The sequence below is a fragment of the Hevea brasiliensis genome, chromosome 17 (genome assembly GCF_030052815.1).
Source record: "Hevea brasiliensis isolate MT/VB/25A 57/8 chromosome 17, ASM3005281v1, whole genome shotgun sequence".
Classification (NCBI taxonomy): domain Eukaryota; kingdom Viridiplantae; phylum Streptophyta; class Magnoliopsida; order Malpighiales; family Euphorbiaceae; genus Hevea; species Hevea brasiliensis.
This window is the reverse complement of record NC_079509.1, coordinates 9,025,553-9,169,731: the sequence shown is the minus strand read 5'-3', so window position 1 is coordinate 9,169,731 and position 144,179 is coordinate 9,025,553. Positions and strand designations below refer to the sequence as shown.

The 144,179-nt window shown below is 35.2% G+C and overlaps 7 protein-coding genes, 1 long non-coding RNA gene and 2 other non-coding genes across 13 annotated transcripts; 9 read left to right on the top strand and 1 right to left on the bottom strand.

Annotated features, from left to right (window-relative positions):
- The first annotated feature begins 16,118 nt into the window (after positions 1 to 16,118).
- On the top strand, positions 16,119 to 16,224 carry LOC131175665 (small nucleolar RNA R71). The gene has a single exon (XR_009145857.1). It is a non-coding gene; the product is annotated as a small nucleolar RNA R71 (small nucleolar RNA).
- Positions 16,225 to 41,515: 25,291 nt separating this feature from the next.
- Positions 41,516 to 42,729, bottom strand: LOC131175381 (uncharacterized). The gene is made up of 2 exons (XR_009145542.1): positions 42,664 to 42,729; positions 41,516 to 41,799 (listed from the first exon to the last, which is right to left on the bottom strand). It is a non-coding gene; the product is annotated as an uncharacterized LOC131175381 (long non-coding RNA).
- Positions 42,730 to 48,523: 5,794 nt separating this feature from the next.
- Positions 48,524 to 54,245, top strand: LOC110643406 (E3 ubiquitin-protein ligase SIS3). Its single transcript, XM_021795770.2, has 10 exons — positions 48,524 to 48,837; positions 48,953 to 48,991; positions 49,472 to 49,538; positions 49,641 to 49,714; positions 51,237 to 51,375; positions 51,508 to 51,600; positions 51,824 to 51,889; positions 51,974 to 52,093; positions 52,752 to 52,865; positions 53,607 to 54,245. Exons 1-10 carry the CDS (start codon positions 48,809 to 48,811, stop codon positions 54,009 to 54,011), a joined length of 1,146 nt encoding a protein of 381 aa, XP_021651462.2. The 5' UTR covers positions 48,524 to 48,808; the 3' UTR covers positions 54,012 to 54,245.
- A 1,017-nt stretch (positions 54,246 to 55,262) lies between these two features.
- Positions 55,263 to 63,586, top strand: LOC110643401 (protein EXECUTER 2, chloroplastic). Its single transcript, XM_021795763.2, has 11 exons — positions 55,263 to 55,697; positions 56,304 to 56,420; positions 56,505 to 56,570; positions 57,204 to 57,310; positions 57,381 to 57,462; positions 58,257 to 58,955; positions 59,346 to 59,472; positions 61,946 to 62,109; positions 62,208 to 62,282; positions 62,965 to 63,057; positions 63,201 to 63,586. Exons 1-11 carry the CDS (start codon positions 55,347 to 55,349, stop codon positions 63,300 to 63,302), a joined length of 1,983 nt encoding a protein of 660 aa, XP_021651455.2. The 5' UTR covers positions 55,263 to 55,346; the 3' UTR covers positions 63,303 to 63,586.
- A 1,547-nt stretch (positions 63,587 to 65,133) lies between these two features.
- On the top strand, positions 65,134 to 67,877 carry LOC110643402 (CASP-like protein 4A2). Of its 3 annotated transcripts, none has more exons than XM_021795764.2 (3): positions 65,134 to 65,650; positions 66,441 to 66,576; positions 67,386 to 67,877. In XM_021795764.2, exons 1-3 carry the CDS (start codon positions 65,148 to 65,150, stop codon positions 67,578 to 67,580), a joined length of 834 nt encoding a protein of 277 aa, XP_021651456.2. In that variant the 5' UTR covers positions 65,134 to 65,147; the 3' UTR covers positions 67,581 to 67,877. The 3 variants fall into 3 exon arrangements, with proteins under 3 accessions (XP_021651456.2, XP_057995100.1, XP_021651457.2); XM_058139117.1 differs by having other exon boundaries at positions 67,356 to 67,877; XM_021795765.2 differs by having other exon boundaries at positions 67,195 to 67,531.
- A 5,326-nt stretch (positions 67,878 to 73,203) lies between these two features.
- Positions 73,204 to 82,066, top strand: LOC110643415 (serine/threonine/tyrosine-protein kinase HT1). Its single transcript, XM_021795786.2, has 3 exons — positions 73,204 to 74,455; positions 76,036 to 76,491; positions 81,656 to 82,066. Exons 1-3 carry the CDS (start codon positions 74,096 to 74,098, stop codon positions 81,902 to 81,904), a joined length of 1,065 nt encoding a protein of 354 aa, XP_021651478.1. The 5' UTR covers positions 73,204 to 74,095; the 3' UTR covers positions 81,905 to 82,066.
- Positions 82,067 to 82,256: 190 nt separating this feature from the next.
- TRNAL-UAG (transfer RNA leucine (anticodon UAG)) lies at positions 82,257 to 82,336 on the top strand. Its single transcript has one exon. It is a non-coding gene; the product is annotated as a tRNA-Leu (tRNA).
- A 3,085-nt stretch (positions 82,337 to 85,421) lies between these two features.
- LOC110643405 (protein KINESIN LIGHT CHAIN-RELATED 3) lies at positions 85,422 to 89,494 on the top strand. 2 transcript variants are annotated; one of them, XM_021795767.2, is made up of 3 exons: positions 85,422 to 85,761; positions 86,541 to 88,652; positions 88,998 to 89,494. In XM_021795767.2, exons 2-3 carry the CDS (start codon positions 86,587 to 86,589, stop codon positions 89,209 to 89,211), a joined length of 2,280 nt encoding a protein of 759 aa, XP_021651459.2. In that variant the 5' UTR covers positions 85,422 to 85,761; positions 86,541 to 86,586; the 3' UTR covers positions 89,212 to 89,494. The 2 variants fall into 2 exon arrangements, with proteins under 2 accessions (XP_021651459.2, XP_021651460.2); XM_021795768.2 differs by having other exon boundaries at positions 86,512 to 88,652.
- Positions 89,495 to 124,176: 34,682 nt separating this feature from the next.
- Positions 124,177 to 136,209, top strand: LOC110643411 (uncharacterized). Its single transcript, XM_021795781.2, has 10 exons — positions 124,177 to 124,714; positions 124,823 to 124,897; positions 125,527 to 125,613; positions 132,972 to 133,028; positions 134,329 to 134,421; positions 134,901 to 134,973; positions 135,079 to 135,154; positions 135,289 to 135,379; positions 135,689 to 135,806; positions 135,920 to 136,209. The coding sequence occupies exons 1-10, from the start codon at positions 124,664 to 124,666 to the stop codon at positions 135,922 to 135,924; spliced, it is 726 nt and encodes a 241-aa protein (XP_021651473.2). The 5' UTR covers positions 124,177 to 124,663; the 3' UTR covers positions 135,925 to 136,209.
- A 4,170-nt stretch (positions 136,210 to 140,379) lies between these two features.
- LOC110643400 (transcription factor WER) lies at positions 140,380 to 142,364 on the top strand. Its single transcript, XM_021795761.2, has 3 exons — positions 140,380 to 140,676; positions 140,769 to 140,898; positions 141,909 to 142,364. The coding sequence occupies exons 1-3, from the start codon at positions 140,550 to 140,552 to the stop codon at positions 142,303 to 142,305; spliced, it is 654 nt and encodes a 217-aa protein (XP_021651453.2). The 5' UTR covers positions 140,380 to 140,549; the 3' UTR covers positions 142,306 to 142,364.
- The last annotated feature ends 1,815 nt before the right edge of the window (positions 142,365 to 144,179 follow it).

Below are 144,179 nucleotides of genomic sequence, written 5' to 3'. Positions count from 1 at the left end.
CAATACGGGGCTATGGATATCTATTCTTTATTGTCACCTTATTCAACTGCCGATAATCAATACACAAACAGAGAGTGCCATCTTTCTTCTTTACAAACAACACTGGCGCTCCCCAAGGTGACACACTAGGGCGGATAAAGCCCTTGTCAAGCAGTTCTTGCAACTGCACTTTCAACTCTTTCAATTCTGCAGGTGCCATTCTGTATGGTGTTATGGAGATTGGATCCACACCAGGCATAACATCAATTTCAAACTGCACTTCTCTTTCTGGAGGTAATCCTGGCAATTCTTCAGGAAATACATCCGGAAAGTCACATACAGTAGGAATGTCCTCCAATGTTGGACTCCCCACTTGGGTGTCTATTACATGTGCCAAGTACGCCTCACACCCTTTTCTAATCATTTTCCTGGCCAATGCAGCTGAAATGATGTTTGAAGGCAATAACTGTCTTTCCCCATGTATTACTACATCACCATACTGAGGGAGACCAAAAGTGACGTGTTCGCCTACTGATCAATCATGGCGTGATGCCTGGCTAACCAATCCATGCCCAAGATAATGTCATAATCTCTGAAGGGCATTTCAATTAAATCAGACAGAAAAGTGTGTCCTTGGATCACCAAAGGACAATCTCTATATAGCCTATTTACCTTGACCTCCTGGCCTAATGGACTAGTTACTAGCACATCATAGTCCATTGGTACACACAGAATAGTAGTAGAACACATCACACTAGCACTAACATACGAATGTGTGGAGCCAGGATCAAATAACACATACACATCTTGGTTAAGGATGGAGAAAATACCAGCTACAACATCCGATGTTTGACCTCTTCCTCTCGACGCATGGTATACACTCTAATCAGTGCGCCATCGGATGCTGGCCGTTAATAGTGCTCGACTTCCGTGGGTGTTACCAGACCCCTACCTCTACCTCTACCTCTAGCGGTGATCGTGACCCTGGGTGCGAGACTTGGGTTGATCCTTCGATGTGGCAAAAGATCCGCATCGGCGCGACTAGTACAATCCTTAGCAAAATGTCCGCTTCCTCCACGCTTAAAACATGCACCAAGTAGCCTTGAAACAAATCCCACCATGAGTTCTACCACACGTTTCACATCGCCGACCGATAGAGATCCTCGGGAAGCTTGTTGGGTACCGACTGCACCGAGGTGCTCTTTGGCCGTAAAATCGCCTCTGCCTCTACAGGAGCTAGATCCCCCAAACTGTTTCCTCTTCCCAGAACCACTTCCAGATGCTTGTTCAGTAGTCTTTTCAGTTTTTTCTTTTTCCTGTGAACCCTTTTTCACTGCCCCTTCGGATTCTATCCTTTCTAATTCCAAGGCTTGTGAGATCAATTCAGCAAAATTCTGATGTCTGAAACTCACAACTTGCATTCTCAGACTCTGCCTTAGCCCAGACTCAAACCTCTTACATCTGTCTCTGGGGGTGGAGACTAAGCTTCCAGCATAGTGGCTTAGCCTTGAGAAATCTCTCTCATATTCTGCTATAGTTCTATTCCCTTGTTTCAAACTCAGGAATTCTTGTAGTTTCATATCCACATATGCATCGGGGACCCATTTTTGTCGGAACTCCCTCAAGAAGTCTGACCAGGTTAACACAGGTGGCTCCACCAGGCTGTGGGGGATGGTCTTCCACCATTCATAGGCATCCCCTTGTAATAAGGAAACAGAATATTCGAACTTCATCTCTTCTGTGCACTGCAGCTTTCTAAAAACCCGTTCCATTCTTTCCAACCACTGTTCTGCTTCCAGTGGATCCACAGTGCCTTTAAACTCAGTGGCCCCAAATTTCATCAATTTTTCATACTGCCGAGCTGAGGGCTGTGGTTGTGCTACAGGTACTGGCATCTAAGCTTGGGGTGGCACATTACCCGCCATTTGTTGAAAGAAGGCAGCCATCTGCTGCATAAATTGAGCAGGAAACTGCGGTGCTGGAGCAGGAGCTGGAGTGGCTGACCCACTCACATTCTGGAGTGCTGGGGCTTCCCCTTGAACCTCAGCCTCAACAGATTGTTCTTCGGAATGATCTCCTCCTTCCATTCCGTTTTTCACAATTTTCTACTTCCTGAGATCAAACACAAGGAGGTTGACCTCCATTAGTGCATATTCATGATGTAAATATGTCATATGTATCAATTAAAGACACTTGAGCAGTTGTACTTATCAAAGAAATATTCACATGCATAGTCAAAATTTATTGCCAAACCTGGCTCTGATACCACTAAAACATGTCACACCTTACCCCTCCGTAAGGCATAACATGATCCCGTAGAATACTTAATGAACTACCGAACTTCACCTACCGATAACTCATTAAGTACCCTACAAGGGATTTTAAAACGATTTTCTTACATTTTGGAAGTGGTAAGTATTTTAGTGAGAATTAAAAACCATTTATTCAAAGTTTAAATACTAGTAAAAATTTTTGTCCATTTTAATTTTGCCGCAAATTTTATAAAAATTTTGACAGAGTTCCATCTGTATTTTAAGAAACCAGTTCTTCAAAGACCTGTAAAAAGCACTTCCAAAAGTTTTCCACAACTCCCAATCTCCAATAAAACTCAAATCAACCCAATTCAAATCACTTCAAAGCAATTTCCACAATTTAATCAAATTTGGTTATCACAAAATTTTTAATACTTCATTAACAAGGCATAAAGCAGAAAATTCATATTTACAAAAATTAAATTTAAAGAAGCAAACCCAAAATAATATTATTACAATTTATTTACAACTGCTCAATTTACATTGATACTTATGACATTACAGTATTTACATCAAAATAACCATAAGGGTATAAAACAATACCCGTACAAAAGGGATCAAGAAGTTCTTGTCAATCCCACAGCTCACTCTGCTGCTTTCTCCTTGCTCTTATCTGCGACAGTAAATTAAACTATCGCTGAGTATAAACATACTCAGTGGTGCACAATAAAAATTCAAAATGCGATACATAAATCATTTATTGATGAAACATAATTTGAATACTTCACAATCACATTTCACAAATATCAAAGCTCATAACTCATTTTGTCAAATAATATATTAAAAACAGTTTAGTCAAACAATTTCATAAATACAGTGTTGCTAAGTCATACACAACTTAAGCCATGACACAAAATTTCCGATCAATGCCGCGTTGTACACCACGACAAAGCAATCTACAACCCCATTAATCGAAATCAATGAGGGAGGTGGCTAGCTAGCTAATGAGTACTCATCCGATCTACAACCTCAACTGGCAAGCCAGAGAGGGAGGAAAATAAACGATCTCAACCCCATAAATGGAGGAGGAAATGTGATACGGTCATGCTAAGTGTGAACATAAAATCCATTTCAAACATTTCATTCAAATATTGCATACGAAAATCAAATCAATTTCCAAAGTTACAATTTGATCACAAGGTGGCAACACAAAAGTTCATAAATTCATACTGCATGCTAAATCAATTTTTCAAGGGTAAAATGCTTAAATAGGATTTATTGTGCACAAACCTCAAACGAGTCGTCCCTTAGCCTCGACTCGGTTCCTCGGGTTCCTTCCCGATATTCTTTTCAACTGAAACACAAAATTTTACAATGTTTCAGCACTAGAACTTAACATAAATCCAAAATAAACTTAGCATGAATCCAAAAAATAAATTTCACTTCATTTTAACTAGCTCTATTGCATTAAATTCGACGTTCTCGAAGTTTTTGTGTTTCGGGTTACTATTCACTATACTATTCAAGTCAAATTGTTGACTTTTTAAGGCTTAATAGGTATGAGAATTCCAACTTCACCCACATACCACATTTTGATCATTAAACTTGTTGGTTTCGATCATTTTCTCAAAGTTTAGGTCATTTTGGCAAAATTGCCAATTTTCGGTTTTGTGCTTCGAAGTTGCACTGTTCCATTGGTCAATCTACTGTTGGAATTTGACGAAACTTCCCTCATAGAAAATGTTCCTTATTATCTTAAGTGTATTCTCATTTTTGGATCACCTCAATCGGAGTTTTGTAGCTCAAGTTATGGCCAAAATAAAATTACTGTTCACGCAATCGCTCATGCTTTGAGATTTTGGGTTTTGGCAGATTTTGATCCAACTTTGGTCAGTAATTTGATCAAGTTAAGTTCATAATTTGGTCTAACTTTCTTCATATGAAATGTTCTACTATGTCTTAGGTTTCCATCGGTTCAAGAATCGCTTAAATCCGAGTTTTCTAGAGAGAGTTATAGCCATCCAAACATTACTGCTCAAATGAAAATCTGCAGAGTTGCAGGTTTGGTAACTCAACTTTGCTCAATAATTTGAATGGGTTAACGGCATAATTTGGGGTGATGTTCTTCATGAAAGTTTTAGGTCTATATGCCCTCTAACCCCTGGCCAAATTTCAGGTCAATTTGACCTGTCTAACTCGAGTTATGACTAACTGTTCATTTGGTCAGTTTGGTGCAGTGGCAGCCTGCTCTCATTTCACTTTGGTCAATTGGATCACCAAGTTTTGGTCAGTTTTTGGCCATGGTTCCTTAATGAAAATTGTGTTATTTTATGTCTATTTTCATCTCCAATTGGTGGCATATCAATTGGACTTATAAAATTTGAGTTTTGGTCCTTCAAAGTGGGTTTGGTCATGCTGCCAGCAGCATGACCATTGGACCTACGAATTTGATTTTTATTCCAACAATTCCCACACAACTTATTTGGTCATAATTGACCATTATTTCATTTCACTATAGGTTAAACATGCCATTTATGCATTTCTCCAAATTTTGGTTCATAAACCCTAGCATTGAAACCCTAATCTCACTAACTCTTACATTTAACCATTTCAATGCCCTTAACTATCATACTATCATCACTTAACTCATTAAGGTTCATATTCCTATCCAAGCCAATCAAGCCATGCAAATTACACTCTTCACAATGCTGGCTGAAATTCCCTCTCTTCCTAAACATGCAATATTTTTCAATTTCTCCATATAATCTCATTCATTTCTACCCTAAATCCATCATATATACTAAAAAGAGAAGTTGGATTAGCTTACCTTAAGTGAGCAGAATTTGTCTATCCAATTCTTCAACTTTGCTTGATTTATTTACTCCCAACCTTCTTATCAAAGTTCAAATACAAGTTTTAGTTAGGGGATGTAAAGATTTCATGGAAAGATTTAGGGTTTAAGGGAAGATTTAGATGGCTTCAATGGAGGTTTTAATCAAGGTGAGGGAGAGGGAAATGGGAGGCGGCAACCAAAGGAAGGAAGAAGACTTTTTTTTTGGTTTTTTTTCTTTTATTTTCTTTCATCTTTATCACTTAAAGAAGACCAAAAATCTAATTTAATAAATAATTTAATAAATTTGTTTATGACATCATTAATGATGTCATCAACTTTGACTTTTCCATCTTTTTCTTCTTTTTTTTATTATTTATTTTTTTCTATTAGTTCTTTAATTTAATCCTCGATTCCGAAATTTTCTTTTCTCCGATTTTATTGGACAGTTAGGTCAGGAGTCAGGTCTCGTGGTAAATTGACCAAATTGCCCTTCGCCGGTTCATTCCGGTTTGTAAATAATCCAATATTTCTTCCGGCTCCCTGACCTAATTATTTGACTGGCTTAACAGTTCTTTTTCGTGATTTTCTCTTTTCCACTGTGTTCATAAGGGTCCTAAGGACTGCAGCATCACTTTTTACGGTTCGAAATTTGAGTTTAAAACGACTTTGCAGTCGTTCCCGAGAAGGTCACTCATTGCTGTGACTCTCGGCTCGTTTAACCTCTTATGTTCTGTTTTTTTTATTTATAGTTAACTAATTAAACATTACTAATTATTTGTGTTTATGACTTCTCAAGTTGTCTTAAGTGTGGCCCTAATCCCATTAATTGTCCGGACCGACACCGGTCACCGGAACAGTGAAATATACCAGGCTATGCAACGGGGTTGTTACAGTGAGACAGCAATGATTATTTTCTTCCTTAAAAGCTTATTTAGACACTCAAGAACTTAAGATAACTAATCAAAATTTGCATATCTAGATGAATATATTAATTTTTAGCTATTAAATAAGAGAAAGAATAATGCTTAAGGCTTTGTACCTAGCTGGAAACTTTCATTCCACTAACCATCTAGAGTCAAGTTAGATTACTTGAATAAGTAACTTCTAAAATTCAAAGACTGGTTTAAAATCTAATTTTTTTTTATATCAATAAATGAAATGCATGAATGTATAATGAACCTATATGCACTAAGTATGTAAAACTAAGTATATGAAACTATATGTAGTGTACGTGTATGAATATGTACCAGTATGTCACTATACGCAAATGAAAAGGAAAAATAATTTTTGCAAAAAATTTATCCTCTCTTCCATACTCAGATTGGATGTTGTCCTCAATGTCAAAAGAATGCAAGGAATGAGATAATTTGTCTATAAATTTAATGGGCTCACTCATATACTGTGCAAAAAATATGTAGCTAATATGTGCATAAAGAATGGATATGTAAGCCTAATGAACTTAAAAGAAAGTAGATAAGGAGTACCCTGTTTCATAAGTGGTAGCACAACTTGTGCTGAAAATAACACAAGTTGGGATAAGAATTGTTACTTCATTGAAGATGCAGCCAATTTAATTAAAGAAAATTTTTTGAGCTGCTGCTATACTTTGCAAAAAGAAAAACAGGGTCCATGAAATCAATTAAGCACAAAATGAAATATGGAAGTAAGAATGTAATTAAGATATAGCCATTCAACAAGAAAAATTCTAAATGAACATATTAAAAACAAGTAAAGCATTAAAGAGTCAAAATAAAAAGAAAAATGTACTGGTAAATAACTAAAAATACTAAATAAGTAACTATCTCAAATAAAAACACAAACAAAATACTAACTAAACAAGCTAACAAGCTATGAGAGGATGAAGCTAACTAAACAAGTAACTAAAAGAACTAACTAAATAAACAACTAAAAAAAAACATGAAATATAAATGCTGCAAGTAAAACTATCTAGCTAAGAATAACAACTCCTTTGCGCTTGCCATCAGGTGGAGGTGGTGGTGGTGGTTTTGGCTCAAGGAAAATCTTATGCATACAAAGTGTTAGGCTAATTCCCTTTATATCATCAATTGTAAATCCCAAAACTCTTTTATATTATCTCAAAACTCTCAATAATTTGTCAATCTCAATATCAGTCAAAGATGCATTAATTATAACAGGATATGTTTCATTCGGTCCAAGAAAAGCATACCTGAGGTTGGAAGGAAGAGGTTTAAGATCTACCTTTGGGGCATCCTCTACCTTTAATGATGGTGGTTTAATCTCCAAAGTTTGCACTTCTTCAAGCTGAAAAATTGTAGCTTCAGGATGTGGTGGAGAGCTCTCCAAGTGTTGTGCAAAAGCAGTTATGTGTGGGTTGTCATCATCAATGCTCCCACTATGGACTAAGCAATTTTTAAGAGGGTCTTTGGATAGCTTTTTCTGAAATGCTCTTGAATAATCTCATCAATAATGTCTACCCGCAAACAAGACTCAACTTCTTCATGTTTCCTTTTCATGGCTAGTTTGATGTTGAATATCATTTGATCATCTTCCACTCTAAGTGTCAATTTCTCACCCTTTACATCAATTAATGCACCAGCTGTTGCCAAAAATGGTCTTCCCAACAAGATAGGAATTTTTGTATATTCTTCCATATCTAAAATGACAAAGTCCACCAGAATGTAGAATTTCCCAACCTTAATAGGCACATTTTCTAGAATGACTTCTAGATATTTAATTGAACGGTCAGCCAATGAAAGATACATGTTTATGGGCTTCAACTCTCCCATATTTATCTTCTCATATATTGAAAGTGGCATTAGGCTGATGCTAGCTCCAAGGTCACATAAGGCATTTGCTACACAATTATCACCTATATGACAAGGAATGGAAAATACACCCAGATCTTTGAGTTTAAGAGGTAACTTCTTCTAAATTATAGCACTGCATTGCTCTCCTAAGTTGATGGTATCATAATCCTCTAGCCTTCTCTTGTTGGTAAGAATCTCCTTCAAGAACTTGGCATAACTTGGCATTTGGGATAGTGCCTCAGTGAATGGTACATTGATATACAACTTCTTTAGCACTTCAAGGAATTTGCCAAATTATTTGTCTAGCTTCTGCTTGATGAATCTTTGAGGGTAGGGACGGGTGGGCTTATAAGGCTCAGGTGGGATGTATGGTTTCTCTCCCTCATCTTGCTCACTTTTGCTTTCTTCTTCTTTTTCATTTTTCTTGCTCTTAACTGATTTTTCTTCTTTTGTGCTCTCTTTTTCTTCTCTCTTGTTTTCACTCTCTTGACCAACTTTCTTACCACTTCTCAAGGTCACAACCTTACATTGTTCATGAGGGTTTTGTGGTTGGTTAGGTAGTTTGCCATAGGATTTACTTCCTGATGAGCTTGCTTGTTGAGCCAATTGAGTCTCCAACATACGGTTGTGGGCTTGCAGTTGATCCATAGTTTGTCTCATGTATTGCATTTCTTCCTCCAATTTGCTATTCGTCTTGCTTTGTTCAGCAAAAAATTTCTCCATCATGATTTCCAAGGTTGGTGTAACACCCTCACTGTAGCAATTATGTACATTCTACTGTTCAGGTGACCGATGTCAATCTAGACAGCTAGAACGTCTGAAAAAATATTAAGACTAAAGTGAGGAGCCATAATTAACTCAAATATTAACAAAAAAATGTAAAAAAAATTTTAGAAATAAAATACAATCAAGTTAAATGAGCAGGTGCCCTAGCGATGGGTAACCCAGTGGGAAGTTGCGGTCTTCCCAGCTAGAGCCCTAAACCAGGGAGAAAATTCATGAAATAATTTTTGAGACTCTAGAGAAGAGTCATTGAGATTTATATGGTATTAGAATGCCAAGAAAATGCTTAGAAAAATTTTTAGATCGGTACAGACAATTTTAGTCTATTAAGCTAAACGGAGGGCATTTTGGTCATTTCGTCTTCAGAGATGATTTTTGGCCGACTTGTCCAGTTAACTAAATAATTATTATGGCATAAAATATAAATTAATATTTGTGAGAAAATAATTAAAAATGAGTAAAAGAAATGAGAAAAGAAAATAAAATGTAAATTGAATTATTACATGAGCAATTATGTCATAATGCATAAAAGAAAATTTCCAACAAATTATAAATTCTAACCAATGGGAAATAGACAAGTCAATTAAAAAGAGATAAACACAAATGAGTTGAGGTAGGGGTGGCCACGGTCCGGTTTGGAACCGGAACCGAACCGAAACCGGACCGGTCAAACCCGGACCGAAACCGGTCAAAACCGAAACCGTTATAAAACCGAACCTAAATCGTTCCTCCATGGTTTGGTTCAGGTTCAAGATATTACAAAACCGTTGAACCGTCGGTTTGATTCGAATTAAAACCGTCAGTTTAACTCGAATCGAACCGGCGGTTCGATTAGAACATACACAGTAAATTACACCTTCTTTGTGGCGATGGCGCCTGCGACCAATCGCCCACCGCCACGACCCACCCACAGCAGCCTCCTACCCCTGCAAACGTCTATTCAATGTCATTTCCTTCTTTTTTTTTTTTTTTTTAATCATTTATTAAATTTCAAAATCATTTATTAAATTTAAAAATCAATTATTTTTATTATTTTAATCTCAAACGGTAAAATTATTTACCGTTACTATTTTTTTTTATTTTAATTGTAAAATTACCCTTTAGTCCCTAATAACAGTAAAAAAATAATTACTTTTTGGGGATAATTTTGGAAATAAAAAATTTATAAAAACTTTATAAATACCTAAATTCATCCACTTAATTTATTCACACTACTCTTAAATTCTCTCCAATCTCTCAAATCTCTCAAATTTTCTACACAATTATTCTCAAATCTCTCTTTAATTTTCAATATTCTCTAAATTTTTACACTTTATTTTTTTTTACACTCATAAAAATTTCTTATATCCTATTATTTTATTCCATAACTCTATTATTATTTTTTTATACTATCATTAAAATTTAATATTTTCTTTATTACTCTATTTTTTTATATACTCATAAAAATTTTCACTATCTCTAATTTTTAATTTAAAATTTTACACTATTTTTTTTGTTTGCAAATTTCTAATTTTTTTTTTATCTTCTACACTTCTTTTTTCAAATTTCTAGTACCTTCTGTTTTTTGTTATCTCTATACTATTTTTTTTTCAAATTTTATCATAGTATCATACCATTTTTTTTTTTTTTTTTGAGAAAATGGCAAGTAGTGGATTTGGAAGTTCATCAAGTAGCAAGGGGAAAAGTAAGGTTGGTGAATCAACATACCCAAATCCAAATGAGCTTACTGCAGTTGATTTAGACAACATAATGGAGCAAATTGGGGATGATGATAATGATGTTGAAGTTCAAGAGTTATTCCACCACACTCAAGAAAGCCAAAATCAACAAGCTGAGAAAGTTGAAGTAAAAAAAGCACTCACGTCCGATATTTTCAAAGTCCACTTTACAAAAAAACGAAGATCTGAAAATACATTTGATGTAATTTGCAATTACTGTGGTCAAGTCTACAAGTTCAAAATGGGAGGTGGATATGGCACATTCAATAGGCATTTGGAGCAAAAGCATCCGACCAAAATTGGGTATGATAAGTCTCAAACTCAAATATCCGGGTACACAAATTCTAAATCTCAATCTTTATTTCAATATTCTGATCAAAAAAATAAAGAAGAATTAGCAAAAATGATTTGTGTTGAGCATTTATCATTTAATTTTGGTGAAAAACTTGGTTTTATTAATTATTGTCAAAATGCTTTAAATCCTAATGCAAAACGTATTCCTAGAAATACTTTGAAACGAAGTGTTTTTCTTTATTTAAAAAGGAAAAAAGAATTACAAGAAATTTTTAAATATGAGTGCACAAGTTTCTATTTGTAGTGATATTTGGAGTGATCATTGGCAAATGCATTCATATATGGGCATAACATGTCATTGGATTAGTGATGATTGGATCATGCAAAAAAGAATAATTGCATTTCGTGTTTTTGATGAGAGACATACTGTGATAATATTTATAGAATGATTAAAAATATTTTAGAAGAATATAGATTAGTTTATAAAATTTTTTCAATTGGTTTTGATAATGCTTTGCTGCATCAATTAATGACCTTAAAAATTTGCCAACCCAATTTTGGGGAAAATTTTTTCATATTAGGTGTGCATGTCATACATTAAATTTGTGTGTGCAAGATAGTTTAAGAACCCTAGATGAATTTATTTCTTCCATCAAAAAAACAATTTTATTTTTATGGGGACATCCCCAAATTATGAAAGAATGGGCTAAATTTTGTAAAATAAATAATAAAAGACCAAAAAGATTTCCAAGAGATGTTCCCACTCGTTGGAATTCAACATATGAATTACTAAACGAGTCATTTGGATATAGAGATTTATTGTGCACATTTATTAGCAATAATGTGCCACAAGTTCAACTATATCCACAAAATTGGGACATTTGTACAAAACTTTTGGATATTTTAAAAGTTTTTAATGATGCTACATATACATTGAGTGGTGTTTATTATCCTACATCTCATTTATTTATGATTGAATGTCTTAATATTATTGGTGCATTGCAAGACCATGAAAATGATGTTAATTTAAAAGATTGCATTTCTAGCATGAAAAAAAAATAGTTAAATTATTTCAAAAATATTCCTCCACTTTATCTTGTTGCTTGTGTTTTTGATCCTAGATGTAAATTAGATGGTTTAAATGATTATTTGTCTCTTTATTATTCATGTTTAAATCTTGATGATGAGATTGATTTTGATATTCATGCAATAATTGTTGAAATTAGAAAATTAATTTTTGATTTATATAGTGAATTTTGTTCTTCTAGTCAACAATTAGTTTCTCAATCTCAGCCTTCTAGTCAAGTTCAGAATGAGCCAACCTCTAGAATAAGCATGGGTGATCGTGCCTTATTACAAAGGCAAAAAAGGCCTAGAGGATCCCTTGGTAATAATTCTGAATTTGATATTTATTTAACCACTATTTTCGAGTTTGGTGATAATAGTGCAGGTAAAGAATTTCCAGTACTTGATTGGTGGCGTCGACATGCAAATACTTTTCCCACCCTTGCACTAATTGCTAAACAAATTTTAGCAGCACCAGTCTCCACAGTTGCAGTTGAACAAGCTTTTAGTGCAGGTGGTAGTATATTAGATGAGACACGATCTAATATGGTTCCTGAATCATTAGAAGCTCAAACATGTTTAGATGATTGGATTAAGGCAGCCTTAAGGCAACAAGAGATCACATGTGAAGGAAATGAAGATTTATATGACATAGGAACCGATGGAACAATAACGGAATCGAGCGGTTGTGGAAGTGATTAGGGTAAGGGGGTTATCTAACTCTAAATAGAAGGTAAGAGAACTACGTGGGCTTTGATTCCTCTAAACCCCAAGAGGATACGTAGGCAACTTAATTTCTACAAAATTAAGTTCAAGCCCTTTTTCCTTTTTTTTTTTAACTAAAATTAATTTAATCTCTTTTAATTTCTATCATTTTTTTAAATTAACTCTATACATTTCTTATTAATTTTTATTACAAATACAAATAATATCATTTTCTTCTTTTTTTTTTGAAATATTTATTTTACCAAATTTTTTTCTCCCATTTTTTGATCAAACCGTCATAAACCATCCCCCAAACCGCCCTAAACCGCCTCTTGAACCGCTCCAAACCGCCCAACTCTAAACCGCCTATTAAACCGTTTTAAACCGGGGCTCGAACCGAAACCGGCGGTTCACGAACCGCCCTTCAAACCGTCTCTTAGCGGTTCGGTTCAGGTTCAATATTTCTCTAAACCTAAACCGGCGGTTCAGGAACCGTAACCGGCGGTTCCTGAACCGTGGCCACCCCTAAGTTGAGGTAAAAATAAAAATAAAATTCTGCAACTTATCTTCTCATTTCAGCTGGCTCCTTCCTCTCACAATTGTTGATCAAAACTTCTCACTAGAAATTCTTGATAAAGCACCATAAAATTTTAAGCTGGCTTCACAAAACCTCTTCCTCACCCCTTAAACTCTCTCTAGCCAGCAAAAAGAAGAAGGAAAAGGAAGATTTTGCAAACTTGGGAGTTAGCTTTAACAAGGTTAGTGTCCAATTCCTTTTCTCTTTCTTTCAAATTTCTTGTTAGAATGATAAATTAAACTAGAATATGTGAAATTCCATCAAAAATAAATATGTTGAAGTGTCACCCAATTTTCGACAGCCATGGACTTATGAGGATTTTGATGATTTCTTTGGATTAAAAGAGTATATAAGCTGCCCTTGATATGAACTTAACACTTAGCACATGGATTTGTAAGTTAATGAAGAGTAAAGAAACTGAGAACTTAGGTTTTTCAGCAAATTGGAGTTTTGCTCCTATAATGGTGTAGGAACATTTTAATGGTCAATTAGTGACCATTTGGTAAGTTGTAAACTTAATATGAAGTGAATTGAGTCATTGAATGTTGGAAAGGTTAGGCTGCTTTGTATGCTGCATTCTGGACTCTTGGAGTCCAGTGTGTTTGGAGAGCCTTAACTGAACTTGTGTAACTCCAATTGGTACAAGGCCAATTGGAAGTGAAACTAGATACATAATGCCACAACTTTGGTAAAGGAATCCTGCCCAGAAAACCAACCTAAGTGGCCCTAAAAATTGACTTAATCCAGGTGACCAATATGCTGTCCCTGGAAAATGACCAAATGAATAGTGTTCATTCATTTGGTCATAACTCAGTGTAGAAAGGTCCGATTGACCTGAATTTTATATTGATAGAAAGCTGAGACATAGCCCTATAACTTTCATAAAGAAAATAAACCCAAATTTTGACCATAACATGTCCAAAAACTCACCTGCAGTCAGTGTACAAAAACTGCCAATATCCAAAAATTGCCCAGAAATTTTGGATAAAGGCAATCCGACCAGTTATGGTGCAATAGCCATAACTTGAGCTATAAAACTTCAAATAAGGTGATTCAAAAAGTGAAATGTAACTAGACACAATAAGGAACAACTTTGATGAAAAATATTTGGCCAAATTCTCACTGTAGAATGGCCTAATGGAACAGTGATCTCTAGCATCCAAAACTGAAATTTCTGATTTATTCTCCATTGGTTAGAAGTGTGGATTAGCAACTAATGCCAACACTTTTGGGAACCAAAATGTGGTAAATTTATATGATTAGGACTCATGTAACTATTATGCAATGAAAAGTCAATAATTTGACCTAAATAGTAAAATGAATAGTAACCTTATATGTAAAACATGAAAATTCAATCAATAACTTTGTAATGTGCCCTAGTACACCTAGTAAAATTGATTTGGATAGGTTGGCATGCCAATAGGGTTCAGTTAGCAGTACTGCATATGGCATTATGCCATTTTATGATTTTATGGCTTTTAGCCATTCTGATATTTGTGTGATACTTGGCCTTGTGTCCAATGTTTATTACAGCTTATTAGCTGTTCTGTTGCACACCAGGAGATACATACGTGAGCGATGGTGTGACAGCCCGAGGTATGTGGTACTCAGTGCCAGTTTACCCGTTTATCTAGTCTAGTCACCCAATATAGGTTACTTGGGCATCCAAAAATGGAAGTTGATAAATTTAATGAAATAATTGATATAACAAGTGCCAAATAAATAGACTACAAATAATTACTAAAAAATTATCTGTATGAGACATTAATATATACACTGCATATTTATTTTCTTTTAATTCTTTTTATTTTATTATTGGCACCACTAAGCATTATTATTTAGCGCATTGCTTTTTACCACGTGTAGGTTCTGGAGAGACTGACAGAGAGCCCAGTAGACCACAGACTGGGTGAGGCCGTTCTCAGTTCTGCGTAGTGTCCATGTCACCTCATAGATTTCAGTGTATTGGTAGGACACTAGGTTCTATTTTGGTATTTTGTAATTAAACTTTTATTTCTCATGCATAGTTGAAACTCATGTAATATATTTTGGTATTAATGCAAATATTTGTAATTTGTGTTTATAAATGAAAATTGAGTATTTATTTATGATTTGTACATGATTATCATGTGAAATGAATGAATGAAAAATATAAGAATTTTCGAAATATGGTTGAGAAATATTGAGATTATATTGATATAATGGAGTTTGAGAATGGTTGAAAATGTATAGGAAGTGTTTTTCACAGGTTCCGAAGAACTGTTTTCTCCATTTTTAGCCGGTACTCTGTCAGATTTTTTATAAAATTTTTGGAACCTCAAATGAATTTATAATTTTAATAAATGACTTAAATGAGTTAAATTTCACAAATTGCACTTCATAACCATGAAAAAATAAATTAAGGAAGGATAAAAATAATTGAGATAAAATATGGTATTCCGGTACACTGTGTGGCATATCTTGCTCGGCTATACTGTAGACGGGTAAGGGGTGTCATAGTTGGCTTTGGTTCAGATGGTGGAAGAGGTTATTGTGCTCTTGCTTGATATCCAGGTTGTGATTGCCTTGTGGGTTGAAATTGAGGCTGAAACTGAGGCTTATTCTACTGCATATACTGCTGGTTATGAGCATAGTTTGAGCTTTGACCTTGTTGACCAAAAGTTGCTTGTGGTCTCCATATTGAGTTGTTGACATTAGAATAAGAATATTCAATAGGTTTCTATTGATAACCTCCTGCATAAGCGCTTGTTCTTGCATGTAATCATCACCATAAGAAGCGTAATCAACTCCACAACTTTGGGTTCCATCTGTATAGGCAACTTATTGTGTAGTTGTAGGAATTGAGGCTGTTGCCTTTGTGCAAAAATCACTAAGAAGCTGAGTCAACTGATCAAATCTTGCATTCATGTAGCTAACTGAGTTAAGTTCATAGATCCCAGCCTTCTTTGGCCCAATTGCTCTAGGATTTCCCCACAAATGGATATTATGAGCAATTTCTCTAATAGATCATAGCATTCTTCACTTGTCATTTTCATGAAATCTTCTCCTGCATGTGAATCAATTGTGTTTTTTATGGCTGGAGTAACTCTGGTGTAGAAATTCTGAACAATCATCCATTTGGGTATTTCATGATGAGGACATTACCTTTCAAGCTCCTTAAATCTCATCCAAGATTCATACAAAGTTTCATCATCCCTTAGTTTAAAAGCTGCCATCAAATTCTTTAAATGAGTGGTTTTTCCAGGTGGGAAAAGCTGAGATAGAAAAGCTTGAGATAGCTACTCCCAAGTAGTTATAGTAGCTTGTGGAAGTGAGTCATACCACTCTAATGCTGAATCCCAAAGAGAGAATCGGAATAAGGTGAGCCGAATCACTTCATCTGAAACTCCAGGCTGTATTTGAGTGCCACATATCATCAAAAATTTCTTCAAATGAGAATGGGGATTCTTAAGAGGACTACTTCCAAATTGTGAATTCTAGACCATTTGAATAAGACCAGTCTTTAACTCAAATTGATTAGCTCCAATGATAGGTCTGTTATCTCTTACATCTGCACATCTAGGAAAGGCATAATCTAACATGGATCTTCTCTGAGGTTCATTTTGATTAGCAACTTCATTCTGTCTGTTTTGCTCATTTCCTCCATTATTTCCATCAATAGCTCTATTTTGACTCTCCATATTTTTAATTTTCTCCTCTTGCTCAAACCTTTGTTGTTCTTCTTTTTCTGTTTCTTTTCTCCTCTTAGATTCCTTTTTGTTAGCTCGACAAAATTTTTCAATTTCAGGATTGAACAATAATTGAGTATCACTTGTGCTTTTTGATCGCCTCATAAACAAGAAAAGTACCTGAAAAACACAATGAACAACAGTAAAAATAAAAGAAAATAAAAATTCTAATCAACTTAAAATAATTATAATCCAACTTAAAACAAATAATTCTCCGGCAACGACGCCAAAAACTTGATGTTAACTGTGAAATAGCTTCTGCAAGTGCACGGATCATAGTAGTATAGTTTTAAAAATATCGATCCCACAGGGAATTGTGCTTAAATTGGAAATAAAAGAATAAGCTAATTAGAATGCTGAAATTTAAAGATATTGGTAATAAAATTTAAAATTAAAATTGGTATTTGAGGAATTTAAGCCAAATCAAACAATTAATTAAACTAATTAAACTAGATGACTAAAATTTGAATTAAAATTACTAATTATCAAATTGGGAGGAATTAAATCTAACTTCAATAAAAATTAAAGTGATTATAGAGATAGAGTTTTCAATATTGTTTGTAACACCCCTATTTGTATAGCCTGGTATATTTCACTGTTTCGGCGACCAGTGTCGGTCCGGACAATTAAGGGGATTAGAACCACACTTAAGACAACTAGATAACCTATAAACACAAATAATTAGTAATTGTCAATTAGTTAAGTGTAAATAAGAAAAACAGAACATAAGAAGTTAAACGAGCCAAGAGTCACAGCGATGGGTGACCTTCTCGGGAAGGACTGCGAAGTCGTTTTAAACTAAAATTTCGAACTGTAAAATGTGACGCCGCGGTCCTTAGGACCATTATGAACACAGTGGAAAAGAAAAAATCACGAAAAAGAACTGTTAAGCCAGTCAAATAATTAGGTCAGGGAGCCGGAGGAAATATTGAATTATTTACAAACCGGGATGAACCGGCGAGGGGCAATTTAGTCAATTGACCCCGAGAGCTGACTCCTGACCTAACTGTCAAATAAAATCGGAGAAAATAAAATTTCGGAATCGATAATTAAATTAAAGAACTAATAGAAAAATAAATAGAAAAAAAAAGAAAATGAAAAAGTTAAAAAGGTGATGACATCATGCATGACATCATACGTGATGCCATAAAAATAATAGTTAATATATTTAATTAAATTTATTTTTGGATTTATGCTAAGTTATGGTACTGAAACACTGTAAAATTATGTGTTTCAGTTGAAAAGAATACCGGGAAAGAACCTGAGGAACCGAGTCAAGGCCAAGAGGTGACTCGCTTGAGGTTTGTGCACAACATCACTATGCTTTAAAATTCATTGATAAAGTAAATGAAATATGTATTTTACTTTTGCTTTGAATTGTTGAAAGTTTATTTGTAACCTTATTTATGATGTTTTGATTTAAATTGTGAAAGTTATTGTGTATATTTGAAATGACAATGTTTAGCAAATTGTTAAGATAAGTTTTGAAACCACAGTGTCATGACCATATATTTGAACACCTCACTAGCACGACTAGTGGGGGTAATTAGTTTCGAATTTTGATTCCTTCTCTGGAGAAGTGTTGAGGTGTGCCAGTAGAAGAGGATGAGAATGGATATCCATATATTTGAGCTAGCTAGCCTTGTGATGTGATTTCTTTTTAGCCTCTGGCTATTGAGATTCTATTTGTTTCGAATGGCATGAACTAACTGTGGGTTTTATGAAATGTGATTTGATACTTCCAAATGAAATTGTTTGGGATTAAAATCTCATAATGCATGATTTGTATTTAATTTTCATGTTCAGTCAAAATTTCGAATAAATATAATTTAAGTTCTGCATAAAGATTATTTTAGTATGTTGTGTACCACTGAGTCTTAGTACTCAGCGATAGCTTTTATTGCTGTCGCAGATATAGAGACTAGAGGAGCAGCAGACTGAGCTGCTGAGGATTAAGGATCTATCAGCTTGAAGTTATCGGGTATAATTTATACCATGACTATAAATATTTCTTTTGATGTATGTATTGCACATAAATGTATAAACATGAAAATTTGGTCTTGAGCAGTTTGTACAAAATTTGTATAAAATTTGTAATAAATTTTAGTTTGGATTTTCTTAATGTAAATTTTAGTATGATGTATATATAAATTATTATCTTCAAAGAAATATGAATGTATGAAATTGATTGACAGTATCTTGAGGATTGTTGAATTTTGAACTTATGAAATTGCTTGAGATTGATTGGGAAATTAAAGTAGTGGTTGAGAAAATTTATTGGAAGTGCTTTTTACAGGTATTTGAAAAACTATTTTCTCAAAATACAGACGGAACTCTGTCAAAATTTTTATAAAATTTGCGAAAAAATAAAATGGACCAAAAATATTAACTAGTTTTAATTTTAATTAAATATTTTCAATACCTATTAGAAAATGCTCACCACTTATCAAAAATAAGAAAATTGTTTTAAGATCCCTTGCAGGGTACTTAATGAGTTATCGATAGGTGAAGTTCGGTAGTTCATTAGGTATTCTACGGGATCATGTTATGCCTTACAGAGGGGTAAGGTGTGACATTGTTTGCATGTGATTTATCCCCAATTTAGCCAAACACATGAGAATTGTAATTTTGAGGGAAATTAATTCTTAGTTTTTTGAAACCTTTTTCAAGCATTTCAAAGTTGGTATTCATCAAATCAAACTCTGTTTTCACTGTATTTCAAACATGATAAAAACACAATTAAAGCTCTAATTGATTTTGAAAGTCCCCTTAATCCTCTTAGCTTATCTCTAACACCAAGAAAACTAAGTTTATTGTAAGATTATCTATCCCAAACATTCACTTTTCAGTTCATCTGTTAATGATTAAAACTTAACTCAATGAAAGCCCATTCATCAATGTCGCAATGTGTTCTGAGGTCGCCTGGACGAACACTCACCGAAGTGGGAAAGAGTGAGGAGTCTCCACTTTAATTTTGAGGGAAATTAAAGGAAACCATTTGTACAAAAAGCTAAATTAAAAGAAACACTTCGAGAACAGAGATTCTAGGTTCGAGGTCCATATATGGGCGGGGAAGGTGTTAGGCACCCCACCTCGTCTCTCTATGAGGGTAAACAGATTTAATATTATGCTCTTTACAATTTAAAATCAGAAGTTAGGGGGGTTAGAATGATGATGTTAATCTCTTTGATAAAAGGGAATATTTGATTTTTCACTATTTCAGGTTGCCCAGATACATAAGTACATGAGACGACCCTTAGTGAGTTAGTGTTGCGTAGCGGTTTTGGTTTAGAGTGTAACACTCCTAAGTTCGGTAGTGCGTACTACTGTTCCGGTGACCAGTGTTGTCCGGACAGCTAGGATGCCTAGAACTACACTTCGATATGAGTGAGGAAACATAAAATAATGAAATACAAGAAAAGAAAATACAAGAAATGTAACACCCCCGTTGCATAGCCTGGTATATTTCACTGTTCCGGTGGTCGGTGTCGGTCCGAACAATTAATGGAATTAGGGCCACACTTAAGACAATTTGAGAAGCCATAAACACAAATAATTAGTAATGTTTAATTAGTTAACTATAAATAAGAAAAAACAGAACATAAGGGGTTAAACGAGCCGAGAGTCACAGCGATGAGTGACTTCCTCGGGAACGACTGCGAAGTCATTTTAAACTCAAATTTCGAACCGTAAAAAGTGACGCTGCGGTCCTTAGGACCCTTATGAACACAGTGGAAAAGAGAAAATCATGAAAAAGAACTGTTAAGTCAGTCAAATATTTAGGTCAGGGAGCCAGAAGAAATATTGGATTATTTGCAAATCGGGATGAACCGGCGAGGGGCGATTTGGTCAATTGACCCCTAGAGCTGACTCCTGACCTAACTGTCAAATAAAATCGGAGAAAAGAAAATTTCGGAATCAAGAATTAAATTAAAGAACTAATAGAAAAAAATAAATAAAAAAAAGAAAAAGATGGAAAAGTCAAAGTTGATGACATCATGAATGATGTCATAAACAAATTAATTAAGTGAATTATTAAATTGAAAATTTTGGTCTTCAAAAAGGAATAAAGATGAAAGAAAATAAAGAAAAAAAAACAAAAAAATCCTTTCTTCTTCTTCTCTCTTTGCCGCCCCATTTCTCCCTCTCATCTCCATGAAAGCTTCTTCCATTTAAGCTTACAATTAAGCTTGATTCTCTCCACTTAATTTACATAACTCCCCTAAAAACCTTGTTAGAACTTGTAATCTCAACTTAAGCACAAGGATTACAAGAAGAAAGAGGAGCTAAAGATAGGGTTTTGAGGATTTAAGAGAGGTGAGCATGTTAACTTGTTTCTTTCCATTTTTAATGCATCATTAGTTGTTAAATTAACTTGTAATGTGTTAAAATGAAATAAAAATGTGGGGAAGGACAAACTGAATTTTCGGGCAGCTTGAGAGGAGTATGGTTTGCATGAATATGATGCAATTGAATGAGTTTAGAAACCTTACTTACTTAAATGATTAACATTAAAACCATTAGAAGTAGTTAAATGCATGAAAGTGATGAGTTAGGGTTTTGAATGCTAGGGTTTGTGAACCAAATTTTGGAGAAATGCACAAATGATGACTTTGGTCTATTTTGAGATGAAAAATGGTCAATAATGACCAAAAGAGATGTGTGGGAATTGTTGGAATGAAAACTAAATTCGTAGGTCCAATGGTCATGCTACTGGCAGCATGACCAAACCCACTTTGAAGGACCAAAACTCAAATTTTACAAGCCCAATTGATATGCCACCAATTGGAGATGAAAATAGACATAAAATAGCACAATTTTCATTAAGGAACCATGGCCAAAAACTGACCAAAACTTGGTGAAACAATTGACCAAAGTGAAATGAGAGCAAGCTGCCACTGCACCAAACTGACCAAATGAATAGTAACTGTTCATTTGGTCATAACTCGAGTTAGACAGGTCAAATTCACCTGAAATTTGGCCAGGGGTTAGAGGAGATATAGATCTAAAACTTTCATGAAGAACATCACCCCAAATTATGCCATTAACCCATTCAAATTATTGAGCAAAGTTGAGTTATCAAACCTGCAACTCTGCAGATTTTCATTTGAGCAGTAATATTTGGATGGCTATAACTCTCTCTAGAAAACTCGGATTTAGGCGATTCTTGAACCGATGGAAACCTAAGGCATAGTAGAACATTTCATATGAAGAAAGTTAGACCAAATTATGAACTTAACTTAATCAAATTACTGACCAAAGTTGGATCAAAATCTGCCAGAACCCAAGATACCCGGTATGAGCGATTGCGTGAGCGGTAAAATTATTTTGGCCATAACTTGAGCTACAAAACTCCGATTGAGGTGATCCAAAAATGAGAATACACTTAAGACAATAAGGAACATTTTCTATGAAGGAAGTTTTATCAAATTCCAACAGTAGATCGACCAATGGAACAGTGCAACTTCAGAGCACCAAAACCGAAAATTGGCAATTTTGCCAAAATGACCTAAGCTTTGAGAAAATGACCAAAACCAACAAGTTTAATGACCAAAATGTGGTATGTGGGTGAAGTTGGAGTTCCCATACCTATTAAGCCTTAGAAAGTCAATAATTTGACTTGAATAGTGCAGTGAATAGTAACCCGAAATACAAAATTTCTAGAACGTCAAATTTAACACGTTAGAGCTAGGTAAATGTGAAGCTAAGTTTATTTTGGATTTATTTTAAGTTCTAGTACTGAAACATTGTAAAATTGTGTGTTTCAGTTGAAAATAATATCGGGAAGGAACCCGAGGAACCGAGTCGAGGCTAAGGGACTACTCATTTGAGGTTTGTGCACAATAAACCCTATTTAAGCATTTTACCCTTGAAAAAATTGATTTAGCACGCATTATGAATTTATGAACTTTTGTGTTGCCACCTTGTGATCAAATTGTAACTTTGGAAATTGTTTTGATTTTTGTATGCAATATTTGAATGAAATGTTTGAAATGGATTTTTGATTCACGCTTAGCATGACAGTTACTTATTATTCCTCCTCCATTTATGGGGTTGAGATCGTTTATTTTCCTCCCTCTCTGGCTTGCCAGTTGAGGTTGTAGATTGGATGAGTACTCATTAGCTAGCTAGCCACCTCCCTCATTGATTTCGATTAATGGGGTTGTAGATTGCTTTGTCGTGGTGTACAACATGGCATTGATCGAAAATTTTGTGTCATGACTTAAGTTGTGTATGACTTTGACAACACTGTGTTATGAAATTGTTTGACTAAACTGTGTTATGAAATTGTTTGACTAAACTGTGTTATGAAATTGTTTGACTAAACTGTGTTTAATAGATTATTTGACAAAATAGTGTTATTATGAACTTGGATATTTGTGAAATGTGATTGAGAAATATTTAAAGTATGTTTGACAATGAATGATTTATTTATTGTATTTTAAATTTTTATTGTGCACCACTGAGTATTTTTATACTCAGCGATAGCTTAATTTCTTTGTCATGAGATAAGAGCAAGGAGAAAGCAGCAGAGTGAGCTGCTACTAACTGGAGAACTACATCAGTCTATTGTACGGGTATTATTTTATACCCTTATAGATAATTTTGATGTAAATATAGGAATGTTGTATGTATCAATGAAAGTTGAGCAGTTGTAAATAAATTGTAATAATATTATTTTGGGTTTGCTTCTGTAAATTTAATATTTGTAAATATGAATTTTCTGCTTTATGCCCTGTTAATGAAGTATTAGAAATTTTGTGATGACCAAATTTGATTAAATTGTGGAATTTGCTTTGAAGTGATTTGAATTGGGTTGATTTGAGTTTTATTTGAGGTTGGGAGTTGTGAAATATTTTTGGAAGTGCTTTTTACAGGTCTTTGAAGAACTAGTTTCTCAAAATACAGAGGGAACTCTGTCAAAATTTTTATAAAATTTGCGGCAAAATTAAATTGGACAAAAATTTTTACTAGTATTTAAACTTTGAATAAATGTTTTTAATTCCTACCAAAATGCTCACCACTTCCAAAATGCAAGAAACTTGTTTTTAAATCCCTTGTAGGGTACTTAATGAGTTATTGGTAGGTGAAGTTCGGTAGTTCATTAAGTATTCTACGGGATCATGTTATGCCTTACGGGGGAGTAAGGTGCGACAAGAAAAACAAAGGAAAAATAATAGCAAAGAAATGTAAACAAGTTAAGCGAGCCGAGAACCCTAGCGATGGGTGACCGCACCGGGAAGTCACGGCGTGGACCGTTGACTAACCCTGGACCGCGGGGAACCCTGAAAAATATTTTTAGGACTTCAATAAATATTTATTGAAGTATAAATATCATTAGAAATATCAAAGAAAAATTAAATAATTAGTACAAAGAAAAGTGAGAAATCGAAAAATGGACAAAACCCGGTGTTACCGAAAAATCGGGAATGCAACCCGAACAGGGGTATTGTGGTCATTGACATCCCGAATTGTCTTTTGACTTAAATTTCCATTAAAAATAAATGATATTAATGTTTGAAAATGCCATGAAAAATGAAATTTTATGTGTTGTATAAATAAGAAAAATTATGGGGTATAATGTTGAATAATTAAAAGTTTAACATTAACTTAATGTTTTAATTGTGTTAGTGGACCACTAAATATTATATTAAGTATTAAAAACCAGGTTCCTTCCACTATATCTTTGCATTCATCTTCTTCTTCTATTAAACTTCATTTGGCCGAATGAAAATCTCTCCCAAAGTTCATCCATGGCCGCCCCATTTGCATGCTCTATGCTCCCATGATCAAGCAATAATTTCTTGCAAGAGTCTTCATCAAAGTTGGTCTATACAACTTGGGCAGCCATTTGAGAGCAAAAAGGGAGAGGTTTGAAGAAGATTTAGTAAGCTTCAAAGATAGGTAAGTGCTTATTTTCCATTTTTGCTTCATTAAAACTTGTGAGGATGTTATGGGTACTTGAATTGTGGAAAGAATTTTGAGGTTTGATGTTAAATGGGAATGTGTAATTTTGGCAGCCATGGAAATACCTTGAAGGCAGTTTATTTGTGCTTGTAAATGGTGAATTAAATGATTGATTAAATGTATATTGTGTAGGAAATTGTTTGGGTGATGTATACTTGGTATATGTAAATGTTAAATGAAATTTAAAGCTTAGAAAGTAATGGAATGTAAGTGTACCATTGTGGCAGTTTGCTAACCCTTGAAGAATGCTGGAATTCATGCTTGGTTTATGGAATAATGATGTTAAAATGTGTTGGTTGTTATGGCAGTTTGAATGCATGTATAGTGGTGTGAAGGTTGGACATGTGAATGAGCTTGGTTATGGAGTTAAATTGTTATAAATTGAGTTGGGCAAATTCTGCACTTGTTAGTGTATGTTGAATGTAATTGTAAGCTGCCAAAATGACCTACAATGTGTTGTGAATTATGTTTAGGTTGTGGTACAACCAGAATTGGTTTAAATGTTAAGTTTGGTGAGTGTTAAAAGTGATGCTTGATGTGTATGCAAGAAATGCAATAAGGCAGTCTGAGTTTTAGGCCTATAACTTTAATTGTGTGGCTCCAATTGGTATGAGACCAATTGGAGGTGAAACTAGGCACAAAATGTGCCAACTTTCATGAAGGAAGCTTGCCAAAATTCTGCTTGCAAGATAGCTTGAAAAATGACCAAATCCGGATTAAGTGCAATTGAGGCCTGAAAACTGACCATTTGGGCAGCAGTTAGTGTTTAGGCCATAACTCACTCAAAACAGGTCCAATTGACCTGAAATTTTAACCATGAATAGTTAAGACCCATATCTACAAGTCTTAGGAAGACACCAAAGCCCAAAAATGACCATAAGCAAGTCAAACAGCTTGCACAAGTTCGGGTCCAAAAACTGGCCGAACCTAAAATGACCTAAAGTGACCTAAAATGACCAATTTTGGTGCAATTTGACCAGCAATAGTAAAATGACCATAACTTGGTCTACATAACTCGGAATGACCTGAAATTTTGCCCCGCGTGCAATAAGACATAGATCTACAAGTTTGTAGTTTTGACCGAAACCCGAAAACTGAGAGAACTAGGTCGTCCGGCTAGGTCAAACTAGTATCTCGGAATTCAGCAAATTGCAAGAAAACGCAATATACATGGAAATGAGTTTGGTAACATATACCAACCTTAAAAGACTATCGAATGTGACATATTAGTAACATTAAAACCTAAATTACCTAGAATGCACCAAGGGTCGACATATTAGGTTGACTAAGTAAATAATAGAATTCAGTGATTTACTTATCAAGCATTATCGTTAGAGACAATTTAAATGAGTACTGAAACACTTCAAATTGTGTTTTCAGTTAGCAACGACTCAGGGAAAGGGAAGGAAACACTGAGTCAGAGCCAAGAGGCATATATCAGAGGTTTGTGCACAACTAGTTTTCAACTGATTGCGCTCTGAATAATATTTCATATAATTAATTGTATGTTATTGTTTTAAATTGTGTTTGTGCACAATAAGTATTTCTTTTGAATTTTTCAATTGAAGTAAATTATGATTATTTGTACATTATTGTTTTAAATTGTGTTTGTGCACAATAATTTTGACTTCTCATTTTCTACTTAAAAATTTAATTGAACATTGTAGTTTTAAATTGTGTCCGTGCACAATACTTTTATATTCACTGCTTTTACTAGCAAATTTATTTGGAGAAATGAGTTATGAATAATTTTTGATTGCTTTGGTTTTGGGAATATTATTTGGAAATTATTGTGTTGCCAACTTTGCAAATGGAAGTTTTGAGATAAAATGTGATTTATGGTTTATATGAAATATTGTGATTTGAAACTGTTTTGATTCACACTTGGCATGACACTGTTACTATGTTCCTCCTCCATTTATGGGGTGAGTGTGATATATTCCTCCCTCTTTGACTTATCAGTCTGGGGTGAGTGTGATTATGTTCCTCCCTCTTTGACTCCCAGTCTGAGGTGAGTGTGGATGAGTACTCATTATTCAGCTAGCTTCCTCCCTCATTGATTTCGATTATTGAGGTGAGTGTGTCTTGTCGTGGTGTACAACACGGCATGTGTGGAAAAACTGTGCCATAGCCTAAATTGTGTTATTGATTGGCAACATTGTATTATTCAGTTATTTGATCGAATTGTGTTATTGATTTGCAAAACGGTATTATTCAGTTATTTGATCGAATTGTGTTATTGATTTGCAAAACGGTATTATTCAATTACTTGATCGAATTTGTGTTAGGTGAATTTTGTAAATTGTGAATCATTTGATTTGTGAACTGTCAATAAAAGATTTATATATCACATTTCAAATTGTTATTGTGCACCACTGAGTAAATTTTACTCAGCGATAGCTTTTCATTCTTGCGTCGCAGTAGATCGACAGGCGTTAGGCTGCTAGTACATTCAACGAGAAATCATCGGGTATATTGAGTATACCATATTCTACATTTTATATTATAATGTATGTTCACTGTATGTATATAGTGTTCTTGGTTTTGAGCAGTTGTAAAATAAAATTGTACATTAAAGTTGTAAAATAAATTATGAGTTATTTTGACTTGTAAAAATTGTATTATATTTCTTGTATCTCAGTCTTTGAAAAATTACTATGGATTTGAGTTGAGAAATATGTTGTGTTGAGAAACATGTTGGAGTTGAGATTTGGAAATATATATTGAAGTGCTTTTTTTACAGGTTTTTCTGAAGAACTGTTTTATCCAAAATACAGATGGCACTCTGCCAAAATTTTTACAGAAATTCCAAATAATTCAAATGTGTTAGTTCTATCACTTCAGTTCAAAAAGGTTTTTAACACCTGTAAATAGTGCTCACCACTGTAAAAGAAGTAAGAAAAGTTTTTAAAATCCCTTGTAGTGTATTTAATGGGTTATCAGTAGACGGAGTTGGTAATTCATTAGGTATACTACGGGATCATGTTATGCCTTACAGAGGGGTAGGGTGTGACATAGAGGGTTATTTTGCATGTTGTGTTATTTTAGTTTGGATTTGAGAGAATCTGGGTAAAAGCCTCTCCCGATCTCTAGGGGTAGTCTGTTTAAAGTTTGAGTGAGGGATCTCGGATAAGAACTCTCCTCCGATCTCCCCATATTTATTAAATTTTGATTGAGAATCGAATAAAAACTCTCATTCGATCTATTTATTGAAATCTTGATTGAGAATCGGATAAGAACTCTCCTCCGATCTCTTTGAATTTTATTAAAATTTTTGATTGAGAATCGGATAAGAACTCTCCTCTGATCTATTTATTGAAATCTTGGTTGAGAATCGGATAAGAACTCTCCTCCGATCTCTTTGAATTTTATTAAAATTTTTGATTGAGAATCGGATAAGAACTCTCCTCCGATCTCTTTTAATATGCAATTTTAGAGTTTTTAATTGAAGGATCTCGGATAAGAACTTTCCTCCAATATCCTGTTTTTCATTTAAATGAGGATCGGGTAAGAACTCTCCCCCGACCTCTTGAGACTTAATTGCTATCGTATGTCGTAAAGACCTTAGACTAAGGGTTCTGGCATCCGAAGGCGCTGAGAGCCCGAATAAGGCTTCTCTTAACCCGTTGGTACCTTATAACTAGGTAGGGGATACAGACTGAATTTTTACTGATCTCCTATGTGATCGCCTTACTAGTACCTTTTGACAAGCAATATTCGATCTCTTCTGTTTACTAGTCTGGGATCCGATCTTACCTCGATCCCCCACTATACCCAGTTATCTTCTGAGCTAGTCTAGTGGTTCGACTTCATAATTTTCCTCTGATTTATTATCCAAGCTTTTATTATTTTGAAGAAACTCTCGTGTTAAGATACAGCTACCAACATTTTATCAAACTACCTATACGTTACTCGGGACCAGAACACCTACATTTGAAGGTAATAAAGGCTAAAAAAAAAAATAAATAACATGAACTGATGAACAAAAAGTAAACTGAAGAGAATAACCACCTTCGTGGGGTTCTTTAACATAACATAAACTAGACGAAAGTTACGAGCATGAAAACAAAGAAAATAAATAAAATAAAAAAAAACGAGCACTTGATAAAGCAACGGTCTAGACACTCACCTGTAGGGAGTTGAATCGATTGAACTAACTATGGAGTCACAAATATAGTAGAGCTGTGTGCTAATAGTCTGGGGACTAATGCTTGCCTTGAAATGAAGAGTACCAAGTTAAAATGCAGTCGAGCCGAAATGATAATAACCGGGTTTGAATGAGATTGAGCTTGGAAAATAAAAGTGGATATAAAGACAATGAAGACAAAGCTAAAAATAAGAGAGGGTATCGCAGAGTAATGAACAAACTGAAAATAAAGAGTTTCAGTGTCCAACACTCCTTCAAAGAAAATACTTTAAAAAATTGGTTTCTGAAGTTTTTCTATTTTGAAAGCTTAAAAATAGCAGAGTAGCAAAACTGAATCAATTTTCAGAGTCTTTCCACTATAATCACCATCTTTTTTTGTTCTTCCCCTTTTTTTTTTCAACAGTATTGCATGCAGGTATTTATAGGGAACAGGTGCTCCCAATGAAGGGTCAGGATTTCCTCTGAGGGAGATGGAAGGTTTGGATTTTAAAGGACATGATCTGATGTCTGAGAATTAAAGAGAATCAAAATGTACGGCTGAGATCCTATTCAGAATATTTTTCCTTTCTCTTTTCTAATCCAATGGTTCAAAATCTTCATGTCAAGGGAGATCTGAAGGCCGGGAATAAAAGACGCCGGTCTTGTCATCTTCTCTTTGATCCAAGGGCTTTGGGCATGTCCTTACAAGTAAGACCAACGATGGATATCGAGATGGACAGGACTGTCATGACATGTCCTGGCACCTGTCAATAATGTGGGCGATTCTGCAAATGAGGCGTGCGGTGAAGATTTGATCTCCCCTGCAACGCTTTAACTACCTCGGCTCTGATTATGACGACAGTTATTGAAAGTTGTCTCACCCTATCCTTGCTTTCCGATCTCCCATCCCTTCCGATCTTTCCATCATGACCTTTTTCTGATCTCTCATGTCGGGCCCCTCCCCCGATCTCTCCTATTCCAGCACTTTCTTCTCTATCCGGGCTGATTCAGTCAAAGCATTTATTACTTCGGTTACCGAGGCATCCGCTTCAATTTTCGCTAGTAATAAATGCTCAGACCCTCCCTATATATATGCCTTCAACGGGAGATTTCTCCCATATTTCATTCCTTCCTATTTCCATTTCTCTCTTCCCCTGTTCTAGTTTTTCGGTAACATTATGGCCACGGTGACTGCTTTTGATCTTTTTTCGACTACTTTCTTTGCTCCCCGACTGAAAATTTACGACTCCGGTGATCGAAAAATCATGACAACCACATTTGATTAAAGTGAGAGAACCGGACTAATTTATCGATCAAGATCGAAAATATCGATCATACCGATCCCGGGTCGATCTACCGATATAATCAATGAGCCGATTTCGAGCGAGAAGACTGCTAATTTCCCGCTTAACATCAGTGACTGCCCTTTGAAGTTCATTTGGCTCCTCACCATATCGGGCGTCCCGACTACAGCTCGGTTCTGGTCGATGACTTTGACGACGACTCCTCATCCTTATAAGAGTCATAATCACTCCATTTGAGCTGTACATCTATCTGCCGCCTATGTCTGGCTTTCTGATCAGACACATCTTTTGATTCAACTACGAGACTAAGCTTTGACATAGGTTCCTGCTAGGTAGGATGTACTGCCGATTTCTAGAGATCGCCCAAATGATGTAATCTGACCTTTAAAGGTCCTTAACGATGTAATCCGATCTCTTGAGATCGTCAAAATGATGTAATCTAACCTTTTGGAAATGAAATAAAATTTTATTCTAACAATTATCATTTAATTACTGCATTTTTTATTTTCCGATCTCTAATGTGCATATTTGATCTGATTCCTAACTGAATAGCCCTTAACCGATCTGTAATTCTGAACATCTACCTCCATCTTTAACTAGCCGATCTCCCCTTATTTATTTATGGAGTTTCTGGAATATTCTTGCGACGTGTCAGAAAAGCTGGTGAATTCTGCTAACCGATGCGTCGCTTGGGACACTGTGAGCATTAAATGCTCAGACGGGTATAAATAGGGGAAGGGTCAGTCAGTTGCTCCCTTATACCATTTTCAGCACCTCGCAAGCGATTCCAAAATTCTCTCGTTTCTTCAAGTTCTTCCGACATTGATCACACTCCAGTAAGGTCTTGATCTTTCTTTTAGTTAAATTTCTCTCTTTTCTTTGAAAATGAGCAGCGCCGAGGGTCAGAGAGCGGCGAGCCCCCCTTCCGTTCATGTTTCGTGGTCGTCAGATGAGGTTGAAGTGGTCAGACCAAGCAGGCGATCTGAACCTCCTACGACCTCCATTTCAGCCCGTGGTCAAGCGGTACCCTCAAGACGAACGCATTCCTCAGGGAGAGAAAACCTTCTCGTGGATGAGCTGCCGTCAATCCTTCAAGAAACCGATCTGCAGTCGATTAGCCAAGAATATAACCTTCAGACCGATTCATACGAGCTTATCAGATGTCATGGCGATCTCCGAGCCGATCACTTCTTCGAAGAAAATGATATGATCATGATATACGAAGAGCAATTAAAAGCCGGGCTGCAGTTTCCTCTTGATGACTTCTTCAAGGAAGTTTTGAAATTCCACCAAGTATGTATAGCCCAAGTGCATCCGAACTCATAGCGGATCCTGGTAGCCTTCAGAGGCCTCTGCCGAGCTAAGGAACTCAGTCCTACAGCGAAGGTGTTCGCTGAGCTACATAGGCTAACTCGTCGAAAGAATGATGAGTACTGGTTCTTTCAGGCGAAACCGCATTGTGGGCTCTTTACCGATCTGCCTTCCTCACTGAAGAATTGGAAGAATCATTTCTTTATTCTGAGGAGCAAGATTTCGAATGGTTTTGAGGGTTTCCCATGTAGCTGGCTGCATTTGGGCCCATCACTCTCGAAACACATCGCCCTGAGTAGGGAAGAGGGTGCAATGGTAATGGAGTTAAAGGATCAAGAGGCCATTCAGAAGTTCTCCTGTTTAGATGCAGTGATGGCCGAACTGCACCATTGGATGATGCGGCTGGTTACCGGCGAAGAATGCAGGCTTCAGCTCTCTAACCTCGGCTTCGGTACTTTCTATATCTCTGATCTCTGGGCCTTAGCAAACTCATTAACTTTTCTTTGTGCAGGTATGGCGGCCAGCGAGGCTTCCAAAGAGAGCCGAAAGCATAAGAGGGAGGTCTCCAGGAAAGTGCAGGAGATAAAGCGTGCCGAGGCCTCACAGACGCTAAGGCACGATCCAGGAGAGACGCAGGGAGGCTCGTTCCTGAAGTAGAAGTGGTTCGATCTCCTCCTCAACAAGAAGAGCCGCCACCACCTCCACCAGTTGCTTCGAGAGCGGAAGGGGGTCCTTCCCAACCTACTTCGAGGACCCTTTCCCGCGGCGCTCAGGTCCTGATTCACTTCCTGGAGAAGAACCGATCTGTACGGGAGAATCCGGGCTTGGCAAAGGTTCTGGGAGCTTCCATCTGCCTCCAGGAGGATCGGCACCGGCTGAGCCAGGGCAACATCGATGATCTCCTGGCCCAGATGATGAGCTTGAGCGTGGAGAGCTTAGTGAACCAGCATATCATCAGGGAAAAGGCTCATCATTTGAGGTAGGAGATACAAAAGGTGGGTCAGGAAGCGGCTTCTGCCCGAGCCCAACTTTCATCGGCCCGGGAATATATAGCTAAAATTGAGGGGCGGATGAAATTTTATGAGGATAAATTGGCCGAGTAGGCTCATGCTCTTGAAGAAGCTTGGGCACTCTGAGCTGCTGATGTCGCTCGCCTCACTGAAGAACTTAGAGCGAAAGAAGAAGAGGCAGTGACAAGGGAGGCCGGTGCTTACGTGAACGCCCACGGGGACCTTTTGGCTGAGCTCAAGAAGCGTTATCCTGAGGAGGACTTTTCCTGGATGGTGGACCTGGCTCCCCAAGACGAAGAGGATAGCAAGGAGGAGGCTGAGGGTGATAGAGAGGGTGTGCAAAATGTAGAACAGGCTGGGGGTGATCCTCCAGCTGAATGACTTGTACTTTTTTTACTTTGAAATGAAATGAAATTCTCCTTTTGTTTGATGAGATCGGAAAGTATCTAAGTTATACAAGCGCCTGATTATTTAAACACATTAGAACACCAAACTTGAAAACGATTATTAATCTATGTATGAGAGGTTGAAAAAATATTGTAAGCATGAGATCGGCCTAAGCCGAGAACAAACACCGAACGGAACTTAAGATTATTAAAATTGGAAACCTGATTTGAACATTTAAGATTGGAAGCACCCTTAAGCCGGATTGAAACCTTAACTTTATTGAACGATTATCCACAATATTTATAAAAGGGAGATCGAAAATAAGACTGAATGGCACGAAAACTTAATGTTAGTTTGATTTCGTTTGATGAGAGATTGGAAATGTGATGGACTGGTAAAGAGACATGATAATTGGTTTGAGAGATCGGTAATGAATTGAGCGACCAGGAGATTTGGTGTTGGTTTGGTCTATTTGAAGAGAGATCGGTAATGAAGTGAGCGACCTGGAGACTTGGTGTTCAAAGGCTATTGATTTCGGGGATGGGCCAAAATATGGTGTCGACAATCAAGCAAGGCAACATGCTCACAAGCAATAAATCAAAATGCAGCAAATCTCATTTAAATGACTAAATCAGTTCAAAAACCACAATACAAAGCAATATTTACAGACCCATCTCTAGAATCTCAAGGATCTACTCATAAATTATGATTTCAAGACAAACTCAAATTGAGAAATGAAGAAATAATGAAAATCTAAGCTAAAGAAAAGAAAAACCCAGTAAAATGATGAAGAATCTGCTGCTGGAGTGTTGTAGAAGGCATCTTCTGCTGCTACAAAACTTGATCTCACATGCTCCTCTTCCTTCTTCTCTTTCTTGTAAAATCTCCCTTCTTTTCTCCTTGTGGAAAGAAAGAGAAAAAGGTGTTTATATATAGTGCAGAGGTCTGCCCTAGAATGGGTTAAAAGACAGAAGATTTTGGAGAAAATGATGTATTAAATTAGAGGGATGAAAGTGTCACGTCAGCAATTTTCATTAAAAAGTCACAAGCTGAATCGGTTGTGTTGCGCCTTGTTTGTAAGTTGTGTAACTTTCTGTCTGAGAAAAATTTCATATCTGACAACGAAATAACTTGTGACACAAACTGTGTCATAGGTTGTGCAACTTTCTGTTTCTTTAAAACTCAACTTTAAATTTTCTTTTTAAAATTTTGTAATTCAACTCTAATTTCCTCCAAATAGCTGCTCTCATCAAAATATTACCAAAATTCTCTAAATTTAACCTATAAAATAAATAAATTCTAAGAATTAAACTAAAAAGTGTAAAAAGATAAAAATTAACTAAATATATGCTAATATTTATAGTAATAACTATAAACAAGGGTAAATTATATGCAAAAATTATACCTAAATGATGATATAAAGTGCATGCATCATCCGGCCATAAAATGGACCATACAAAGGGGTGTTTTTGACTCGCCCGACCTATAAACACAATATATAATAATTTGGGAAGCTTAGCTCACCCTTTACATACTCATAATATCATAAAATCCATGGGAGCTCAGCTCCCTTATCCAATCCAGACATGCATGCATTTAATAGGTTTACAGATTTAATATAACAATATATTACAGTCCCAAACTAATTAAAATACTCGTAACACATGCGGAGTCTAAAATTTGACTAAATCATACAAAATACATTAGATATTACTAATTAACTGTCACACCTTACCCCTCTGTAAGGCATAACATAATCCCGTAGAATACCTAATGAACTACCGAACTTCACCTACCGATAACTCATTAAGTACCCTACAAGGGATTTTAAAACAATTTTGACAAGTGGTGAGCATTTTCTAATAGGTATTTAAAAAATTTAGTTAAAATTAAAACTAGTTAATATTTTTGGCCCATTTTATTTTTACGCAAATTTTATAAAAATTTTGATAGAGTTCCCTCTGTATTTTGAGAAAACAGTTCTTTAAATACCTGTAAAAAGCACTTCTAAAAATTTTTCTCAATAACTGCTTCAATTTCACAATCAAACTCAATCCATTTCTCAAGTTCAAAATTCAATAATCCTCAAAATACTAACAATACATTTCATTCAAATTAAATAAAATAGTTCTATTCATATTTCATTAGAAATAAAACAATTTAGATACAACATTACAAAATTTACATTAAGAGAATTTCAAACTACAATATATATTACAACTTTATACAAATTTTACACAAACTGCTCAAGACCCATTTTTACATGTCCATACATTTATGTGCAATATATACATCAAAAGAAATATTTACAGTTAGGGTATAAATTATACCCAAAGACTTCTAGCAGGTAGCTCCCCTGGCCTCAGCAGCTCAATCTGCTGTTCCTCTAGTCTCGATATCTGCGACAGCATAACAAGCTATGGCTGAGTGGTGAACTCAGTGGTGCACAAACTAATAATTTAAAACTTAATACAATTTATGCTTGAAAATTCATAACCAATAGAATTTTAAAATTTCTAAATTCTTCAAAATCCATGACCTTCAGAAATCAACATTTTCATTCATGCAAATTATTCATTCGAATAACATTTTGATCAAATAGTAACTATTTATTTACATTTTTTTTTAAATTCCGAAATAATACAAAAATTTTGGAATCACTGACAAACAATTTATTTTAAATCAATTTGGAATTGAAAAGTAACAAAAGTGTTAGTTGTGTACAAACCTCAAACGAGTCGTCCCTTAGCCTCGACTCGGTTCCTCGGGTTCCTTCCCGATATTCTTTTTAACTGAAACACACAATTTTACAATGTTTCAGTACTAGAACTTAACATAAATCTAAAATAAATTTAGCTTCACAATTACCTAGCTCTAACGTGCTAAATTCAACGTTCTTTAAATTTTGTGTTTTGGGTTACTATTCACTACACTATTCAAGTCAAATAGTTGACTTTCTAAGGCTTAATTGGTATGGGAACTCCAACTTCACCCACATACCACATTTTGGTCATTAAACTTGTTGGTTTTGGTCATTTTCTCAAAGCTTAGGTCATTTTGGCAAAATTGCCAATTTTCGGTTTTAGTGCTCTGAAGTTGCACTGTTCCATTGGTCAATCTACTGTTAGAATTTGACAAAACTTCCTTCATAGAAAATGTTCCTTATTGTCTTAAGTGTATTCTCATTTTTGGATCACCTCAATTGGAGTTTTGTAGCTCAAGTTATGGCCAAAATACAATTACTGTTCACGTGCACTGTTCATACTGGTATTTTGGTTCTGGCAGATTTTTTATCCAAATTTGTTCAGTAATTTGATCAAGTTAAGTTCATAATTTGGTCTAACTTTCTTCATATGAAATGTTCTACTATGTCTTAGGTTTCCATCGGTTCAAGAATCGCCTAAATCGGAGTTTTCTAGAGAGAGTTATAGCCATTGGAACTTTACTGCTCAATGGCAATTCTGCAGAGTTGCAAGTTCAATAACTCAACTTTGCTCAATAATTTGACTAGGTTAATGGCATAATTTGGGGTGGTGTTCTTCATAAAAGTTTTAGGTCTATATCTCCTCTAACCACTGGCCAAATTTCAGGTCAATTTGACCTGTCTAGCTCGAGTTATGACCAAATGAACAGTTACTGTTCATTTGATCAGTTTGGTGCAGTGGTAGCCTGCTCTCATTTCACTTTGGTCAATTTTTTCACTAAGTTTTGGTCAGTTTTTGGGCATGGTTCCTTAATGAAAATTGTGTCATTTTATGTCTATTTTCATCCCTAATTGGTGGCATATCAATTGGACTTGTAAAATTTGAGTTTTGGTCCTTCAAAGTTGACTTGGTCATGCTGCCAGCAGCATGACCAATTGCCCTACGAATTTGGCTTCCATTCTAACAATTCCCACACATTTCCTTTGGTCATTATTGACCATTTTTCAGTTCACAATAGGTCCAAGACACCATTTACTCATTTCTTACATTTTTTGTTTATAAACCCTAAGTCCCAAAATCCTAACTTTGTCCAATCTTCACAATTCATGTAATCGAATTATACAATCACATATATAACATCTATTCACCAATATTTCATGTTTAACCTAACTAAATACCATTAAAACCTTAGGGTTCTATGGCTGCCACATTCTTTCTTCCCTTATTTAAGCATGATTTCCTTTATTTCAAATGCAATTTCATCACACATGAACTCAACTTCAAGCATTTATACTAAAGAAAGAGATTTGATTAACTTACCTCAAATTATGAATTTTCTACTTCTTCAAACCTCCTTCCTTTCCTCTTCTTTCACTTTCAACTATCAACCCAAGATGAAATTTCAATATTTAGTGTTAAGGATTATGAAGATCATGAAGAAAAGTAAGGTTTTGATGAGCTTTTAAGATATGTTAATGGAGGAAAAAATGAGAGAGTTAGGGAGAGAAGATGGGGCGTCACTTTAGGAAGATGAAGACCAAAATGAGTTTTTTTCTTTTTTCTTTTTGTTATTTTATGTCTTATTTAACAATAATTGACTTGGTCAATTATGTAGGGAAAAATCAAAATTACTTTTGACATCATGATGATGTCATCAAATGATGTAATAAACTTTTTCTTTTTTTTTTTTCATTTATGAAGTTATGCTCTTGAAAGACCACCAAAAATTATCTAAAAATTAATTTTTAATTATAATGTTTATTGCATCATGCATGATGTCATCACCTTTTTAACTTTTTCATTTTCTTTTATTTATTTATTTTTCTATTAGTTCTTTAATTTAATTTTCGATTCCGAATTTTTCTTTTCTCCGATTTTATTTGACAGTTAGGTCAGGAGTCAGCTCTCGGGGTCAATTGACCAAATTGCCCCTCGCCGGTTCATCCCGGTTTGCAAATAACTCAGTATTTCTTCCGGCTCCCTGACCTAATTATTTGACTGGCTTAACAGTTCTTTTTCATGATTTTCTCTTTTCCACTGTGTCCATAAGGGTCCTAAGGACCGCGGCGTCACTTTTTACAGTTCGAAATTTGAGTTTAAAATGACTTGGCAGTCGTTCCCGAGGAGGTCACCCATCGCTGTGACTCTCGGCTCGTTTAACTTCTTATGTTCTATTTTTCTTATTTATACTTAACTAATTGAAAATTACTAATTATTTGTGTTTATGGCTTATTTAGTTATCTTAAGTATGGTTCTAATCCCCTTAATTGTCCGGACCGACACCGATCACTGGAACAGTGAAATATATTAGGCTATACAAATAGGAGTGTTACAATTCTCCCCCCCTTAAAACAATTTCGTCCTCGAAATTGTGTTCACTATCTGTCCTCAAATAGTCATACATATTGTTTTCTCGTGTTTTTCTCACATTTCTGCGTAGCTTCATAATCGGGATAATGGTCTGTAGCACTTTAACCAACACTATTTACTCATCAATTGCTTACCTCGTGTACCAAGTTTCTTATGAGCTTCTGTCATAAGTTAGATTCAATTTCATTTCAATTTTAGAGGTAAACAAATCTGTGTGCTAGTGGATCCACTCTTTCTAGGACCTCGTATGATCCTATGGGTGAGAACTTAGTTATACTATTTTCTTATCAAATCTCCTGATCATTTGATGCAACCTTCAATTTAGTTTAGAATATTTTAGTCTTTTCTTGTTGTTGTTTTAACAATTATTTTCCTTTGTAGTCTTTTTTCTTAAATGACCTTGTTGGTCATATATGAACTGCTTATCTCTTTCTTGGCCATAGGTCCATAACCATTATCTTACTATCTCCATTTATGACCAAGGCCTATGTGCCATTTTGCACTATCTTGTTTGCTTTTGTTTAACTTATTTCCTTCTTGATAAAATAGTTCGAGATATCGTTACGCATCTTAAGTAAGTTGTTTACCTCAGTGGCAATTCCTCATCTAGTGTTTTTCTCATTTCGTAATGTTTTATTTGTTTCCTTCTTTCATTCCACAACTTAACTTTAATTATTTTATTCCTCAATCTTACCTTCTTACTTAACTTGGCTGTCGAATCGTAATTTAGTACCTCTTATCGTCCCTAATAAATCCACTATACTTCAATATTACTTAATTTGGTCCTCTGACTATTCTAGTCAACACTTTAACTAATATTCATAATGTTTCTTTATTACATTCGCACTAACTATTCTAATTTTTACTTCCACAACTCTTTTATCTATCAATGTTCTATAGCTTATTTTCCACTGGTTTGTGATCATTACTTCTTTTTTTTTTTAACCATCAACAATTCTTCAATCTTAAGAAGGGAGTCTACCGGACTCTCCTGTTTCCCATGCTATTCAAAAGTTTCGCTTCACAATAAAATTGTGCTCTTCCTAAAGAATACCTGACCAACTAGTTCCTGTCGAATTGCTGTTATTAGTAGAATATCATTTCTTAACTGTTTTATAAGTTATAATTGTCATCCATAGCATCCTGTCTCTTCTAGGGAAACAAAATTATATTTTGTGTCTTACCTTTACATAAATAGAATACTGTTCCTTACTAAACTTTAAGCAAAAGATCCATTGCAATATCAAAACAACTATAAACCCCATATCGGAGACTGGATGACTTAGCCCTATAGGTGTTATTTTTAAATTTTTACCATGCTAAAATCTCTAGTCCCATAACAATTCTTGATGTATTGTAATTCGTGCTAGGGTAGCGGAGTCTTTAACTCTCACTACCTTGCAACCATGATATTTTGATATTCTAATTATAGAGTTTTAAATCCTGAATTAGGATTTTCAAACTCAGTTCTAGTAATAAAACTCTATTCTGGCATATTTATACCAGAGCGAAAATCATTTATAACTATTCTTATCCTTATGTACTATTGGGTAGTACGTAGCTCTACACAATAAATCTCAAGTCAATACTGAAATCTGCAGCTTACAACACAAACATCAAGTATATTGCATAATTACTACGATACATCCTAATAGATCAAACTTCCCTATGTCTTATTTCTTTCAAATCCATTAATATCTTAAACTTATTTTGATTATAGTACTTACTGACATCTATCAGCAGTAATACCTTTACTTCCATCTAGGGCAGATATATTACTACAACTTACTTTTAGGTCCTCTTGCCTTACCTAATTAGGCTTACTAATTAACTTTATAATTTATCATAGTCTAGGAGATGTCCCTCACTAGAAACTTTTTCAAAATTAATTCCAATCATGCTTATTATCGCAATTCTTATCCTAAAAGACTAATTACTAACACATTAAAATTTATCTCCATGCAAGGGAATAACAGTTGAACATATAATTTTAGCATTAGCATATAAACAAGTAGAGCCGGAATCAAAAAGTACATAATTATTCCTTTCACAAGTTAAGAACATACCGGCAACTAAATCTGAAGTCTCTGCTTCTTTCCCTCGATGCACGGCGTTCCCTCTTTCTAGTGTATTCCTCTGCTTGGGTTGGTCCATTGTACGAGGATTACCCGAAGTGTTGTCTCTACTTCTGCCTCTGCCCCTACTGACTATTAATGAGCCTCTAAAATCAGAACCTTGGACTGATTCCTTTGGTGTAGTATGTGGCATAACTAGACGTGCGCTAGTACAGTCTCGGGCGAAATGTCCAATTCCACCACAATTGAAGCAGGCTCTAGTGACTCTATGGCATATACCTCCGTGTAATTTCCCACAAACGTCACAGAGACGGGTAGGGTAGGAACTTCTGGTTCTTTGACGAATGGTTCTTGATTGCTTCCGCCCTGAAGGTCCACCTCTGTCATACTTAGGAGCTCGGGGTCCCTCAGAATCTTTTCTCTTTCCCAAATTACTACTCGAACCTTGACTGATGGGTTTCCCACTTTTCTCTTTTTCATTCTGCTCTTGAGGGGGTTGGGTTTGTACTTGGGCACAGGTGTGATTATCACCATTTCTTTGGAAGAACATGGCCATCTGCTGGGCCGTTTGTGCAGTAATTTGTATAGGAGGGATTGGTGCAGTTGGACCCCCAACGCTCTGTGAAACTGGGGCCTCTCTTTGTACGTTAGCTGTATCAGACTGCTCTACAATTTTATCCCTCTTGTCCATATCTATTCACAGGATTTTTTTTTTCAATTTCCTGTACACCCAACACAAGGAGATTTCTCCCCATTAGTTCATATTCATGATGTAATGCACGGTATGTAACAATTATGGACATTGAGCAGTTGTACTTAACAAGGAAAGACACAATTTCTTAAGTTAAAACATACTTCAAAAACTTGCTTTGATACCACTAAAACATGTCACACCTTACCCCTCTGTAAGGTATAACATGATCCCGTAGAATACCTAATGAACTACCGAACTTCACCTACCGATAACTCATTAAGTACTCTACAAGGGATTTTAAAACAATTTTCTTATTTTTGACAAGTGGTGAGCATTTTCTAATAAGTACTTAAAACATTTAGTTAAATTAAATCTAGTTGGAAATTTTAGCCCATTTTATTTTTACGCAAATTTTATAAAAATTTTGACAGAGTTCCCTCTATATTTTGAGAAAACAGTTCTTCAAATACCTATAAAAAGCACTTCTAAAATTTTTTCTCAATAACTGCTTCGATTTCACAATCAAGCTCAATCCATATCAACAACTCCACAATGATTTCAATCAATTTCTCAAGTTCAAAATTCAATAATCCTCAAAATACTAGTAATACATTTCATTCAAATTAAATAAAACAGTTCCATTCATATTTCATTAGAAATAAAACAATTTAGATACAACATTACAAAATTTACATTAAGAGAATTTCAAACTATAATATATATTACAACTTTATACAAATTTTATACAAACTGCTCAAGACCCATTTTTACATGTCTATACATTTATGTGCAATACATACATCAAAATGAATATTTACAGTCAGGATATAAATTATACCCGATAACTTCTAGCAGGTAGCTCCCCTGTCCTCAGCAGCTCAATCTGCTGCTCCTCTAGTCTCTATATCTACGACAGCATACAAAGCTATCGCTGAGTAGTGAACTCAGTGGTGCACAAACTAATAATTTAAAACTTAATACAATTTATGCTTGACAATTCATAACAAATAGAATTTTAAAATTTCTAAATTCTTCAAAATCCATAACCTTCCGAAATCAACATTTTCATTCATACAAATTATTCATTCGAATAACATTTTGATCAAATAGTAACTATTTATTTACATTTCTTTTAAATTCCAAAACAATACAAAAATTTTTGAATCACTGACAAATTATTTATTTCAATCACAATTTATCAAATCATGCATAATTTAAAGGGCGTTGCCAACAATACACACAGTCGAACCCATGACCCAAAATTCAAATAGATGCCGTGTTGTACACCACGACATTTCACATTCTCCCAATAACCGAAGCTAAAAGGGAGAAACAAAGACTAGCTAGTATATATGAGTACTCATTCACATCATTCCCCAACTGGCAAGCCAGAGAGGAAGAAACTCGCCCCATCAAGTGGATGAGTTATCTCACTAGACAAGCTAATGAGAATTCACAACATATTTTGTCATGTCAACTGTGGTTTCAAATCATATTCAAAACAATTTCTATTTAAAAAGCATTTACAAATCAACATATTTAATCATCATAAATTCATGCTCAAGGTTGGCAACACATCAAACTTAAAATTTACAATCCTCAAAATAATGCAATAAATCCTTAAATGCATAAAAAAATTTATATTCAAATTATACAATTTCATTCAATAAGTTAAAATTTTCAACACAACAAAAATCATAAATCATACAATAAATTTATTTCAAATCAATTTGGAATTGAAAAGTAACAAAAGTGTTAGTTGTGCACAAACCTCAAACGAGTCGTCCCTTAGCCTCGACTCGGTTCCTCGGGTTCCTTCCCGATATTCTTTTTAACTGAAACACACAATTTTACAATGTTTCAGTACTAGAACTTAACATAAATCCAAAATAAATTTAGCTTCACAATTACCTAGCTCTAACGTGCTAAATTCGACGTTCTTTAAATTTTGTGTTTCGGGTTACTATTCACTGCACTATTCAAGTCAAATAGTTGACTTTCTACGGCTTAATAGGTATGGGAACTCCAACTTCACCCCCATACCACATTTTGGTCATTAAACTTGTTGGTTTTGGTCATTTTCTCAAAGCTTAGGTCATTTTGGCAAAATTGCCAATTTTTGGTTTTGGTGCTCCGAATTTGCACTGTTCCATTGGTCAATCTACTGTTAGAATTTGACAAAACTTCATTCATAGAAAATGTTCCTTATTTTCTTAAGTGTATTCTCATTTTTGGATCACCTCAATCGGAGTTTTGTAGCTCAAGTTATGGCCAAAATACAATTACTATTCACGTGCACTATTCATACTGGTATTCTGGTTCTGGCAGATTTTTGATCCAATTTTGTTCAGTAATTTGATCAAGTTAAGTTCATAATTTGGTCTAACTTTCTTCATATGAAATGTTCTACTATGTCTTAGGTTTCCATCGGTTCAAGAATCGCCTAAATCGGAGTTTTCTAGAGAGAGTTATAGCCATTGGAACTTTACTGCTCCATGGCAATTCTGCAGAGTTGCAGGTTCAATAACTCAACTTTGCTCAATAATTTGACTAGGTTAATGACATAATTTGGGGTGGTGTTCTTCATGAAAGTTTTAGGTCTATATCTCCTCTAATCACTGGCCAAATTTCAGATCAATTTGACCTATCTAGCTCGAGTTATGACCAAATGAACAGTTACTGTTTATTTGGTCAGTTTGGTGCAGTGACAGCCTGCTCTCATTTCACTTTGGTCAATTGTTTCACTAAGTTTTGGTCAGTTTTTTTGCATGGTTCCTTAATGAAAATTGTGCCATTTTATGTCTATTTTCATCTCCAATTGGTGGCATATCAATTGGACTTGTAAAATTTGAGTTTTGGTCCTTCAAAGTTGGCTTGGTCATGCTGCTTGCCCTACGAATTTGGCTTCCATTCTAACAATTCCCACACATTTCCTTTGGTCATTATTGACCATTTTTCAGTTCACAATAGGTCCAAGACACCATTTACTCATTTCTTACATTTTTGGTTCATAAACCCTAAGTCCCAAAACCCTAACTTTGTCCAATCTTCACAATTCATGTAATCGAATTATACAATCACATATATAACATCTATTCACCAATATTTCATGTTTAACCTAACTAAATACCATTAAAACCTTAGGGTTCTATGGCTGCCACATTCTTTCTTCCCTTATTTAAGCATGATTTCCTTTATTTCAAATGCAATTTCATCACACATGAACTCAACTTCAAGCATTTATACTAAAGAAAGAGATTTGATTAACTTACCTCAAATTATGAATTTTCTACTTCTTCAAACCTCCTTCCTTTCCTCTTCTTTCACTTTCAACTATCAAACCAAGATGAAATTTCAATATTTAGTGTTAAGGATTATGAAGATCATGAAGAAAAGTAAGGTTTTGATGAGCTTTTAAGATATGTTAATGGAGGAAAAAATGAGAGAGTTAGGGAGAGAAGATGGGGCGTCACTTTAGGAAGATGAAGACCAAAATGAGTTTTTTTCTTTTTTTTTTTTTGTTATTTTATGTCTTATTTAACAATAATTGACTTGGTCAATTATGTAGGGAAAAATCAAAATTACTTTTGACATCATGATGATGTCATCAAATGATGTAATAAACTTTTTCTTTTTCTTTTTTTTTCATTTATGAAGTTATGCTCTTGAAAGACCACCAAAAATTATCTAAAAATTAATTTTTAATTATAATGTTTATTGCATCATGCATGATGTCATCACCTTTTTAACTTTTTCATTTTCTTTTTTTTTATTTATTTTTCTATTAGTTCTTTAATTTAATTTTCGATTCCGAAATTTTCTTTTCTCCTATTTTATTTGACAGTTCGGTCAGGAGTCAGCTCTCGGGGTCAATTGACCAAATTGCCCCTCGCCGGTTCATCTCGGTTTGTAAATAACTCAGTATTTCTTCCGGCTCCCTGACCTAATTATTTGACTGGCTTAACAGTTCTTTTTCATAATTTTCTCTTTTCCACTGTGTCTATAAGGGTCCTAAGGACCGCGACGTCACTTTTTACGGTTCGAAATTTGAGTTTAAAATGACTTCGCAGTCGTTCTCGAGGAGGTCACCCATCGCTGTGACTCTCGGCTCGTTTAACTTCTTATGTTCTATTTTTCTTATTTATACTTAACTAATTGAAAATTACTAATTATTTGTGTTTATGGCTTATTTAGTTGTCTTAAGTATGGTTCTAATCCCCTTAATTGTCCGGACCGACACCGATCACCGGAACAGTGAAATATACTAGGCTATACAAATAGGGGTGTTACATTAACCTGCGAAGAAGAAGAGCAGGTTAGTCACAATAAGTAACCCTTCTAGAGCTTAGAAAAATAAGATGAACAGGAGTGAGCGTTTGACTTAGAGAGTAAAATACTAAGTTTAACCACAATTTCTATAGCTATCTAAAGCTAATGCATCCTAAGGAGTAGAATGCAACATCATCAAAATTTTCATACAAATCACATCATAACAGTAAAAAGGCAATTTAGAGCACTCACACACCCAATAATACTCAAACAGTACATATATGGGAGCTGATCCCCTGTACAGCTCTCTTAATCCAACCTCTGCCAGTGAGTGTCTCTCAAGCCAGACCTTTGCTTAATAAACCAAATGCGGGGGCCAGCGAGTGTCTCTCAAGCCGCGTTTACCCGTCCTATCCATATCCAATACCACACATCACACGCACGCCAACGCACGCACACTGCTCTAAATTACCATAAACAACAACTATGGTACTTCATCAATTAAGAATGTATTATAAAATGTGCCAAGTGTTTAACTACATAGATACATATTTATAAGTGATGTATGGGCATGCTTGGCCATCTAATAATATTGAAATTATAATTAAAATTAATATTTTACTCACAGATTCAAATCGAGGTCACTGTAGTGGCTGGGCGGAGGAGGAAGGCTGTCCCGGCTCACTTGATAAATTTTATTATAATTATTTAATATATTTCACTCAATACAAGCTTGGAAAAAGACCAAAGACACCCTAAGTCGTGTCGAAAAATCCGGCAGAGTCTTCCCTATACTTAGGATCTATCCAACCTGTAAAAGGGTTCAAAATGTACTTCTATATCCACAAGTCACACATCCATAACTCAATCACTTCACATGACCCCTCCTGGGTCAACAACCACAATTTGAAAAATTATAATTTAGTCCCTACAATTATCCCTTTTTGCAAAAACTACCCAATTGAGCTCTAAAAATTCTAAAACTTTGCCTCGCGGTCCTTAGCAATATTATTAAGCTAATTCAAAAGGAATTATATTTTTCTAACTTACCACAAATATTTTATAAACTTTTAATAGAAATCAGGCACTAGATAATTAAAAAAAATGAGAGTTCGGGTTTACCTATGCCAAATTTGACCCTAAAGACGAGTCCGAGACGTTTGAAAATGGTGGGATAGCCTATATTCTTGGGGTTCTGAAGCTTTCCTGGTAGTCTGTTTGGCTCAGCTCGAAATTATAAACTCGAGCAACTATCGAATTTTCGCGAATTGAATGTACATACGCGAAACTCACAATATGGGGGCTAGTATATAATTTTTACGGAATTTTCTAAACTCATTTAATGCCTGAAAAAATACTGCGAAGTCTCGCTGAACCCATCAAAAAATGGTGTCAAAAAAATTTGAAATGGGTATTGCCGCGAAGCTCTCGACGAGTGGAGCACTCCGGTACTCTCAGATTTTTGGTGGGGTTTATGATTTTCAAGAAATGTAGCCCGAAAGTCAAAATGGGCTAAAACTTTCCGAGCAAAAATTGGACAAGCCGCTCGATGGATTTTTATATTCTTAGTGTCTATGGAAAGTTTTTAAGGTGTAGATGTATTTTGGGACAAGACTCGATCCCATTGGTGGCCGGATCTACTAGATTTTGGTCAGGAAGACGAAAAGGCACGCGGGCGAAGGGGGAGTTTTTGGGCCGTTTTCCGGCAGCCTGGAGCGTCGGGCGGCGACGGGGAGGTGTCCTGGAGGTGCGCCGGCGACCGAGGAAGGCTAGAGCGGTGGCTGGTCGGCGAGGGGAGGAGGGAGGAGAGAGAAAACAGAGAGAGAAGTGAGGGTGTCGGGCGCGCGAGGGAGGAGAGGGAAGAAAAAGAAAAGGCCGGTTTGATTCGGCCAGTCTGACCCATTTCAGTTTAATTCAGGATATCCGAAATTGAATTTTTACTCTGTCTTGGGACAGAAAACGAGTCCCAAAAAATCCAAAAAAATTTCAGAAAACTCAAAAAAATTCATAGAGTTTAAATATATTTATAGTTTTGCCACCTGGTTTTTAAATAAATTTTTAAAAATTATCAAAATTTTATATTTTTGAAAAATCAAACTATATTTCAAAAATTCAAAAAATTTCAAATAATTTTTTCAAAATTTAAATAAAATAAAATGTTAATAATTATCTATAAAATAATAAATTTAAAAATCAAGAGTGTTACAGAAAGATTGCTATAGTTGTTGATGGATGGATTATTAGGGTTTCGGATTTCCATATACAAAGAGATAATGTATCTAGAGATGTAAAAATGATAGAATCAACGGAGAATGTGATAAAATAAAAGGCTAAAAGAAAAAAAAATAAAAACATTTATCAAATTTTAATTCAATCTTTTAATTTTATCAATTTAATTATAAACTTTTTATATTATTTTTAATTTTAGCAATATGTGCAATTAAAAATAATTAAACTTATCAACTGATAAATTATTAATTAAATTTATTAATTGATAAATTATTTAAATATTTTTATTTATACATATCAATTTTAGTTAATCTATTTAATTTTATTAATTTATTTAATAATTTTAATATTTTCATTAATTTTAAAAAACTTTTTATTGATATAAAATATAATAATTCAATAATATATCTAATATTATTATTTTAATTTTATTTTTCCCTTTTTATTATACTTTAATTTACATATTTTTCATATTTTATCTCCAATTTAAATTATAACAAATAAAAAAATTCAAATATTTAAATATAATATATTAATAAATAATACAACTAAATTAAATTTAATTATAACTTCAAAATAATAAGTATTTAATTTAATAAAATAATATTTTTATTTAATTTATTTGAGAATAATTATTAACATGATAACAAATTAAAATGATTGTCTAATACTAATAATATTGACATATATTTAAATTATTTTTATTAATTAAATTATCTAATTAAACTAATTATTAAAATTAAAATTAATGTGAAATTTCGTAATTAAATTAATAAAATTAAAAATTTTAATAAAACTGGAAAAACTTGTAAAGTTTTAATTTTTTTTAATGATTTAACCTATTTTAAAAATAGATATAGTCCATCTATTTTTAAAATTTAAATTATTTAATTTTATAATATTAATTTCTCTCTTTTTTATATATATACTAAAAAAAATAATTTAACTAAATGAAAGGATTAGTGAGTATACAAAATAAAAAAATAAAAAAATTACTTAATTTAATTTTGAAAATAAAATGAATTAAATAATAATTTTATCAAATTATTATTATTATTATTGTTCCCAAGTACAATGCCTTTGCAATCTGCAGATTAAACAAGGCCCGCACGTAACGCTGTCAATTAACGCTGTCAATTAATGAAGCAATGACTTGCGTTATTCGGAGCCCCACCGATCTTTTTCCTCTGCTTCACTTCATCCCTCTACTATCTGTCTCTGCTTCAAACAAAAGCCTCGTTCTCTCCGTAGCATCCTTCTCTCTTTGCTTCTGGTTCAACTAACTACGTAAAACGAAACCGATACATGAAAGATTTGGATTCGTTTCGGGGGCATCGGATTCGGAGCAGTTTCATGTGATGATTGGAATGAGGATGCAGTTCTTGGTGTCAGTCTAAGTCCTTTAGGGTTTTCCATTTATGGCTATCAGAGGCGTCGATTTCAAGTGGTCAGCTCCTATCCTTCCTTCTTTATGCATCAGATTGCTGCGTTTTGTCTCTTCTTCTCTTCTTCCTCCTCCTCCTCCTCCTACTACTTTTTTATGCGGGACTGGGTTGTTGCAGGTACGATGGCTTCTTGTTGTCGATGCTGGCCACAAATCTGTATCCTTTTTTTGGCATTTTACAATTCACTTGTTGGGTTTTTTGGATGGTTTCTTTCGTAACTGATTTAGGGCATTCGATTTCTTTTTCTTTGGCAGTGTTGGACAATTTGGTTTTTGTTTTTTCAAATTTGTTGTGACTAATTTTTACACTAACTCTTTAGAATGTTGATTTGGTTCATATTTTCTGTAGTTTGCGTCCTTTATTTTGGATGTCCGTGTTTTGATTTTCAGTGTAGACCTATACTGACTTGTTTTGATTGTTGAAAAAACTGTTACTTTACCACATTCTGCATGGATTTAAAAGGTCATAAATCGAGTCTGTTAAGATTAACAACCATATTGCATCGATTAGTTTGTGTGATCTTTTTCATTTTCTGAAATTCAATTATCATTGAGATTGCATTTTAACTTTATTATCAGTCTAAGACAAATGAAAAGATAATGTTTATGCGTGCATTCCCTTTACAATCTTACATAGAATCATTGTTGCAATCAATTGGAAAAGATATCATCTTTGCACATACCCGTTGCACATATGGATTGTGGTGAGTCTCTATATCTGACTTATTGACTTAACTGAATATTTTCTTTTCATTGGGGTTTACACCTTACTGACAATAACCTCATCTCTATCTTTACTGCTTCAGGTTGATTACACTGCTGTTTTTGTTTTTCGCCTCTTGATGTTCATAGACAATGGACTTGCCGCTGGAATGGGTTTGTAAGGCCTCCTATCTTATACTTTTTAAGAGTGTTATTAAGGCGAAAGGTGACACTAAGGCGATAGGCTACCCTATAGGCAAGACTCGAGTCGAGGGCCTTTTTGAAGCGCAGCCCGATAACCTAAATTGCCTAAATTATATATATATACTTTTAATATAAAAATTCATGCCTTTAACTAGTTTAAGAAGAAAAAAAAGCATATTAAAAAGCATATCACACCTCCAATTATTAGAACATTAACCATTTAAAAATCAAGTAACCATTTGCAAATACATAACACACCTCAATCTAACATATTACATTACCCATTTAATAAAAAACATATCACAATTGACAATTACCCATGCTTCAAGTCCCCAATTAATAGGACCTAATTTCAAAATTAAATAACCTTTTGCAAATACACACCTCAATCTAACATATCACAATACTCATTTAAGAAAAAGGATATCAAAATTGACAATATACATCTAAAAAATACATATCACAATGCCCATATAATAAACAATGAAACAATAAATTAAAAAAAAAAAAGTGCTGCTACTGGGTAATTAAAAATGGCATGACTGTGAGAGAAGAAAGCGTAGAAGAAGAGAGAAGGAGGAGAGAAGAGGGGAAAAAAAAAGCAAAAAGGGAGAAAGAATGCAGGAAAATAAGTGCTGCGGATGGATTAAAAATGGCGTAACTGTGAGAGAAGAAAGAATAGAAGAAGAGAGAAGGAGCAGAGAAGAGAAAAAAAAAAGTTAAAAAGAAAAGAAGAAAAACATGGGTGTTGCGACAGACTTGAGAGAAGGGAAGAATTGAAGAAGAGAGGAGAGGAGAGAGAGGGAGGAAGAAGCAGAGGAGAGAGAGAGGAAGGAAGAAGCAAAGGAGAGAAAGAGAGGAAGGATGAGAGAGAGACATACCTTATTCCTTGGGTTGTTCTTCTTTCCCTTTTCCAAGCAACCGTGGAGTCATTGGGTGAAATGAGAGTCTCCTCTTTAGGATTTTTAACTCTTGTAGTTTAAAGAATGAATAAAAAAAAATAAAATAAACATTATGTGACAGAGGCGTCACCTCCCTAGCCTCACGCCCGGTGCATCTCTCTCCTAGGTGGTTGCCTCATGCAACCCAGGCTAGGCGGAACCAGGCGAGGCACTAGAGGGTCGCCTCGCCTCGCCCGGCTCCTCGGAGCGCCTTTAACAACACTGCTTCTTACTATCTATTTCTGTAATGAAGTTGTAGGATTAGATCAACTCCTACTTTGTCTTTCATTTCTCAATAAAAGGATTATGTGAAAGTGGTCTAATTTTATTTGAGTGCATAAAGGCTAACATCTCAAAGGATATGCCATCAAGTAGCTGTAGAATTTGTTGCCTTTTTATTATGGAATCCTGTTCTCACGTCAGTGAACTCTTGCATAAAGAAATTGAACTTTGTAATTAAGCAATTTTGTTTCCCTCTTCTGATAGTCAATTTGGCCAGGTTAAGGAATTGTTTTAATAAGTTGTCCCCTTTTCTTTATTCTTACATGCTTTTAGGGATTTTGGGTGGCAGCAGCAGTATGCTCGTTTTTGTGGAAGAATAGTGGTCCTTTCAATTCTTTCTTTGCTACTCTATCCTTTTCTTTGGGCTTGGACTATAATTGGTACACTCTGGTTCATGACTGCAAGAAATTGTGTAAGTTCTTCGCTGATTCCTCATTTTTTGAGAGCATTGTCATCAGTGAGAACATTTTTTCCTTTTTTTCTTTTTCAGAGTGATCATTGAGAGCATGCTTACAGAGGAGATGATATGTTTAACTTCTTGCAGTTGCCAGAAGAAGGTCGGAAATGGGGTTTTATTATTTGGTTGCTTTTCAGCTACTGTGGACTCCTTTGTATTGCTTGCATGTCCATGGGAAAGGTTAGCATAGCACCTTCTGCTTCTTGTCCAGCACCACACCGGTCATTAGACTTAAGCTTAATCTTGAACTATGAAATAAGGGAGAGCTCATTAGATCTCTTTTCTATCTTTTTCCTTATCTTTGCATATGTATTTTCACCCTGCCTATCCGGAAAATATAGCTTCTTGATGCTTTCTTACAGCTCATGCCCTTTCTTACCCTTGTTTTTGAGTTCTTTCATAGTGGCTTACACGAAGACAAGCGCACCTATTACGTGCTCAACAAGGAATTCCTATTTCAGAATATGGGGTAACACTTCTTTCATATGAAATACTTGATATTTGTTACTGTTTTTTGCTGGTTCCCTCAATTACCTTACATATTATAATCCAGGTTTTGGTTGACATGATCCGAGTACCAGATTGGGCATTTGAAGCTGCTGGTCAAGAAATGAGGGGCATGGGACAAGATGCCGCGGCATACCATCCTGGACTTTACCTGACTCCTACTCAGGTGAGTGCTTGTTACCATTATGGGCAAGAAATAGAATTGACGGTTGTTTTCTTCATTTAGGAGTATGACACCTAATTGTTTTTGTACATTGACTGTAAAATGTGATGGAGGATTTGCCCATTTGTAATTTCAGGGTTTCTCTGAATTTGACTATAAGAGATGAAAGCTAGGGTAGTGAATGGCTTTCAAGTCCACGTTTTAGAATTTCCTCACTGTCAGTATTCAAAGCTACAACTCACTGGTAGTTAAATGGAGTGAGTTCATGGACTGATGTTAAAAGTACTGGGTTGAAAAGCATGGATTAGCATCGGAATGGGAAACAATATCTAGTTAATATGATTTGGAAAATAGGGACTTGTCTCCTTGGTGATTATAAATCGATTAAATATAGGAAGATAAGATTCTCTCTCTCTCTCTCTCTCTCATTTTGTCTGTCCTCTCTCAATCTGTTCTTGTGGTCATGCCATCTCTGATAAAATTGGGGTAGTTTTGTTTCATCCAGGTATTCATTTGTTATTGTACTATTTTAGTGTACCTTGAGGTCATGTACTTTTAATGCTCTTCATTTACTTCCTTCTATATTTAGATAGTATGAGTGACACAGGTTTTGTCCATTCTTAAGTCTGATGGCTGACATCTTTGTTTTGGTTTTTCATAGAGAGAAGCAGTGGAGGCACTCATTCAGGAACTTCCAAAGTTCCGGTTAAAGGCTGTTCCAACTGACTGCAGTGAATGTCCCATCTGCCTAGAAGAGTTCCATGTAGGGAATGAGGTAAATATTTCATTCTCAAATGACTGCTCAATCATACGCAATGTTTTTATTATCCTTAATTATATATTGCTTATTTAAAAAAATTTTTTAGTTTTATGTCATACTCTAGACTAGTCATCATTGTGAAAGAAATTTTTCTTTGTATTTTGTAATCCCTCCAAAAGAAATATATACAAATATAAATAAAAAATAAAAAAGAGCTTTTGCTCAACAGAAAAAGTTTTTTTTTTTTTTTATTTAGTCCTACTGTGCCATTTGGGTCCATCTATGACAATATTAAGGATTGACTCGAAAAGTTATCATTATAAAAACTTTTGTTCATAACAATGGAGGTTTAGTGCTGATAGTTAACCTTATGATGGTGGCAGAGCTAGAACCTAAAGCTATAGAAAAAGAAAGAGAGTGGGGGCATGGCGTTTGGGTTGGCGTACTGGTGCTGACTGTTGAGGATAGGGAAGCTTCTTAGAAATAATGGGATAATGAGGGCCAGGGATAGCAGTGGCTTCCTTGACAATCATCTCTGCTGCTACTTGTGCAACCTATTTCCTATGTCTCTTTATTATATACTATTTGAAATGCTAGACATATAACTGCTATAAATGGCTTAGGCTATCTGAAGTGGGGGAATCAGACAATTGAGCCATTAGAATCCTGTACAAAGAAACTCATGAATAATAAGTTCCAATCGTAATATTGTTAATAATATAATTCAGTGGAACTTTCTGACTAGTAATGATGCAGGTCCGTGGCATGCCTTGTGCACATAATTTCCATGTAGAATGCATTGACGAGTGGCTTCGTCTGAATGTGAAATGTCCACGGTGCCGTTGCTCAGTTTTCCCAAACCTTGATCTTAGCGCCTTATCCAATCTTCGTACTGACTCTGAACGGCCCCCTGCAACTGTTGTAACAACCTCCAGATATGTGAGAACCCAACCTTCAAGCCAGAGCAATCTGTTGAGATTGCAGGGTCTGCTCCGACCAGTGCGTACAGAGAATACAGGGGCTTCCAGCTATGTAGATGTTGATTTGGAAGCTGTGGAGAATGGAAATGCAGTTTTGGCAACTAGAGTAGCAACAGGTGTGGAGCCAGTTTCCTCAATTGGAAGCATGCTTGTTGGTGAGTCCTCCCCACCTCAACACTAGTCTCTTAACCAATTTCTGACCTTGTACAAGAAAGAATACTCCTTGACGGCAATACAACTCATTCATGTAAGGCTTATGAACAGAAAAATCCGTAATGATATATATACTTAACTTTTTTTTTATTTATCCAACGGAGAGAAAATCTAAGTCATGTTTGTCCCCGGTCGTCTAATCACTGTACTGATTTCACACTTCTACGAAGAGAAAAATCACTCCCAACAGTTTGCTTGTGCAGTTCCGAATGTTTCTTTCTTTCATGGTGCGGTAGTTGGCAAGGGGAACGTTGGACGCTGGAAGATGTGAAAAATGTTTTGAGCTTCATTGACGCGTCTTTTGTTAATAAACAATTATATTACTCTTTAGCCTACTAGGTCCATAGAATAGTCTTTATTGGGGAAAATCTCATCTATCTCGCATTTTGCAGGAGTAAATGGTTAGATTGTTTACGAATTCCAAATGGAATTTTTTTCTTATAAGATAATAATTTTTGTGGTGTTGGATCGATGTCATCAAAACCAAGATTCGGTATTTTAGGCAGATAAATCCATGCAAATCAAAATAACAAACATATGGTGTCCTTTTAATCCTTTTTGGGCCACCCATTTTAGTGCTGTGAAAAGGAAGCAACCATTTAATGCATCCTTGGACACTTGCAAGTTGACTCTTAGATTTCGACCTTTGACTCTCCATAGCAATGCAACTGAATCGTTAACTGTTATTTGATGTCATGTAACAGTTATTGAGGATCAATTTAATGATCTCCTAATAATATTTCTCTATTTCCCTAAACCTTAAGAAAAAAAAAACCACTTTAATGGTGTTGATAGAAATGATATTAAAATAGTAATCATACAAATATTAAAAACTAATCCAAAGTGGGATATATATATATATATATATATATATATATATATATATATATTTTTTTTTTTTTTTTTTTTTTTTTTTTTCTGGAACATGAATTGTAGTACCCACCAAGGCCCATTTTTGGCCTGAAATGATGGTTTAATGGTTAATATTTTTTAATTAATTTTAAAATTCAATTTAATTTAAAATAAAATAATTTATTTAAATTTATAATAATTATAATTAATTCAGTTTAAATTATTTTTTATATAATTTTAATTTTTAATTTAAAGCAGAAATCGGGTCAATTGGACTGAGCCGACTTGTATGATAAAAAATTTATAAAATTGGGCAACTGAGTCAGACTGTGTCAGGATATTCTTCCACTTGGCCACTGAAAGTTTTATCCTCCAAGTATAATATTTTTTCTCAAACAGAAACGCCACTCTTACCATACCAGATTGAGAAAACCCTTATCCAGAGAGACCGATGACAGCGCTAAATATATGGGGGATGGGGCAAGCTACCGCAACTGTGCTCCACCTCAGTCCCTTTTGTTGCTTAGATTTCTCTGCCAAGAAATCCATCAATTGCAGCTTTGTTTTTGGTTGGGGCTACACTGCTCTTCACGATTATCGTGCCAACAAGAACAAGATGCATTCTTTCTTTCCAAATAAGAACCGCAAGTACTCTAATTTCCATTGTTGCAGTTGTACTAACAGTAACAACAACGCTAACAGTAGTGGTTCTGCCAGTTATTCGTTGGACTGGGATTGGAATAGATGGAGTCGCCATTTCTCTGAGATTGAACAAGCTGAGAGTTTTGCTTCTGTTCTCAAGGTACCTTTTTTTTTTATTTGGGTTATTTTTGGATTGTTTCTTTAAATGGTGGATTCTCTTTCTTTTTTTTTCTCCTGGGAATATTCTTCATCCAGACAGAAATTGGGATACAATTCCCTTCTTTTTGCCAAAGCGAAAATTGTCTTTTCCTACTGCTATGCAATTGCCTAAATGTTATCGCCTATGCATGGAATATTTTGTTTTATATTATTATTATTTTAAAGTGGGAGAAGAGGCTAAGTAGTAAGTTTTATATGGCTTGATACTTTGACCTTTTGGAGCCGCAAAGAAAATGAAAGGATTTTGACTGTTTGCGATCGAAAACTGCATATCTTCATTGAGTCAGTATCAGTGTAATTTATCCAATTTGACTGATCACCTCACATATTTCAGTAGATTCTGAAATCTCACAAATTAATTGGCTTTTGACAATTTCAGTAATTGTTTCAATCGAACAATTATGCAAGAATTATACCTGTTTAATGAATTGTGAATATAGATTCGAGTATTATTGAGGTCTATCTATTTTAGATTAAGTTCTTTCCATTAGAAGATCAAGTTGCATATTGCATATTCATTTTTAACTAATGAAATGCTGATCTATAGTTCCAACTTGAAGATGCAATTGAGAAGGAAGATTTCGAAGAAGCTGCAAAATTGAAAATGGCCATTGCAAAAGCCACTTCCAAGGATAGTATTGCTGAACTAATGTCCGAGTTGCAGGTTAGAGTCCCTACAAGTGTGGATATAGGAATTTTCTAAGTTTTTCTTGGACCTGCATGAATCTAACCTTTGCTTAATCTGCAGAATGCAATAGATGAAGAACGGTACCATGATGCTTCAAGATTGTGTAAATATACGGGCAGTGGATTGGTATTTAGCATAGCCCCTACTCACTTTGTTCTTATTTTTCCATTTAATTGTTACCTGCTTTGAAGTTTTTAATGAAATTCTTGATTTGCTTTCTTGGCCAGTAAGGCAGAAAGGCAAAGATCGATAATATATATAGCATAAGGTGATTAAGGCCCCACAATTTAGAGGAGAGTTGCTGGTTTGATAAAATGTTGTGATTCTACTTTGGCCCCACAACTTGTTCAAACTCCCTTTTCCATAGGCACAACTTTTCTGTGTTTTTATGTTTAATCAATAACTAAGGACTGGGTGCTTTTTGTGAGCTTCCAGTGCATATCAACTGTGTTTTGCCTGGCATGCTTGCCTATAAACTATGACCAGCACCTTTTTACTGTATGGTAAAAGCTTGTATCTTGCAACTTGACCTCTATTGAACTGACACAGCCAGTGGAAACTTGTTGGATTAGCATGGAAGTGAGTTAAATTTGAATTGTCTTGCATTTTTTCCAAAAATTTAGGACACCATGACTGTTGCTGGTAATGTCACTGACAGACTTGGATAAGTTCAATTGAATGATTACATTATATCAAACATACGCTAATCTATCCTAGGTTTTGAGGTTTGATCAAATTTTTTCATTTTTCTGTTAACAGGTAGGTTGGTGGGTGGGCTACTCAACTGATTCTGATGATCCCTTTGGTAGACTGGTACGAATAACTCCTGGAGTGGGCAGATTTGTCGGAAGGAGTTACAGTCCAAGGTGATAATCTTTGTGGCTTTTATTATTGTTTCATTCAGTGGGAAGAGCTGATAAATACTGTTTGCTACAGGCAGTTGGTCACTGGATCTCCTGGAACTCCATTGTTTGAAATTTTTGTGGTTAAAGATGCAGAAAAAAGTTATGTTATGCAGGTAAGCCTCAAATACTCTTTTAGGATATAGCTCATTTAAGTTTCCCAGTTATCAAGTACAGAGGAAATGCATAAGGGTTGAAGGATGACACTGGATAGATTTTAGATAATGCATTTAATTGTCTTGGTCAGTACATTAGTATGACCAATTTCATCCTTTTAACTCATATTCATTGTATTAAAGACTAAATAGTTTTGGCATTATTTCTACCCTCAGTTTGGAGGTCTTCCAATGTTCATTATTATTCATTTAATGAATTCCCTGTATGTTAGTTGAGGGTTTTTCTGGTCGTTCTTATTACTGGCTGTTTCCTTATCTTATTTTTCCTATTTCCTGCAACCAACGCTCTAAAGCAAAGAATCATTGCTAAAGTTTTTTTGTAGCTTCTGTTTTGTTGGTGTTGTCTTGTAACATCGGGTATGTACAGAAAAATAGCAGGTGTTCAATCAATTATAGACAAGCAACCAACATCTGCTCTGCACTTGTCCTTTTCCCTTGTTGGATATATATGTGCATGCATACATATCTCTGAAAGACTCTGGTGTCATTCAATGAGTACATCTAAACGTAATATCAAATTCACAAAACACATTTTGAGAATTTCCAGCTGTAAAGATCTGATAGAGCCATAAAGGTGCTAATATTATTTACTTTAGATATGATTTTTATTCTGGCCATTCTTAGTCTCCCTACCTCGTGGCATCTTTAAAGGAAAATTTCTTCTCTTGAATCCTTGTTCCTCCCAAATTTTCTATTGCAGTGTGAGTTATTTCCGATGTTGCATCTGTTAACAGGTCGTATGTCTGCGGCGAGCTAAAGGAGTTTCAACAAACTCCACAAGTTCACCTTCTAAATCTGGTAAAAGTCCATCCACTTCTGAAGTTGAGAAGGCTTCTGCAATAGATGTTCAGAGAAATGAAGTCAAGGCAGAGAGAAGTGAGGAGAAGGGTATAAATATTGAGGGGGCAACTGAGGAAGGAATAAAAAGCGTGATAAATTTTCTTAAAGATAAGATTCCAGGGCTGAAAATAAAAGTCATGAACATTGACGCTACGAAGGAAGTGATAGAGGATAATGATTCTGTGAAGCAACTGATGCAAGAAGATGAAGAGCAGACAACTTCTAGTGAGAATTCTGAAGACGAAACTGTTAAGTTGGAAGAAATTCAGCCTGATGGCGCTTCCCTGGAAGGTGGTAGTGATCCCTCAGAAGATGCAAAAGATTTAGATATGAAGCTTTTTATTGGTGGAGTTGTACATAATGACGAGGACACTGCTAATAAGGATGAGTATGTGCGTTTACCGGCCGATATTAATGATATGGATAGAGATTCTTTTGTATTACATATTCCTGAGAAAAGTCTAGATTATGACAGTAAAGAAAGTAAAGCATCCAGGATAAAAGTGGCAGCTATAGCAGCTAAAGGTATTTCTGAGCTGATGCCTCCAGATGTTGCAAAGGCATTTTGGAGTGCTGATAAAGTGTCTTCAAAGGTGAGGTTTAATTAAAATCAATCCACCACATTCAGGTAGTTGATTTAATTATTTTACATCTTCCATTTAATATTTTCAAACACACTTTTAACAGAACATGGTTATTGTCAGACCCCTGATTTTTATTTATTCTTTGCTTTTGATGTCAAGCAAAAAAACCTTCCCTGTTGTGTGTTTTCTTTGTTTCTTATCAGTGCTATTGTGTTGGGTCAAATTTCAACATGTTTGATTTATAATCAAAATCTGGTGACTATATGTATGTTAAAATCTTTGCAATAGTCAGTCGCTGTTCTAGCCTTGGTCCCCGAAAGTTGTACATAACATCCTGCTACTTTTTTTCAAGAGTATGTTTTTCTCAACAAGAAGTTGATTAATCATTTTTTATGTCAGGTTTCAAGAGATGTGCGTGAAATTGTCAAACTCGCTGTTAGTCAAGCACAGAAGCAAAGCCGTTTATCCAAGTATACAAATTTCAGTAGAATTACCACATCCAATAACAATTTTGATCCATTTGATGGTCAGTCAGTTTATTACATTTCTTTTTTTCCCACTTTCCTTGATGGACTTTGACCCTTGCAAAGTGGGGTTCATTGTGCATGGGTAGGGGTGTAAATAAATCAAACCGCTCGTAAGCTACTCGCGATTTGGCTCGATAAAAGCTTAGCTCAGTTTGACTCGTTTTCCAAACAAGTCGAGCTCGAGCTCGAATTTTAAGTTCATTTAATAAACGAGCCAAACTTTAGCTCAACAGTATTTGAGTCGAGCTCGAGCATCAGCTCGGCTCGATTATAGGTTCGCAAGTTTGCTCGTTTAATAGATTTGCGAGCTGGCTCGTTAAATAAGCTTGTGAGCTAGCTTGTTAAATAGGTTTGTGAGTAGGCTCATTTGTAGGCTTGTTTATAGGCTCATTTGTAGGCTCGTTTGTAAAAGCATTTATATTAGTTATCGTAATTTTATAATGTTATAAATATATTTATTTTATTAATAATTATTTTTAAAATAATATATTATTTAAAAATATGATATAAACAATATATAAAATATATTTATAATTATATAGTTATTTGTGCTTTAGATTTATTTTTTTTACAAAAATAAGTTAATTTTTATATGAGAATAAATTTAGAATATTATATATTAAATACATAAAAATTATTGTGAACTATTTTATCTATATTAAATTACTAAAGAAATTAAATTTACATACTTTTGGTGTTGGTGTGATTTGAAACATGAAGCATATCTTTCTTCCTCTCTTCCTTTTCTATTAAGATTTTGAACTTTTAAAAGATTAAGTTTCAAAATTAACACTAAAATATCCAACAATTATTATTACTTTCTCTTTATATGTAATCTTTCTTTCAATCTCTTTGACTAGTTTTCTTTTATGTGAACTTTAAACTTTTAAAATATTAATATTCAATTTTAATACTAAACTATCCATCCATTATTATTATTCTCCTTTATTTCTAAGCACTTTCTCTTTAGGTATCCTTTATAAATTTCTCTCTCTTCAATCTTTTCCCACTTAAAATTGTCCATTTATTCCTTAAAAATTAAATTATTAATATATTAAATTTAAATCATAATATTATTGAGTTTAGTTAAGAGTCATGAAATTAGATTATGTGAGCTTTAAACCTTTAAAAGATTAATATTCAATTTTAGTACTAAGCTATCTATCCATTATTATTATTCTCCTCTCTTTCTAAGCACTTTCTCTTTATGCATCCTTTAAAAATCTCTCTCTTAAATCTTTTCCTACTTAATATTGTCCACTTATTCCCTAAAAGTTAAATTGTTAATATATTAAATTTAAATCATAATACTATTGAGTTTAGTTAAGAGCTATGAAATTAAATTATGTGTGTGTATATATATACATATATGTAATTGAGTTTATTATAATTGTCATTAATATATTGATATCATATAATATCTTGTATTTATATCACATAGTAATCTTTTTAATTAAATCATAATATTATTGAGTTTAATTAGGAATCATGAAATTAAATTGTGTATGTGTATATCTATGCACATGTAATTGAGTTGATTATAATTATAATTAATATATTGATATCTATAATATCTTGAATTTATATCACGTGGTAATCTTTTTAATTAAATCATAATACTATTGAGTTTAGTTGAGAGCCATGAAATTAGATTAAGCGTGTGTATAATGTAAATATAATTTTTAATCAAATTAAAACCTTTAAAATTTATAAATGTAATAATAAATATAATAAAATTTTAATTATACATTATATTGTGCCATTAGGCTTTTATAGTAGTATTATTGATATAAAATAAAAGTAAGTTCAAATTTAGAAATAAAAGCTAGTAAATTAAAAAAAAAAAAACAAAAATCCAAATGTGGGACTTGTCCGACATTGGATAGAAAGGGGTGGGGGGAGTTGTGGCTTCCTTATAAAAGGGAAGCCACTCCCCTCCAACTTAAATGCTTTTTGTTGGTTGGCAAGCAAGCCAACATGGGGGCCCAAATGGGCTCCTTAGTACTTTTTTTCAATTTTAAATTTATTTTAATTAAGATTAAATATATTTTTAATTATAATTAATTTAATTTTTAGTTTATTTTTATTTAAATTAAATTTTATTTTAATATAATAATATTAAAGAGCTTAAGTCGAGCTCGAATTCGAGCTTGAGTTTAACTTATTTATATTATAAATGAGCGGAGTTCGAATTTGATTCGTTTATATTATAAATGAATTTGATACGAGCCGAGCTCGGATCGAGCTTGAGCTTAGTACTTGAATGTTAAAGCTCGAGCCAAGCTTGAGCTTGAAAAAAAATATAATGAGTAGAGTTTGAATTATTCAAAGCTCAGCTCGGCTCGGCTCATTTACACTCCTATGCATGGGGAGGCATTCTTGATTTAATTGATAGGAAATTAATATTGTTGATGGTATAACTTGTTGGGAAATTAATATTATTGATGGTATAACCTTTTGGTTGAAGTGTAGGCCTATATGTTGGTGCTTTTGGTCCTTATGGAACAGAGGTAGTACAATTGAGGCGTAAGTTTGGTCATTGGAATGGTGTGGATGACAAGTCCTCAGATGTGGAATTCTTTGAGTATGTAGAGGCAGTGAAACTAACAGGGGATCTCAATGTTCCTGCTGGCCAGGTTTGCATCATACAAATTTCTTGGTATGCTGCTCGCTTAAATTGTTCATGCAAGTGATGGAAAATTCATCTAATAAATATACCATTTGTGACATTTAGGTAACATTTCGTGCCAAAATTGGGAGAGGAAGTCGCAATTCTAACCGTGGAATGTATCCAGATGAATTAGGAGTGGTAACTATACTTTCACATGCATCACTCTCTCTCTCTCTCTCTCTCTCTTTTTCTCTCAACTATTTTGTTTGTTTGCTATTTCTTTTCCTTCAAATTGACCATTGTTGTTGTCTACTGTTGTCTCTTGCTTTTCTTTTATGACACAAAATTTCACAGATAATAGACCTATTGCTAATCAAGAAATCCCATGAACAATAAACAAGTAGTTCCTTGTGAAAATCTGCACCTTGACTGGACTACTTTCTTATGAAAAAACAACAGAAAACTTCAAATCTTCTCTAAGAAATCTTACAGCTCTTACAAAGTGGAGACAGATGTGATCCACTTTTTGCAGATATTGAGGAAGATAGGATTACATATATATGAATATAATCATAAATTAAGCCAGGAGATCTTTTGTTTGTTTGCATGTTTTTCTGTATTCTGCTTTTTTGCTTTATAACCATAATTTACTGTGAATTTGCATTTATGTTTTACTTGGAAATGTGAACAAAGCAAACAATGCATGGAATTTGACCCCACCTTCATAGTCATATGTGCAATGCATGTAGTTTGCCTGTTATGCAAGTTTAATTGCATTTGAATATTAAAATCACTTGTTGGCTGCATCGTTTTGGTCACATTGTAACTTGTACCTTTAATGTGAATGCAATGGTTAGTAAAAAAAGGCTATTTTATCCAGGTTGCAAGTTACAAAGGTCAAGGAAGAATAGCAGAATTTGGGTTTCGAAATCCACAATGGGTTGATGGTGAACTTCTCCAACTCAATGGGAAGGTGACAAAATTCTTCAGCTTCTACTAACATTTCTTTCTGCTGCTTCTCCATCTCAACTTCTTGCAGTTTGCTAAGTAACATTTCTCATCATATTCCTAATCATGAATTTGGCTAAATTTATTTTTATTTATTCATTTATTCAGGGCATTGGACCATATTTCAAAGGTGCAGATCTTGGTTTCCTTTACATTATTCCTGAGCAAAGTTTCCTGGTGTTGTTTAACCGGTTGAAACTGCCAGACTAAAACTGATTTTTGTCTCCACTCTGATATGGCAAGAGATAAAGCATCTGATAGTGGGGATAGTACTTGTATATATTGTGTGTTGAGAAATGCAGACTGTTTTTTCGCACTTTGTGAGGTATTTACTATATTTTATTTTATTACTTTATTTTTATGAGGGGCATTTTTCCTTGTATGCCTTTCATATATAAATTCTTTCCTTTTGGTGTAAATCTTCTTTGTTAAGTAATCAAACTAATAAACACGATGTAGTGCGTATGAAATGTTATTCAACTGCAGTTTTTTGAGGTGTGGCGCTTTCTTTCTCCCTGCCAAACAATGATGTAATGCTATGAGATTTCTGATTACCTGTCTTCTTCACCGGGGGCTCATGATTTCTTGTGGTTGTATAGGACCTTAGTGCTTCCATCCACAATTATCATGTCCATGATCATGATGATTACGAGTTGCTTATTTTTAATGGGTTTTCCCTTAATGATAAATACACTTTTTCATTGAATGATCATGAGCCTTTTTCGTACGAGATTATGTTTTGCCGTGTCAGATGCTTGTGTGCATATGATTATACAATGAACTGAGAGATAGTTACTGAGTGCTGGATAGCATTGACATTGAAATGCCAATTTATGTTTAGAAAAAAGAAATGGACGTTGTTGTGTCACTATACAATTCCTAGCTTAAAGGCTTCCTTTTTCAGTTGAAAGTAGATATTGAAATTTCTGGTGGCATCAAAAGTTTCAAAGCAATAAACACTGGCCGTTTCTTTCTGTCATTTAAGGTTACATTTAGCTGCAGAGGAAAAAGAAGGTTCTTGATTTAGAGAGAGATTGGATGCTTTTCTTCTGCCTTTTTATGTGTCAAGCAGGAACTCGGCAGAGAGAGAGAAGCAAGGTCCACTATTAGATAGGTTTCCTCTCATAGACACCAAGCATAGTATGGAATTTGATCACTCTAAGAAGATGATAAAGTTGGGAAAGAAACTTGTGCCTTGCTGGTTGCTGCCTCTAGCCTTATAAGAAATCCCACCCATAAAGAAATGCTAAAGAAGTTCTCACTTTTGGTTACTGCAATGCTTGCCCTAGTTAGAATTGTGTTTATTCCTTTTTCTTGCTTAGCTTTATCTCTGTTGTTAACCTGGTAATTCAAAAAATTGATCGTCTTTCTCTCTTTAAAACCTCTCTCAAATCAGATTTAGATATACAACAGGATATTCTCACCCATGACAATAACTCTTTCCCTCCTCATTTCTTATTCTTCTCTTCTCTCTTCTTTTCGGCATCCAAATTAACTCTGTGGTAATCGGTGTTTAGACTAACGCTCCACTGCCCATTGGATTTCACCTTAGTCTCCATCCATTGAATTTCAAGTCTCAACATGTTTGATCTAATTTGTGTTCTAAAAGTTACTTTATTTGGAGATTTGAATATGCCTTATTTTTCTTCTGAGTGTTCTTTTTGATAGTCTGAATGAAAATGACTCTCTCTTTAAAAAAAAAAAAAAAAATGAAAGGAAGAAATGTGAAATGTAAGATTTCTTTCTCCCGCGTAGCATCCAATCTCATTCTCTTAAGTAAGAGCAAAATTCTTAAGCGGATACAATTGCATCTCCATTCTCTTTTAGCCAATAATTTACTGCCACGTTATAAAAAAGAGATATTTTTGTCCTATTGGCCAGTTAAAGGTGCTGTTCATGTTAAATGAAGATATAACTTTGTACAGGAGAACGTAACCCTGCACTTCACTATGCCACGTGGTGATCGTCCCCGCTAGTAATTCAAACATGAAGTTAAAGTCAGCCTCCTACTGCTTTCTCTTTTTCATGCTCGCCCAACTTCCCAAAATCAAATTCATGGAAACCGATTCCAAACCCAAAATTCAAATTCCAAGCAATATGAAACGATCACCCTCTTCCAACTCCGATTCGTACTCTCACTTCGAATCCCCCCACTCCTTTGTCTCCCCGGTTAACTCGCCGGGAACGTATCCACAGGTCGAGAACTCCATAGCGATCGTCGCTGTCGATAAGTTCACTCAGTGCAGTCCGCAGCCGTCCCCTCTTTCGCAGGAGAATGCTGCGTATCCTCAGGCTAAGGCTCAGCCACAGACTCAGAATCCAGCAATGATGTTTAACAGGAGAGAGGAGGGGCCGCCGGTCGTGGGAAAGGTGAAGCCTGATGGGAGATCGGCAGTGGTGGGGTCGTGGAGATCAAGGAGGGAGGATATGATGAAGGTCACTGAGTTAGGGTTCAGAATTAGTGAGGTCGTCTTGTGCTTGATTTCGTTCTCGGTTATGACCGCTGACAAGACTCAGGGGTGGAGTGGCGATTCCTATGATCGATACGGAGAATACAGGTCTGTCCACTCGTGGAAAGCTTAAATAAATGTGCATGTTCTGAATGTTGTTGATGAATGATGATTGAACCGTAAAAATTGTCATTTTGTGTTTATTCTCTATTATGCATTTGGTGTGTGTGTGTTCACACAAATGATTCTTTTAGTTGGAGCAATCTTCCATGGTTGTTTAAGATGCTTACATTTCCAAATGTGGTATTTAGTTCTCCAGCCATTTAGTCTACTTTTTTTAACTATATCCCTTTCCAAACTAGCTATTTAACAAGAAATTGATTAAAATAAAGGAACAAGCATAGACATCTTAATGTAATTTTTTAGTAAAATAATATAATAATTTCAAAATTTTCTGGAAAAAAACAAATTCTTACTTCAGTCACTGTTTACTTGCTTTGATACTATTGTTGCCATTATTTGATTAATAATGATTGGTAGGGTGGTAATTGTCTTCCAAGACCATAGGTATGAAAGCAATGGTTATTTATTCAAATTTTGGGCTATATGGATATGAGACTATAATCCTTGGTGAATAACAGAAGTAATATTTGCTCCACTATATCTTTTTCTGTGTATTGAAATTTAATTGAATAGGCATGTGAGAATAGAGATTAAACACCAACCACACCCCCCCCTCCCCCCCCCCAACACACACACACACCTACAGAAGAAAAAAAAAAAGCCTCTCATCATTTCATTCCTCTTACCCTCTTTTATGTGTTATTTTGTTCAACTCCACTCCATGCTTCTTTCTTGAAGTGATTTGATTGTCTGAATGCAACTCATTTGATGACAGGTATTGCCTTTCTGTGAATGTTATTGCATTTGTATATTCGGGATTCCAAGCTTATGATCTAGTCCACTATCTGGTTGTGGGCAAACATGTGATCCGCCAACATGTCTGCCTTCATTTCAATTTCTTCATGGATCAGGCAAGTTACTTAAACTCACTATCCATTTGACTTTTCATGCATTCTGTGTTAGTAATGTCCCCTGGGGTCTGGGGATGTTGTTCTGTTCAGTTCATGTCATTGTCTCGTGATGTTGCTAGAGGCTGTAGGAAAGTAAGCTTTTTGCAGAAATATGTCAATATCGGATTGTAACTTGTGATTTAGTCTTACATGAAATGTGAGTTTAACTGCTTCAGAGCTAGGGTCCATGTCAGAGGTAATTGGATGAGAAATGTGTTGCTTCTTGTACTAGCTTAGTGATCTCTAGAGTAGGATGAGCATCCACTTGACTATTTCAAGGGTTAGGCAATAATCCTTCATCTCATGGCTGATAATTTTCCTATTGTATAACTTTTTGAATTGCTGGTAGAAGTGCCAATAATTTGGCTGGTAGAACTTGAACAATGGTTTCTATGTGGTGCAGAGTGGTAAATGTCTTGAACTTTCAATTGAAACTTGTAGGTCTAAATTGTGAATCATTTTATACTTTTTCTCAACGAAGGTTTTGGGTGGATGATCAAGTCTGGAACTTTACCTATTTGAATTCATGTCCATTTTTCCTGGTTTCCAATTTGGCAATAATGTTTCCACATTTTATAGTTGACAGGAGGTCCATTTTACTTGTCCTCTGACCAATTTCACAGATGAGTACTGCAGTAGAAGGGTGTCTTTGGGGTTTATGGGATGAATTTTCCATTTAAAACAAAACTAGTGTAATTGTATGCACAATAAATGATTTTACATTTTTGTGTACCTAAAAGGAAGACTTGCATTGTTGGTTCAACTGGCAGATATTAGCATATCTTCTGATATCAGCATCTTCATCAGCAGCCACCCGAGTTAATGCCTGGCAATCTAAATGGGGCAAAGATGAGTTCACAGAGATGGCTAGTGCTTCAGTCACGATGGCTTTCCTAGCATTTATTGCCTTTGCTATTAGCTCCCTTATTTCTGGTTACAACTTATGCAACAATGGTTCAATTTGATCTCAGAGACGGTTTCAGATCGTATCTAATAATGTTGCGGGGAAACAAATTAAGAAAATGTCAAATGCAAATCATTTTTTACGCTGTACAGATAGGGATAGCCAAATTTCTTTCAACTTTTTTTTTCTCCCGTCTCTCTTCCTTTTTGTTAGAAAAAGTATCATTTGGATTTTCTGATGTATATGAAACTACTTTACACAGCCATCAATGATTAGGGCTGAGCAGATTTTGGTTCAAACTGAAAAACTAAACTGAATTGAATCAATTTGATTCAATTGGTTCGGTTTTAAAATTCAATCGGTTTAGTTTGATTTTATATTATAAAAATTTAGGTTATTTCAGTTCGGTTCGGTTCGGCTTGAAGAGGAAAAAAATAGTTAAACTGAATCAAACTCAATAGTAATTTTATATATTCAAATAGAATCAAATCGAACTGAATCGATTTTAGAATTGATTTATTTTTATGAGGAATTTATGAATTATATTTAATTATATATATATAAATTGTTTAATTTCATTGATTAATGGTTATTAGGTTCTAATCAAAGTCAAATTAGACTAAGTAACTTAAAAATCAAGTCTAAATGAAAAAATCAATTAAAAATCAAGATCGATCGATTTGAATCGAATCAAACCGAAATAGAGTGGTTCGATTTGATTCAGTTTTTTATTCATTTCGATTTGATTCGGTTTTTAAAATATGTAATTCGATTTTCATAATTTAATTCGATTCGGTTTGAATCGAACGCTCACCCCTATCAATAATAGAGCATTTTAGCCGGTATCGTTTTGTTATGCCATGTCCCGAAGCAATCAACATGAATAAGAATGATGAAACTTTACTTGAAGTTCATTCATTTCTTTAATCACCAACCGATTTACATAGACCCTTTTGGCTTTACTGGATGCTCTGAGAAGTTACCTGCACTGCCACTTTGAGTAAAATTCTAACCGAATTGCTGCATTAGGTTTATTCTCTTTCATTTTCTATAACTAGCCATGAATGCTTCAATCCGTTTCTACGTCTATCTCTTGAGCCTGTGACGAGGATACCTGATGCTCAAGGCCTAGTTATCATGTAGCTTCGTAGGCGCAGTTTAGGGCTTGAGGCCATTGTCCTGATCACCTGACCTGGTGGAGTACAGGAGTCCATCATGCTGGGTTACAATACTTTTCCCTCTTTGGGCCATGGGAGTTCTGGGACTGGATGATTCTAAATTTCCAAACACCTCAAACATCTTCAACACTTGAAATGGGCCATTTAATGTGAATCAGAAATTGGGGTTTAAATCTCTCTCCCGAAGAAAAGATCCATTGCCTTTGAAGGAAAAAGCAAGCTTAGTGATTAGTGTTAAAAAATCTTGACAATTAATGTGATTGTGAAGGGAATTGATTGGGACAATGCATTAAGTTAAGGTGATTGATTGCTAATAGGAAAAGAGGCAAGTTGAGGGTGCTATCAAGTTACATCTAAGAGCAATTTTATTGACATTCACAGCATCCTCATCCTGCAACAAAAATTGAAGAAAAATACGAGTGCCCAGCCACCTATTGTTTACGCTTGCATGACATATTGATTAAATTTAATTAATCCCCAATTATCCTATGGTGAACTCTCACATCAACCATTAATGGAACAGATTTTGATGGATCATCTCCTAATCCTTAGTGCTCCATGGTTTGCCAAACATTTAATCAATAAGCCCCACTTCACCAATTCTCATTTCTCATTTTAATCAAGCATATCCATCAACATGCTATTGTATAAATATCTTAATCACCCATCTCTAGCAAATTATTATTTAAGCTCGCATTTTTTGTTAATTTATTTTCATTTTTTTAAATAAATTTTATTTATTATATTTTAATTTCAATTTTTATATTAATATTTTAAACTTTAATTTATAATATAAAACTCATCCAATATTTAATTTAACAAACAATAAAATAATGAATTTCTTCTTGGCCTGGTATTAATTTATCGTGTCATTTGGAGCCGTTGAGATGAGCCACGTGGAGAAGCATGGGAGAGTAAGAGTATGGATGTTTTCAACATGAAAAGACCCAAAATTCTGTCTTCCCCATAAAAAAATAAAAATATTCACGTGGCGTCCTTCATCACCCATGTTCATGCAGTGCTCACGGGGAAATTATAACGGTGGATGCATGTCTTCTCTCACAATTATATTAAATTTATCTTAAAATTTATTTTTTATAAAAAAAAATATTATTTTTTAATACTCTAAATATATCTAATAATTAATCAGATTATTATACCAACTAAATGACAAATATTCTCTATTATACCCATCATCTTTTCTACGTATCAATCTCATCCTACCTTTCAACTCCCTTCTAGTTTTTCATCTTTCTGCTGAGTTGATTTATAGAAAACGATGTACCACCTAACTTTTGGCTTTATTTTATTTTATTACAAATACAAGCAATATGCTACGTACCACCTAAACTATTTTCTTCTTGTAGTTTTTTTTTTTCTTATTATAATCAACCTTTAATTATAAGTACTAACCAACCTTGATTAAGTACGGATTAAGGATATATCATATATGTTAATCAAGTTTGTCTTCCAATTATTGATCACTAGCTTCCATCACCTTGCACCTTCCAAATTTATCCAGTTCATCATATCCATAACTATATCTATGCATGTGCATGTCTCCAAAGCATAAAATCAAAAATCGTGTCAATGGGTCTGTTAAATCACAATTAAACCAAGTTTGATTGGTACATAGTGGTACCTTAAATTCTCGAATTTGAATAATTTCAGCTATAAATATACTAATTTTTTTCAAAAATAAATGCTCAATGTATGATATCCGTTTAATTTTTCTCATATAAAAAGAAATAATTAAGGATTAGTGGTTAATTAATTATTAGTTTGTAGTTGCGGACTAACTGGATCCTCAATAATTTGCAAGATATTTTAATAAGAATAATGCTATCTCGTTTGGTATAACTAAGACAAAATTAATTGATGATGGAGTAGAACTAGACCCTTTTGATTCTTGATGACGACGACGACGACTTATTGGCTGTAATTTCAAGGATTGTGGTGTTGGTTTTATTATTATTATATTAGAAGTGCAATTAATACATTCCATGGAATTGTGGTGTTGGTAATAAGAGTCACGTTGAAACCTTCTTTAAAAGTTTAGCTATTGCTGGGACGAGAAGGAAAGGTTGATATGGAGATGGAAACCAGCGAAGAGGATGACTGTAATTTTGACTCAGGGGAAGTGGATCAGGATGAGGACATGGGTGAAGAGCTAGAAGATGACTATGAGGTACGTTGAACTGGGTAATTAATGATGCGGTTGATTACTATAAGGAAAACAGGTTTCACATCCATGATAGTAACAAGTTCAAGTTAGATGCTAATGATTTTATGGCTGATGTTACAAAATCAATTACGAAGATTTACCTTGTCACGCTTGATCAGGCCTTGGAAGAATGCACTTGTGGTGAGATTAGTAGGAGAACTATTGGTTATAAAGGTTTATGCTCTAGAATCCAGTTCCTTATGGAAACCATTCAATGATTACAGGGTGATTGACCTTGCTAACGATAATTTTCTGGTAAAAACTATTCGAGTAAGTAACATTCTTTATGCTTACTCTTCTCGACAGATCATGAGTATTTTAGGCCATTACCTCACATTTTAACCATCGGATCCTTAATTCCATACATCAGATGACAATTTATCATTTGATGCAGTGTGAGTGAGATTTTAGAGAGTTCCACTACGACCCTAGCTTTTATAGTATTATTTACTGTTTTGAGTAGGGCCAAAAATATTTCCTCTTTTATTTATACTGTCTAGAAGCATAAGTATTTGTATTAATATTTAAAGACGATAACATTATTTTTACGCTTAACAACTAATTTAATAACTATTTTTATTGAATATTTATACTATAAATCAGTTAACAACTAACAATTAATATATAATGATTAGTAAAACAATTTACAGTTTTTAGAATAATTAACAATTATTAGAATAATTAATATTGCTAAACAGATTTTACATCTATGTTATAAAAAAGAGATTTGTGTTGTGTAATTGTAAGTTTAATTGGGAAGCCCATTTAAATAGATTATATCAAAATCTTTACGAAATACATAAAATTACTTCAAGAATAAAAATTTGAATTGAAATTATATCAAATTAAAATCGAAGTGCAAAAAATTAAATAAATAAAACCAAAATTCAAATCATAACTATATTAAAATTTGAATTTAGGGATGTTTGATTCAATTATTAGATACAGTTGATAACTGAGGGGCATCCAAATAACTGAACCTATGTGTTTGACAAATATTCAAAAAATTAAAGAATAACTGATTGATTGCTGATGGAATACCTATCAAGTTGTTTCTATTAAGTTTAAAATAGGAGCTAATTGAGAATAGCTATATGTTTATATATTGTTTTAACAAAATAATCCCTACTTTAACATTCTCTTTTTTCGTATTTTCATTTTTATCTTCTTACACTTATTTTAGTGGAAACACTGATTTTTTTATTTTTATCTTTATTATTTTATTTTCTCTCTTATTTTAATAAGAACTCTCATTCCTTCTAAACACATTTAGATACTATATTAGTTTAAAAATACTAAATTTTATATATTTATTTTAATAATAAAATAATATATAATTATTTTAATAATAAAAATAAATTATATAATATATATTATCATATACTATTTTACATATCAACAATAATTAATATAATTTTATTAAATATTTAATATTAATTAATTATTACCTATTATCAATTACAAGCCTGTTAGTTATCAATTCACCCAAACGTGGCTTTAATTTTGATACTTAAGCTCACCGCCAAAACACTGCTAATATAATATTAACCCGGTTGAAAAATGCTAATGCTACCTTCCAAGGGAGCGTTTGAGGAGCACCTTCTTTTATTATAAAAAATACAAATTCCTAAATAATAATTTAACATGAGCTTTTATGTTAAAAAAAAAAAAAAGTAAAAAACATAGAGTGGGTAGCAGTGTAGCACATGAATTAAGGGTGCCAAAGTTAAATCGAAGGCAGACATAAGAAGACCGAAAACCGAGTGTGTCCGAAGAGTTGCCGGCTAATTGGCAGGAAATGCCAGCCTTTCTTGGCGGGTTGTAGGCTCGCTATGTGCCTCACATGGTGGTGGTGCGTGGCTACGCGTTGCCCACTAAAGGTGGGCCTTTTCCAATGTCAACAGCTTTGCAATTACTGTGCTCATTTAATAATTAATTAACTTTTCTTTTGAAAAAAGTTAAAAATATCTCTCTCTCTCTCTTATTGTTTTGCTTTTCCTGCTTTACTAATATCGATAAAGAGAAAGTGACCGTATACGGAAGAGGACCATACCATACGGCTGCGTCCACGGATTACGGATACCATTCTGTGCAGGTGCAGCTGGGCCCCCACTCCCACCCTCTCTCTCTCTCTCTCTCTCTCTCTCTCCCTCGTCCGTTTCCATTATACAAGTCGTAACGCCTACTGCCCTGTTCTGTGATGCTCCTCGCTTTTACCAAACTAACCTTTCCTTCTTTCGCTTATTATACGATGGTGGTGGGAGGGGAGGGGAGGGGAGGGGAGGTTATTGTGGGGCAAACGCCAAATGGAAGTCGAATACAAGGAAGAAATGGAAGGATAAAATGAGAGGGGATGGGCAGAGGTCACCATCACGAGCCCCGAGTGTCCCCTCAGAAGTGGATCTTCGCACGTTATGAGTGTTACGGGAGAAAGAGTTTTCTTCTTTTCAATTAATTAATTTTCGAGAGAGGGAAGTGCCAGCTCCTGGCATATGCTCTCTACTGCACACACCAGAAACAACAATAACACCAACAGTATTTACAACAACCCAACTGACTCTCTCTTCTCTTTCTCTCTTGTCTTCAACCTTCTCAAGTTATTTTCTTTCTCCCTCTAGAAATGGCTCTCTGAAAACCACTTCCTTATTTTCTCACAACTTTTCAAAAAAAATCAAAACCGGTGTTTTTTCTGCTTTATTTTCATCAACACGGTGGCTTTTTCTGCTCATTCTGTTCTTTTTTTTTTGTCTCATTTTATGCTAAAGTTTTGGGATTTGATAAGGGTCTCTCTCTTTCTTCTCTTATCCGAGGAATGAGTTTTCTTTCTGGTGCAAAACTAGCGAACCTGTTATTATGATTATTTGAAAAAGCAGTTTTTTTTTTCAAATTTGTTTTCAAGTACTGGAATTCAATTTAAATGGTTGATTAGAGCATTTTCTTTGTGTGTTTTACTTCACTTCCATTAATCAACGTTTGAATGCATGAATACTGAATTTTTCGAAATGTAGTTGGGGCAGAAATAGTTTCAATGCTTTCCAGTTCACTTTTTTCCTCGTCGGATCACATTTAAGTGGAGGTTTTATTCTGAATTTTGGGGCCCTTTGGTTTCCACATTGATTTCTAGAGGCTGAGAGATCAAATATTTGATGATTTTGTTACGTTCGGTTCAGACCTATGAAGAACTTTTACTGGTTTAAGCAAATCTCCAACAATGGCAGATCAGGGAGGAGACTTTCTCTTGGAGAGTACAAGAGAGCAGTTTCGTGGTCCAAGTATTTGGTATCATCTGGTGCAGAGATTAAGGGAGAGGAAGAGGGAGAATGGAGCGCAGATATGTCCCAATTGTTTATTGGTAACAAATTTGCATCCGGGAGGCATAGTAGAATTTATAGAGGGATTTATGAGCAAAAAGACGTGGCCATTAAGATGATAAGCCAGCCTGAAGAGGATGAGGACTTGGCTGCTATGCTTGAGAAGCAGTTTACTTCGGAGGTGGCTCTGCTTTTTCGGTTAAGCCATCCTAACATCGTTACTGTAAGCTCTATTTCTTCAATGTCGTGTTTTTGCGTGCGCTTATTATTATTATTATTATTATTATTATTATTATTATTATTATTATTATTATTATTATCTAATGGTGTTTGGAGTTCCTTTTTTTCTTATTATTTTGTTGTTTAGAGTATGAAAGGAAGGTAATGCTAATTTCCTATGCAGCTTGGTGCTAGAACCTTTAATTGGTCGTCCAATTATGATGTTATTGACAACCTTAAAAAGGGTGGTGCAAATGGCTTGTTGTGAGTTTTATAAAAAAAATAAAGAAACAGAGCCATAGCAACTCAACTTTGTCATAATAATGAAATGCTTAGTTTTGGGGTACCACAATATCTTTTGTTCTATGATAGATGCCATTGTTCTGCCTTTTATTGATTCCAACAATTAATGCTTTTCTGGGTCAGGTTTGTGCAACCACTCTGATAAACATTTATTGCGTCTTGCAAATCATGCCTATAGATGACATTACCCATGTGCATTATTTATTGCAATTGATTTTTTTGGCCTCTGTTTATAAGGAATTTTAAACTCTCTGTCAATAACATAGAATTTTACTTGCTAAGTTTGGGAACTGTGAATTTTCCTCTACTTGCTTGTTACACTTTAAATGACAAATGGGACTTAAAAATTCTAACATTTGATTATCAAGAATTTCTTGGGACTTAAAAATTCTAACATTTGATTATCAAGAATTCTTCTGTTTTTTCTGATGATGCCAATAAACAGATGTTTTCTCCAACAAGGCCCGCTTTAAAATGGATGAACATGCAATAAAAATGGCTAAAGTAGTCAAGCATATGCTCTTTGTCCAACATTTATGATTTGTGGTGCTTATCTTCTGCATTAAAAACATTTGGTAGTACTTTCCTCCAGCAGTTTAACATAGTTCCAAATTCACCATTTTTGTGAATTAATTTTATTAGAAAACACAAACCAGTAGAATAAAGATATTATCAGAAATTATGATGGCAAGGGCACCTTTGTTATCTTTTCCAGTTTGATGAGTTAAGCGACAGCAATAAGTGGAGACTTTAGCATGGGTCCAGACTAAAGACTTAGGCAGAGTAAGGAAATTTTGCATATATATATATATATATATATATATATATATATATATATATATATAACTCAAAATCGTTTAGAGTAGAGAAAGAGAATCCATATAGCCGACTCCAAATTTTTGGAATAAAACTTAGTTGAATTGAGTTGAGTATATATAATGGAATCCTTTTACCATGTAATTAATAGATCTGAATTGCCTTAATAGGGTCTCAGGTTTATTCTCAATCATCCATGTTAATGCTAATTAATAGATCTGAATTGCCTTAATAGGTTCTCAGGTTTATTCTCAATCATCCATGTTACTGCCGATTTGAGGTCAAAGAGATTAATTTTGTAGGAAATACTACTGTCAATAAGTTAGCTTTCTGAAATTTTACATCTGGGATTCTATGGACGTGGGAATTGTGTCCATGTTGCCAAATGGGGAAATCTAAGAACATTACACATTTTCAAATTTCATTTATGATTTGCTCCATATCCTTTTGACTTTTTTCATTCAGTTTGTTGCAGCTTGCAAAAAACCTCCCGTGTTTTGTATAATTACTGAGTATTTGGCTGGAGGCTCATTGAGAAAATATCTCCACCAGCAAGAGCCGTATTCAGTTCCACTCAAACTTGTTCTGAAATTAGCTCTTGACATTGCACGGGGGATGCAATATCTTCATTCCCAAGGGGTACTTCATAGGGATCTCAAATCAGAAAATTTACTGCTCGGAGAAGATATGTGTGTTAAAGTAGCTGATTTTGGCATCTCATGCTTGGAATCTCAGTGTGGTAGTGCAAAGCGATTTACAGGGACATACCGGTGGATGGCTCCTGAAATGATCAAAGAGAAACATCACACAAAGAAGGTCGACGTTTATAGTTTTGGCATAGTGCTATGGGAGCTTTTAACTGCATTGACACCATTTGACAGCATGACCCCGGAACAAGCTGCATTTGCAGTCTGCCAGAAGGTAAATTCATGTAATTAGTTTCTGTGATGACTCTTTTCAATTTTAATGAAATAGTTATTGTGCAATTATGTGCATTGCACCTCGAGTCTATTTATGCACGCACATTAGTAGGGTTTGCAATATCTCCTTTTTTGTTGTCAGAGAAATGTCTATTGGATTGCATTTCGTTAATTATATTGAAAACCTAGAGGGGAGAAAAATTACTAATTGGAATAGAAAGGAGCAAATCTAGCCTTCTGGGCAATTGAGGTTTGGTGCACTAATGAGTTTGTCATTGACTAAAGGAGATTTTGCATGATGAAATTGCCATATACTGATTTTTGAACTATTTGTTGCGAGAAGAATTTCCAAATTTCTACCAATTGAAGTTTCACACAAACAGGTTACATAGCCAAAACTAACATAATTTTTCAAATGAACTTCTAGGTTTATCTAAAGACTTTAGGGTGTATACTTTTATTGACAACTCTGCATTATTTTTTTCCCTTTTAATTCCTTAGAGAATATTTTAACTTTTTTTTGAGTTTGAAATAGTTTTGAGGACAACTTGGAGAAAGTATATCTGTAAGTATCTTAATCAAGTTAATTAAACTCAACTCAACTCAATTAAACTAAACTTTTATCCCAAAAATTTGGGGTCAACTATATTTATTCGCTTTCTCCACTCTAAACGATTTTGAGTTAAATCCTCAAAAATGTGTAATGCTACCATAAAATATAGCCGGTCGTATGGTTGTACGGTAAAATTTTCCTTTCAACTTATTGGTAATCTTGCGATCACATAAAACTCCCGTGGCACTTCTCCACTTCAACCATCCGGCTTTAATCCTATGACTAACATCCTCCTCACATCCCCCATCTACTTGAAGGACTGAGCCTAGATATTTAAAGTGATTACTTTGGGACAGTACCACTCCATTCAAACTAACTCCTTCCCTTTCACCAGTTTGGCCTTCATTGAACTTGCAATGCATGTATTCTGTCTTCGTTCTACTTAACTTAAAACCCTTTGACTTTATAGTACTTCTCCAAAGCTCTAGCTTTTTATTGACTCCTCATGTCTCATCTATTAGAACAATATCATCCGTAAACATCATGCACCAAGGAATACTCTCTTGTATATATTTCGTCAATTCATCTAAAACTAATGTAAAAAGGTAAGGGCTTATGGCTGATCCTTGGTGTAATCCAATTGAGATTGAAAAATCTCTTGTGTCCCCTCCCACTGTACGCACAATAGTAGTTGCTCCTTCATACATATCTTTCAACACTTGTATGTACCTAATAGATACCCTCTTTTGTTCTAACACATTCCATAAGACATCTCTTGGAACACTATCATAAGTCTCCTCCAAATCAATAAAAACCATGTGTAGATCTTTCTTTACATCTCTAAATTTCTCCATCAAGCTTCTAATGAGAAAGATCGCTTCCATAGTTGAACGACAGGGCATAAAATCAAATTGATTGAGAAAGATAGAAGTATCATGCCGTAGTCGATGCTCCACAACTCTCTTCCACAACTTCATAGTATGGCTCATGAGTTTAATTCCTCTATAGTTTGAGCAACTCTGTATGTCTCCCTTATTGTTAAAAATAGGTACTAAAATACTCTTCCTCCATTCATTCGGCATTTTCTTTGAGTTTAGAATCTTATTAAATAATTTAGTTAACCATGCCACTCCCATATCTCCCAAACATTTTCACACTTCAATTGGTATTTCATCGGGTCTACAGGCTTTACTCACTTTCATTCTCTTAAGTGCATCATTTACTTCTAAAGATCTAATCCTTCTGGTATAATTCACATTCTTTTCTATTGTTCTATAATCTATATTCACGTTATTACCATTTTGATTATTATTAAAGAGATCATTAAATAATTTCTCCATCTTTTTTTAATGTCCTCATCTTTCACTAATACTTTTCCTTCTTTATCCTTAATGCACCTAATTTGATTGAGATCTTGATATTTCCTTTCTCTCTTCCTTACTAATATATAAATATTTTTCTCCCCTTCTTTAGTTCTAAATTTCTCATATAACTTTTCAAAGGCCTGTGCTCTTGCTTGACTAACTATATTTTTTGTCTCTTTCTTTGCTATCTTGTACTGTTCATATGCCTCATTATTATCACATTTAGGTAATTTCTTATACCATTCCCTTTTTCTCTTCACTGCCTTTTGTACTTCCTTATTCCACCACCATCTCTCTTTTGAGGGTGGTCCATATCCTTTAGACTCTATAAGTACTTTTCTAGCTACTTCTCTAATCTTTGATGCCATTTGTATTCACATATAATTGGTCTCCATAACCAGCTTCCATACTTAGGACTCGAGAAGCTTATTTTTGAACTTCACTTGCTTTACTCCTTTGAACTCCCACTACTTTGTTCGAGCTACACTATTTCTTTTGACCTTACTTGAATTGTTTCTAAACTTGACATCTAAGACCACCAACTGATATTGACTTGTTAAAACCTCTCCTGGAATGGCCTTGCAATCCTTGCATGGAGCTCTATTTGTCTTCCTGGTTAAGAGGAAGTCGATTTGGCTTCTATGTTGCCCACTTTTGAAAGTCACTAAATGTGACTCTTTTTATAAAGTAGGTATTTGCTAGTATTAGGTCGTATGCCATAGCAAAATGCAGGATGTTTTTTCCCTTCTCATTTCGACTGCCAAAACCAAAACCTCCATGAACATTCTCATAACTTTGTCTATCACTTCCTACATGTCCATTCAAATCTTCACCAATGAAAACATTCTCTTCATTTGGTATGCTTTGCATTAAATTATCCATATCTTCTCAAAACTTTTGTTTACTCTCACTGTCTAGTCCTATTTGTGGGGCATAAGCACTAACTACATTTATTGTTTCTCCTTCTAGTACTAGTTTTACTAGTATAATTCTATCTCCTACTCTTTTCACAGCTATTACTGCGTCTTTCAATGTCCTGTCTATGATTATGCCCACTCCGTTCTTGTTTCTTTCTTTTTCAGTAAACCACAGTTTGTACCATGAATTACCCACTTCCTTACTTTTCTCTCCTACCCATTTAGTCTCCTGAATGCAAGCAATATTCACCCTTCTCCTTTCCAAGGTATCCACAAGCTCCATTAATTTTCCTGTAATTGATCCAACATTCCAAGTACCAACCCTGATCCTCCTCCTATCCTGTTTCTTCTTAATTGGTTTCCTTCTATGATATCTTCTATTGTTTTCTATGTCTATCTTGTGTTCTGTTCCACTATCTGTTCTACTATCTGTCCTATGGACTAACTTCTTTACCCACACCCATCCATGATGCGGAACTCTTGCTCACTTAACACCACACCCGGGCACCGGCATGGCGCGTCGCTTTCAGTGAACGCCCTACACCCTTGCATATTTCTCACTACACTCGGGCTCCGATGTAGCGCTTCGTAAGTAAAGGACGCCCCAACGTTTATATCATTTGAATCCATATCATAGGGTGTGACAAAATTTTTACAATGGTTGTCACCTACCGCAACCCTCCTCTTTTATCAGGGCTTGGGACCGGCTAAGCGCAAACTACTTAGGCGGAGTTTTAATCAAGTTAATTATGTGAACAAAAAATTGATGGAAGGAAAAGCTTATATACAGGTTAGCAGTAATTTTAGGCGGGTTTTTAATAAGGAAAAAAGACTTATATTGATAGTGTTTGTGAATTGCTGATGATTTATATGATCATAGAGATATTTGGTGTGGGCATATTCATTTGATCTGGCTAATGCATTAAGTGTCATACAGATACATACCATGGTTTGCTGAGTTGATAGTGTGTTAAGATTATATAGGCTGTTATGATGATGATATACATGGCATGGACAAAGCACTATTGCTGAAGTTTTAAACTAAACAGATCATGTGTGGAGGAGTAGGCTGATAATTAGAGATAAGTATCCTATCAGTGTCATAGTATTGATAGTCCATATGAAGAGAAATTGCTGGTATTGCTAGTTTCTTTTCCACTGTTCATTACGCATGCTTTGTCATTATCAGGCCATGGTGGCACTTAAATTGTCATTTGTCACATAGCTGATAGTAGGTCTGTTCTGGGATATGCTCTAAAATATTACAGTTCTGTAATGTTTTTGTATTGGAAAGGTGTTCAATTCAAATGTTAGTTATTGCAGGAAAATTTAACTACGGTTTGGTTCTAAGTTTTTCCTTTTTGATTCTTAAAAACTGCTGTTTATATTTTTAATTTTGCTTAAAGTCAAAAGTAATAATCAAAAATTGGTAGGGAGTGGTGTTTGGAGGTGGAGGTGGTGGTGATTGAGGAGGTTGGGTCACTTTGGATTGTGGCTTTTTATAGAAGGTTTTTTTTTTTTTTTTTTTTTTTTTTTTTTTTAAAGTGTAATTTTCTTGCTTGTCTTGCTTCCATCTGTTCAATTTGAAATTTGCAAACAAACATACTTTTTAATTTTTGCTTCAAAAAAAAAAAAAAGCTTTTCAGCAACGAGTCAAATGCTGCCTTAAGCGGTTTAGCAGTAGAGAACACATGCTGGTAACAATTATTGATAAAACCGCAAGCAAATCTTTTGCAATGATTACTGAACTGTATCTTCCTCACATGCTTGAGCAGTATAAGCACAAATCACTCACATGTGCCCATATTGTGTGTGGCCGTCACATGTGCGGCCCCACTGTCTTGGCCATTCTCATCTGTGCAATAGATCTGCTTGAAAACTGAAGTATGTTAAAGTCTAAATGCTAATAATCTTCACTTATTTGAAAGTTTGAAAGCATTCATTGTCTAGTTGTACACACATCAATGCATATATAATCATCTCACTTCCTGGTTCATCCATGTTGTGGTGTGCATAAGCACGCGACATCCGTACACCTGAAGAACTGCATATTAATTCTTGTTCATAAAATAATAGATGATCAGAAAAATGATGTGTAATTTTCACATTCTATGCCTCATGGTTTGGCAAGCTGCAGAAAGGGGAAAGATTGAATGCTGCATCGCTTTCTAAATAATTAGTTCTTTTCTCAACCGTTGCTGTGTTACTAGATGATAGCTTCTTGTTTTGTAGTTCAGCCACCATGCAGCCCAGTGCTGGAAGTGGGTTGTTGATATGAATTGGATCTTTCATTTAGTTCTATCATCTGATATATTCCTGAGTTTTCTGCAGAATGCGCGACCACCGTTACCCCCTGCATGTCCAGTGGCATTTAGTCATCTTATCAATAGATGCTGGTCAAGCAATCCTTATAAACGACCACATTTTGATGAGATAGTTTCAATTTTGGGAAGATATTCAGAGTCTATTGAACAGGATCCAGAATTTTTCTCAAATTACAAACCTTCCTCTGAACAAACTATTCTGGGTTGCTTCCCAAAATGGATGGCTGGCAATGGCTCTGCTTCTGTAAAAGACTAGTATCTCTTCTTCAATTATGTGTGATACTAAGTGTATCATAATTGATAGTTCTTTTCTTGTGTATTATGATTAGGAGGCTATATGTGGCCATTATTTTTTTATTTCCCTTTTTCTGTAATCCTTTTGCATCAAATATATTTTCCATTGATGCTTTGATGATCATGCAGCACCTTGTAGACTTGTTCTGCTCCATCCAATCTGGAGAAAAGAAATGAAGCTTGTATTTAGTAAAAAGTGAGAATTGATCAATTGAGCTCAGCTCTTAAGTCTTCAATTGCCAATGATGAGTTGACTTTAGGTGTGCCACTTATCTCCAGTTTTATAGACCTTTATAAGCATTAGAAAGCAAAATGACAGTTTGGCCGAGTGGTCTAAGGCGCCAGATTTAGGCTCTGGTCCGGAAGGGCGTGGGTTCAAATCCCACAGCTGTCAAATTTTTTTTTTAAATAAATAAAATTTATAATTAGTGATGTTGTTGAGAGATAAGTATTGTTCAATAAAGTAGTTAGTTACATAACGGTTTTAGTTCAGTTGCATTGAAGTGATTTCTAGGAGTTCCGGGCATACCTAATCATATATATATATATATAAGAGTAGTTATTTGCATAATTATGCTCGATAATATAAGGGTGCGGTGCGGGGTGCTATTTGCTGAGCCATCGACGGCCCTAATTTAATCTGAATAAAAAAATAGTTAATATATATTAAGTGTTTAATAAAATTATATTTAGCTGTTACTGTTGATATGTGAAATGACTAATAGGAGTGTATATTATATAATTTATTTTATTATTAAAATAAATATAAATTATAAATTTATTATATTATATTATTAAATTAAATATATAATTATTAAATTAATATATTATATCATTTATTATAGTATTAAAATAAATATATAATTATTAATCTATTATATTTTATCATTTATTTTATTATTGAAATAAAAAAATAATTATATTTTTTTAAAAAATAATTAAATAACTTTAAAAATATAGATAAAATAACAAAGTAATTATTATTGTTGATAAAGAAAAAATTTATAATTAATTTTAAGTTTTTAGATATAAAAAAATATTTTATATTTTATGTTATTAATAAAAAATATTTTAACAAAGTTGAAATGTGTTAATTAAAATGTTAAAATTATAAATAAAAAATATAAAAGTATTAATAATATTAATTTTTGAGTTAAATAAAAAAATAATATAATTAAAATAAAAAAATAAAATCAAATCAGCTATTAGCTGATTGAGAACAGCTCTAAAAATAGAGTTGATACAAACTATAGCTGATGATATCAGTTATCCATCAGCTATCAGCTTTATTTTTTTAAACCTTATCAAATACTCTAATTCACCTGTGTCTATCAGCTATCAGCTATCAGCTACACTCAACAAGTGAACTAAACACTCTATAAGAATCATTCAACGAAATCACTGAGGTGTTATTTATTCAAATTTCAATAATTAAAGAGATTAGAGCCCTCACATTAACCTAAAACGTTAAACGTTAATTAACATAATATTTCCGATGTCAGCAATTGAATATACACTGATGTTAAAAAAAAAAAAATTCTATATAAAGAGTAGTTTTTTTAACAGTGAGATTAAAGTAAAATTCAAATTTAAATCTAATTAAATGAGTGATATATTTCATTCATTAAACTAAATTAGATTAGACTTCTATAAATAGCAGCGTCCACTGCGTAAAAAAAAGGAAAAAAAAGTTGCCCACGAGTGGCCTTATCCCCTTTATGCATCTTTTCAAAGTATGAAATATCATTGGAACCTACGTGACTGCAAGGTCTCCTGCCTTCGAATAATTTGTGGAAAAGTTGGCCTCCTTTACAGCGTTTATCATCTTCATTTTGGCATCCAAAACTTTCAGAATCACCAACTGGCTATAATAAATTATGTATTAGGGTTCTCATCCAAAAATAATTAAAAAAAAAGCACTAGGGTTTTTTCTGTAAGCATTAAATAATTACTTTTAAACTTCTATAATATATAATAAACACTTAATTATGATACAATTCACTTCAAAATTTAAATTAAATGGATCGATAGACGGTTGCTCGTGAATTTAAATTTTAACTTAACAATTTAGGATGATATCTAACAAAATTCAAACGCTTGTAAAGAACCCTCATTCAAATATAAAACTCACTTGAAAGAATCAAATTACAAAAAATGCCTTAATTAAAAAAGAAAGATTAATTATTATTATTATTATTATTATTATTAATTTAAGAGAGAGAATTGTGATGGGTGAATCTCCAAATGTATATATATATATATATATATATGAAAGAAATTATATTTTTTTATGTGATATAAAAAATAAAAAAGGTTTTTCTATGAGTGTAATATTGTATTTATTGAGGTTTATTAAATATGTTTATTCTTGATACTAAAATAGTAATAAACAAGTAAATTTAACAAATCTTAAGTATAATGTTGCACTTGGTATAGAAAATGCAGAGTAATTACTAATTAGTGCATCATGTGCCAGCAGGGTTCAAATAAATGAATTGTGTAATAGATATTGAGCAACATGTGAACTAGTATTGGCAGCATGTAGGGAATAGATATTGAACAACATGCGAACTAGTATTGACAATTCTCGGATTCTGCTACCAATCTCTTTCAGGTCCACATAAAAACATTGTCAGTTATTTTGCCGCGATTACTAGCCGAGAGAGAAGATGCAATATGATATTCTTCATTCTTTTTACCGTTTTTCTAGTTACGAGTACATTAATGCCATGACAGAATGCATTACTATATAGACCGGCCTATAATATACTCGATATATAAATATATAAAATTATATATTAAATAAATAAATTTCACTATATATTTTATACCTTAAAATTATATTAAAATTAGATAAAAAATTATTATACAAGAATATCTCTCCTCACCCCTCCTTTTTTTTGTTTTAATGCATAGTAGTAAATATATTTTGCATTTAATGATTAGTGACTAATTACTCCCTGTAAAAGGTACTACTCATAGTTGAGTTATTCACCCAATTCATCCACCGACAACCTTTATATAGATGAATATCAACAACCTTAACTTTTATATGTTATGACCTGTTTCTCTCTCTCTTTCGTTCAGCATCTTCCAACAACTATGTCTCTAGGATTTTTAGTTAAACTACATACAAAGTTAAGGGCTTATTGCATAATTTTACCATTTTGAAAACCAATTTGCAGCAGCATTGAATTAAAAGCAAGTTGGTTATAATCATACATGTTGAACTTGAACTAGTCGTGTTAAAAAAGAAGAGTTGACAGGGTGACTTAGAATTAAAGGATCAAAGAGGGTAAGTAAACTTCATGACTGACCCCGTGTCCATATTAAGGATCTTACATTTCACCACCCAAGTCAAAAGTCATGAAACCCATCGCTCACACCTGGAAACAACACACGCATCATTGGACTACCAGTTGTAGGGTCATAATTGTCTTTCCGGTGCACCCAAACTACTTAAAGCCACTTGGCAAAATCCAGTTAAACAGAAAGTTACAGACAGAAAGCGGATCGGCAGTTGCAGGCCTCTCGCGCTGTTTGAGTGGGAGAGAAGTCCCATTTCCCTCTCTCTGACGTTTCACCTCTGCAAAATTTTCTTCCTTTTTGATATCCTGTTAATCTATTTCTTTAATTCTAATTCCCATTTGCTTGTCAAATTCCCAACTTAGCCCTACCTTTTTCTCCTGCTTCCTGCCCTCCCGCCTATAAATACACACAAACCAAAAGATGGGTACCTGAATATCTCAATCTCTGAACTTCTGTTAGGAGTCAGAAAACATATCACCTCGGTATCTTCCTTCATGATTGGTTTCTGAGGTATTGAATTCATCTTATCTGTTCTATTGTTCTCCTTATGTTACCCATTTTATATCTGTTCTTGTTGGATTACATTGAAAGGTCAACTACAGGAAAATGGGTTTTTGTCTTTCATTCTGTTAGATTTCATTTTTATCAGTTATCTTATTTTTGTGTTTGCGTTATTTTCTTGGCTTGAATTTGTTGCGGTAGGTTGCCGCCATCGTAAGCCGACCCCAACTAAGTTTGGATTAAGGTTTAGTTGCTGTTGTGTTGTTGTAGAAATGTTCTTTTTTTTTTTTTTTAATCAATGTTGTATTGAAATGTTAGATGTTGGTGAGTTAATATGTGGGTTCATTTTGTTCTTTTCTTTTTATTTTGCGAAAGATCCAATAAAGAAGGTTGAGTTTTCTTTGTTGGTACATGACGTTTGGCTATATAATTTTTCAGCAAAACATGGAAAGTTGGTTTGCAATTTAGATTTTTGTTTTTGATTCATTTTGCTATGGCTCCAGACCTCAGCCTGAGACTAAGAGACAACTATAATACTATTGGGCTAAAGCTCATTGGTATTTGCGATTTAGATTTTAGCATAGAAGTTAAACATTGAACTTTTAATGTTATCACTGCTCCTTTTGCTTTGTTTTCAATTGACCTTTTCGTCACATGGTAAAATTATGCATATTGGTTGGTGGATTTTGTATGTAATGGGATTCTTACTAAAAATATGCTTCTCTTGGTTGGATCTGCTCTGACAACTGTTTGATATAGTTATACGATACGTTAAACCTATGCTGCAGGGAATTTACTAGAATTGAGTGTTTCTGTTGACTTTGGAAGATAAGGATGCCTGGAATCGTCGTGGATGGAATTAATGAGGAAGCTGTAGTAAATGAAATGGATGGACCCATTAAAGAAAATGCAATGTCAAATAAGTCCCCTAGGAGTACATTGAGTCCACAAAGCCCTTGCAGCGCAGCCCTAGACCATCCAGCTGGTACAGTGCCTGTTGGTGAGGTGGTTATTGATGAGGTGGCTGTTGATGGGGGGACTGCTCATGGTGTGGTTGACACTTCTATTGAGCAGCTTTATGAGAATGTCTGTGATTTGCAGAGTTCTGATCTATCGCCCTCAAGGCATAGTTTTAGATCTGAAGGTGAGGAGTCTAGGATTGATTCAGAATTGGGCCATCTTGTGGGAGGAGAGATGAGAGAGGTTGAGATAATGGAAGAGGAAGAGGTAGACAAGCCAGAGCATGACACTCATAGTATCTCCTCTTCTACGAAGGCAGGTTCATCTGGGAGTAAGAAGTCAGGAAAATTGGACAGGAACCAATCTGCAAGTACCAAATCCATTTCTTCTAACACCTCAAAGAAAGGTTCTCACTTAGCATTGGACTCTGAAGTATCATCGAAGTTGAGTCCTAATGGAAAAAGTCGTCTAGAGAGACCCCCTATTGATAAGCAAAACGATAAGAATTTGAAAAAAGCAAATGGAGTAGCCAAATCAACAAAGAAGCGAAGGAATTCCCCATTGGGAGGATTGAAGTTGAAGAATGGAACTGAGGATTCATCTGAATCAGGATTGGACAATCCGGATCTTGGGCGATTTTTGCTAAAGCAAGCAAGGGATTTGATTTCTTCGGGAGATAATCCTCAGAAGGCTCTTGAATTAGCTCTTCGAGCAACTAAATCATTTGAAATTTGTGCAAATGGGAAACCCAGTTTAGAATTGGTGATGAGCCTGCATGTTGTGGCGGCAATATACTGCAGCATAGGCCAGTACAATGAGGCAATTCCTGTTCTTGAGCACTCAATTGAGATTCCAGTGATTGAGGAAGGCCAAGAGCATGCCCTTGCTAAGTTTGCTGGTCACATGCAGTTGGGTGATACTTATGCAATGCTGGGTCAACTTGAGAATTCAACAAAGTCCTACACAACAGGGTTGAAAGTCCAGAAACAAGTTCTGGGAGAAACAGACCCTAGAGTTGGTGAGACCTGTAGGTATTTGGCTGAAGCCCATGTTCAAGCATTGCAGTTTGATGAAGCTCAGAGGCTTTGTAAGATGGCGCTAGACATTCATAGTGAGAATGGCACACCTGCTTCTCTTGAAGAAGCAGCTGGTCGGAGGCTCATGGGCCTCATTTGTGAAACAAAGGGAGATCATGAAGCTGCTCTTGAGCATCTTGTTTTAGCCAGCATGGCTATGGTGGCAAATGGCCAGGAAGCTGAGGTTGCCTCTGTTGATTGTAGCATTGGAGATACTTACTTATCTTTGTCTAGATATGATGAGGCTGCTTTTGCTTATCAAAAAGCTCTGACCGCTTTTAAGACCGCAAAAGGAGAGAATCATCCAGCTGTTGCTTCAGTATTTGTACGCCTGGCTGATTTATGCAACAAAACTGGGAAATTAAAAGAATCTAAATCATACTGTGAGAATGCCCTTCGGATCTATGAAAAACCCATGCCTGGCATCCCTCCAGAGGAGATTGCAACTGGTCTCACTGATGTTTCTGCTATATATGAATCAATGAATGAGCTTGAGCAAGCAATCAAGTTGCTGCAGAAGGCATTAAAAATATATAATGATGCCCCTGGTCAGCAGAGCACAATAGCTGGAATTGAAGCCCAAATGGGGGTCATGTACTACATGCTGGGGAATTATTCTGAATCTTACAACTCCTTCAAGGATGCAATTTTAAAGCTCCGTGCAAGTGGAGAGAGGAAAACTGCTTTCTTTGGCATTGCTCTTAACCAAATGGGTCTTGCTTGTGTGCAGCGTTACTCTATAAGTGAGGCTGCAGAATTGTTTGAAGAAGCTAAGATTATTTTGGAACAAGAGTGTGGACCATATCACCCTGACACTCTTGGGGTGTATAGCAATCTTGCTGGGACTTATGATGCAATGGGCAGGTATGCACCTCTTACCGGTTCTTTTAATGTCATCTTCCATTCCGTGTTTATGCTATCATAAGTTCATTCTCCATTACGTGCAAAGAGTGTGTGTGTGTGTGTGTGTGTGTGTGTGTTTTTAATTGCATTAAGTTGTTTATGTTAACAAAGCCATGATAGGTTTTATAGTTAACCCAGTGAGTGTGGATAATGTCTGGATTTGCTTTACTTGCTTCACTTGATATTAATGTTTTACAACTATTTGAAAGTGCATGTGTATGCATGTACACTCCTCTGTCTCTGTATACAAGAAGTTTGCATTGGTCAAGAGGTAGATTGTTGAAGTGCTATGCAACTTAAATGCAGGTTGGATGATGCAATTGAGATCTTGGAGCATGTTGTTGGGATGAGGGAGGAAAAACTTGGGACAGCAAATCCAGATGTAGATGATGAGAAGAAGAGGTTAGCTGAGTTGTTGAAAGAAGCAGGAAGAGTTCGAAGCAGAAAAGCCAAGTCACTTGAGAATCTCCTTGATTCCAACTCTCCTAGCATAAACAAAGATGATCTTACAGTATTGTAAGGATGTTTTATACACACGGGTATTTAAATTGAATATAATATTATGATGTATTATAGGACTTAATTTAAGAAGAAATGAAATGGAAAGGAAGAAAGGAATAGGTGATTGGAGTTTCACTGTTTTGATTAGATTCTTATTTGGGTGGGGGGTTGTAGGAGAGTTGAACAAAATAACTGCAGTTGCAGTTTTGATTGTATTATTGATCTGTATTTTTACATTTATGAAAGATTATTCTATCCTGTACACTGGTTTAAGTTATCAAAGTAAATTCTTGGTGAGATCATATTGTTTCCATGTCATCATCAAGAAGGTATAGAATATAGATTCACTTGTATTTTATTTTTATACAAGGTTTCTTGATGGGATATCTCTATTTCACTTTAGCGAGGATATTGTCTGTAGAATCAACTGTTGCCTCTAAGATTATCATTCTTTCTTTGTTTTGAGAATTTTTAACAATCCATCATGTTCGAAGAAAGTTAGGGCATCATTTTGGCATAATACATTTTCTTCATTTGCCCGGCTAGGTGATCATTATGATGCATGCCTGCTGACTGTTATTCAAATTGTGTTTGGATGAACTAATCTTAAATTCCATATGATTTAGTGATTTAATTATACCGATGGTCCCAAATAGATCTCTGTTATTCGGCAAACAATTTAAATGCCCACTGCGGGTAGAAAGCTATCTTGAGAGCAAGAATTCTGTCTTGCCTTTTTCTTCGTCCGGCCTTCTGATATTCAATGCGTGATTTGAACAATCAACTGAGGCATATATAAAGAACTTTAGCCTGATTTGTTTGAGATTATCCTTATTCGTTTCACTTGAACTGAGTTCTAACCCATCTTTTTAATAGTGCATTGATGATTCAATACTCTAGCTAATGAATCTTAAGATCAAATTGGCAGTCCTTGTCAAACTGAAAGCCTCTGTACCAACAACATCGCTTCACCGTAACTCACATCTCAATGTGTAGTTGCAGTACAAATGCTAATTGTGCACTCAAAGAAAATATTTAGGATCTCCTTTTCCGAAGGTAGTTAGAGTAGTTTTTTGAATGTCACGTCTCATTTAAGAGTTTCGTTTTTGTCTTAAAAGAACTGCATTAAAGGCTGGAGACAGGATAGATAGCATCAAAGCGTGAGTGGATCCCCACTGGCCACTGCCAATGCGGGACATTTTCCTCGTTCTACAGGTTTGGCCCTGCTTGAAGCCTGGAAAAAAGCATTTTTTTTACGCCATGGTAAACGATCCAAGTTTGAGCCTCAACTTTCAAACCCATGAGTTCATTATTCCCAAAGTCAATCTCCATTGGTACTTTTTACTATCAAGATAATAGATTTAGGTTTCAAATTACAAATAGGCATGATTATGGTGACTTAGGGCATGGCAATCAAGTTTTAGACTTTTGAACTGTGGCACTTTACGCTTGCCCATTAATGAAAGAACATTGATTGTTCTTCAAACAAGGAAAGAAAGAAAGAACATTTATAGGGCCTCACGGTTAGATCTTAAAGAAACCTAATAATATTATACATGGTTTAAAATTTACAATAATTGTAAGCCCTAAAAAAACCACTGCTACATATCTTTCCTTCAACTCAGCAATTGATGGACCACCAAATTATAGAGGATGCTGTTCACATTCCGCTGTGCTCTTCAGCCAAATAATGCCCAAGAACCTTTCTCATGAGCAATGTGGACGTACCCTGCACCAAAGTGATCCCAATGAACAGCTAAGTACCTTTCTTATCCCTACAGGAATCATCAAAACACAAGTGACAGTTTCCAGTCGGGAAAATCTTGGTAGCTATCTCTTCAAAATCCTTCAATAGCTGGCCACATCTTGTTCTCGTTTTCTTGTGGCTTTGATAACACAAGAACACATTGGGAGAGATATCCTTCTAGTAGCTCAAATGTCCTAATCTAATGTAATCCTGGCTGGTAGTGTCCCACTCTCACAACCATAGTGAATTTATAAATTTAGACTGAACCGGTTGGTTGAATAGGTGAACCGAATTTTAAACCGGTCTTAATTTATAATTAAACCGAATAAAAATGCGACTCAATGTAACCTGATCTATTTGACGATTGAACTAGTGAATCGATGTGACTCGATTTGTCACGACCCAACCTATGGGCCGGACAGGCACTAGGATCTGGGCCAGCTTAAAGCCCCCGAGGCCCGTACTAAGCCTAATTATTCCTCAAATCCATAACCAGGCTCACAATTTAGGCCCAATATACATATAAAATAATTTAAATTAAATTGTTCTAATTATATTTTGAGCCAACTTAACCCAGAAATTTTCAGAAACTAAAATTCGGGGGAGCCCAGCTCAACCCTGTTACCTCATTTACAAACTATTTAAATACCATACAAATCTTCATTTATTAATTTCAAAATTTTAAATTAACACAATTTCTATCAAGGTCCACACTATTACTAACACATGCGGAGTTCTAGATTTTAAATTTAGAAAAGATAGTAAAACAATTAAATAATCGACGTTAAACCTGCGAGGAAGAAAACAGGTTGCTCTGTAAAATAAATCCTCATGTGGCCTGAAAAAATATTGAACAGGAGTGAGCGTTCGACTCAGATAGTAAAATATCAATTTTAACCATAATCTCTATAACTATCTAAAACTAATGCACCCTGTGTAGTGAAATGCAACATCAGCAATATTATCACATCATAACAACAAAAAGGTAATTTGGAGCACTCACGCACCTGCATCCTATCTGACTCTCTTAATTCCAATCGTACAAATAAGAACTCAACTCGGACTTCAACTTAATAACCAAATCGGGTCCCAAGAACTCAAGCCGTGTCTACCCGAAGGGCCAATGAAGATCTCAAGCCGTGTTTACCCGTCCTATCCATAGTCCACACCACATCACACGCACGCCAACGCATGCACACTGCTCCAAATTACCACAACAACATACATGGTACTTTCACAGTTATGAATGTAACATAAAACGTGCCTAAAGTTTAACTACATAGATACATACATATAAGTGATGCATGGGCATGCCTAAACATATAATAATATCGAAATTACAATTAAAATTAATATTTTACTCACAGTACACCGATGACTATTGTGGCTGCTGGATGCAGAAAAATAGCTGACCTCGATTACCTAATAATTAAATTATAAATTTATTAGTACTAAGTTAAGATAAAACTCTAAAGAGGCAATAGACAGCCTAATTCATGCCGGAAATTCGGCAGAGTTTCCCCTATATCTGGGACCTACCCAACCTGCAAAAAGGCTCAAATAATACTTCTAAATTCTCAATTTCCACAATCACATCTCATCAATATCACATGGCCCCTCTTGGGCCCTCCAATTAAGACAATACTCAAAATCTTAAAAATTACGTTTTAGTCCCTATAATTGACATTTTTTTAAAAATCCACTCAAACAAGCTCTAAAAATTCTAAAATTTTGCTCCGCGGTCCTTAATAATATTAGAAGGCTATTGCAAAATGAATTGTAATTTTCTAGTCACCCATGAATATTTTATTCAAGAATTTTACTCAATTCCATAAGTTTCCAACAGCTAACATATTCTTAATTCAACCCAATTTAATATTCACATATTTAAACCTCCATCCTCAAGCTTCAACCAATCATATAAAATTTAAACATCTTAATTTCAAACAATCTTATATGCCCATATGCTAAAAATCTAATTAAAATCCATCCATATTTCTCAAAAATATTCTATAATCACTCAAAAATTCAACTAACACCATAGAATATCTCTAAATAATTTTACTTTCATCATATATTTTTCTTAGAATTTTTCTCCAATTTTTTCTGTTTAAAAAACACTGTATTTGTACTTCATAGACAGCGAAATAATGAAAATAGTCTTACCCGAAGTTTATCTGTGTCTCAAAAATTTCAAAAATTTACGAGGAAGCCTCTGGAAGTTGAATCATCTCCATAGCCCACCGGAGCCACCGCCGGTCGCCGGCGACATTTGCCGGATCTGATCATACCACCATGTTTCTCTCCTCTTCCTCAGTCCATAGGTGGTCTCGGATCGTCGATCCAACGGTCGGATCGTCGTAGATCTGATGAAAAACCTTAAAAAACCCGAAACTTCTCTCCTCCATATCTCACTCATCCGACCTCCATTTGCTGCAAAATTGGTATCAAAAGAAAGCTTTCGGAACAAGCTTTCCAACGCCACCTGAATCGCCTCGATCGGACGTCGGATGAAGCCGGAATCGCGCCGGAAAGTCTCTGCCCACTGTGCGCGCATTTTCTCTCTCTTCTCCCTCTCTTGCCGCCGTTTCTGGTGGCTCTGGCAGTCGCCGGAGGGTCACCGGCCGGGTGGGGAGCTGCTTGGGAGGAGAGAAGAGAAAAATGGGGGGGGGGGGGTTCCTCCTCCCGTTTTTGAATTTTTTTTTTTTTTAATGTGGGCAGTGACGGTGGAAACCCACTGTCACACGCCAACAGTCAAATCTTCTTTTTTTTTTTTTTTCTAGTTGTTACACGATTGATCCGACCAGTTAATTATTTAATAGAATCTCTTTTTTTTTATATATAGAGAATTGAACTCAAAATATCATAAACAGTCTTAAAATCAAAATCAATTAAACTAACTGAGTAACTACGTGCCTTTTATTTCAATATATATTTTTAACATATATTTAATATTTTATAAATATTGAAAAGAGAATTATATATTTGTACTTTTATATAAAATTTAAAAGCACTATTAAAATTTATTAAATATAACTTAATAAATATTAAAGATTTATTTTAAATAATTAAAATTTCATTAATTATATTTATTTATATTAATAAGTATTGTATTTAATTAATTTTAATTAATTTATATATTTAATTAATTTTTAATGACTCACTGGTTGAATCATTGACCCATTCACTCGGTCTCTTCGCCGAGTCAACCTCCAAATCAGGTTTAACAACACTGCTCACAACTGGAAGTCGAAATTACTCCATATTAACCAGTCACAATCGGCAAGCAATTGGTCATGGTTCCTCTTAATCAAGGACCTGATCATAAATTCTTCTGAAGAATACCAAACACCTCAGCTACCCCTCATAGACTTAACATGGGTGTTGATACCACAGGACATGACACATTATCATGCAACAGTGTTGAGAATTCAAAGATTCTTGATTCCAATTTTTAAAGCAAACGGGGTCTTAGCTGATGTAAAATCTACTTCAGCTCACTTTCCAGGGTTGCAAGAGGAAAAATATTTACTTGACTTACCCCTTTCCCAAAAACAAGGAGGAAAAATCTTCACTGACCATCTCAGGAATCAAGCGTTTCAGCACTGTTTTTCTGGCAGAATTTGTATTCTGTTAAGTTCTATCTCAGCTAAGTTAGCCTGGAAGTGAAATACCATTAACGTGCTCATAAAAGTATCCCGATTACATGTAAATTAACAAAAACGACCAAACTATAACAAAATTAAATTTCTGAAGCTATGCGTATACTTGCTTAGTTTGTATGGTACAAAAGCCAATCAGCTGGCATCTGCACTATTGCAAAGTGATCTCAAATCTCCATCAGTGCAATCTTGCACCGCTTGTCTCCAGCCCCTTCCAGATCCAGTATCAGCTATGAGATTGCAATATTGGCATTGAATGCGTATTGATATGATATAACCAATGACATCAAACCGTTATGCTCACTTCAAGCAAGCCCAAACTCAGCCTCATCAGGCCCAATAGTTGCTAACAGCCAATGAGGAATATAACCCAATCCTTTCATCTCCAGTGTTTAACTGTCAATTGCAATAAATCTTCTCAGATTGATCGTGTGAGAAATCACCAGAGAAGATTGATTGCACGAGGAATCATTAGCAACAAAGATATGAATGCTGTTATCAACTTCAATCCAACTGCATCCAGGCTGCTTTTTAACTCCTATGTATTTAAAGTCTGTTCTAACTCTAGTAACTTCATCCATTTCCCTGAATCTTCATAGAAATTTTCAAGGCGGACAGGGTAATCAATATTATTAGGATCAAGCTCAAAGATGTGATTAGCCACAGCTTCTAAGTTCCACCAATCTTGTGATTTTTGCGAGAAGTGAAACCCATACATGGTCACGAGGGGAACGAACCATGATCAATTTATATGCCTCATTCAGATGGCCAGCTTGGCCTTGAAGATCGGCCATGCATGTTAGTAGTATGCCCTAAAGCATATCATTTTATATGTATCTTGTACATATCTTATTAATAAAAGATAATTTCACTTTTCCGTTTACATAATATATTTATGTGTAATAGAAAAGATCCATTGATATTTTGTTAGAAATTCTATTTTTAAGTTGTTAAGAATATAAGTGACAGTATTTCTAGTACAAAGTATCATAATTTGATTCACAATCGAGGATATTCCACAAAGGACATGACTTATCCAAAAAGATTGTAATCATATTTGTTCCCAAGGTATTTATATGAGATATAAATAAGATGGAGTGGTAAGTCTCACTCCACTTAACAAACATGATAAGCACTTATACATGATAAGTAGGCCGAACCAGTGACGCTTATGACAAGCATATAGAGTTTACTCTTAGCAATACATTGTCATATATCATATCAGTGCATATAATCTTTAGACCTGAGATAACACAGTTATCTTGTATATAAGTGGTTTGAGTTCGATACTGCTTTTATACTTGTACTGTGTATGGATATATGGGCATGTGTTAGCTCCTACTAGTTATATATGGAGATAGGTGTTGATCAAGATGGAATCCGTTACCCTAAGTAAATAGAGATAAAATCCTATATTCATTTAATTGTTCTTGATGTTTCAAGTTCCTGTCCAGGATAGACAGATTTAATTAGAAAAAAGTTTTTAACAAGAAAATCTAATTAATCAATAACTGGAATTAAAAGAGAACATAATGTTCATAGCAAATGGGGTTTGACATTAACCATGACTCTCTCAAATTGGGATTTTGTAATAGAGAGATTCTAGTGCATGGTAACATATGATTAAAGATTCATTTAAGGTTATTTCTTATTTCTGATTGGGTGGCCATGGCATACTATGCTAGGTGTCAACTATGGTTTATGAGATGCCTGAAATGATTTAGAGAAATCATTCATGGTAAAAAAGAGTTCTAATGATATTAAAAGTTAATATCATTTCTCATTGCCAACAAGTAATGAGCCTAGTAAGTCACACATCTACACAAGCTAATCACTATTTAAAATGTGATTTAATTGATTAATTAAAGAGTTTAATTAACTAATTAAAGAGGTTTGATTTGCAATAAAATTGCAAAGTCTCTAGCATAACTTGAAACTAAATCTAGGATATTGGATATATAGTATAAATTAAATTTATATTTAATTTGATTAAATATGAATTTAATTATGAGAAATTAATTAATGGAGATTAATTAATTAATTAATTTATATTTGATATAACTTGATCTAAATATGAGAAATTATGATTTTGGGTTGAGAACTCAAATTAAAAGTAAGGGTAAATTGGTCATTTCACATGGTGACATGTGGCACTATGAGACGGTGACATGTGGCACCATATGAGCTTGCCATTTGTCTTCCAATCATGCAAGATGATAAAAGTCAAGATTGAATCTACCTTTGACACTCGGCTTGATGAGATTAAGTCAACAAAAGTAAGATTAAATCTAATAGTGACATGTGGCAAGGGAGTTAGTGAGATTTTGATCTAAGTATAAAAGGAAAAGAAAGAAGAAACAAAAATTAATTCTTCCTCTCTTCAAAGTGGACGGCGACTTGGTGTGTCCATCTCCTCTCTTCCTTTCTCACTTGATTCAAAGAAAAATCCCTTGTTTTCTTTGAGTCAGAGTTGCTAGAAAAAGTTTCTAGTGTCTTAAATATCCATTAACCTTCACTAAAGCACTAAACCCCATCTTCAAGTGGTTGGCAAAGCTTGAGAGACAAAATTTGGGACTGCCATAGTTGCTTCTTGGTGTTTCCACTGCCATCTTCATTTGGAAAGTGTTTCCACTGCCAGAAGGATAGGCACTAGAAAAGGAACTGCCCAGAGTATTTTGCTTCTCTGAAGGACAAGAAGAATAGACCTTCAGAAGGTATGTCTGTGTCTTGTTATTTAGATTCTGATGATACTCATAGTTCATTTACAATTTGAGTTTTAGATACTGGAGCTAATTCTGACATTACTTTTGATATGCAGGAACTAGCAAGTAGTAGCAGCTTGCAATCACGAGATATTAGACTCCGGGTTGGCAATAGCTCAATTGTTGAAGTTTTAGCTATAGGATCTAAATCTTTATACATGTATGGACATATTTTGTATTTAAATAATATTTTGTATGTACCTGATACTTTTAAGAATATCATTTCTATATCTAGTTTAACTATAAATGGCTATGAATTTCAGTTCACAAATGAAGTTTGCAATATTTATTTTAAAAATAAATATGTTGGCTCGGGTTATATGCATGATAGACTTTATTATTTAGATAATAATGTTAAATACAAATCTAATGCAAACAATCTAAATGAATGTAATGTCATGATAAAAATAAACTCAAGTTCAAAATATATTTGGCACTTAAGATTAGGTCATGTTGCAAAAGATAGGATTACAAAGCTAGAGAAAATGGAGATTTTATCCTCATTGGGTTCTGAACCCACTCTAACTTGTGAATCTTGCCTTCAAGGCAAAATGGCTAGATCACCTTTTGTTGGATAAAGGTTAAGAGCTGAAAATATTTTGGAATTAATACATAGTGATGTATGTGGTCCATTTAAGGAAATGGCTAGAGGCGGTTTTCATTACTTTATTACCTTCACTGATGATAAATCAAGATTTGGGTATTTGTATTTGATGAAATACAAACATGAATCCTTTGAAAAGTTCAAAGAATTTAAATGTGAAGTAGAAAATCAAACAGGAAAAAGTATTAAAACTCTTCGATTAGATCGTGGAGGTGAATACTTAAGTACTGAATTTGGTGAATACTTGAAAGAGCATGGCATTATCTCCCAGCTGACTTCTCTAAGAACGTCACAACTAAATGGTGTATCTGAAAGGAGAAATCGTACCCTATTAGATATGGTACGCAGTATGATGAGCTATACTGATATGCCAATTTCCTTTTAGGGATTTGCATTAAAATTAGCTTTGCATATTTTGAATAGGATTCCATCAAAATCAGTCTCTTCCATGGCTTATGAGATATGGCATGGAAGAAAATTGAGTCTTAAGCATGTTAAGATTTGGGGTCTGATAAATTGGAAACCATATCAAAAAAGGTCGATTTGTTAGATATCCAAAAGAAAGTTTTGGATATTATTTTTATTTGCCTACATCACAAAAGGTTGTGGTAAGCAGAGATGCCATATTTCTTGAACAACAGTTTATTCAAGAAGGTGGCAAAGGAAGGCAAATAGAGTTAGAATTGGAGAATTCTAACCAGCCAACAGATCAAATGGATATAGATCCATCTAGTCAACCTACACCTATTGATGAAACATCTACAGTAATTCCTTGCAGATCGACTAGGATATCCCACCCACCAGAGAGATATAGTTTTCTTCATGAAGATGAACAAGAGTTGTTTACTCATGAAGAAATAGATCATGGAAATGATCCTCTTACCTATGAAGAAGTTATATCAGATATAGACTCTTCAAAATGGATTAAAGCTATGAAATCCGAAATTCATTCCATGCATAAGAACCAAGTTTGGGACCTTGTTGACCCACCTGAAGGTATTGTACCTATAAGGAATAAATGAGTTTTCTAGAAGAAAATTAATTTTGATGGAAAGGTAGAGACCTATAAAGAAATGCTAGTAGCAAAAGGGTTTCGCCAAAGACAAGGAATTGACTATGAGAAGAATTTCTCGCCTGTTGCCATACTTAAATCAATTAGGATTCTATTAGCAATAGTTGCATACTATGATTATGAGATTTGGCAGATGGATGTCAAAATAGCTTTTCTCAATGGATACATTGATAAAAATATTTTCATAGAACAACCTAGGGGTTTTGAATCCCAAGATAGTTCCAAGGTGTGCAAGCTAAAGCGATCCATTTATGGGTTGAAACAAGCTTTGAGGAGTTGGAACATCCGTTTTGATGAAGTCATTAAATCATTTGGTTTTATCAAAAATATGGATGAGCCATGTGTATATAAGAAAGTTAGTGAGAGTGCTGTCACTTTTCTTGTTTTATAGGTAGATGACATTTTATTGATAGGTAATGACATAGATATGTTGACAACTGTCAAGGTATGATTGTTAAATATATTCTCCATGAAAGACTTAAGGGAGGCAACCTATATTCTGGAATTCGCATATATAGAGATAGAGCAAAAAGAATAATTGGTTTATCCCAAAATCTATACTTGGAAAAGGTGTTAAAGAGGTTTAATATACTTGATTCCAAGAGAGGATTGTTACCAGTAAGACATGGTATCCACCTTTCTAAAGAGATGTCTCCAAAGACACAAGAAGAAAGAGATAAAATGGTCAGGATTCCATATGCTTCGGCTATTAGAAGTTTAATGCATGCAATGTTGTATACTAGGCCAGATATCGCATATGCTGTTACTTTGACTAGCAGGTTTCAATCCAATCCAAGTTTGGAACACTGGATAGCTGTCAAGAATATCCTTAAGTACTTGAGAAGAACTAAGGATTTATTCTTAATTTATGGAGGTGGTGACTTGCAATTGGATGGTTATACTGATTCTGATTTCCGATCAGATATCGATGATAAAAAGTCTACCTCTGGGTTTGTGTTCATTTGTAATGGAGGTGCAGTCAGTTTGGAAGAGTTTCAAACAGTACATTCTTGATTCCACTACAGAGGCGAGTACATTCTTTGTATCGAGATCTTTGCAAAAGAGGCTATTTGGATAAAAAAGTTCGTGATAGAACTTGCAGTAGTTCCTTCCATTGAGTCAGTAATTCCTCTCTACTGTGACAACAATGGAGTGGTCATACAGGCTAAGGAACCCCAGTCTCACTAGAAATCCAAATACATAGAAAGGCGCTATCACATTATCAGAGAGATAGTTGGGTAAGGCGATGTAGCCATGCAGAAAATAGCATCAATCGAAAATCCAGTTGATCCATTTACAAAGCCTATGTCGCAACTCAGGTAGACCAAAATTTTGAGAAGATGGGTCTAAGATATTGTAATGAATGACTCTAGTGCCAGTGGAAGATTGTTAGTAGTATGCGCTAGAGCATATCATTTTATATGTATCTTGTACATATCTGTCACGACCCAATCTATGGGCCGGACCAGCACTAGGACCTAGGCCAGCCTAAAGCCCCCGAGGCCCGTAGTAAGCCTAATTATTCCTCGACCCAACTCTAAGGCCCATTTGGGCCCAATTTCAAGAATTCAACCGGACAGAGTCCAGCCATAAAATGGACCTTTCAACGGGGAGTTTTTGACTCATCGGACCTGTAAACACAATATATAATCAATTGGAGAGCTCAGCTCATCCTCCACATACTCATAATAACATAAAGTTAAATGGGAGCTCAGCTTCCTCATCCAATCCAACATACATGCATATAATAAGTTTACAGGTTCAACATGGTAATTGTATTACAAACCCAAATCAAATAAATATTTCTAACATATGCGGAAATTCTAGGAGCAAATAAAATTATACAAATATTAATAAATGACCTACGAAGAAGAAAAGTAGGTTAACCACAATAAATATCCTCCTGTAGCCTGGGAAAATAATGAATAGGAGTGAGCGTTCAACTCAGAGAGTAAAATATCAATTTTAACCATAATCTCTATAGTTATCTAAAGCTAATGCACCCTGTGAAGTGAAAATGCAACATCGTCATAATTTTCATACAAATCACATCAAAAAGGCATTTTGGAGCACTCACACACCTGATAATGTCAAACAATACATATATGGGAGCTGATCTCCTATACAGCCCTCTTAATCCAACCTGTGCCAGCGAAGAACTCAAGCCGGACTTTCGCTTAATAAACCAAATCGGGGTCCCAACGAAGAACTCAAGCCATGTCTACCCCGAAGGACCGGGTCCCAGCGAAGATCTCAAGCCGTGTCTACCCGTCCTGTCCATAGCCAACACCACACCACACGCACGTCAACTCACGCACACTGCTCCAAATTACCACAACAACATCCATGACACTTTAACAGTTGTGAATGCAACATTAAACGTGCCTAGAGTTTAACTACATAGATATATATATATAAGTGATGCATGGGCATGCTTGAACATATAATAATATCAAAATTACAATTAAAATTAATATTTTACTAAAAAACTCAACCGAAGTCACTGTGACAGTTGGGCGGAGTAGGAAAGCTGTTCCGGCTCACCTGATAATTTTATTACAATTATTTAATACAATTGACTCAATACAAACCAAGAAAAGACCAAAGATGTCCTAAGCCATGCCGAAAATCTAGCAGAGTCTCCCCTATACCTAAGACCTACTCAACTTGCAAAATGGCTTAAAACACACTTCTATATCCACAAATCATACACTCATAACTCAATCATATCACACAGCCTCTCCTGGGCCCATCCAAACAGTCATCAATCATAATATGTAAAATTACAGTTTAGTCCTCATAATTTAACCCTTTTGCCAAAACTACCCAAATGAGTTTTAAAAATTTTAAAACTTTGCCCCACGGTTCTTAGCATCATTACTAAGCTAATGCAAAGAATTATAATTTTCTGAGCTACCACGAATATTTTATGAATTTTTAATCCAATTCAAGCACTAAAAAATTATGAAAAAGTAAGGTTCGGGTTTACCTATGCCAATTCCGACTTCGGGGACGCGCTCGGGATGTAGGACAACAGTGGGGTAGCCAAAATCTCGACCCAATTCTAAGACTTTTTCGGTAGCCTGTCTGTCTAGTCGAAAATTCATAGACCTAGGCAACCGTCGAATTTTCGCGAATTGAAGATATCTACACGAAGCCCACAACACAGGGGTAAGTACATAATTTTTACGGAATTTTCTAAACTCATTTAGTACTCGGAAAAATACTACGAAGTTTTGTAGGACCCACCCAAAAACGGTGTCGAAAAATTTTGAAATTTATATTGCCGCGAAGCTCTCGACTAGTGGAGCGCTCCGGTACTCTCGGTTTTCTCGTGGGGTTCACGATTTGTGAGAAATCTAGCCCAAAAGTCGAAATAGACTAAAATTTTCCAGACAAAAATTGAGCAAACCGCTATATGGATTTTGGGGTTCTTAGTGTCTATGGAAAGTTCTCGAGGTGTAGATGAAGTTTGACACAAGACCCGGTCCGATTGGTGACTGGATCGACCGAATTTTGGCCGGGAAGGTGAGGCATTATGCACGGGCAGGGGAGGAGTTCGCGGGCGTTTTTCAGCCGTTTGGAGAGCCGACCGGCGGTGGGGAAGGGCTAAGGCGGCGCGTCGGTGAGGTGGGGAGGCTGGGGAGGCGGCGACACGGCCTGGGGAGGAGGGAGGAGAGAGAAAATGGGAGAGAGAGGAAGAGAGATGGGAATGCGTGGGGGAGAGGAAAAAAGAAGAAGAAGGTCGGTCCAATTCGACCGGTCCGATCCGATTCGATTTGATTCAGTAGGTCCGATTTAGGATACAAAATTTTGAATTTTTATTTTGCCTTAGGACGAAAACGAGGCCCAAAAATTCAGAAAAAATTCTAGAAAACTTAGAAAAATTCGTAGAGTCCAAATATATTTTTAGTTTTGCTACGTGGTCTTTAAATTAATTTTTAAAAATTATCAAAGTTTTATATTTTCGAAAAATCGAACCCGATTTCTAAAATCTGAAAAATTTCAAATAATTTTCTAAAATTTAAATAAAATAAAATATTAATATTTACTCATAAAATAATAAATTTAAAAATTTGGGGTGTTACATTCTTCCCCCCTTTCAGAAAATTTGTCCTCGAATTTTACACAAGGCAGAATAAAGTACAGAATTATACATTGAATAGATAAGGGTACTTGCTACGTATATCCCGCTCTGACTCCCAGTGCACTCTTCCACTGACTGGCTCCTCCACAAAACTTTAGCCATGGGGATCTGTTTTAGCTACAGGTTGCTCCTCAAACGTTAGGTCTTTTTTCAGCGATACTACATCCGGCTGTAGCATATGAGAAGGATTAGGTATGTATTTCCTGAGCATAGAGATGTGGAACACAGGATGAACATGAGAAAGGTTGGGTGGTAACTCCAACCGATAGGCAACTGCTCCAACTCTATCAGTGACCTCAAAAGGTCTAATATATCGAGGTACCAACTTGCCTTTCTTTCCAAATCTCATGACTCTCTTCATCGAAAAAACCTTCAGGAATACGTAATCGCCTACTGCAAACTCTACATCCCTCCGTCTGGGGTCTGCATAACTCTTCTGCCTACTGAAAGCTGTTTTCAATTGTTCCCTGATTAAAGGAACTATCTCTGAAGTGTACTGTACTAGGTCTACATCATGCACCTTCGCTTCTCCCATTTCTGTCCAACATAGAGGAGACCTACACTTTCTGCCATATAGTGCCTTATAGGGTGCCATCCCTAAGCTGGAGTAATAACTGTTGTTGTAGGCAAACTCCACCAAAGGTAGCTGATCATCCCATTGACCTCTAAAATCCAAAACACTCATGCGAAGCATGTCTTTCAGTGTTTGGATTGTCCTTTCGAACTGTCTGTCTGTCTGAGGGGGAAAGCGGTACTAAAGTTCAACTGCGTGCCAAGTGCCTCCTGCAACTTTCTCCAAAACTGAGAAGTGAATTGAGGCCCTCTGTTAGATATTATGGAAGTAGAAACTCCATGCAATCTGACTATTTCTCGAATATAGAGCCGGACGTACTGTACAACAGAATATGTGATCTTCACAGGCAAGAAATGAGCTGATTTAGTTAGGCGGTCTACAATTACCCATATCGAATCATACCCTCGCGTGGTATGAAGGAACCCAGTCACAAAATCCATAGTAATCATTTCCCACTTCCATTATGGGATAGAGAGCTCTTGCAGCTTCCCTGACGGCCTCTGGTGTTCAAACTTCACCTTCTGACAAGTCAAGCACTTAGACGCAAAGTCTGCTATGTCTCTCTTCATGCCATTCCACCAATAGCTATCTTTCACATCATGGTACATCTTGGTGGAGCCTGGGTGGACATTGTATAGTGTATAGTGTGCCTCTCGCATGATTTCATTTCTGAGATTGTCCACGTCGGGCACACATATCCTGAAACCTTGCATAAGGGCGACATCATTGGCAAATCCAAACTCACCACCTTCACCTTGCTGTACTCTTTCTATGATCTTCATCAATTGTTAGTCTCTATGCTGGGAAACTCTGACTCTATCTAGCAAGTTTGGCCTCACTAAAAAATGGGCCAACAATACTCCCTCATCTGAAAGATCTAAGATCAGACCTTGATCCATCAACTCATGTACTTCCTGAATCAACGGTCTCTTCTCCGCTGATATGTGCGCCAAGCTGCCAGCAGATTTTCTACTCAAAACATCTGCTACTACATTGGCCTTCCCAGGGTGTTACTGGATGGTACAATCATAGTCCTTCAGAAGCTCCATCCATCACCTATGTCTCAAATTTAAATCTCTCTGTTGGAAGATGTACTTCAAACTCTTATGGTCGGTGTATATCTCGCACACTTCACCATACAGGTAGTGTCTCCAGATCTTTAGTGTAAAGACTACAGCCGCCATTTCTAAATCATGGGTGGGGTAGTTCTGCTCATGCCTCTTTAGCTGTCTTGAAGCATAAGCCACTACTTTTTCATTCTGCATCAAAACACACCCTAAGCCAACTCTGGAGGCGTCACAGTACACGGTATATCCTTCACCACTCATCGGTAGTGTCAACACAGGGGCGGTGGTTAGACACTCCTTAAGCTTCTGGAAACTCTCCTCACAATCATCTGTCCAAATGAATGGAACATTCTTCCGAGTTAACTTAGTTAAGAGAGCTGCTATCCTAAAAAAATCTTGCACAAAACGCCTATAGTAACCAGCTAAGCCCAAAAAATTTCGCACCTCAGTGACTGTTATAGGCCTAGGCCAATCAATTACAGCCTTAATTTTCTTGGGATCCACTTGAATGTCTTCACTAGAAACCACGTGTCTCAATAATGAGATGCTTTCTAGCCAAAATTCACATTTTGAAAATTTGGCATATAGCTGGTGCTCTCTCAAAGTCTGCAACACCATCCTCAAATGCCACACATGTTCTTCCTCGGTCTGAGAGTATACCAAAATGTCATCTATGAATACGATGACAAAATGGTCCAAGAATGGCCTGAACACCCTATTCATCAAGTCCATGAAGGCTGCTGGTGTATTAGTGAGTCCAAAAGACATCACCAAGAACTCATAAAGACCATATCTTGTCCTGAATGCTGTTTTGGACACATCCTCATTCCTGATTTTTAACTGGTGGTAGCCTAATCGTAGGTCTATTTTGGAAAAGAATCTAACCCCTTGGAGCTGATCAAACAGATCATCGATCCGAGGAAGTGGATACTTGTTCTTCACAGTCACCTTGTTCAGCTGTCTATAGTAAATGCACAACCTCAATGACTCATCTTTCTTTCTTACAAATAGAATAGGAGCACCCCAGGGTGAAGTGCTTGGACGTATGAAACCCTTGTCCAAAAGCTTTGTAGTTGCTCCTTTAGCTCTTTCAATTCTGCTGGTGCCATCCTGTAAGGCGACATTGATATGGGGTTTGTACCCTGTACAACATCAATGCAGAACTCTATTTTCCTTCCTAGTGGCAACCCTGGAAGCTCTTCAGGGAAGACATCCATAAATTCTCTGACAATAAGAAAATTTTCCATGTTGACACCTTCTACAGATGTATCTCTCACTAATGCCAAATACCCTTGACATCCACGCCTCAATATTTTTCTAGCACTAATTGCTGACACCAAATTATATAGAGCCACGCTCCTGTCACCATCAAAGCTAAATTCTTCCACACCAGATATGTGGAAATACACCTTTTTGTTCTTGCAGTCTAAAGTGGCATAATGAGTTGCCAACCAATCCATTCTCAAGATTACATCGAAATCCATTACTGGTAGAGGAACCAAGTTTGCTGGGAGGATTCTTCCATCCACTATTACTGGACTACCTGGAAAAATCATGTCTACATCTATGTTGTCACTAAGTGGGGTAGCTACAGACAAACGGCATTCTAAAGTTATAGTGTTCCTACCCAATCTCATGGCGAAAACTAGAGAGACAAATGAGTGCGTAGCACCCGGATCTATCAAAACACGAGCCTCATAGGAACAGACTAGAAGAATACCTACCACAACTATATTGGAAGCCTGAGCATCCTGGTGGGTCAGGGTGAAAACCCAAGCTTGACCCCTAACCTATGTTGCAGAACCCTGATACTGACTTCTACCTCCTGATCTGCCTCCAAATCCATGTCCTCCTTGTCCTCGGCCTGTACATCAATCGATCACTGCCATCTGGAAGCACTAGGATACAACTGACAAGGAACATTTGCAACAGAACCCTGTGACTCCATCTGTGGCTCGCTGAACACGGGGCATTCCCTAGCAAGGTGACACAGTTGGCCACACTGAGCATACTCTGAACCGGACCCAGGCTCAGTATTTCAAATCGTGACCACTCTTTGGATCAGTGCACAGATCCTCGAGATTTGTGTCTAAAACCACTCCTCTTGTTCCTACTTTTTCCTCTGTAATTACTTTGGCCTCCGTTGTCCGGAGCACCCATGTGGGGAACACTTGAAGAACCCTCTGCTCTATTTTTCTATTCTTCCATTGTCATCTCCGGTGTAGCTAATCTCAATCTGTCGGGCTCAATCAACTACCACATTAAAAGACTGATCAGACATCATGGCCAGGTTTGCATATCTCTTGTCCAGCCCTTTTAGGAACCTTTTCACCTTCATACTTAGTGTAGCCACTGCTGTGGGGGCATATCTACTCAGTTCCAGAAATTCTGTAGCATATTCATCTACAGACCTGCCATTCTGCCTTAAGGCCTCAAAGGCCCACTACTTTTAGTCTCTGAAACTTTCTGGCACAAATCTGTTGATAAACAGCTCCACAAACTGGGTCCATGACAAACCTTCCATCTGAGGTAATATGTAGTCATTCATCCATTGTCTAGGCATAGGCCCCATGACATGTTGCACATACTCTATGAACTTCCTATTAGTTAACTGCAACTCCATCCCTACTTGTTTGTAGGAATCCAAAAACCAATAGGCATCGTCTGACACATCATAAGTACCAGGCACTAACTTCTTGAAATTAATTATTTGTTTATAAGGTTCCCCTCTTGGTGTGGTGGACTGCTGCTGTTGGAGAGGGTGGACCATATACTATGCCATCATATTGATGGTTCTCTGCAAACCAGCTAGAGTAGCTGCCATTAGATCCATGGGACCCGGGGCCACAAAAGACTATTCTTGAACTAGTGGTGGCTACTCCTCTACTTGAGCAGCTCTAAGCCTCCTACCCCGCCTTCTCGGGGCAGGCACCTCATCCTATGCCGACACCTCGTTAGGCACATCTGGTTCTGGTATAGTGGCAGCTCTCCTACTTTTACGCATTTTCCTGAAATTCAGCAGCATTAGCCCACAAAATTTCAAAATGACATAGTACACAGCTCTATAAACTCATATTTCACACAATTATATAAAGCAGAAACTAGAAGCAAAGATAACAATACAAGACGAATGTGGACCCTATATTCCGCACATGACTCCTATTAGACTCTTCCCAACACTTTAGACAATTTTTCTCTATGAATCTGGAGCCTAAGCTCTGATACCACATTTGTCATGACCCAACCTATAGGCCAGACCGGCACTAGGACCTGAGCCAGCCTAAAGCCCCCGAGGCCCGTAGTAAGCCTAACTATTTCTCGACCCAACTCTAAGGCCCATTTGGGCCCAATTTCAAGAATTTAACTAGACAGAGTCCGGCCATAAAATGGACCTTTCAACAGGGAGTTTTTGACTCACCCGACTTGTAAACATAATATATAATCAATTGGGGAGCTCAGCTCACCCTCCACATACTCATAATAACATAAAGTCAAATGGGAGCTCAGCTCCCTCATCCAGTCCAACATACATGCATATAATAAGTTTACAGGTTCAACATGGTAATTATATTACAAACCAAAATCAAATAAATATTTCTAACACATGCGAAAATTCTAGAAGTTAATAAAATTATACAAATATTAATAAACGACCTACGAAAAAGAAAAGCAGGTTAACCACAACAAATATCCTCCTGTAGCCTGAAAAAATAATGAACAGGAGTGAGCGTTCAACTCAGAGAGTAAAGTATTAATTTTAACCATAATCTCTATGGCTATCAAAAGCTAATGCACCCTGTGAAGTGAAATACAACATCATCATAATTTCATACAAATCACATCAAAAAGGCAATTTGGAGCACTCACACACCAGATAATGTCAAACACTACATATATGGGAGCTGATCTCCTATACAGCCCTCTTAATCCAACCTGTGCCAGCGAAGAACTCAAGCCGGACTTTCGTTTAATAAACCAAATCGGGGTCCCAGTGAAGAACTCAAGCCATGTCTACCCCGAAGGATCGGGTTGAAGGAACGGAAGCGTGAAAAACACAAGTTTATACCATTGAATTCAAAAATTTTCACCTAGGGTCACATGCATCATGCAGGATTTATTTTTATCTATTTGATTTCAATGATAAACAACATATTAAAACTCTTTTAATATTTTAATATGTTTTTGGATCTGTATTTGCCATTTAAGATTTTAAAATTAATCAGATTAATTTTAGAACCCTAGATTAAATCAAGAACGATTACACTAACCTCTTGATGTACTGCAGCGTGTCTGCGCCTTTGAGATTCGTCTTCAGGACACCAGATGTTGTCCCTCTAGCTTGTCCACACCAAGAACACCTATGGCAGCCCTTGAACAGCTTTTAAAGTTTTTTCTATTAATTAGAAATTCAAGTTCTGCCTTTTAAGAGATTAGAGATGTAAACAGGACACTAGAAACAATTTCTAGCGTTCTTAATTCAAGAGATTGATGGCTAATCTCTTTGAATTGATGAGAGATGAAGAAGAATAGAGGGAGGACTGCAAAATGGCGTGACAAAGGAGTGTGGCTGCTGGTTGTATTTTATTTTCTCATAACAACACTTAAATAGCTAGGTTAACACATTAAACCCTTGCCACATGTCACCTTTTGATTAGCTCTAGGTTTAAGTGACCCAATCACATTGTGCCAAGTGTCAAACCTATATTTAATCTTGATTTTAATCATCTTACATGATTAAAAAACATTTGGCAAGCTTATGTGTTATGCCATGTGTCACCATCTCATGGTGCCACGTGTCACACTGCAAAATGACCAAAATGCCCCTGTGTCTTAATTTTGAGTTCTCAACCCAAAATAATTATTTTTCTTCTTCTAATTAATTTATATCAAATATAAATTAATTAATTAATCTCTATTAATTAATTTCTCATTAATTAAATTCATATTTAAACACTTTAAATATAAATTTAACTTATATTATACATCCAATAATCTAGATTTGGTTTCAAGTCATGCTAGGGACTTTGTAATCTAATTGCAAACCAAACCTATTTAATTAATCAATTAAACTCTTTAATTCATTAATTAAATCATATTTAATTAGGTGATAACTTATGTATGTGTGTGACTTATTAGGCTCATCACTAATTGGCAATGAGACACGATATCAACTCTTAATATCATCAGAACTCTTTCTTACCATAAATGATTTCTCTAAATCATTTTATGAACCTCATAGACCATGGTTAACACCTAGCATAGCATGCCATGGCCACCCAATTAGTAATAAGGTTTACCTTAAATGAACCTATAATCATATGTTACCATGCACTAGAATCTCTCTATTACAAAATCCCAACTCAAGCTGGAGTCATGGTTTATGTCGAACTCCATTTGCTATGAATATTATATTCTCTTTCAATTCCACTTCTTGATTAAAAAGATTTTCTCATCAGAAACTATTTTCTGAATAAATCTATCTGTCCTGGCCAGGAACTTGAAACATCAAGAACAATTAAATGAACATAGGATTTTATCTCTATTTACTTAGAGGAACAGATTCCATCTTGATCAACATTTACCTCCATATATAACTAGTAGGAGCCAACACATGCCCATATACCCATACACAGTACAAGTATGAAAGCAGTATCAAACTCAAACTACCTATATACAAGATAACTGTGCTATCTCAGGTCTAAAGATTATATGCACTGATATGATTTATGACAAAACATTGACAAGAGTAAACTCCATGTGCTTGTCATAAGTGTCACTAATTCGGCCTACTTATCATTTATAAGTGTCTATCATGTTTATTATATGGCATGAGACTCACCAATCCATCTTATTTATATCTCATATAAATAACTTGGGAACAAACATGAATACAATATTTCTGGATAAGTCATGTCCTTATTATGAAGTATCCTCGATTGTGAACCTATTTATGATACTTCATGCTAGAAATATTGTCACTCATATTCTTAACAACTTAAGAATAATATTTCTAACAAAATATCAATGGACCTTTTCTATTACACATAAATATATTATGTAAACAGAAAAGTGAAAATGCCTTTTATTAATAAAAATATGTACAAGATACATACTAAATGATATGCTCTAAGGCATACTACTAACAATCTCCCACTAGCACTAGAGCCATTCATTATAATATCTTAGACCTATCTTCTCAAGATGTCGGTCTAACTGAGTCTATGACATAGGCTTAGTGAATGGATCAGTTGGATTTTCAGCTGATGCTATTTTCTGCATGGCTACATCGCCTCGCCCAACTATTTCTCTGATAATGTGGTAGCGCCTTTCTATGTGTTTGGATTTCTGGTGAGACCTTGGTTCCTTAGCTTTGTATGATTGCTCCATTATTATCACGATGTAGTGGAAGCTGACTCAATGGAAGGAACTCTGTAAGTTACATCACGAACTTCTTTATCCAAAGCGACTTCCTTTGCGACATCTGATGCAGCAATATACTCAGCCTCTGTAGTGGAATCTGCAGTCGTGCTCTGTTTGGAACTCTTCCAACTGATTGCACCTCCATTACAAATGAACACATATCCAGAGGTAGACTTTCTATCATCGATATCTGATTGGAAATCAGAATCAGTATAACCATCCAATTGCAAGTCTCCACCTCCATAAATCAAGAATAAATCCTTAGTTCTTCTCAAGTACTTAAGAATATTCGTGACTATCCAGTGTTCCAAACCTGGATTGGATTAATACCTACTAGTCAAACTAACAGCATATGAGATATCCGGCCTAGTACACAACATTGCATACATTAAACTTCTAATAGCTGAAGCATATGAAATCCTGGCCATCTTATCTCTTTCTTCAGGTGTCTTTGGAGACATCTCTTTAGAAAGATGGATACCATGTCTCACTGGTAACAATCCTCTCTTGGAATCAAGCATGTTAAACCTCTTTAACACCTTTTCCAAGTATAGACTTTGGGATAAACCAATTATTCTTTTCGCTCTATCTCTATAGATGCGAATCCCAAGAATATAGGTTGCCTCCCCTAAGTCTTTCATGGAGAATGTATTTGACAAACATACCTTTATAGTCGTCAACATACCTGTGTAATTACCCATCAACAGTATGTCATCCACATATAAGACAAGGAAAGTGATAGCACTGTCACTAACCTTCTTATATACACATGGCTCATCCTCATTTTTGATAAAACCAAAGGATTTAATGGCTTCATCAAAATGGATGTTCCAACTCCTCGAAGCTTGTTTCAACCCATAAATGGATCGCTTTAGCTTGCATACTTTGGAACCATCTTGGGATTCAAATCCCCTAGGTTGTTCCATGAAAATGTTTTCTTCAATGTATCCATTGAGAAAAGTTATTTTGACATCCATCTGCCAAATCTCATAATCATAGTATGTAGCTATTGCTAATAAAATCCTAATTGATTTAAGCATGGCAACAAAGTAGAAAGTCTCCTCATAGTCGATTCCTTGCCTTTGGCGAAACCCTTTTGCTACTAGCCTTGCCTTATAGGTCTCTACCTTTCCATCAGAACCAATTTTCTTCTTGAAAACCCATTTGTTCCCTATAGGTATAATACCTTCAGGTGGGTCAACAAGATCCCAAACTTGATTCTTATACATGGAATCAATCTCGGATTTCATAGCTTCAATCCATTTTGAAGAGTCTATATCTGATATAGCTTCTTCATAGGTAAGTGGATCATCTCCATGATCTACTTCTTCATGAGTAGACAACTCTTGTTCTTCTTCATGAAGAAAACCATATCTCAACGGTGGGTGAGATACCAGTTGTTCTACGAGGAACAGTGTAGATGTTTCATCAACGGGTATTGGTTGACTAGATGGATCTATATCCATCCGATGCATTGGTTTGTCGAATTCTCCAATTCTAACTCTATTTGCCTTCCTTTGCCTCCTTCTTGAACAAACATTTGTTCAAGAACTGTGGCATCTCTACTTATCACAACCTTTTGTGAAGTAGGCAAATAAAAATAATATCCAAAACTACCTTTTGGATATCCAACAAATCGACCTTTTTCTGATATGGTCTCCAATTTATCAGTGTTCGACTTTTGATATAAGTGGACAACCCCAAATCTTAACATGCTTAAGACTTGGTTTTCTTCCATGCCATATCTCATAAGGTGTGGAAGAAACGATTTTGATGGAATCCTATTCGAATATACAAAGTCGATTCTAATGCAAATCTCCAAAAGAAGATTGGCATATCAATATAGCTCATCATACTACGTACCATATCCAATAGGGTACGATTTCTCCTTCGGATACACTATTCACCGTGGCGTTCTGGAGGAGTCGGTGAGAAACAATGCCATGCTCTCTCAAGTATTCATCAAATTCAGTACTCAAATATTCACCTCCACAATCTGATCGAAGAGCTTTAATATTCTTTCCTGTTTGATTTTCTACTTCAGATTTAAATTCTTTGAACTTTTCAAAAGATTCATGTTTGTATTTCATCAAATACAAATACCCAAACCTTGATTTATCATCAGTAAAGGTAATAAAATAATGAAAACCCCTTTAGCCATTTCTTTAAATGGACCACATACATCACTATGTATTAGCTCCAAAATATTTTTAGCTCTTAGCCCTTGTCCAACAAAGGGTGATCTAGTCATTTTACCCTGAAGGCAAGATTCACAAATTGGAGTAGGCTCAGAGCCCAATGAGGATAGAATCCCCATTTTCTCTAATTTTGCAATCCTATCTTCTGCAACATGACATAACCTTAAGTGCCAAATATATTTTGAACTTGAGTTGGTTTTCACCATGGCATTGCATTCTTTTAGATCACTTGCATTTAATTTGTGTTTGTCATTATTATCCAAATAATAAAGACCATCATTCATATAACCCGAACCAACATATTTATTTCCAAAATAAATATTGCAAACATCATCAGTGAATTGAAATTCATAGCCATTTCTAGTCAAACTAGATATAGAAATGATGTTCTTAAAAGCATCAGGTACATATAAAATATTATCCAAACACAAAATATGTCCAAACATGTAAAAAGATTTAGATCCTATGGCTAAAGCTTCAACAGTTGAGCCATTGCCAATCCGGACTCTAATATCTTGAGAACACAAGCTGCTACTGTTTGCTAGTTCCTGCATATCATTAGAAATGTGAGAACTGGCACCAGTATCTAAAACCCAAGCTGTAGATGAACTATGAGTATCATCAGAATCTAAATAACAAGATATGGACATACCTTCCGAAGGTGTATCCTTCTTGTCCTTTAGAGAAGCAAGATACTCTAGGCAGTTCCTTTTCCAGTGCCCATCCTTTTGGCAATGGAAACACTTTCCTTTGCCTCCATCAGCTTTAGTCTTCCTTTTCTGTTTAGCTATTTTCTTGGAAGGACCAGGAATCTGAGGTTTCTTTTTCTTATTGCCCTTCTTCTTGTTGGACTTTCCAGCAGAAGAAGATGCAACCAAAGCTACCTCTTTTCCTTTATTGCCTGGCATATTCTTTTAGGCAATAACCAGCATGTTGAGTAAACCAGCTAAGGTGCATTCCTGTTTAGTCATATGGAAATTTATCACAAAATTCCCAAAAGACTCAGGAAGAGACTGAAGGATCAAATCCGTCTTTAGTTGGAAATCCATGTTGAAGTCAAGATGTTCCAACTGCTCAATTAGCCGAATCATCTTGTGGACATGATCCCCAACATTCTGTCCCTTAGACATCCTCATACGGAATAGCTGTCTAGATATCTCATACTTATCATTCCTGCTGTGCTCACCATACAACTCTTGCAGGTGAAGGAGGATCTCACTCGCACTTTGCATGTTCTCATGTTGCTTCTATAATTCATTACTCATGGAAGTAAGCATGTAACACTTAGCTCTCATATCATGCTCCTTCCACTTGTCGAAAGTATCATGTTCCTCTTGTGTGGCCTCTGGAGGTAAGGGATTAGGAACATTTGAATCTAGAACATATCCTATATGTTCAAGGTTCAGGACAAGTTTCAAATTTCTTAGCCAATCAGACATATTAGGTCCTGTCAACCTATTGTGATCAAGTATGCTTGCAAGGATATTGGATGGTGGTGGTTGTTTTGTGCTCATTTTTATCAGAAAATTAACTGCAGAAAATAACCAGATTTTTAGTAAATGTATCATGTAAATAACCAAAATGATTATGGTCTTTTAATCAAATTGGTCCTCCCACTAACTTAGCGAATCCTACACTTCCAAAGTAGGAAACGGAAATCCTAGTTGGATGGATTTCTAGTGGGTGATTGAATTTTTATAATTCTATTGATCATTCTCAGGTACATCCATTATTGGAATTACAATAAACTATAAGTGAGCAACTCCTTGCCCATCACATCTCATGTGAGGTTCAATCCTTTACCTAGCCCCTAATGCTCAAAATCTCAGGTACATCCATTATTGACTTATCTTGCATTAGTTAAGTTGATCCCATTGAGCCAGTAATTATGCAAATAATTTTAATGTCCTCAGGTACATCCAATATTGGCCACCAAACCATTTACATATTTACAACATCTCATGCTTAACAATTATTCTTAAGAAAATCTCTTAATTTAATTGCATCTCATGCAACTATTTAAAATTTCTTAAAATAATTGCCCCAATGGAGGGCCTATGTTATAATTACTTTAATTATAGCATTTCCAACTTAATCATTTGTTTGGAAGATTTTATGGTCATTCTAATTACTATTAAGGTCTCACTTTGCACATTATCCATTTAGCATGCATATATCATATAATTGCATACATTCCCATACATCTCATGCATTCATGGATAAGCAGTAAATATGGTATGATCATGGACTTTCTAAGGGATTCAATTCTGAGCCACCAAGAATTGAATCAGGGCATTCCTAGGTACATTTCATTCATTCATTTTACAAGAGTTGCTTAAGGAGTACATAATTAACACTTGATCTTGAATTCCTCCCACTGGTCCCACCAATGCTCTTGACCTCCTTGAACTTCTTGCAATCCAATATTACATAGTAATCCTTGGCATACTAAGGCGAATTTACAAGAACTTAAATAAATGAAATTACAACCCAAAAATTATTACAAACTTAATAATACATGCCCAAAATAAATTAAAATAAATTAATTAATTTACAATCCCAAAGAAACATAAAAGAAATAAATCCAATCACATTGGTCTTTTATAGTCCATGATCATCCATCATGCATATCACTATTTAACAATTAAATAAAACATACATACTTAAATTAAATTGAATATCTCATATTCAACTTAAAAATCCAAATTTGAATATGATTCAAATAAATTTAAAAATTCAGATTTGAATCTCATTCAAACAAATTTAAAAATTAAAATTTGAATCACATTCAAACAACTTCAAAAATTCAGATTTGAATCACATTCAAACATTTTTAAAAAATCAGATTTGAATCACATTCAAATATTTTTTAAAAAATCAGATCTGAATTTTATTCAATCAATTTTAAAAAATCAGATTTAAATATGATTCAAACAACTTTAAAAATTCAGATTTGAATCACATTCAAACAACTTTTAAAATTCATATTTGAATCACATTCAAACAATTTTTAAAATTCTGATTTGAATCATAATTTTATTGTGTGATTAAAAATCCTAATTAAACATTTTAATTAGTCATATGATGAACCTTTCATCATGCAACAATTGCAGAATTTAATAACAACCATGCGCACCATGATCTTCCAAAGTCATGCGCACCATGTTGGAGTTTATCAAGCATGCCGCCACACCTCTTGATCCAACCAGCAATGGATCAATCATCTCATGATCAAATCACACAATTAAATCATATAATAAACAATCTAAATGGAAAATATAGTGGCTCTGATACCAATTGAAGGAACGGAAGCGTGAAAAACACAAGTTTATACCATTGAATTCAAAAATTTTCACCTAGGGTCACATGCATCATGCAAGATTTATTTTTATCTATTTGATTTCAATGATAAACAACATATTAAAACTCTTTTAATATATTTTTGGATCTGTATTTGCCATTTAAGATTTTAAAATTAATCAGATTAATTTTAGAACCCTAGATTAAATCAAGAACGATTACACTAACCTCTTGATGTACTGCAGCGTGTCTCGCCTTTGAGATTCGTCTTCAGGACACCAGATGTTGTCCCTCTAGCTTGTCCACACCAAGAACACCTATGGCAGCCCTTGAACAGCTTTTAAAGTTTTTTTCTATTAATTAGAAATTCAAGTTCTGCCTTTTAAGAGATTAGAGATGTAAACAGAATACTAGAAACAATTTCTAGCATTCTTAATTCAAGAGATTGATGGCTAATCTCTTTGAATTGATGAGAGATGAAGAAGAATAGAGGGAGGGCTGCAAAATGGCATGACAAAGGAGTGTGGCTGCTGGTTGTATTTTATTTTCTCATAACAACACTTAAATAGCTAGGTTAACACATTAAACCCTTGCCACATGTCACCTTTTGATTAGCTCTAGGTTTAAGTGACCCAATCACATTGTGCCAAGTGTCAAACCTATATTTAAACTTGATTTTAATCATCTTACATGATTAAAAAACATTTGGCAAGCTTATGTGTTATGCCATGTGTCACCATCTCATGGTGCCACGTGTCACACTGCAAAATGACCAAAATGCCCCTGTGTCTTAATTTTGAGTTCTCAACCCAAAATAATTATTTTTCTTCTTCTAATTAATTTATATCAAATATAAATTAATTAATTAATCTCTATTAATTAATTTCTCATTAATTAAATTCATATTTAAACACTTTAAATATAAATTTAACTTATATTATACATCCAATAATCTAGATTTGGTTTCAAGTCATGCTAGGGACTTTGCAATCTAATTGCAAACCAAACATATTTAATTAATCAATTAAACTCTTTAATTAATTAATTAAATCATATTTAATTAGGTGATAACTTGTGTATGTGTGTGACTTACTAGGCTCATCACTAATTGGCAATGAGACACGATATCAACTCTTAATATCATCAGAACTCTTTCTTACCATAAATGATTTCTCTAAATCATTTTATGAACCTCATAGACCATGGTTAACACCTAGCATAGCATGCCATGGCCACCCAATTAGTAATAAGGTTTACTTAAATGAACCTATAATCATATGTTACCATGCACTAGAATCTCTCTGTTATAAAATTCCAACTCAAGCTGGAGTCATGGTTTATGTCAAACTCTATTTGCTATGAATATTATATTCTCTTTCAATTCCACTTCTTGATTAAAAAGATTTTCTCATCAGAAACTATTTTCTGAATAAATCTATCTGTCTGGCAGAACTTGAAACATCAAGAACAATTAAATGAACATAGGATTTTATCTCTATTTACTTAGAGGCAGATTCCATCTTGATCAACACTTACCTCCATATATAACTAGTAGGAGCCAACACATGCCCATATACCCATACACGATACAAGTATGAAAGCAGATCAAACTCAAACTACCTATATACAAGATAAGCTGTGCTATCTCGTGTCTAAAGATTATATGCACTGATATGATTTATGACAAAACATTGACAAGAGTAAACTCTATGTGCTTGTCATAAGTGTCACTGGTTCGGCCTACTTATCATTTATAAGTGTCTATCATATTTGTTATATGGCATGAGACTCACCAATCCATCTTATTTATATCTCATATAAATAACTTGGGAACAAACATGAATACAATCTTTCTGGATAAGTCATGTCCTTATTATGAAGTATCCTCGATTGTGAACCTATTTATGATACTTCATGCTAGAAATATTGTCACTCATATTCTTAACAACTTAAGAATAATATTTCTAACAAAATATCAATGGACCTTTTCTATTATACATAAATATATTATGTAAACAGAAAAATGGAAATAACTTTTATTAATAAAAATATGTACAAGATACATACTAAATGATATGCTCTAGGGCATACTACTAACACGGGTCCCAGCGAAGATCTCAAGCCGTGTCTACCCGTCCAGTCCATAGCTAACACCACCCCACACGCACGCCAACTCACACACACTGCTCCAAATTACCACAACAACATCCATGGCACTTTAACAGTTGTGAATGCAATATAAAACGTGCCTAGAGTTTAACTACATAGATATATACATATAAGTGATGCATGGGCATGCTTGAACATATAATAATATCGAAATTACAATTAAAATTAATATTTTACTCACAGACTCAATCGAAGTCACTATGGCGGCTGGGCGGAGGAGGAAGACTATCCCGGCTTACCTGAAAATTTTATTACAATTATTTAATACAATTGACGCAATACAAACCAAGAAAAAGACCAAAGATATCCTAAGTCATGCCGAAAATCCGACAGAGTCTCTCCTATACCTAGGACCTACCTAACCTACAAAAGGGCTTAAAACACACTTTTATATCTACAAATCATACACTCACAACTCAATCACATCACACAGCCCCTCCTTGGCCCATCCAAACAGTCATCAATCACAATATGTAAAATTATAGTTTAGTTCTCATAATTTAACCCTTTTGCTAAAACTACCCAAATGAGTTCTAAAAATTTTAAAACTTTTCCCCGCGGTCCTTAGCATCATTACTAAGCTAATGCAAAAGGAATTATAATTTTCTGAACTACCACGAATATTTTATGAATTTTTAATCCAATTCAAGCACTAAAAAATTACGAAAAAGCAAGGTTCAGATTTACCTATGCCGATTCTAACTCCGGGGACGCGCTCGAGACATAGGATAACAGTGGGGTAGCCAAAATTTCGACCCAATTTCAAGACTTTTTCGGTAGCCTATTTGTTTGGCCGAAAATTCACAGACATGGGTAACCGTCGAATTTTCACGAATTGAAGGTACCTAAACGAAGCCCACAACACGGGGGTTAGTACATAATTTTTACAAATTTTTCTAAGCTCATTTAGTGCTCGAAAAAATACTACGAAGTTTCATGGGACTCACCCAAAAACGGTGTCGAAAAATTTTAAAAATTTATATTGCCGTGAAGCTCTCGACCAGTGGAGCGCTTTGATACTCTCGATTTTTTCGTGTGGTTCACGGTTTGTGAGAAATCTAGTCCAAAATTTGAAATGAGCTAAAATTTCCCGGATAAAAATTGAGCAAACCGCTATATGGATTTTGGTGTTTTTAGTGTCTATGGAAAGCTCTCGAGGTGTAGAACACAAGACCCAGTCCGATTGGTGATCGGATCGGCCGGATTTTGGCTGGAAAGGTGAGGCGTTGTGCGCTCGCAGGGGAGGAGTTTGCGCGCGTTTTTTGGCCGTTTGGAGCGTCAGCCAACGGTGGGGAAGGGCTGAGGTGGCACGCCGGCGAGGTGGGGAGGCGGCCTGGGGAGGAGAGAGGAGAGAGAAAATGGGAGAGAGAGGAAGAGAGACGGGAACGCTCAAGGGAGAGAAAAAAAGAAGAAAGCCGGTCTGATTCAACCGGTCCAGTCCGGTCAGGTTTGATTCGGCCGGTCCGATTCAAGATACAAATTTTGAATTTTTATTTTGCCTTAAGACTGAAACGAGGCCCAAAAATTTTAAAAAAATTCTAGAAAACTCAGAAAAATTCGTAGAGTCCAAATATATTTTTAGTTTTGCTATGTGGTCTTTAAATTAATTTTTAAAAATCATGAAAATTTTATATTTTCGAAAAATCGAACCCGATTTCTAAAATCTGAAAAATTTCAAATAATTTCCTAAAATTTAAATAAAATAAAATATTAATATTTACCCACAAAATAATAAATTTAAAAATTTGGGGTGTTACAATATCTTATTAATAAAAGGCAATTTCACTTTTTCGTTTACATAATATATTTATGTGTAATAGAAAAGGTCCATTGATATTTTGTTAGAAATTCTATTCTTAAGTTGTTAAGAATATGAGTGACAGTATTTCTAGCACAAAGTATCATAAATTGGTTTACAATCGAGGATACTTCACAAAGGACATGACTTATTTAGAATTATTGTAATCATATTTGTTCTCAAGGTATTTATATGAGATGTAAATAAGATGGAGTGGTGAGTCTCATGCCACATAACAAACATGTTAGGCACTTATACATGATAAGTAGGTCGAACCAGTGACGCTTATGACAAACATATGGAGTTTACTCTTGTCAATGCATTGTCATATATCATATCAGTGCATATAATCTTTAGACTTGAGATAACACAGTTATCTTGTATATAGGTAGTTTGAGTTTGATATTGCTTTCAGACTTGTACTGTGTATGGATATATGGGTATGTGTTGGCTCCTACTAGTTATATATGGAGATAGGTGTTGATCAAGATGGAATCCGTTACCCTAAGTAAATAGGGATAAAATTCTATGTTCATTTAATTGTTCTTGATGTTTTAAGTTCCTGGCCAGGACAGACAGATTTAGTCAGAAAAGAGTTTCTGACAAGAAAATCTAATTAATCAAAAATTGGAATTAAAAGAGAATATAATGTTCATAGAAAATGGGGTTTGACATTAACCGTGACTCCAGTTCGAATTGAGATTTTGTAACGGAGAGATTCTAGTGCATAGTAACATATGATTAAAGGTTCATTTAAGGTATTCCTTATTACTGATTGGGTGGCCATGACATACTATGCGAGGTGTCAGCCATGGTTTATGAGATGCCTGAAATGATTTAGAGAAATCATTTACTGTAAGAAAGAGTTGTAATGCTATTAAGAGTTAATATCATTTCTCATTGCCAATAAGTAATGAGCCTAGTAAGTCACACATCTACACAAGCTAATCATCATTTAAAATGTAATTTAATTGATTAATTAAAAAGTTTAATTAATTAATTAAAGAGGTTTGGTTTGCAATAAGATTGCAAAGTCCCTAATATGACTTAAAACCAAATCTAGGTTATTGGATGTATAGTATAAATTAAATTTATATTTAATTTGATTAAATATGAATTTAATTATGAGAAATTAATTAATGGAGATTAATTAATTAATTAATTAATATTTGATATAAAGAGGAAAAATTATGATTTTGGATTGAGAACTCAAATCAAAAGTAAGGGTAAATTGGTCATTTCACATTGTGACATGTGACACCATATGAGCTTGTCATTTGTCTTCCAATCATGCAAGATGATAAAAGTTAAGATTCAATCTACCTTTGACACTTGGCTTGATGAAATTAAGTAAACAAAAGTAAGATTAAATCTAATAGTGACATGTGGTAAGGGAGTTAGTGAGATTTTGACCTAAGTATAAAAGGAAAAGAAAGAAGAAACAAAAATTAATTCTTCCTCTCTTCAAAGTGGACAACGACTTGGTATGTCCATCTCCTCTCTTACTTTCTCACTTGATTCAAAGAAAAATCCTTTGTTTTCTTTGAGTTAGAATTGCTAGAAAAGATTTCTAGTGTCCTAAATATCCATTAACTTTCACTAAAGCACTAAACCCCATCTTCAAGTGGTTGGCAAAGCTTGAGAGACAAAATTTTAGGCTGCCATAATTGCTTTTTTGTGTGCTTATGGTTGACAAGCTAGAGGGACAATATTTGGGGTCCTAAGAACATCCTAAGATTGCTTATATTGTGCATCAAGAGGTTAGTACCTAAAAATCCCTCTTTTAGTTAGATTTAATTGAATTAAATGTTAATTCACATTTTTTGATGGTAAATGAAATTTTAATACATGCTAAAATATGTTTTGGTATGCAATTGAGCATTGAAAATTGATTAGGTTCATAAGTTAGTATAATGCATGTAACCTTAGAAATAATTTTTGAAATTTAAGGTTCTGATGTACTTTAATTACGCTTCCACTCCTTCAATGTAGGCATATTGTTCAAATCTAGGCTCAAGGTTATTGTCTTTAACCATGCTGTTAAAATATTTCCATCCCATTTCAATCTTCCCAGCATGCCTGCAGGCAGAAAGGAGAGCAGTAGAAGTTGCATGTCAGGCTTCACACCAGCTTCTTTCATCTTTTCAAATACAATGAACTTTTTATCAGTATTGGCCTGCATTCCAAAACCCTCTTTAATCTAATTCCATGATGCGTCATTTACCCACATTCTATTTATGTACCCACATTCATAGGTACTTATTAGAGAATTGATCACAAGAACATTGAACTCAAACCCAAGCTTTAGAAGGTAGCAATGAACCTCCTTACAAAGTTCTGCAACTAACATGTGAATACAAACAGAGAGAATACATGACACTGTTACAATATTGGGTTTGATTTGTTCAGATTGCGTGTTACAAAATAACTTTAGAGCTTTATCTGCACGCTCTCTTGAGCAAATCCAGATAATAGGGCATTCCAAGACACCAAATCCCTGGTTGGTAATCTACGGAAAACTTATTGAGCAAATTCAATGTTCCACGTTTTCCAGAGATATCAACAAGGTCACCACCAAGAAAAAATATTAGAATCAAACACCAATTTTACTGACAATACTTGAATTTCCATGGCTTAAGGACCAAGAATGAACATCCCATAATGCAGCCAAAAGTATGATAAAATCTGGAAAACCACAATCCAGCATAAAAGTCATAAAACAATTGCAATGCCTCACTGGAAAAATCATGCTGGGAACAATTGGATATTGAATTACATTTCCATGAGAGCGGTTCCAATTCTTACATCATTTTTTAGTCCAAATATTAGCACAACTCCATGAATCTGTTATCTAACTGCTAAATCCAACAACTGTGAGCACAAAACTAAAACAGTCACCAGAATTGAGGAATCTGGGTTAATTCCTAGATCTAACATCTCGAAAAACAATTCCAAACCACAGACACTCATTCGAAACAAATCTCAAAATCATCACATTCCATATCACTCTATTTCCTCTCACTTGCTCTTCATCAAAAGTTCTGTCAAAAACATGTTAATCATTCTTTATCTCTCGGCGTTTCATGCACATCTCAATCAATCCACTAACCAAGAATTCATCAGAATCCAATCCATATTTCACAAGTAAACCATGAATCTCTTTCACATGAAACAAGGACGTTATGTAAGAACATTATGAGAGAGCAGAGAGACAAGCAACGCCAGCCAGGTTCACCATCCACACCACCACACTCCTTGATCATCCTGCTAAAGATGGTCAATGAATTTGCATTGTCCCCTGATCGTCAAAGATATAATTGTACTCCACAAAACTGAATCTCTACAATCCATTTTTCTCCAAACATTTTAACAGCGTGTCGGACCACCAACATTTCCAATACATATCCAGAAGGGAAATTTTAACGTATATATTTTCTAAAAATCCTAACTTTAACAGATGCCTACGCATTGACCTTGTCAGTTCATAACCATTTCTTTTCCAGGGGTTCCTCGGGCACGCTTATCGCCCAAAAACCCACGAGTGTCACGACTTCTGAAAGGGATTGTCAGAGTATAGAAATGAACGAAACTATTTCGGAAACTGCAAGAAATTGAATGCTTTTTGTACCATACAATACATGGTTAGAACAGTAGAAAGCTACCTGCATTGGCTGACATCATTGGTCGGCGGAGATACCGTAGAGGGGGAGTGACCGTGGACTGAGCGATCGTACAGTTTCCGCCTCTTCCGGTGACAATTATCCGCCTTGCTTGCATTTACAAATCTTTGAGGGACAAAAGTACCCTCGTCCGTTTAGTGGAATTTCTGACATACCCTGATATATACATAACGCTTCGTCTCTTTCCAAATTCCTTCCTAATTCAGTAGTGCGTGCACCGTTCATCGCGCACACAGAGGGCTCTGGTAGCTGTCTACGTCCAATACGAAGAATGGAAGATAAACCCTCAAGTTCGCCGATGAGCTTTGTTGACCAGATAGTGGTGAGTTTTATCTTCGCGTCTCTATTATTCTGATTGGCTTCTGTAACTCTATTTTCTGTTTTCATAACTTTATTTTTTTTGCTTAATTTTGGAAATTCGGTGATTTAGGTGCCAGGAGACGTGGTTCTTGATCTCTCGACCATGACTAACCAGACTATCAAGCTTGGTGGCGGCCTCCGTCAGGTCTCTCTTTTAGGGTTTTAGTTATAAGTTTTGCTCTGTTTCTGTATTTTGCTTGATGAATTTATGTGTTCAGTCTCGTTTTCTTTTCCCCTTAAAAAAAAGAGATGCCATTTTTGGGTTGTGATAGTGGATGGTTGAGGTCCTTAGGATTTTGTTTGTCATAATCCATATAATTTTTTTCCCTTTCCTTTTTGTATTTTGGCATTCATTCCGCGGATTTAGTTCATGAACTATTTTATATTTCAACAAGTATATTGATGTTGTCAACAACTTTAGACATTACATGTTTCTGCCTAAACACTGTGAACTAAGGTTTTATGGTGTGCAAGTGCTGGTGCCAGCTGTGGATTATGCCTTTTTAATTGAAAAGGGGAAAAAATTCTCATTTTCCAAACATGTGAGTTGTAGCTGGCCTAATTTCCTATTAGCTTTGGCTTTGTCATGTTTAATGCTATCTTGATTTTAAATTATAACATAATACTTATTCTGTTCTTAATCCATTGAAGCTTTGCTATAAGTATAATTTGTGTGGTTATTGCCTCTCCCCCAATCTAAAGAATTAAATAGAAAATGTCTCTGTGCTTGATATTGATGAGCAGATAGTGATATTTGTTTTGTGTATTTTCTAGGATTCTGATGCTATCTCTGTCATGAAAGCTGGGAAATTGAGGTTCTCAAAGCCAAACAAATACTGGGTGGAAAGCTCCCAGAAAAGAGTGAGTGTGGTCATATAGGAGTAAGCTAAGTATTAAATAAAGATTAATTGTCGTTACCTCTTTGTTGATGCTCTAGGAAGCTGTGACTTTATTTCTTTCGTCCTTTTTGAGCATTCTAAATGTTTTGAATATGGATTTTGCTAGGCTTAGTGACTACTAAGGTGAACAGTGTCATTTTTTGGGCCGTATTTCTTCATTTCTATTTCCATCAATTAGCCCAGCCCAAATTTGAAGTGGTAAATTTGGAGTTGATTTAAACTCATTAAAATCATTACAAAATTGCAATTTCGCCAATTTTACGTTGTTAAACAGTTATTTTATCTCGATTTTACATGAATGCAATTTTCTATGTGCGTTAAATTATTCACATGAATTTAACTTGTAAACTCGTATTAGTTGACTCTCAGTTGTGATAACCATGAACTATAGACACCAAGGATTTTTGGTTTTAATATTGTCCATGTTCTTCTGTCATAAATTTAACCATGAGAATCAGTGTGCTACAGAATCTGTGCATTACTGTTGTGCTCTCTCTGTCTCTCTCTCTCTCTTTCTCATTTATTTTCTTTTCCTTTTTGTTTTTCTTCGGGAAGAAGAGAGAGAGAGAGAGAGAGACAGAGAGGAGAGGGAGAAAGGGGGGGGGGGGGGGGGGGGGGTGCTGTTAATTATTATCATGAGAAAGTGGATATAATTATATGGTGTTTTTGTCGTTTGATTGAGATAGTATGCACTATGCCACTAGGGCAGTTATTGGATTTTGTTATGGTGGGGTCAATTCCTTGTCTCTTGAATTTTTATGATGTTGAGAATTGAATGCCTTTGCACTGTGGAATATACACTTCTTTAAGGAAGATGCAAATTCATAATTATTGCACAAGAATTTTTTTAATGGTTATCTTAGATTTGCCCAACCAAGGTTGCCAACTGCAATTATTTCAATGAGGTGCTCAAACATGACGAATGTTTTTCTGATGATATATTTCTTTGCCTTTATGATAATAATATTTTCTTTTCCTCGTATCCTTTCCCCAATGGTGTTTGTTTCTATGATTTTGCTTACAAGCTAGGGTGTCGCAAGGTATTTTGCGGTCGCCAGGACGAACACTCACCGAAGTGGGAAAAAGTGAGGAGTCGCCATTTTAATTTTGAGGGAAATTAAAGAAAACCATTTGCGAAATTAAATTAAAAGAAACCACTTCGAAAACAGAGATTCTAGGTTCGGGGTCCATATACGGGAGGGGAAGGTGTTAGGCACCTCGCCTCGTCCCTCCACGAGGGTAAACAGATTTAACATTATACTCTTTACAAGTTAAAATCAGAAGTTAGGGGGGGTTAGAATGATGATGTCAATCCCTTTGATAAAAGGGAATATTTGATTTTTCACTATTTCAGGTTACCCAGATACATAAGTACACGAGACGACCCTTAGTGAGTTGATGTTGCGTGGCGGTTTTGGTTTAGAGGATTATTTTGCGTATTGTGTTATTTTAGTTTGGATTTGAGAGAATCTGGGTAAAAGCCTCTCCCGATCTCTAGGGATAATCTGTTTAAAGTTTTAAGTGAGGAATCTCGGATAAGAATTCTTCTCCGATCTCCGCATATTTATTAAAATTTGATTTGAGAATCAGATAAGAACTCTCCTCCGATCTCTTTAAGCATTTATTAAAATTTTGATTGAGAATCGGATAAGAACTCTCCTCCAATCTCTTTAAGCATTTATTAAAATTTTGATTGAGAGTCGGATAAGAACTCTCCTCCGATCTCTTTAAGTATTTAAAATTTTGATTGAGAATTGGATAAGAACTCTCCTCCGATCTCTTTAAATATTTATTAAAATTTGATTGAGAATCGGATAAGAACTCTCTTCCGATCTCTTTTTGTTTATTCAAATTTTGATTGAGAATCGGATAAGAACTCTCCTCTAATCTCTTTAAGTATTTAAAATTTTGATTGAGAATCGGATAAGAACTCTCCTCCGATCTCTTTTTGTTTGAATGAGGATCGGGTAAGAACTCTTCGCCGATCTCTTAAAATTTAATCACGATCGTATATCGTAAGAACCTTAGACTAAGGGTTCTAGCATCCGAAGACGCTGAGAACCCGAACAAGGCTTCTCTTAACCCATTGATACCTTATAAGTAGGGAGGGGATACCAGACTGAATTTTACCGATCTCCTATATGATCGCCTTACCAGTACTTTTTGACAGGCAATATTCGATCTCTTTCATTTACTAGTCTGGGATCCGATCTTACCTCGATCCTCCACTATACCAAGTTATCTTCTGAGCTAGTCTAGTGGTTCGACTTCATAATTTTCCTCCAATTTATTATCTAAACTTTTATTATTTTAAAGGAACTCTCGTGTTAGGAAACAGCTACCAACATTTTATCAAACTACCTATACGTTACCCGTGACCAGAACACCTACACTTGAAGTTAATAAAGGCCAAAAATAAATAACAAGAACTGATGAACGAAAGGCAAACTCAAGAGAATAACCACCTTCGTGGAGCTTTTTAACATGACATAAACTTGACGAAAATTACGAGCATGAAAACAAAGAAAATAATAAAAAAAAGCACTTGTTAAAGCAACAGTCTAGACGCTCACCTGTAGGGAGTTGAATCTGTTGAACTAACTATGGGGTCACAAATATAGTAGAGCTGCGTGCTAATAGTCTGGGGACTAATGCTTGCCTTGAAATAAAGAACACCAAGTTAAAATGCGGTCGAGCCGAAATGACAGTAACCGGGTTTGAATGAGATTGAGCTTGGAAAATAAAAGTGGATATAAAGATGATGAAGACAAAACTGAAACTGAGAGATGGGATCGCAAAGTAATGAACAAACTGAAAATAAAGAGTTTCAGTGTCCAGCACTCCTTCAACGGGAATACTTTAGAAAACTGGTTTCTGAAGTTTCCTTATTTTGAAAGCTCAAAAATGGCAGAGTAGCAAGACTGAATTAAGTTTCAGAGCCTTTCCACTATAATCACCACCCTTTTTTTTCGTCCTCCTGTCCAACAGTAGTGCATGCAGGTATTTATAGGGAACGGGTGCTCCCAATGAAGAGTCAGGATTTTCTCTGAGGGAGATGGAAGGTTTGGATTTTAAAGGACATGATCTGATGCCTGAGAATCGAAGAGAATCAAAATGGAGGGCTGAGATCCTATTCAGAATATTTGTCCTTTCTCTTTTCTAATCCAACGGTTCAAAATCTTCTTGTCAAGGGAGATCCAAGGGTCGGGAATAAAAGACGCCGGTCTTGTCGTCTTCTCTTTGATCCAAGGGCTCCGGACTTGTCCTTACAAGTAAGATCAATGGTGGAGATCGAGATGTACAAGACTGTCACGACATGTCCTAGTACCTGTCAGCAATGTGGGCGATTCTGCAAATGAGGCGTGCGGTGAAGATTTGATCTCGTCTGCAACGCTTTAACTACCTCGGCTCTAATTATGACGACAGTTATTGGAAGTTGTCTCATTCTATCTTCGCTTTTCGATCTCCCATCCCTTCCGACCTTTCCACCATGACCTTTTCCGATCCTCATGCCGGGCCCCTCTCCTGATCTCTCCCATTCTTGAACCTTCTCCTTTATCTGGGCTGATTCAGTCAAAGCATTTATTTTTTCAGTTACCGAGGCATCCGCTTCGATTTCCGCTAGTAATAAATGCTCAGACCCTCTCTATATATGCCTTCAACGGGGAATTTCTCTCACATTTCATTTCTTCCTATTTTCATTTTTCTCTTCTTCTGTTCTAGTTTTCCGGTAACATTATGGCTATGGTGACTGCTTTTGATCTTTTTCCGACTATTCTCTTTGCTCCTCGACTGAAAATTTACGACCCCGGCGATCAAAAAATCATGATAATCACATCTGATGACAGTGAAAGAACCGGATTAATTTACCGCTCAAGATCGAAAACATCAATCGCACTGATCTCGAGTCGATCTACCGATATAATATGTGAATTGATTTCGGGCGAGAAGACTGCTAATTTCCCTCTTAACATCGGTGACTGCCTCTTGAAGTTCATTTGGCTCCTCACTACATCGGGCGTCCCAACTGCAGCTCGGTTCTGGTCGATGACATCGACGATGACTCCTCATCATCATGAGAGTCATAGTCACTCCATCTGAGCTGTACATCTATCCAATGCCTATGGCTGGCTTTCTGATCAGACACATCTTTTGATTCAGCCACGAGACTAAGCTTTGACATAGGTCCTTACTAGGTAGAATGTACTGCCGATCTCTAGAGATCGCCCAAATGATGTAATCTGACCTTTAAAGGATGTAATCCGATCTTTTGAGATCGCCCAAATGATGTAATCTGACCTTTAAAGGATGTAATCCGATCTCTTGAGATCGCCCAAATGATGTAATCTGCTCTTTTGGAAATGAAATTTTATTTTGACAATTATCATTTTATTATTATTGCATTGGTTATTTTTCGATCTCTAATGTGCATATCCAATCCGATTCCTAATTGAATAGCCCTTAGCCGATCTGTAATTCTAAACACCTACCTTAATTCGCCGATCTTTAACTAGTCCATCTCCCCTTATTTATTTATGGAGTTTCTGGAATGTTCTTGCGACGTGTCAGAAAAGCTGGCGAATTCCGCTAACCGATGCGTCGTTTGAGACACTGTGAGCATTGAATGCTCAGACGGGTATGAATAGGGGAAGGGTCAGCCAGTTGCTCTCTTATGTCATTTTCAGCATCTCGCGAGCGATTCCAAAATTCTCTCATTTCTTCAAGTTCTTCTGACACTGATCACACTCCTGTAAGGGTTTTGATATTTCTCTTAGTTAAATTTCTCTCTTTTCTTTGAAAATAAGTAGCGCCGAGGGTCAGAGAGCGGCGAGCCCCCATTCCGTTCATGTCTCGTGGTCATCAGATGAAGTTGAAGTGGTCGGACTAAGCGGGCAATCTGAACCTCCTACGACCTCTGTTTTAGCCCGTGGTCAAGCGGCACCCTCAAGACGAATGCATTCCTCAGGGAGAGAAAACCTTCTCGTGGATGAGCTGCCATCAATCCTTCAAGAAACCGATCTGCAGTCGATTAGCCAAGAATACAACCTTCGGACTGACTCATACGAGCTTATCAGATGCCATGGCGATCTCCGAGCCAATCACTTCTTTGAAGAAAATGATGCGATCATGATATACGAAGAGCAATTAAAAGCCGGGCTGCGGTTTCCTCTTGATGACTTCTTCAAACGTTCTGAAATTCGACCAAGTATGTATAGCCCAAGTACATCCGAACTCGTAGCGGATCCTGGTAGCCTTCAGAGGCCTCTGCCGAGCTAAGGGACTCAATCTTACAGCGAAGGTGTTCGCTGAGCTACATAGGCTCACTCGTCGAAAGGACGATGAGTACTGGTTCTTTCAGGCGAAACCGCATTGTGGGCTCTTTACCGATCTGCCCTCCTCACTGAAAAATTGGAAGAATCGCTTCTTTACTCTGAGGAGCAAGATTCCGAACGGTTTTGAGGGTTTCCCATGTAGCTGGCTGCATCTGGGCCCATCACTTCCGAAGCATATCGCCCTGAGTAGGGAAGAGGGCGCAATGGTAATGGAGCTAAAGGATCAGGCGGCCACTCAGAAGTTCTCCTATTTAAATGCGGTGATGGCCGAACTGCACCATTTGATGATGCGGCTGATTACCGGTGAAGAACGCAGGCTTCAGCTCTCTGACCTCGGCCTCGGTACTTTCTATATCTCTGGTCTCTAGGCCTTAGCGAACTCACTGACTTTTCTTTGTGCAGGTATGGGGGGCAGCGAGGCTTCCAAAGAGAGCCGAAAGCGTAAGAGGGAGGTCTCCAAGAAGGTGCGGGAGGTGAAGCGCGCCGAGGCCTCACAGACGCCAAGGCATGATTCAGAAGATGTGCGGGGAGGCTCGTCCCGACCCTCGGGACCACCGATCCCTGAAATAGAAGTGGTCCGGTCTCCTCCTCGACAAGAAGAGCCACCGCCCCCACCTGCTCCTTCGAGTGCGGAAGGTGGTCCTTCCCAACTTACTACAAGGACCCTTTCCCGTGGCGCCCAAGTCCTCATTCACTCCTTGGAGAAGAACCGATATGTACGGGAGAACCGGGGTTTGGCAAAGGTTCTAGGAGCTTCCATATGCCTCCAGGAGGATCGGCACAGGCTGACCTAGAGCAACATCGATGATCTCCTGGCCCAGACGATGAGCTTGAGTGTGGAGAGTTTGGTGAACCAGCACATCATCAGGGAAAAGGCTCATCATTTGAGGCAGGAGATCCAGAAGGCGGGCCAGGATGCAGCTTCCGCCCAAGCCCAACTTTCATCCGCCAGGGAATATATAGCTGAAATTGAGGGACGGATGAAATTCTATGAGGATAAATTGGCCGAGCAGGCTCATGATCTTGAAGAAGGTCGGGCGCTCTGAGTTGCTGATGTCGCTCGCCTCACTGAATAACTTAGAGCCAAAGAAGAAGAGGCAGTAACGGGGGAGGCCGATGCTTACGTGAACGCCCACGGGGACCTTTTGGCCGAGCTCAAGAAGCGTTATCCTGAGAAGGACTTTTCCTGGATGGTGGACCTGGCTCCCCAAGACGAAGAGGAGAGCGAGGAGGAGGCTGAGGGAGATAGAGAGGGTGAGCGAAATGTTGAACAGGCTGGGGGTGATCCTCTAGCCGAATGACTTGTATTTTTTTACTTTGAAATGAAATGAAATTTTCTCTTTTGTTTGATAAGATCGGAAAGTATCTAAGTTGTGCAAGCGCCTGATTGTTTGAACATATTAGAACACCAAACTTGAAAGCGGTTATTAATCTATGTATGAGAGGTCGGAAAAACATTGTAAGCATGAGATTGGCTGAGAACAAACACCGAACGAAACTTAAGATTATTAAGATTGAAAACCTGATTTGAACACTTAAGATCGGAAGCACCATTAAGCCGGATCGAAACCTTAACTTTATTAAACAATTATCCACAATATTTATAAAAGGGAGATCGGAAATAAGACTAAATGGCATGAAGACCTAATGTTGGTTTGATTTTGTTTGACGAGAGATCGGAAATGTGATTGACTGGCAAGGAGATTTGGTAATTGGTTTGAGAGATCGGTAATGAATTGAACGATATGGAGACTTGGCATTGGTTTGATTTCTTTGAATAGAGATCGGTAATGAATTGAACGATATAGAGACTTGGTGTTGGTTTGATTTCAAAGTCTATTGATTTCGGAGATCGGCCAAAATATGGTGTCGACATAGGGTATAGACTTGGATTGTATTATTTGTCTTATTTGTTTCTCACATTGCTTTGAATAGTTTTTTATGTTTAATAACCTAACATGGCACTCTCTTGCTTATAATGGTCCAGTACGTACCTTGCGTGGGAGACAGCGTTCTTGGAATTGTGGTAGACTCCAAAGCAGAAGTAAGCAACTCAGTATGATTTATGTTATGAATTTTGGTCATGTTAGTTTCTTGGCGCTATTTTTATTCAGCTTTGTGAAATAACTTGTTTATGTTCTTTTTATACTAAGTAGGAAGATCATGTTTCCTATAAAAAAAAAAAAAAAAAAAAGGAGGAAGATCATGATAAATTTTGTCATTGACAAGCTTTTACAGGTTTACAACTCTGGTAGCAATGGTAATTGTTTTCACCTGTTTTAAGAAGAATTACAGTGATTGTAATGCAATAGTTGAGAACCAAATTGGATGTGATGAGGTAGACATAACCAGAGCCTCAATTCAAAAGATTTATGTTAAATTCCTTTTCTTAATTCTCTGTTAATTGTTTTTCATTTCCTGGAAAATGCATTTTAACCATAACTTGAGAATACAATTGACTGCAAAACTTGCATAAATTTGGTAGACTACCCATTCATAGGAAACCAGTGAGCTTTGATAGTCCTTGAAGAGTTGAGTTATTACTAGTATCTAAACTTATAAAACTTGTGGGAGAGCCAACTAACTTCCCTGTAGACTGAAGATAAATTAAACAGACAAGAGTGGACAAGACTAGTAACAACAAATTGGTAATCCATAATTGAGTGAATTTTTGAGTCAGATGATTATATCTGCCTTAAAATGGACTTTTGTTTACTTGCATAAGATGGAATGGGCCTTGAATTTTCACAAGAATTTGGTAAATTACTTTCAAGAAATCCTGAAGCAATCCTTAAACTATCCTAACAAGAATTATGGACCACATAAGTTAAACGATTTGAAGGTGCCGTAATCTCATATAACCTGCTTTAATCCAGAAGTCCTCTCTCTAAATTACTTCTATGCAGTTCTTTCTATTCTGGAGTTATTTCCAATTTGAATCTCATTTATCTAAGATTAATCTTTAGGGCATTTCAGTATACTTCGTAATGGGTAGTAGTGGCCCTTAATTTTGCCTTTGCATAGCTTGCACAATTTAGAACTGCTTCCAAAAATTTGACATGGCGTGGGCTAAGTCTGCCCTAAAAGCTTGGGCGAGAAGTTATTTTCAGACTGTTTATTTTGTTTTTATATGCATTTTGTGGATATTAGTTTATGATCCACCTTTGCTTTCTCATTTTCCCCCTTCTTCCCATTGTGTAAAATGCTCATTCTATATATTCTATTATGGCCTCATACCAGTTGTCTACATTTTAATACTGGTATTTACATCAATTTTGCATTTTAGTTTGAAATTTGAACACTTGATGCACATGTTTTGACTTTTTTTTTTTTATTATTTGCAGAACTTTCTTGTAGACATAAAAGGACCTGCCCTGGCATTTTTGCCTGTGCTTGCATTTGAAGGAGGCACTAGGAGAAATATACCAAAATTTGAGGTGCATACCATGTAGAGTGCTACATATTCATTAGTCACAAAGATGATGTATATCTTCTTTTTTTTTTTTTTTAAATTGTATGATGAGATTTGTCAAGACTTTGAAATCTAGAGATCCTTTAATAATCACATATCATTTCTATATCATGGATTGGAACAGTGAGTTCTGCTTATTATAGTGGAACTTAATTTTAAGAAAATTCTGTTGTTGAATTATGAAACATGCCCTTCCAGAAACATTCACTCCTATGAAGTACATGTCATACGGATTCAAAGCATTCAGTCCCATAAATCAAATGTGCAAGTGTAGTAACACTAGTCTTTACTACCTCAATTATTTCTTTCTACATGCGTTCATAAATCACAGGAAACAGAGCAACTAAACACATTAAGCCAAATTGAAGAAGTTTGCATTCTTCATCTGTTGTTATTTGTACTGTATTTCTCTAATGTTTCTTTTGTTAATGCTTCTTGGTACAGGGAGGCACTTTGCTTTACGTTCGGGTTGTGAAGGCAAACCCTGGGATGAATCCGGAATTGTCTTGCACTGATGGTCGGTCACTTTACATGCATTATTTGTATTTTATATAAATCTGGTGTTTGTTTTTTTCTATTACGGACTCTTAATGAGTCTCTAAATTTTATTTGTGATTTATAGCCAGTGGGAAAGCAGCAGAATTTGGTGTCCTCAAAGATGGCTACATGTTTGAATGCTCAACTGGTCTATCAAGAATGTGAGGCATCTTCTTCCCAGTTTAACTTTTAAGAGAAAAGCAAAACATTGTTGTAGCATTGTTACTATAAAAACAAGATTATGAAGCTAACATCTCTCTCTTTTTGTTGTATTGACCTTTCATTTATTTTTCAGGTTGTTGAGCTCACCAACATGCCCAGTTCTTGAGGCTCTTGGCAATAAGCTCTCCTTTGAGATTGCAGTTGGCTTAAATGGCCGCGTTTGGGTATATTCTATGTCCAGTACTGTAGTTTCTTTTCAATCTCTATTCATTGCCCCCATTCTCTCCTTATTCTTTGGTCTAGTTATCATCTATCCCTTTTGGCATGACGTGTCATTTGAGGCCATGTTAAAGATGACCTCAGGACATTATATGTGCAGCCATTGTTGTACAGTTTTCATTTTTTCCCCCTCAAAACTCATTGACTTTATGTTAAGAGTGGACAACTTCAAAATGTTCTAAAATATTTTTTCTATGTTGCAGCCATTTTTAAATATGACCTTTTTTTTTTTTTTGAATTTCTTATTAAACTAGGTGAATGCCACCTCCCCTTCAACAGTCATTATTGTTGCAAATGCAATCATGAACTCAGAGACGTTAAGTGGGTTGCAGCAGAAAATTATGGTGGATAGACTGCTTCAGAAAATTCAAAGTATGTTGAATACATTTTTAATTCTGTAGTTGCCCTCATCATAACTCGTAGTTTTGTTCCTGTCATTTTTAATTTCTTATGATTTTACTTTTTTTTTTTAATCCTTTCTCTAGCATGATTAGAAAACTGCAGACATTGTACCTCCTGGATGGATGCGCCTTCTTCATTACCTGCAGAAGTTTGAAAACACCAAAATTTAACAGTTACCAGCACATGCCTTACCGCTGGAAAAGTATCATGACCACTTTGTAATTCTTAAGGTGGGAGGGTATTTTGGATTAATTCATAAGGCTTCCCAACCCTTTTCCCTTTTCCCTTTTGTGGACGCTGGAAATGACCTGTTTATGATTTTGAGTGGAGAAGTAAATGAACCGATGAGGACAATGATGCCTTTTTGGAGCCATCTTGTCAATTTACTTGAGCTTTTGATTTAAAACAACTCTTTTTTGAATAATGTACATGGTGGGAACGAACCAATAATTAAACTGGACTCGTCCTTATGCTTCTAGTGGCAGGCATATAATTGATTTTCATAATTATTGAAGCCTTATAATGCCTAACGTATTCAACTAAATGTGATTAATGCTTGAATAATTATTAATTCAAGGCCTCCACGTTGCCTGCTGTTATTAAGTATTTATTGAAGAATCCAATTTAGTTGTCCATTTATGTTCTCACCACAAGGCCAATGGGTGCTGCATTGCACTATATGTATGTGTGCTTGGTAGATATCATTGGCATCTGCTAGGCAGCTTTACTAATTTTCAGCGTAAAAACAACAAACATAAATATGAATATTTCCCCTTCTTTTTAATAAAAAATTATTTATGGGTATGATTTGCCTCTTGATTTTTCGAATTAATTTGTGTAGGTTTGGTGATGAAAACAAGCTAATTTTATTATGGACCAGTTTACATATTTGGCTTGGAAAATTTATAAAATACTCAAAATGGATTAAAAAAAATAGTGCACTTCATTATTCACATAATTTTAATTATTTTTTATAAAAATAAATTTTATTTACATGTGAGAATTAGCACATGCTGTAAAAAGTTTGCTTTTTCTTCGTCATGAAATATAATGCGAGATTTTTTCACAGATGTGTCAGTGTCAGTGACAAACCAAAGTGGATTTTCTCTTTCTTAAGAAAATTTGTTATGATATTGCTGGGTAAGACAAACATATATCTTTAATTAGAAAACGAATACCAGAAGCATCAATTGCCACTCAAAAAGCAAAACCTTATCTTGGTATTTGCTTCCACAAGCAACGATTCAACGATACAACCTAATTTAATTAAAAAATTAATAATATAATAAAAGATTTGACATTAGAGGTATAATTACAACTCATGAAGAAGATTTTTTCTTTTTTTTTAAGCAACATTTTATTGGCAAATGAAATCTAGGAAAACTTTAGTATGGACTGCGCTGGCGAACTCAAGCCGACAGGCTTGCCCATTACACCCAATCTAAGCAACAGCATTCTAAGTGAAAAAACCTGAAAAGAAAAGTGCAAAATATACTAACAAGGAAGCACTAAAGTTTCGTTACAAAAAACAAGAAACAAATGTCTAGGATACATGACCAAAACAAATGGCATAAGAACAAAAGCCAAAGGTCTTGGCAGCCACAAAATCATGCCAAGAGCTATAGTAAACTGCAGTAAAATTTGCAGAAAAATCACACACAAAACCACCAACCCCGAATCTATACCGAAGATGGAACCTGCACAAGAACAATAAAAAATCTGCACATAACATAGGCGCAACAAAACGTAGCAGCATCACATCACAAAACAGCGACAAAGTCTTCCGATCTATCCACATCTTGCTTCGCAAGTGCATCCGCCACAGAATTTGACTCACATGGAGAATGAACAAACAAGACTCTAGACAACTTCTAAACTGAACCCAAAATGTCATTGATAATTGAGTTGAATTTCCAAGGAGCTAAATTAGGATTGGAAACCCAAGATATTGCTACCATTGAATATGATTCAATGATGGTTTAACCAATATTAGTTATACAATCTGAAAAAAGGATGGTCAACCGAAGTGCCTTTGCAGTAGCTATTAATTCAGCCTGGTTAAACTCTATCAACCCCACATAACGCAAAAAAACACACAAAAAATGACCTTCATTATTCCTTAAAACCCCCCAATATCACTCATCCCTGGCTTACCTTTAGAAGACCCGTCAACATTCCTCCACAGCTACAATCGCATTAAATGATTTTGGTTGTGTTTGGGCTTGAAAAGTAGTCATCGTGTTCATGGGACCAGAACCAACGGCAGTGTCTAATACAAGTCAGTAGCTCAGAATTTCTTTTCAATTGATTCAGACAAAAACCACAGAGCTACGCTTGCTTACGAGGCAATATTATGATTTCTATACATTGCATGTGATAATTTTTTTGTTTAAGAATTTGGCAAAAACGTTAGTGGAACACTTGGTACTTATGTTTATTATATATATATATATGAGATAGAGTTAGGTTTATAAATTTCATGTTTCAACTTTCATGTCTTTAACGTAAGGGAATGTATTAAGTCTCACATCCATTGAATATTGAGTATTGTGTAGATTTCTGAAGTAGAAAGCGAAGTATATGATTACATAGGAGCATAATATTGTTTCCAAAGTAATTGGATCTTTTATCTCCTTATAGCTCCACGTACACATGAAGTAAAACGAGATCTAACAATGCAATGAATAGGGGGACCCTTCTCACAAACTTGCAAATGAAAGTCTGATCCATTTTTCAGTTAGTGCTTCAGTTCTGCTATAAAAAAACAAAACCCATTGCATTTCACTGCATATATTATATTGAGGTTTGTGCATTCTGTGTTCATCCCTAGGTAAACAAGATCTAACAATGCAATGAATAGACGAAAATTGTGGTAAAGAAGAAGCAGCCATGGCTTCCACAAAAAATATATGTATGCATTACGTACCTATCAATATACATTATTTTGTATTAATATCATAGAAAAGTGAAAGCATGCTAATAGCCAATAAGCATACAATAAAATTAAGATTCACAGACGGGGAATATGCATGGAAACTTACATGTGCTCTTCTATGGAATACGTACGGGTTGTTCTTCATCATTACAGGCCAGTTGTATATATTTGTTTTTTTCTATTTGTCCGAGTGGCTGGGAGATCAGAAAAGGAATCTTCCTCATGAATTTAACAAGGTATACTAAGTTTTCACGTGTTGTAAAATTTCATCTATTTTATGCCAAAGGAGGTTTTTCAAAGTAGTGAGAGATTTTTCAATGTTTTAAAATCTTGAATTTATGTTTGGGAGAGTGGAAGATTTTTTTAAAGTATGATTTTAGAAAGTTTTTAAAAACTTTCATTTCCCAATTCACCAAATTGATGGATTAATCAAGTTTTTTTTATTCATTCTTTAAAACCTTCAAATAATTTAAAAAATCTTTTCATCCTTCTAATATTAAAAAGGTTTGAAAATCATAAAAAAAAAAACTTTATTTTATAAAACTTTATTTTATAAAACTTTATTTTACTCTACTTTCTCCCCGGTGCTAATAAAATTATTCTTCAAATTCATCAAGTGACACTTATATGCTAGACATGGGTGCGATTTTGTTCCAGATTGGAATTGGAATGGTATCATCTGTTCTAGTTGGGATGGTGATCTAGAATTGGGTTGATGGAGCCTCTCGATCAGTTCCAGTTCGAGTTTTTTTATTTGATTAAATTTAATTGTTAAATTTTTTTATTTTAAAAATGAGAAAATTTCATTTAAGATCGAACTGATTAAAATCAACTTAGTCCAGTTTTAATCTGATTAAAGTCGGATTTGATTAAATGTTTCAATCCAAACCGGGACCACATCCATGTCTACCTATACTTATTACTGAAGGGAGATTATTACATACAACTCTATTTCTAATAATTTAATCCTTGTGCACTCATTAATACTAATATAATATTTAATTACTCTCAATAATAATTGAAAAAAAAAAAAGTCCAAGACAAAGACCATCGATAACAATTGGAGCATTTGTAATGCATATAAAATTTACATGAAGGACATTTTGCCTCTCTTTGCAGAGGTCCTTTCCTTTTCCACATCTTTAGTTAATTTTAAATTTTATTCTTATAATAAATATATATGAACCACTCAATATTCAAATCATCAAAGAACAAGAACTGCTACTAATAATAAAATAATTATTATGGCTCTTCGAATGGGATATGCAGTATTCCACGTTCAATCTCTAAATTCAGAAATTGTTACCCGAATCTATAAAATGAAAAATTATTTTATGTAATGGTTATATGCAGAAGAGATAAATTTTGATGATTGATTGATAACCTATCTAAAATTGTCTGATATAATTTGAGTGAGTACAGAGAGAGAAAAACAAATTGGGACAACAAGAGATGAAAATGAGATGCTCTTGGCGTTTGTTATGTAAAGGAAAACTATATGCTTTAGTCATTTGTATATATGTATACGTAGCAATAGAATTTTGTAAATGTCTTGTCCTATCAGTCTATTTACTTTCTACAAGTCTAAAACTCAGCATTTCATAAGCCTCAGCCCACAATCACACACACTCTATCTCTCTCCACCGACTATTCCCTTTTCACTCCTATAAATACACCCCTCTGCTACAGAAGCCTACTCAACTGAAAGCTCCACAAACTTCTTTTCTCCCAGTCTCTGCTCATAGTAAATTAAAGATATTACACACTAAGGTCAATTAATGGAAGGAGGGAACAGTTCTACTGAATATAAGAAAGGGTTGTGGACAGTGGAGGAGGACAGAATTTTAATGGATTACATAAGGGTTCATGGCAAAGGGAAGTGGAATCGTGTAGCAAGAGCGACAGGTTTATTATTAATTAGCTAGCTAGTTTTCCTATACATACCTTTCTCTTCCTTTGTGTGTATTTATGAGTGTGTGTTTCTCCATGTTGTTTAGGACTGAAGAGATGCGGCAAGAGCTGCAGATTAAGATGGATGAATTATCTTAGTCCTAGCATTAAGCGTGACAATTTCTCGGAGGAAGAAGATGACCTTATCATTCGGCTCCATAAGCTACTTGGCAATAGGTTTCTTTTTTCTTCTTCGCTTGCATGCAAAATCTTCATTATTATTACATTTAATCGCTTGGAAAACAAATATATTCATCACTTAGTATAGCTGAAATTGTAGAAGGACAGCCGTCATCAATAATTTTTTCTTTTTAAAATGGAGATGAATTGTTTCTTATTATATAATTACTAAAAATAGATTTTTCTTAGTTTTCATTTTTGTTTCACAGATTTCTTTTTATTATACTATTTGGGATATTAATATTCTTTTAGTTAACAAGTAAAAATAGTTCTTCAGATAAATTCTTGCCTAAACCCAATTGATTATGGCTCAAGATATAAATATGTGAAACCTATATATTTAATAAGTAAGTTTCACCGTATATTTTATATTTTGAATTCGTAATAAACTAGATCTAAATAAAAAAAATCTTATTTTTCATTTTTTTAAAGATTTTTTTTTACTACCTAGTTTATGTCATTTTCACCATTTTCTCTCATGTATCATGATTTAAATTATCATAATATATATATATACACACACGCATATGGTCATGATCAAATTATACATATAGAATTAAATAGTAAATTATGCCCATCAAATTTCAAGTTATTGTTTATAAATGGTATAGCAAGAATCTGGCTTCCTTTTCTTTCTTTTTTTTTTTTTCTTTATTTTTGCCTTTGATGCTATAGTTTTCCTACCTATATATGGAGAGTATTAGTACTTTCTTTCTCTTTTCTGGGCTTTGGTTTTATATTTTTATCTTGTTTGCCTTTAGACCCGTCATTGTTGCTGGTTTCGTTTTTTGGTTATGTAAGCTCAGTTAATTAACACAAGTGATTAACTATCATGGAGTCCTGAATTATGGTTGACATTATTGGTGGCAGCCAAGACATAGACGTGTATGGCTAAAGATCCATATATAGTACATATATATATTGAAAAGATATATAATAGACCCTTGTGACACAAACATTTTTTTTTGTCGCTGGAAGAACGACGTCTTGTTGGCTTTCTTCTATAGGTGGTCCTTAATTGCTGGTAGGGTCCCCGGAAGGACAGATAATCAAGTGAAGAATTACTGGAACACTCATTTGAGCAAAAGGCTTGGGGTCAAGAAAGGAAAATGCAAAGCCAGTGGCCCTTCTCCAGTATTGTCCGCGGAATTAAGGAAAGATTCCAATGCCTCGCCAAGTTCCAACTGTGCAAAGAGCCCTGCTTGTGATGCGGGGGTTACAGGCCAGAATGCCATGGAATATGGGTATAAGAGTTTAGTGGAGCTTACTAGCAGGCAAGGGATGACAATGGGCGATTGGAGCAACTCTTTTTTGTTCTTGAATGATAATGACCCAAATCTTTATACCCCCAATTTGATGGAATTCCTAGATGAATCTCCGGATTTTGTTGGGTATGATTTTTGATTTCCTTTTCATTCTGTATCTCAAAAACACCTTATTAATAAATAATTTTCTTTTTTCAAGATTTTTCTTCAATCAATGCAAAGGCAATGGAGCGCTTACAATTTCATTTAAGATTTGCTCGCATGTATAATTCCAGCGGCAACAGGGAACGATTAGCCAGCTGTAATTATCTGGGGGCACGCTTGCAAGCATTCGATGTTCTAGGACCCACAAAAGTTTGACATTTTTGTTATGTATATAATTAATCATTAAAAAAAATATGATATTTATTTTCATGTTTACAAATAATTAAATTTATTTTTAGATAAATTTGATATATTTTTAATTATAAAAATTCAAAATAAATTATAATTAATTTAATTATTTAAAAATAATATTGTTTAAAAAAATTATTTAATTTTTAATAAAAAAATATGACTAAGCACATGTAATTCATTTAGTAAATCCAGATTCGATATCAACCCTTAGAAAAATCTTAATAATTAAATTCAGAGGAATTCTGTGAGGCCAAGATGGGATGCCGATGACCAAGACGCGACCTGAAGGGTGACGACAAATAAAATGAAACTTTTTCTGAACCGATAGAAAGCGAAAGACGATAATTCAGGCTCTGGATCAAACTAGCACATGGATTCATATGGAATTTCCAGGGAAAAAAAAAAAAAAAAAAAAACCATTATAATTTTGTTCAAAAACCTAAGCTATGCAACTAGCCAACTAGTACAATTTTTTTTTTTTTTATGGTTTCGATGACACGTGAATGTGGATCTGTACAATATCATGATGAACCTCAGTTGATTGTTTTTAGTATCAGCACCAAAATATCATTACCACTATGATCAACACATTATTTTCTTGTTTAATTAATTATATAGTGTGTGATGGGTATCTAGGTATAGATCTCTTGGACAGAGGATGATTATAGGAATTAATTAAACTGAATTAAGATAATATCCATGTGACCTGAGCACATCCAAGGACCATATGTCTCTTGTCCGAAAGAGAAAAACTTTTGGATGCAATAGGTGTCATTGTCCTGGAATTTAGTACACTTGTCTTTTTCAATCCCTTGGTTTTGTCATCAATTGTTCGGGGCTATATTTCCAGGTCCTGTTTAGATTTCACTGATTCTAGCTTGTTTTTTTTTTTTTTTTTTATTTCATTCATAATTGATGAATGTCTTCTTGTTAGCAGCAAGACTTCAACACCACTGTGACACCATTTTAACCCAATCAAGTTAGGGAAGGCAGCTCATAGACTTTGCACAATATTGGAATCGAATTCTTAATTTTTATTATATAATAATTAATAGTAGATAATTTCATTAATTAAAGTAAAAATAAAAAGTTAAATTAAACAAAATTCATTATATATAAATTATTTTTGGTTGGAGCTAGTTAGAGATTGAATTCACATCTTGATAAAAATCTTACTTTTTTATTCGTATTTGTTTCTTTGTTTTTTCTGTATTTTTTGATTAATTTTTTTTAGATTTTAATATTAATAAATATATTTTTTATATAAAAAATGTTCACAACTTGACATGTGAGTACCAATTTGAAATACCTACTGAAAATCAATGTATAGCTTCTAATGCTTAAAATTAATTATATATATATATATATATATATATATATATATATATATATATATATATAGTAATAAGTCTTTTTAGATCCCTTATTCCATTTATTATTTTCTTTAATTTTCTTAATAATCTATAATTATAAATCCATTATGGTGATCTAAATTTGAATTTGCACTACAAAAATGAAATTGGTACCCAGACCAAACTAAACCAGAAGCCCTAGTATTTATACTCATCTCTTTCACACTCGCCCACTAATATTGGGCAGAAACCTCTCCCTGGAAAT

Coding starts and splice junctions, on each gene's coding strand:
- LOC110643401 (XM_021795763.2), top strand. CDS start 55,347: ATGACAGCGCTAAATATATGGGGGATGGGGCAAGCTACCGCAACTGTG. Junction 57,463..58,256: donor AAAAAAGTTATGTTATGCAG/GTAAGCCTCAAA, acceptor ATCTGTTAACAG/GTCGTATGTCTGCGGCGAGC. Junction 58,956..59,345: donor CTGATAAAGTGTCTTCAAAG/GTGAGGTTTAAT, acceptor TTTTTATGTCAG/GTTTCAAGAGATGTGCGTGA.
- LOC110643415 (XM_021795786.2), top strand. CDS start 74,096: ATGAAGAACTTTTACTGGTTTAAGCAAATCTCCAACAATGGCAGATCA. Junction 74,456..76,035: donor GCCATCCTAACATCGTTACT/GTAAGCTCTATT, acceptor TTTTTCATTCAG/TTTGTTGCAGCTTGCAAAAA. Junction 76,492..81,655: donor CATTTGCAGTCTGCCAGAAG/GTAAATTCATGT, acceptor AGTTTTCTGCAG/AATGCGCGACCACCGTTACC.
- LOC110643402 (XM_058139117.1), top strand. CDS start 65,148: ATGGAAACCGATTCCAAACCCAAAATTCAAATTCCAAGCAATATGAAA. Junction 65,651..66,440: donor GATCGATACGGAGAATACAG/GTCTGTCCACTC, acceptor ATTTGATGACAG/GTATTGCCTTTCTGTGAATG. Junction 66,577..67,355: donor TCAATTTCTTCATGGATCAG/GCAAGTTACTTA, acceptor TGTACCTAAAAG/GAAGACTTGCATTGTTGGTT.
- LOC110643400 (XM_021795761.2), top strand. CDS start 140,550: ATGGAAGGAGGGAACAGTTCTACTGAATATAAGAAAGGGTTGTGGACA. Junction 140,677..140,768: donor TCGTGTAGCAAGAGCGACAG/GTTTATTATTAA, acceptor CATGTTGTTTAG/GACTGAAGAGATGCGGCAAG. Junction 140,899..141,908: donor CATAAGCTACTTGGCAATAG/GTTTCTTTTTTC, acceptor TTTCTTCTATAG/GTGGTCCTTAATTGCTGGTA.
- LOC110643405 (XM_021795767.2), top strand. CDS start 86,587: ATGCCTGGAATCGTCGTGGATGGAATTAATGAGGAAGCTGTAGTAAAT. Junction 88,653..88,997: donor ACTTATGATGCAATGGGCAG/GTATGCACCTCT, acceptor ACTTAAATGCAG/GTTGGATGATGCAATTGAGA.
- LOC110643406 (XM_021795770.2), top strand. CDS start 48,809: ATGGCTATCAGAGGCGTCGATTTCAAGTG. Junction 48,992..49,471: donor TCGATGCTGGCCACAAATCT/GTATCCTTTTTT, acceptor AATCTTACATAG/AATCATTGTTGCAATCAATT. Junction 51,601..51,823: donor CTTGCATGTCCATGGGAAAG/GTTAGCATAGCA, acceptor GTTCTTTCATAG/TGGCTTACACGAAGACAAGC.
- LOC110643411 (XM_021795781.2), top strand. CDS start 124,664: ATGGAAGATAAACCCTCAAGTTCGCCGATGAGCTTTGTTGACCAGATA. Junction 124,715..124,822: donor GCTTTGTTGACCAGATAGTG/GTGAGTTTTATC, acceptor TCGGTGATTTAG/GTGCCAGGAGACGTGGTTCT. Junction 133,029..134,328: donor TGGTAGACTCCAAAGCAGAA/GTAAGCAACTCA, acceptor TATTATTTGCAG/AACTTTCTTGTAGACATAAA.